The 144,179-nt window shown below is 42.5% G+C and overlaps 4 protein-coding genes and 1 long non-coding RNA gene across 6 annotated transcripts; 3 read left to right on the top strand and 2 right to left on the bottom strand.

Moving 5' to 3' along the window:
• Positions 1–1,750: 1,750 nt before the first annotated feature.
• Positions 1,751–2,701, bottom strand: LOC139929657 (transmembrane protein 121). The gene has a single exon (XM_071922615.2). The coding sequence runs from the start codon at positions 2,699–2,701 to the stop codon at positions 1,751–1,753; it is 951 nt and encodes a 316-aa protein (XP_071778716.1).
• Positions 2,702–58,239: 55,538 nt separating this feature from the next.
• On the top strand, positions 58,240–106,451 carry LOC139929630 (phosphofurin acidic cluster sorting protein 2). The gene is made up of 24 exons (XM_071922578.2): positions 58,240–58,538; positions 79,632–79,719; positions 85,838–85,927; positions 86,555–86,680; positions 88,206–88,368; positions 89,822–89,913; positions 90,275–90,355; positions 90,726–90,785; positions 92,733–92,884; positions 93,025–93,118; positions 94,070–94,153; positions 94,897–95,021; positions 95,215–95,347; positions 95,453–95,557; positions 95,954–96,060; positions 98,017–98,171; positions 98,298–98,408; positions 99,829–99,931; positions 102,240–102,282; positions 102,378–102,420; positions 102,874–103,012; positions 103,234–103,457; positions 104,165–104,278; positions 104,518–106,451. The coding sequence occupies exons 1-24, from the start codon at positions 58,327–58,329 to the stop codon at positions 104,631–104,633; spliced, it is 2,760 nt and encodes a 919-aa protein (XP_071778679.1). The 5' UTR covers positions 58,240–58,326; the 3' UTR covers positions 104,634–106,451.
• LOC139929633 (uncharacterized) lies at positions 91,711–92,073 on the top strand. Its single transcript, XR_011785422.1, has 2 exons — positions 91,711–91,771; positions 91,830–92,073. It is a non-coding gene; the product is annotated as an uncharacterized LOC139929633 (long non-coding RNA).
• A 1,166-nt stretch (positions 106,452–107,617) lies between the features above and the next one.
• mrpl2 (mitochondrial ribosomal protein L2) lies at positions 107,618–110,374 on the bottom strand. The gene is made up of 8 exons (XM_071922579.2): positions 110,297–110,374; positions 109,731–109,823; positions 109,423–109,630; positions 109,149–109,290; positions 108,911–109,026; positions 108,663–108,773; positions 108,054–108,127; positions 107,618–107,968 (listed from the first exon to the last, which is right to left on the bottom strand). The coding sequence occupies exons 2-8, from the start codon at positions 109,800–109,802 to the stop codon at positions 107,759–107,761; spliced, it is 933 nt and encodes a 310-aa protein (XP_071778680.2). The 5' UTR covers positions 109,803–109,823; positions 110,297–110,374; the 3' UTR covers positions 107,618–107,758.
• A 4,053-nt stretch (positions 110,375–114,427) lies between these two features.
• On the top strand, positions 114,428–142,638 carry klc1b (kinesin light chain 1b). 2 transcript variants are annotated; one of them, XM_071922616.2, is made up of 16 exons: positions 114,428–114,485; positions 123,038–123,308; positions 123,876–124,106; positions 125,275–125,356; positions 126,037–126,265; positions 126,793–126,880; positions 127,603–127,704; positions 128,411–128,584; positions 129,402–129,501; positions 131,251–131,303; positions 131,592–131,659; positions 132,125–132,233; positions 132,699–132,851; positions 140,161–140,285; positions 140,652–140,709; positions 140,872–142,638. In XM_071922616.2, exons 2-16 carry the CDS (start codon positions 123,060–123,062, stop codon positions 140,944–140,946), a joined length of 1,896 nt encoding a protein of 631 aa, XP_071778717.1. In that variant the 5' UTR covers positions 114,428–114,485; positions 123,038–123,059; the 3' UTR covers positions 140,947–142,638. The 2 variants fall into 2 exon arrangements, with proteins under 2 accessions (XP_071778717.1, XP_071778719.1); XM_071922618.2 differs by lacking the exons at positions 140,161–140,285; positions 140,652–140,709; positions 140,872–142,638 and adding an exon at positions 136,793–139,022 and having other exon boundaries at positions 132,699–132,824.
• The last annotated feature ends 1,541 nt before the right edge of the window (positions 142,639–144,179 follow it).

The following is a 144,179-nucleotide window of genomic DNA, read 5'->3' as shown; positions in this document are numbered from 1 at the left end:
GAAAGTTACCATCTTACAGTGGCTGTGCTTCCTACAGAGGGAAATCTTAGACTAGCTTCTGCCTGTTCAGGGTTTTGAAAAACATGGACAACCAGGCTGTTTTGAATTATGCAGGCAGTCACTGGTGAGAGAGAGATTATGCAAAGGAAGAGTAAACAGAATAAAAGAAAAGTAACCTATTTTGAGAATCTAGTTCATATTTTACTATGGCACCAGCACCAGTACTGGTGCTTGCACTGTTTAATATTATACCACCTGACCACCAAGACAATTGTTAAATTCGTCTTTACGTCACTTTGTTTGTGCTGAGCTCTGTTTGTGCTGGCCCACCCATCCAAAATCCTGGTACAAGTAAATACACTTGTCAGCGGCGGTTCACTCTGCCTCTGATTGTCATTCTGATTGTGGGATTTTGTAGTGGAATGCTCCGCTGTCTCTTTAAATGTTAATGAACGACGTCTCTGCATTTCACAAGGGAGTGCACCTCTATGTCAACTGGTGGTGATGGAGAGAGAGAAAAGAGAGAGAGACAGAGACAGAAAGACAGAGATTTGTCAGAGAGTTGATGTTTTGTTAGCAGCTATTGCGTGGATTCACATCACTGAACCTAAGTATCCATTGTGTCCTTTTGTGGAAGAACAAAATGACAGTGTTGACAAGGAGCTGCCACTGCAACTTAGCAGAGGCATAGATAGTGAGTGAGCGCCTGAGGAGGATGGTGAGCAGGTCTCCTTACAGTGTGTGAGCGTCACATATCCTTCTGCAGTGCTGCCCCTTGGCTGTATGTTCTATCCTATGGATACAGCGTGTGCCATATTCACCCTTTGCAGTCATCAGACACTGTTCATAACGACACAGAGAATTTATTTCAAATGCGTCACTTCTGTTCCTTTCCTCATTTATCAAGCTCAAAATAACCAGGCTGGAATGTTAAGACCGCACTCAAGATGAATAGCATCACGAAGGCACCACTTTGGCAATTACATAGTCTACAATTGAAGATTAGAGAAGAGGGAAAAATCATTGGCTATTTTCTTTTGTAACTCAGGTTAATTAAAGGACCTTTCCTGGATTTTAATTAAAAAATGACATATACTCAATTTTGCCCAATAATCTGTAAATTATTTCATGAACAACCCCCTTTACAGAAGCCCACAGCCAGTAAAGAACAAGAAGGCATTTATCTTGTACACAATACTTTATCAAAGAATCACATATAAAAACACACTTTTCTTTCATGAGAAAGCTTTGATTTAAATGTCATTTTCATTCTCATTACTTTGATTCCCTCGTTGGTTGCTCCCATTGACTTAATGTTTCAAACCCCTCAACTACTGAGAACAGCATTCGAGCAAAAGAAATACACACTACAGCACACGAACCCTTAAGTTTATGATTAGAATGCAATACACACAATTCAAAAATATATTCTCTAATCTTGTAGTTGCTTTTTGTCTTTTGTCCAATTAGAAAAAATACACAATTAACTGAATTCACTGGGGGAAATGTTTTAACAAAGTCACAAGTGATACTGTATTTTGCACCATGACAGCTTTGGATACGGCGCTGCCCTTTGCTCGGTCAGCGTCTGCAGTGTCCTGTGTGCCATTAAGCATCAATGGAGATCGCAATCTCCTGTGTACCATGAGTGTTCACATGCCCTGAAGGGGGTGGAACATTGTGCCCTGCCAGTGTCCTGAGGGTCATACGTGCCGATATTGACATTTCCGCGATGTGCCTCGGCATTGTGTCATGTGTGTTCGCACGTCGTCACCTCGGGAAGGGGCGTCTGGTCCTGCATGACCACTTGAGGCGGGGTCGGGGCGGGACGAGCGTGGGCCACCGAGTTCTTCTGCAGCTCCACCCCGAAGGCCGGGGGAGCGTTCTGCAACTGTCTCCTGTACTGCACGAAGCTGCAGGTCTTTAGTATGATGGCCAGGACGTTCTTCCCTATGAGGATCCCCGACACCCTGGCGTCCCTGTAGAGGATCATGTTCCCCCCGCGGATGAAGAGCGTGATGATGTTGATGGTGACCAGGCTGAGGATGGGGTACAGTAGCATCTTGTGGGGCACAATGTTGATGCCCTGCATGCTGATCTCGCTCAAGGACACGCAGGGCAGCACCAGCAGCAGGATGTAGCAGTAGAAGAACATCAGGCCCTCGGCCCACAGAGGCAGCCCCTTCTTCTGAGGTTCCCACAGGTTGGCCTGGATGTCCAGTATGTCCAGCAGGTCCACCACCACCCAGAAGAGACGGTTGCGGATCTCCTCTCTCTTCTTGAAGGCGCGTACGTATTCCATGTGGTCGATGGCCACCAGGACCACGAACAGTACGGGGATGCAGATGGACAGCAGCAGCGTCAGCGCCTTCCTGGCCAGAGTGTCCAGGCTCTTCCTGTCTGCCTTGTAGTTCTGGTACACAAAGTAGACCTTGATCTCCAGCACGAAGATGTAGAGGAACCAGAGGATCATGGCGTAGCCTCGCTTGGCCGTGCGTACTTCAGCGCCCACCCACACCGCCACGTAGCGCAGTATGATGAGGAAGCAGATGTCTCCCACCATCACCATGATGCAGATTCCAATCTTGCGTGGCCCGTGGTTCTGCTCCACCAGGTAGGCATCAATCAGTGCCATGCTGCTCATGATCAGGATGGTGGACAGGCACACGTGGGGCTTGTTGGTGGGAGGTGGGGGTACCATCCTTGCCTGGGGGAGAGGGGGAGGGGAGCGAGGCTCCGGGCTGTACTGTTGAAGAGGGAGTGCGGAGGGTCCTCAGTTTGCCCAGTGTGTGCAGATCAGATAGTGCTGCTAGACAGTGGTGTTCCCCTCCATTGCTTCTGCCTTGGCCAGTATCCAGGATGCACTAATAGGATTCACACAGATCACTTCAATCAATCTCCGCTTGTGCCCAAGCCACCTGCCGGGTAGACAGTACCCCTCATTTAGTAAATTATGTTCACTGGCAAATGGTCTGTAAACATACAGCCTCACTATTGTAAAAAATTCATAAATCTCAGATGCGTGTCTCTGTTTTATTCCCTGAGAATCATCCATTGAATGCTACACTACAGTTTAATCAATCACTTGAGTGGAAATACAAATTAATACATTATATGTTATTAACAGAGAAAAGGCTGCTGCAGTGTATTCTCATTATAGAATCACTTTCGACACCCTTGTTTTCATACAAGCTTAAGCTTTAGAGATAAAAAGCCAGCTGAATACTCACTTGTGTCCCTCTTTGTACTTTATCCTAATGACTGGCAGCGAGCGATCATCCATGAGACTGCGCTGGGAGATCACAAAGCCCATCTGTAATCCACGGGAGAAGAGAGGAGAAAACGCACGGGATCCTCTCCTTTCTGACAGACGTAAATCCACCAGTCATGGATATTTTTTTTTTAAGCTAAAGAGAAATCCCAAAATATTGCCGACATAATCCACTTACTGCTCAGACTGAATCAGAGGAGGCGTCTTAATGGTCACAAAGACCGCTTTCAATTTCTGCAACTAAGAATAGAGGTTATTATGTCTTGTGCTTAGATAGAGGTTTTAAGCCCAAACTCCGAGAAAAAAAAAAAAAAAAAAACAGTGGTAAAGTTATTCTTAGTGGAAAAATCTCTGCAGTGGGTCCCGCTTAAAACAGAGCAGTGTTTTCCTCTCCAGAAGTTTTCCTCTCCGTCATCCACCATCCATGGGCAAGAAAATGTAGCATTTTGTGTTGTGTGTGTGCGCGTCTTCTCTGTGTACGTCTGTGTGTGTGTGTGTTGTTTTCTGTGTCTATGCCTGTAAGTTTGTGTGTTTCAGCGCGTGTGTGTGTGTGCTTGCACCGAGGACGCAAGCAGCTGTGTGTGTGCGTGTGTGTGTGTTTGTGTGCGGGTTTCAGCTGTTTCCACGGTTCGTTGTCGCTGTAAAATGCTGCCCCCCCGGTGAGATCATGGTCGCTGTGCCGTTTCCTGTCTCTCCTCGCTCAAGAGGCTCTGCCAGGGACACCAAGGATCAGCAGCACCAGTGGCTCCCCTTGCCTCCACTCAGCTTGGTCTGCCCGCTCCAGCCAGCGCTGTGATACTCCGCCGCTCTCTGCCTGTCTGCCTGTCTGCCTGTCTGTCTGTCTGTCTGTCTGCTCCCTGCCTGTCTGCCTGTCCGCCTCTGTGCACTTCTCAGCCCCCCTTCAGCGGAGTCAGAGACGCTCCTCTGGTGCTTTCAGACAGACTCCTGGGATTCGCTCTCGTGCCTCCCCTCCTCTTCCTTCTCCCTCTCCTGCTCAAGTAAAGGCACTTGCTGTGTGGAGGTGACGCTCAGCAGACCACAGCTGCAGAGAGAGAGAGAGAGAGAGAGAGAGAGAGAGAGAGAGAGAGAAAGAGGTAGCGAGAGAGAGACAGAGAGACAGAACACTTATCCAGGGGGTGGGGAAAGGCGGGGGGAGGGAAGAGGAGCCAGCCTTTTGCAGCTTAGCTGAATGCACAACTTCTCTCTCTCACCCTGTTTTTTTTTTCCCTCTCTCTCTCTCACATCCCTCTCCTCTTTTCACATTGTGTCTTGTGCTGATATCCTATTTTCCCAGGCTCTTTCCTTTTGGCTCCCAGAAAGCCCTGGTTTCCTTGTTCTTTTAGAAGCCCATTTGAAGGTGCTCTGCATTTTCTCCATCAGGGTCTATAGGTGCAAGGATGAGAAGTGATCCGGAGAGGGGAGAGAGGGAGGGAGAAGATGCTCTCCAGGCAGGGAAGGAGGAAGCCAGCTTCCCAGCAGGCTGTGTGTCTGCAGTCCAGGGAGAAATGGGGGGGGGGGGATGAGGCGTGCAGCGGCTCCTGACAGAGAGCCTTTCTATTGATCTACTGACAGAGCGGTGAATCAGGAGACTGAGATGGGGCCAGAGACCAAAAGAGATGAGGGGCAAGGGGAGACGGGGAGGGGACAGATGTGGGGAGGGGAGGAGAGCGAGCGACACAGAGAAATAAAGAGGAGGGGGCAGAGTGACATGAAGAGAGGAGGAAAAGAGAGCAGGAGATGTGTGGGGTGGGACTAAATGTCAGGGGAACATTTTCATCCTCGGAGATGTAATAATGCCCGGGCAGGAATAGAATATTTATGCAAAAATTTATATTAACAAGGTGAGAGAAGGTTAGTGCGTTTGCTCCATGAGGCTTCGCCATATACCAACACTACTGGCTCTGTTTATCCAGCTGGGCCAATTAGTGATAATTTCTCTCATAGGAACCTGTTTTCATTACTATCCAGCCATTTACTTCTCAGTTCATAAATTGCAATTATTGAAGAGTCAAAAGTATTTATTATCTTTGTTATGCGGCTGCACTTTTCTTCCAATAGTGTACTGACAACTAAACATAATTGCAATCAATCATGCAGACTTGCAGTTATGAATGGGTTTGGTTACTGAGATCACAGCTGTGAATCAGCTGACAGAAGATGGCAGCTGCTATCATGGCTGTTTATGACTTGCATCATGCCATTGTCATGGCAGCATATGGAGACTTCATGTTTGAGAAATGAAGTCAAATGAAATGTTGCCTATTTGCTTCTCACGGTATTGCTTTCTTATTGATTTTTTCCTGTGGATTTATTGACCATAATTGAGTCTTGACAAGTAGAGTGATGAATTATCTTCAGAAATCTGCAAAAATGTCCATCTTAGCAAGTCATTTAGTCTGGTATTGTGTCTTAAAATCTTTTCTTAAAACTATTTCAAAAATTTGCCAATGGGGTGAGATTTGTTTCCAATGCAATTCAATTTATTTCAGGAATTTGTGTCATTTTGTTGATACTAGTACAGTGATCTGCCTTATTCTGACTCATTTCAAGATATTGACACTTGTTTTCTAGTAAATTCCTTAAACAAGTGAAACTGCGTTGGAAACAAGTGGAATTATCACACCTAATTGGCAGAATTTTTTGGGGGGGAAAACTAAGCTTTTAAGACGGAATATGAGACTAAATGACTTGTTAAGATGGACATTTTTGCAGTGTCCCTGTTGCAGCTGGTAATTGTAATTTGTCCCTGCAAGATATGTCAAAATATGAACTAGAGAGAGATAACAGATTACTAGGGAAGGTTGGCAAGGTGGCCTAGTGGTTAGAGAAATGGTTCTGGAGTGAAAAGTCACATGATCCCCGTGACAGGCGCTGTGCCCATTAACAGCCATGTGTCCTCTCAAAGTGTCCTTGAGCAAAAAGACACTAAACCGCTACCTGCTCGCTCCTCCCAAGTCATTCTGAATTGTAAATGTAAATTAATGGATGGCTCGGCTGCTCCATAGCCTCGCGATCTTAATAGTTTTACTCCCCTAAAATCAGTAAGGGAGATTAATACAGCATCTCTCCAATCCCCATTTGTTATGCCTCCCACATAATATCTAGTTATTTATAATTTATATCTTCATTTACATTCCTTTTGTGATATACAATGGAGTCCAAGACTATGTTAACCTTGCCATTAAAAACAGCAGTAAACCTGGGCTTGGACTTTGAATTACATTTGGTGAATCTGTTCATTTATACATCCTCAGCACTTTTCTCTTGTCTTCCTTCACTCCGTGTTTATAATTCATGACTGTGGAGGAAATCAGATCCCCTGGCTCTAAAAACTATTGTCCCTTTTAAACAGTGAGAGGGGGAAGCTGATTTACGTTAAGGTCTACGCTCCTTTACGGTTAGCTGGTGTCAAAATTCTCAATCCTGACGAACGCCGTATTTCATGATTTATAAGGTTGCCACACACCAAAAGCATGGCTGGGTGAAACTGTGGCACGTGTCTCTCCTCTTCCTCTGCCTCTTCTCTCCTCTCTCCTCCGTCCATCAGCCTGCGCTCACCCTCCTACAGAGGATTGTCCTTGGCTCTTGGACAGGGACACTGCATCATCACTGTTCTGCTCCAGGCAGATGACCGCACAATAGATGGTAGACGATAAAGTACTAGCCACATCCTGTATAACATAAAGCATCTATACAAACAATTAGAGCTCCTGAAGCAAGGCGCCGGAGAGGCAGCCACACTGTTGGTTTTCCCGTTTCTCGCTCTGGCTCTTGGAGTGACGGGGAGAATGCCTGAGTTTTGAACACAAAATGTTCAATTCCAATTCTCCACCGTCAGAAGTGGTATTTGCCTTTATGCAAATATTTGCGCATGTTTTTTCAGAGCACAACACACTCCGTTTCGAGAATGTTCCCTTGACAACGGGGAGTGCAGCAGCTTGAGAAATGCTCTTCTCATCTTGTTGAGAACGATATCATGGGAGGAATTCAACACTCGGCTCAACTCAGCTTAAACAGTGCAAAAAAACATGTTTCCTAAATATTGCGGGGGGAGTTACAATAAAATGCGCTTTACCGTCTGAACAAGAAAATTTTGCTTTCAGGTGCTTCATTGAATTTTTCTCGGGATTTATTGACCATAATTGAGCCTTGACAAGGGGATTGATGAATTATATCCTCCTGTTGCAATTGGTTAAATTCTGATTTCTTCCACAATATTTTTATGTATTTTTTTGGACAGCTGTTATGAAATACATGGCAAGCATTAGTTTTATACTAATTTGAGATAAGACAGTGTTGGAAACATGGTGAATTGTGAATGCAACACATGTCAAAATATGAACTGGAGATGACAGATTATTAGAGAAGGTTTGCCCAGTGGTTAGAGAAGTTGTTAGAATGAAAGGTCACAGGTCTGATCTTGTTAAAAAAGATATGAAAGGTACTCAACACTGCAAGCCGCACCTTAAACTCAGCCTAAACAATGCACAAAAGATGTTTTCTAAATATTGATTTACACTTTGCCATCTCAACAAGACATTTTTGCTTTCAAAGTGGAATGTCTCCTTTTGGCTGATTGGCATTGCTAGCTCAATCAGCAGCCCATTCTTCCTTGCCGTTTGTGCTCACTGAATATAACATTTCTTATTTTCTGTTTTACAGTCAATATACAATACAGTTTACTCTACAAGGTTTATATCAGGGGACTGTGATTGTCAGTTAGAAGTACAACAAGCCCAACTGATGGCATGAAAACAGTGTTTCCTGTGGAATGTGCAACCTCCAAGCACACCGTGTCCTTTTCTATGTTTATTGCATCGATGCTCACCCAGAGCATCGATGTCTGAGAGGAAATATCTCGCACCTAAGTGCTGCAGGTAGTGGCGTAATTACAAGTGTATGCATAACTGCATGAATAGGCTGATTTGATTTCCTTTGTGTTTAGACTGCAGATGGTTTACTTGAGAGTCAAGGTTTATGCGTCATTAATTGCAGTGTGTAATGCCACATGAAATTTGAAAAGAAATGCCTGCCAATTAGAATTACCATAAGAATTGCCATATTTCAAATGCGGGGTGAAATGTTTTGAGCCTTTGTCATCATCAGCCGTACATATATGTGTGTGTGAGAGAGGGAGAGAGAGTGTGTGTGTGAGGGAAGGAATCAAGTTTCAAGAAACTGCCACAACATTCAACATGTCATGATTTGCAGATGTTGGTAGGGAAAAATAGCCCTTGGACACAAACATGAATTAATTGCTTCGGTTTGGCAGCCTGGATTCAGTGTCAGCAAGTTGTGAAAAGATTGGAGAATTTACATCACCAAAGACAATTTGTACATGAAGCATAACAGCGGAAATAGGACACATAAATCACATTAGCTGTAACCCTGAGTCTGCCATCGATTACCCACAGGAAAACAAATGGGGGCGTTAAAGCTTCCCATCCTTAAACATCCCCATCAGGATTCTAACCACCAAATGGGAGAAATGAAGTGGACGGGCCGAGCTGCTCCCCAGGGGGCTGTAAGGTCAGCGGGGCAGACCGAACGCAGCCCCCCCTGCCCACACACACACACCACAGACATCCATGCTGTGGGAGGTGCAGTTGTTAGGGCATATTAACTCCTGTAGCTATGATACTAAACTGTCTGTAATAAGGTAAAATACGCTTGTATCTTTACTGTTTCACATAACATCCAGACAAAGTTAGTATACTGTATGTTTTTACAGACAATGGATGACTATAAAGCAGACCTGGATCTAATAGTGTTTGCAAATAAATCTTCACATTTGCTTTAACCTCTTTGGAGCACCAGATGGGTGAGCTAGAACGAGCGCCAGGTTATTTAGACAATCACAGGAAAATTGTTTGCGTCAATTATTTGAGTCAATTTAATCTACACTTGTGTATTCAACAGCCTTCTGAATCTTCCTGATATGATAAACCCGGCCATTCTGCCGCTCTAAGTAGGGTAAAACAAACAAGAATTATTTGCACAGGTCCGCTCGAAAGCAATAATCCAAAGTTCAAGCGCTAGTTATATAATAAGAAAGGTTTCCGAGTGACAGCGAGGTGGTTCTGATGTCTCTCCAAATGCCAGCCAGCCACAGAAAACACAGCAGAGTGACCGGGCTCATGATCATTGCTCACCAGCGCAGATTTGTTTTTATATAAACCTCCCAGTGTGAGGACAGGTGGGGGGCCACAGCAGCACAATGCATCATCATCCGTGGCTTATAACAACTCTGGGCATGCATGATGAAACATGTAAATGGTGTTTCCCACCGTGGCCCGTCCAGCACACTGACCTCAGGACAAACTCAGAAAAAAAGAGGCCAGATGAGTGTTGCAGCAGATTCGGCTGCCATCAATAATGAATTACACATCAGAGGATTCTTGTCAGGTTCAGTGAAATTGTTTATTCCCTGCACAGTTTTGCTTTCTACAGTTTTGCTTCCTACGGTTTGTATCATCAGCATTCAGAGAACAGAATATAAAAGGAAAATATAGAATGCCGTCATGAGTTCCTTGGTTTGTCCATGTAGGAGGACGATGCAATACCAAGCGAATTGGCTCTATCTAAAGCTCATAATTCATAAGTAAAAGCAAAATCCACATAAAGCATCCACTGTCAGTTGTGACTTAAAGGGGCATTAAGTAATCTATGACTTTTATTGGTGACCAAGGAGTTTTAACAACATCGACTCGTCTCTGGCACGGCGAACGCCGGCCTGTAATTGACACAAATAACAGTCACACTTTCACTAGAGGGGAGTAAGCTAGCTAATTAGAGCAGAGATCCAACAGCATCATCTAGTCAATACGTAATATATCACTATGCAAAATATTGTTCTAATACTGCCTTGCCATTTGCCGTTTTTGGCTTGAGAACAAACGCTTTGACTCGGCTTGCTGATGCTGCTGTCCTCCATTGTTGCGTAGCTGAAAATGTGAGTAGGAGGATTTGGAGTGTTTTGAAATTCCAAGGACAGGGCATGACCGGGAGATGTGGTTCCAAAACAGAATAGAAAGTGAGTTTTGAAAAGCCCGAAATTTCAGCACCTGTATAAAATAATCATTGAATCACTGGTATTGATCAACAACCCTCTGCACATATATTATGGTTGTTTTGTGCCATGGGACAGTAGAAATCTTGCTTACTGCACCTTTAATGTTGACACAACACCTGGAACCATTACAACAGATGAATTTGTTTGACTTCATTGATACTGTAGCTGCTCCTTTTCTTACTAAATAAACTTTCTGTTTATTACTTTGACACACTGATCCGTTGAGTCACACTTTCCCCCCACTGGCAAATGTTCTTTATTTAAATACCAGAATGATGGTAGTGAAGTTAGTGTCACTAAGGGATGCTCTGTTTTGATGAGCCAATCAAGCAGCACATTTTCCTAAAAGGCTTTTTGTTAACTGGTCTACTACTACATGGAATTATTTTTAATTGACTACGCAGTCATGTGTAGAATAATTTTGAATTACTAAAATAAAGCAGATCATAAAAAAGAAAATAAAACAGTGGAGGTCCTGAATCTTTCAAGAAACTGAATGAGGAAAGAGGTTCCATTTCAAATCTTTTTCTCTTTGCTTGTGTATGCAACATGGAGCAACTCCCATAAAGAGACTTTTTCCAGTCACTGCATTACCATAAACATAAAGATAAACAACATAGGCAAACAGAGGTGTGTTTAATAAGCTCCGTGCGGGACAGTGATTTGTATAAAGCTTTATCAGACTTGAAATCACTGATGAATCCTCTGTTTGCTCTGTGTGGTTTCCCCCGGCTTCCCCAGCTCCACACCTCTGATTTATTGAATGCAGAGCAATTGTGATGCAGCCGTTTACCTAGAAAAATATTTACACGGTCCCTCGAGGAAGCTCATGTACACACAAATGCATGGCATTAATTAAACTGTCCGAACTCATAACTAAGGAAGAAAACAGAAACATCTTTCTCAAGGTCATTTTCTTTGGGTTCTTCACAGTGCACTATTATTCTGCACAGTGCGCTATTACTTATCAGTCCTTTTCATTTGGCTCATTGCGTATTCACGTCGGATAAATGTTGTTTATTCATGCATAAGTAAAGAGGTGATCATCATTATCAAATCCCATCCATTCCCTCCCGAAACATGCCACAAGCCCCATTTAGCTAGAAAATGTCTTGGAAGTAAAAAGGATCAAGAAGTCCAAGCATCACCCCCCCCCCCTCCAAAAAACACCATTGAAGCTCAAGCTTGCATGCGGCCAAATGATGAGCACCAGCTTGCATCATTATGTTTGCCTTGAGTGCAACTGTGGACAAGAGGCTACTTCAGTGTTATCTTCATGGAAAACAGCATTGTGGATCTTACTGCCAAGTTATGTGTTGTTGTTTTTTTTCTTTTTAAAACAACAAGCTGTATTGCTTCTTGCTATGGCAAGCATCGCAGCATCCACATGTAAATTTCTGATGGCACGTTTCCCAACGCCTCGCAGGGGACTTGGCTAATTCAGGGAAGCAGTTTATAAATGGCAGAGATACTGTACAGCCCCCTGCTCACCTTTTTCCTGAGGACTACTGCTTAGTTCGCCTAATGAGGCAGGGTTTTGTGTGTGTGTGTGTGTTTGTTCGATGGGAATAGCGAGGTTAAACTTGATGAGATAACATAAACTTTACTGGCCCCGTGGGGAAATTTTATCTCGGACTTCACGCTGCTATTGTTATGAAGGTGCGTCTACTGCTATCATGTGGCAGATAATGCAGTTTTAACATCCCCATAATATAGATCAACAACTCTGATATGTAAGCGCTTGATAACTCAAATAATACATCTTATTTGGGAGCAAAATGCATATGTGCCATTCTGTCTGCAAAGCTTCTGCAAGACATGGCACTTGGTAAATGGCTGCACTGATGTTGCACCATGGCTGACAGTACCCATTAATCAGTGTGTGGAGGATGGGTTTGTTTTAGAATCATTACAGCTTTCACCATCGCACATGCATGCATCCGAAAACCTATGCATAGTAGTAATGAGCTGAGGTAGATGAGAAACATTACCAAGGTCATAAATCAAACTATGACTGACCATAGATATAGGAACGGCTGCTCCCTCTGTAGACCGTTTAAATTTGAGCTACATGGTGAGCTTTTGGCTTCTTCAAGTGTGATAGAGCAGAACTCTCCATCGGGAAGTGCTGGAGACGGATTACAAGCAGCTCCCATTGTTTGCTGTTCGACTTATGACAAGACTTAGTTGAAAAGTTGGGTGATGAGTTGCGTATGGCTGTCTGATTATAAACTGAAGCACACTATGATGATAACCCAACAGTCTTCAGAAGGAGGGACAATGGAAACAGACTTCTAGTTTGCCTCTTAATCTTTTTTATTAACACAATAGCTGGTCCCAGTAGCTGGTCCCACACCACCTACTGGGACAGGTATATTACACGAGAGGATTCACTAGGTGAAGGTGAACCTCACTACCTGATGGTCCACCGCTGCCTCTGTCCTCCTGCTGACCAACACTCCACCCCACACACAGCAAAATCATTTATGGGTCAACTAGCTTCAATTAAAGGGGCATTACGTAGCCTGTGACTTTTATCGACCTCTATTGGCGACCAAGGAATTGCAACGACATCCTCAAATATCTGGAAACTTTTCACAACAGAGAGTAAGCTAGCTTATTAGAGCAGATCCAACAGAAATGTCGAGTGAAGAGGTAATATATCACCATGCAAAACACTGTAATATTAATACTGCTTTGTCATTTGTTTTTTTGGCTTGAGTATGAAATGTCGTGCGATGCTGATCGCTGGCTTGTGGCACCGTCCTCCATCAGTAAGCAGTAGAAAGTGTGAGTAGGTGGGGGGAGGAGACTGGGAGTGTTTTCCAACTCCAGTGGGTGGGGAGTCTTGGTCCAAAGCGGAGTACAGGCCAGAAAATGAGTTTTAAAAGCCAGAAATCTCAGCACTTGATGAAATAACTGTTGAGTCATTGGTTCTGATCAACAGCCCTATCAACCCCCTGCAGATATATTATGGTAATTTTGTGCTATGGGACAGTAGAAATTTTAATTATTGCAACTTTAAAGAGTATTACTCAAATAAGTTCTCGCTTCAAATAGAATCAATCACCCAGTAGAATAGGATCGTTTTTACTCGTAATAAGATGTAGCAAACGTGTCCCGCTAAATGGTTTAATTTGGCAGTGAGCAGCTCATGCTGTGTGAATCACTTTCTCAGTGAAAATGTGCCACATCTCGCCTCGGCTTGGAATTGAAACTCAAAACAATGTATTTGGGTCAGTCAGTACTCTCAGTCCTCTGAGAAGCAGGGGCACGGCACCGAAGGCATGAGCACTCTGTCACACAGAGGCGTCCATAAACATAACCAGTGTGTTTTGGCCAGGACGCAGCGCCAATACACATTTAAATTTCCTGAAAATGAGTCGGAAGCGGAGCCAGTGCAGTGATTTTGACCACCCATCACAGTCTCCATTGTCTCGTGCCAGAGGCATTTGGTGCTTGCTAGATAAGGGGAAATGAGGGAGATACACACGGGACAACAGTTGGACCGGGAGATAGAGTCTGTTAAGAGAGCCGAGTCAAATCGTATTTGCATTCTTAGTGTTTGAACCTGCTTTGAGTAGGACACAGGTGAGGTTTGTCACATGGCAACAAAACAAAGACTGCAAGAATGTTTAATATGTCAATTAGCAGAGGTGGAAAGTAACTAAGCACATTTAAGCAAGTACTGTACTTAAGTACAATTTTGAGGTATTGGCACTTTGAGTATTTGCATTTTGTGAGGCTTTATACTTTTATTCCACACACTACATCTGATGGCTGTAGTTACTAGTTAATTGCAGAAGGTTTTTCATGCAAAACATACAAAGCTCATAAAACATGTTGCTTTGTTGAGTTTAAAGTATGGAGTAGTTGTACTACCTACAACATTAAAATACTTCTTATTACAGGTTAATGCATCAATAATTTAACACTCTGAAAAAGACCATTGATCAAAATGAGTACTTTTACTGCTAATACTTCTATACTTTTACTTAGGTAAACATTTGAATGGAGGACTTTTACTTTTACTGGAGTATTTTTCCATGATTGTATTGCTACTTGATTTAACTACTTTTTCCACCACTGTCAATTAGGTCTACTTTTCTGTGATTGTCAACGAATCTGACACTATCTGAATTGTCCTGAGGCAGCAAGTCACACCCAAAACACACGCTTACAATTATTTAGTCATTACGTATTATTTACAATTTTCACCAAGCGTCTGGACAAGCCATTTTTGCAAAGATAGGGTGTTTATCCTTGCAAGCTGCACTGTTTTGTGCCAGAGTTTTGCAAGAGGTATTTAGTCTTTGTATAGGAGGGAGGGGAGTGGGGGGGGGGGGGGGGACACATGGGAAAAGCCAGTCAATACAGCAGCAATTGAACACCTCAATCCAGAGCAGAAAGAAGTGAAGGTGCAGAAGCGGGAGGGGAAGGGAAGGGGGAGGGTGGAATAGTAAAAGAGGTCTGCCCTACATTTAGGAGTCTCTGAAGCTCTGAGTTATGCCGAAGGGGAGCGCAGGCCGGTCTGCCTCGCAGTTAGTGCAGGATACCATTTCCTTTTTCTGTGATGCCTGCGGCACCGACAGCAAACCTCGTCTCAGTCTCAATTCCTTTGAAATAACTTGATGAGATATTTGAGTTGGCCTCGCAAACTTTCATCCTACGAAAACAGCGGCGTCTGAGCACGGCCACAGTCCACGTGTTCCATCCGCTGACACTTGGCGGGGCTTTAGATTGCTGTATCAACTGGCCCGAGGGGAAGATCCTCCCACCCTGCAGAGGAGACGCCGGCTCTTTGTCTGGCCGGACTCCTCGGCACTTGCACATATTGTTTGCGATGTCTCGAGTTGTTGGAGAGAAGTCCCCGTGAAAAGCTCTCTCTCCTCTGCACTGCCATCACCCTGGCTGTTAGACAGGCAGCAGAGAGGTGTGTGTTTACTGCACAGACAGGCAGAGTGCTGGATAGATTTGTTCAGAGGTTTTGTTTCTCTGCGTCTCAGTACAGAGCAAGGAATCTGAAATAACTTCTATTTTAGATTAAAATGACTCAGGCTGTTGTTTCACTCAGGCTGTCAAATCTAGCTACTTCATAAAACTTCCAGTTTGACATCAGCTTTAGCGCTTCTTTCTTCTGAACTGCAGAGCCCACTCTTTGTGTTATTAGCCACTTCAATTTGCTCGGCGCTGGCGTTTTATGAAGCCTGCTGTCCTCATGATCTTCGAGTGAGCGAGGAGTGATAAAGTGACTGAAAAATTTTAAGTCAAAACCGTGAGAGATGCCTTCTTGTTATGCATGATCTTTAATGGGCCCACCTCTGCTCTGAAGAACTACTCCTGCCAAGAGTAAATGTGCATTAAGCGCATCTAAATCACACAACTTCAGAGTGGCTTTTAGTACTTCCTCACCATCTGCTAATTCTCTAAGTGTTGGACGAGGGAACCAATGCCATTAAAACCCTGTGTATGTACTGTAATAACATTTTATTTCACACAATAAAACACCAAACTGATTGTGACATTACATATCCATTCACATCTTTTGTATCTCTTTAGTAATGCTTTTTAAGCACATCCTTCCTTTTAAAAAAGCGTGGCGGTCAGTTTAGAGTAAAACGTTTATGTTTAATCATTGGGGACTTTTGAAACGGAAGAGTTTCTCCAAAGCTGCAACATAATTTGATTGTATGATGGTATTTGTGTTATTGTTTTGTTTTGTATTGTATTTCTATTAGTATTGTAGAATTTTACTTGCAAAGAAAAAGTTTTGAAATCTCATTGTGCCCTTAAAAAACCCTATTGATTTTTTTTAGGTTGCAAAAATTGAAATGTTCGGAGTCTGAGATTGATTATTCAGTGTGGCTGCGCCAGTGTTTCTCTTTCAGAGGGAGAAGTGTGTGAATGACAATAATTATGCAGCGTTTATCTGAGCGGCCTGCCAAAATGAATCGCAGCTTTTACAAGAGTATAAATGCAGAGTCAGATTAAGGGCAGACAAATCTCAGCAGATGGGAGCAAAAAAATGCCTCCTTTCTCTGACATTAAGTGTAAGGTGGTAAGTAGTTCACGGGAGTACATCCAATTTGGCCTAACTTGTTGGATATTGCAGCATGCACAGATCTGAAGTTGGCCCTGCTTTCAACATAAGCAATAAATAAAGGTGCATTGCTTATTTTTATTAATAACACATAGACATTTATTCAATGTCTTCCATTGAGCAGGATCCGCACCGAAGAAATATGGAAACAATTTACATGTCCGACTCATGCATAAAGCAATTAGATGAAAACATGAAACACAGACATCAGCAATACGTCTATGGAACGGGTAATTAATCAGGCAGTCATTTAGATCAGCATGACCCAAATGCATATTGATTGTTTTAATTGTAAGATGGCATATTTTAAAAAGAGGCGCGTTACAGCGAGGCAAAACACAATGCGTGAAAATTCTACACCGCGTCGAACTAAAAGCAGCGGGGCAAAGCAGGAAATCTAGATGAAGGGAAGAGCGCTCCATAATCCAGACAGATCAGGCTGTGGAGGGCGGAGGGAGCGTCCTTCCCCCCCCAGGTCCCCGCACTCTCAGCCTCCCTACTCCATCTCTGTTTTTAGCATGGAGATGTCAGCCACTGTGGAATCAATTTCTCCACCGGCAGTTCAGGTCGATCTACATTTCTCAATTCATTTATACTCATTACCAGGAAAGAGCCAGAGGCAGAAGCAATTTGAACACCTGTAATATAAAGCCCTCAAAATCATTTTTTGTCACACTATTTTGGTTTTGATTTGATGTCATCAACAATCAGGAGAAATGGAACGTTTAAGATTGCGTCGGTCACAAGCAAACATGCAATAGTGGCAAGTCATGAATAGTAATCCTGTCTAATCCTGACTCTTTACCAAAGACCTTTAATTTTGAAAGTTGCTGTAATTAGAAATGTTGCTAAAGAAGTTTCAAAATGCAAACTTCCTGCTTCTAAATACATGATTACCATGCAACTGAATGAATGAATGAAGAAACCAGGGTTAGGAAGTATTATAAGGACAAGACTACAAGTAAAAGGATGCTAATTGTAAACCATGGCAGTTATTGAAAATCCCCACAGTAATCAGTTAAAAAAAGGATTACTTACACAGTTATTCAGACATGTTTGAATAGGAAAAGGAATTATCATTGTGAAAGTGGACATAAACATCATTTTACGCAATTTGAGATAATGGTGAGTTAATGGTGATGCAGATGATGATAATAGAGCTGTTAAAATTTCAGGAAACTGAAGGCAATCAGATTGTATTATTGAGCTGGAAAAATTAAATATACTGATATTTTGCTGATCATTTTTAAGCAGATACTGAATTTTTGCCGGTACTCTTGAGCAGAATATATTCCTGAAAGACTGTTCCTAAACCTGTGAACAAACGAATGAACGAATGAATGAATGATATTTTATCGGAGAGAAAGGTAATGCCTGTGAGACATTCTGGGAGGGTAAGAAACAGTAGAGCCTGAAAACGTAATGATGAAGCATCTTTAAAGGCAGCAAAACAGTCAGCGTTTGCAACACAAACAGCAGCCATTCCATGTTATTCACTCTGTAGATGGAAAAAGAAAACTATCCCAAGCATTGTGCTCGCATTCGTCTGCAGCTCCCTGTCAAAAGCCCTTTTGACAGATGAAAGGAGATGATAAGGTGGTCTTATCTTTGATCCACGTCTGTACCTTGCAAGACTGCTTAATAGAAAGCTGCTGAAAATTGGCCTGCGGTGAGAGGCAAAGAAAAATGTGCAGCACAATAATTGACTTGTTTACTCTCTTGTCTTCATGGGTTGTAGCTCAAAGAATCATATGTACTCGGGTTTGAATGAAGGATCAGCGACCTGATGTAAAGAACGTGTGATCTCTGTTCAAATAGGTGAAGCCTTCACATGAAGAATCGTATTCGTCTGTTTTACTGTTGTGTTGCCAAATCAAATCAAGTCAATTTGTGGTTTGAATGTCACCTAAACATAAGCACCTTTATTTTCTTTGACTATGAATATGCCCTATATTTATCAGCCCTATATGTGATTCAAAACATCATGCACCTGAAAACTTAAAATGTACCTACGTATATGTTTTTCAGTCTGCTTCAACTTTCCACAGCCAATATGTTTTATCTTTCTGTCCCTTATAGTGTAGTAAATAATGGTAACAGAGGATTTAAAGAGAGCTATTCTAACCACTCTGCTGTTGTATTTAAGGTATTCCTGGCAAGGACAAGTAAATCTGTGAGTATTTGCAGCAGTAATGAGAGACTAGAACTGCACGGGCCATGTAGCTTTCACTGCAACAATTTGTCCCTTGGCTACAGATCTATTGGAGGTGTAAAACCATGTGTCTTGCCCTAGCTTTCTGTTGTCTGAAATTCCTTTTCCCTCCAGCCAGAAGCCAACTACTCCGCCAGATAATAACCTGGACCGGCTATTCAGACAGCACTAGGGGAGCTGATAATGGCCACTGTCACGGTCTGTCAGCAGGAGCAGGTAATGCCGGTGTGTCACCTTATTGTGATCCTGGTCAGTTGGGCCCAATGCCATTCCAGACCGCAGCAGATGGGCTGGGAACACATTGGAGCCGAAATGACCGTCTTTTTTTTTTTTTTTTTGTTCATACTGAAAATAGCCGTTACAGAACGGTTGAGCAGCCAGCTCTTCTGTTTAAAACATCTGGACTGAAGGAGTAAATATCTTCACCAGTCTTTGCACACTGCATGTCCATGCTCTACGATGAAGACAAGAGCTTGCACACTGATAAGAAAAAAAGGTAGAAATCCAAAAGAGGCCAACTGATGCATGCACCTTATGCAAAAAAATGTCAGTTCTCCTCTTCTCTTCTCTTTTGGATTTTTCCCTTTTTTTTATCAGTGTGCAAGTTCTTATTAGACTGTCTTTGTTTATGATTTTTGAACCCACACACCTGAGACAAACCTTCTGTATCATAGGACTCTTCCTTACAGCACGGATATCTCTCACTTGCTCTACGATGCCCTTATTTTCTGCATTTCATCCTATTCATTATAACTGCCTCACACTGGTCCAATACACTGCTGGACGCTCATCATCCCCCTCAACAGCTGCAACCATACTGCATGCCTGCTGCAGTATGCCTGCTGCCTGAATGTGAATAGTGATAGAATGCTGGATGTATATTTATAGAGTGAAATGTGTAGCCTACTGTCTGTCATATGTGTTGCACGGTTGTTTTGCAAATGTCTCTGCAGCAGTTCCACCAGGAAAAAATCCTCAATCCTGACCTGAGACTCTAAAATAAGAAATTCTATTACTTTCTTGCTAATAACCCCTTGGTAACACACATTTATATTTTGTTACTTATTACATATACACAGATTATGTAGTTTTCAAGTGTTTTTGTAAAGTAAAAGCAGCTTCTAAAAGTATTCTCAGCAACATTTGTCTGACTGCCAAACTGATGTGAGCCGGTATGATGTGCAGTCATCTTCTGCTGCTGTAGGGTTGTGGATGGTAGCCGTGACAGGCGAGCTCCACTCTCCACCCTCTCATCCAACTCTTACCCTTCCCCAGCAACAAACCCTGGATCACTAAGGACTTAAAAGTGGTGTAAAATCAAAAGAGAGGGGCCTTGAAGGACAATGATATGCAGAGAGGGAGCTGAAAAGGAAAATATGGGATTGTAAAGACAACTATTGGAACCAGATGGAGACTCAAGCCAGAGGGGAACATGAATAGTGCCAACCTGTTTTTCTACAGATATGACTTCAGATTTGTCCCGTTCCATGTGACCCTGCTGGCTGAGCATCTCAGAAACCACACTGTGCCAACAATCACAGGCTAAGAGAACAGCTGACCCTGCTTGCTTCAAGCAGCCAGAAAAAGAAAGTGAATTGTATCAGAAAACACTAAGCTTGTTATATAAACTGTTACACCAGGAGATGAGAGCAGAGTAGCAATCGTCGTCATCCAGGAACAACACTTACACGGCGATATCAGCTTGTGCGCTACCATATACCCTGTGCCCATAAATGAAGAATTCCTGTGTTAGTCATGAGATAGATTTACATACTTTGAAGCACCACTGGTGTGGGTTTTTTTTTTCTCTCTTTCGAGCCAGACCCACTGGCTGAGCCCATAATCCCTGAGCACGAATCCCTAACTCCTTGAGTAAACTGCTAGTGGATGTCGCCGCAAATCCATGGCACCCAACTTCCACAGGACGCACCCTGGCTCCCAGAACTCACTGTTCAGCCTCAGCTGCTAGCTCAGTGTATCTAAGCCTCTTTCCCTCATGTGCCTCATCTACTGCATCCTCCCAAGCCGCAGTGCAAAGTAAACACACCACAGTACCAGGTCAGGTCTTACTGACTCTGACGGGACTGCCCTAACTTGTATTCAATAACAATCATATGTTGCTCTAATAATCATTCTAAAACTAGATACCTCCATATTCCAAACTTCCTTTCTACACATCCTCAGTTCTATTTCCCCTTTCTTAGCTTTGGCACACGCTGCCACTTCCTCCTGGTGATGCATTTGTTCCACGATCAATTTCCATTTTTCTGAGGGTGTTATTTTGTTCCACAGAGATTTGCTCGTGCCAAGACCAAGGCCTGCGTGACCCTGTTGCTCTTTCCCCACATCATCTGTCTATCTAAGTACCAATTGCGCTTGCTGAACTGCTTTTTTAAGGGTTCGTTTCCACCCGGACGCCAAAGTGCTATACTTCTTCTACTGTGGTGTTGTTAGAGTCTGTTAACATCAACACCTGTCTTAGTTTTAAGCATTTCAATTCCTGAGATACAGCAGAAGTAACTCCTTGCCTCCTTTTCCATACTGTGCTGAGGCAGCGAGGGACTCCAAGCTATTTCCAAACACACAAGCTCATAATTCTAGCTTCCAGTTAATTAGTATCATAAGCCATAAAGCAGACTGATGGAGGGAAGAGTGACAACCCACTGAGGCCTGACTAGTTGGTTAGCTTACCTGCCTGGTAATCAGGAACAACTTTTTGCCTGGGCGATTCATTTACATTTTACTGGAGGGTATGTTGCTTCAGTTGAGGTTGTTGATTGAATTTGTCTTGGTTGATTCATGATCAAATGACACGTTTTTGCAACACAATCTCCAGTGTAAATGCCATGCACTTCAAGATTCACCCCCTCTGAGGTGAAAATCATGGACAGGCTTAAGCAAGTCGCCTCAGGTTTTATTGATTTTTTTTTTGTGTGTGTGATGCTGTCATCAGCTCAGGCTAGATGTTGGGATTTATTGGAAATTGAGATACAATTGATATACTTGGGTTTGAGACTTTAAGCTGTTATATTGGTGAAACAGGTGGCGAGCCTGAAACTAGCACTAAGTTAGTTTTAGTCTTGTTTAATTCAGTGGAAAATGGAAATCAGCAAGGGATGCATGATTAATATTTCAGTTGCGTTAGGCTTTAAACCACATGCCTATTATTGCTTTTTATTGAAATGCATAGTCATGTGCAGTAGTGGTTGTTTACAGTCACAGCTGACTTTAATTGGCTGCAGTCAGACCTTTTGTCGTCTGAGGAGGGTTGAACGATACAATCGACCTATTACTGGCTACAGTGGTGAACCCACATGCACTTGATGCCCTATTGATTACCTCCATCACTGTGGAAAATGTGAAAGGGAAGATTGTGCACTTTGCCATGGCACCAGTGACCAGACACTGCCATGCCGGGGTAAATTTCATGCTGTAAAGAAAATTTGTTTGGCAGGCTTTGACTAGATTTATGACGACATTTGGCACTCTGAAGAAATCGAATGCTAGAACGGAGATCTCTCTTCTGTTGTGTGGCTGATTGAATTTGCCAAATCATGCTTGAGTGTTCAAAACACCCCAGGAAGCCTGGTATTCCTGCTTTTTGTACTGATGTGTCAATTAGCTGGTTCATTTCCCAGCTGGTTTGTCAACATCTGCACTATCACAATAAAGAAATTCTTTCCTTCTAAATTGAGCAGGCATATGTGCCAAAACCGACTCCCTCAGTTTTGGATTTAGTATTCCGCCTGGTCTCCACCATGATCTGGATGAGTTGTTATTAAATTTCTATGCTTCTTTCACAAGCATCCATAAAATCTCAAGACATCAAAATATTGAGCTGTTGATAGGAACAATAATGTGCAGATAAACCTCCTGTGCTCAGCGTTCATGAAAAGGTTTTTGATGGGGAGAGCTGATTGGCACTGCGCAGTATGAACCCGCTGCTGCAGTTATTAATGAAATTGGCCCTAGACCCATGAGGCACACATAGGACTCAAGTAGCTGCACTGTTACAACAAAATGTCTCCAAAACATACCGCCGCCACAAACTGGCTTTCAGATCTTATGTTGGTGTCGTTTTCTCACATGTAGCAGTGCAGCCTGTTCCTGAGTACAGCATGTGGCTTAATTAACAATCTTAATTTCACATTCATTTTGAGGTCAAAGAACTGCACAATTAAAATACTGCAGTGAATACCATTTTAGTTATCTGTGAAGACAAATATAATTTAATATAATTGCTTACACTGTGTTTTACCTTGCTAACAGGTGCTACTTTATGACCAATAACATCTGTTCCATTTTGGTAACAATAAACCAAAGAATTGAAAATTAAAACAAGTCCAAAATCACAATTTTCCATTACTTTTTATGACAAGTAATTTAAAGTTTTGAATATTGTATGAATACTGCAGCCAATTTTCCATTTGTCTCATTTATGGAGAGAAAAACAGTAGAAAATAGCAGAACAGCAGAACAAACAGTGCTTCTACACATCCATTTTATAGTTTAAACTTGAATCAGTGCTTGTGTTGTCTGAGAACATGTCGGGCTGTTTTAGCACTTTTCCTTTCAACAGTGCATATTTAAGGCATTGCATATAATGCTTATTATATAAAACATATAATGCAACCAAATGTTTTGTGTGTATTCCTGTTGCATCAGACAAGAAGCAAATGAGAAACAACACAATACAGAATTCCTTCATCCATCTGTCTCAAATCAAATGTTTTCAAAGAGTGTTACTGCCTTTACTGTTGACAGGCTGATTCTTAGGACTCCGTGATTTAGTAACATGTGACCTTGAAGCATGTTTGACAGATAATTACAGTTTCACGCTGACGCTGTCCGTAAAGGAAAAGTCGTTACCATTGACACATTGTGCAGACATAAAAATCAGGCGAGGAATTTTTGTGCAGGCATGCCTTCCCTCTTAGCCGCTCGATACCTCCAGGACTCGAAGCCATTGTATTCCGAACCATTAAACACTCAGTCCCCCTCAATCTATGACACAAAGAGCCTAAATTAATTTCTGGCCATGCTTTTCATCACAAACACTGATCGGTATGGCCCGGGTTGCTCCACATAACCGAATACGGGGTGTTGGGCGTATTGACTGTGTTGTAATGGCAGCGCCTGGAGCAGATGAGAAGCTAGGCTACACTGTGGAAGAGGAGGAGGGGGGGGAGGGGGTGGGAGGCCGACCCACTGAGACTTGGGACTGGTCTGGAATCCAGCAGCTTCAATTTGACAGGCTTGATTTGATTTGGTATGTGCTCGGTGGTGCTCTCCGCAAAACTGCATTGAGATGCAATTCACAGAGACGCAATTGCCCAGCCTGGGCTCCTTTAAGTTAAATTTCTGGAGAGAATATAAAACCCTGAAAAAGCCTTTGTAAAGTTCCCAGTGCTTTACATAGATCCTACCAAATTCTGGTAATTCACAACTTCGCCTGCGTCATTACTTGCGTCCCCCAAAGTGAGTAAGACGGATAAAGATCGGTATAAAAAATACCTTAAAAGGCATCTTTGCTGTTTTATTCTTGAAATTGTGACCAGCAGAGTTACTGGGGCTTAAGTGTGTTTACAAGTTTCTGAGCATCCATTAGCTGCTAAATGATAGTTGTGTTGGTTTCGTTGCCTTGTGAAGGTCAAGCACGGCCAACACCATAGTGTGCTGCCAATAATAAATGGTTTGAGGCTGTCCTGCTGGAAGCCTTGGGGAGCAGAGCAGATAGTAGATAGCAGAGATTGGAGACAAGGCGTGAGGAACCGCTCGCCCGGTAGTAGCCGGGCCGTTACATCTCGGTGTGTTTGTTTTGTAAGCTCCCACTTGCCTGGGTCACAGTCATGCTCCAAAACAGTTTAGAGGTGCCAGTTGGCCAAAAGAGATAATGTGGCTAGAACGACATGTTCTCTTAAAGTCCCCTAAAGACTGAAATTTACTGCAGTGTCATAGATAAACTGCAGCGCGGATCTCTACTCACAGAGAGTTTCTGTGTAGGCAGTGCATACTGTGTTGAATAAGATGCTGGATCAGAGCAAATCTCACGGAGGCTGTTTATGAAGTTTGCAGATGCATTTCCTGTGTTGATTGGCTTTCATTTTAGCATAATTGAGTGTAAACTGAATGTTAATGAAGCATCCATGGCAACATGTTCAATTCTGTTTAGTTTGTTCATTTCGCCGTAATTGTGATTACATCTGCAGACATTTTGAATGTCTACATGCATGCATATACACACACATGCACACAATCACATGCAATTTATTTTCACTCGTGTCTCTCCAGCCTCTATTTGTTTAAGTAAATCACTTTCAAGTAAATCGCTATCTCATTTTAACTCAATTTGTCTTTGCCAGCCAATAGTCAGCCACCATCAGTTGTCTCTAGAGAGATCCTTCTATCCATTTCTAACTATGGTCTGCTACAATCACAAAGTGCCTCCATTACCTTCTCATATACCTCTGTGGGTTTGATTTGTTCCACTTTTGGCTCATTACCTTCATCATACCTTCATTTTACATTATCCATACTCCATTTCTCATTACATAGCTTTATTGTTACAATTTGGGCCATGGCCTCTTCAGCAGTATAAGCTATATAGCATATCAACTTGATACATAATATGTAGGGAATAAAAGTTTACAGTTCCAACCTGAACGGTGTTGTTCCTGCTGAGCACACTGATTAAAATGCTACAGATTCAAGAACTTGCCGACAGTTATCAAAGATATTGCCTGAGAAGAATAAGAAATGCAGTTCCCTGAGTAATACAGACACAGTTCACAGAGATAGACTGAGGAGACAGATTATTCAGTGTCTATACTCAAGTAGTAGTATAACAAAAATTTATTAAAGTAGAATTAAAAGTAACCATCCAAGAGGCTACATGAGTAGGAGTAAAAGATGTGGAGGTAATAAACTACTCAAGTTACAGTTCCAATGCTGTGATAATAGGTGTAATTTGATTTGTGGCCTAAAAACACATATGCCAATGAAACTGATATCAATACAGAAGGTCCAAACATTGAAACCGCATCTGTGTTTTCTTTTGGCCTTAATTTAAAGACAGTATATAGTCTTCCTGTCTGGTATACTTGAAATGCTTCATGTAGGCCACAGATTGAGCCAATACAGATTGATTTTGGGAGGCAGCGCTGTCATAAATTTTAATATGCCAATAGAGGTATACAGATTAAAAGGTTGATGTAGTGCAAAAATGTTAATGATAATTGTCAGTGGAAATTCCTCCCAGGTGTTACGACAATTGCAAAAAAAATTTTGCGAAAAGGGAGGAGAACATCTCAGAAATCATTCCCAGTACATAACCATAGCTAAAAATCCTTCCTTCAGTGGTTTTCGGGATGTTTTCAAAACCAGACCCTTGGTGGCTCAAAGCAAAATATTTTCATAACCCGTGGAAGTATGGATTCAACAGTTTCAAGGAAGCGAAATGTTGCTCAGACTATTTTAAAAGGCAAGTGTGTATGAAGCCCAAGCAGTCCAACCCCTCGGAAGAACTTGTACTTGATAACGAGCATTTCTTCCCAGCATCCAATCAATTTCCCCCGCAACTCTTCCTCCGCCTTTGCGTCCTGATAATTCTCTCTCGGTCATCCTCCATCCAGCGCTCATCTGCCTTCCTCTTTGAAGTCGCCTCGCTGCTCGGTGGTTTTCACGGCTATCGATCCTGAATCAAATCCACAAAGTTTGCAGCTTGCTGTGCTTTGGTGAGGCCGAGCATTCATCTCCAGAGAACTGTATCCTGTTCGTCCTTTAAACATTGCATATCTACATAAATATATATAATATTTTTTATATAAAAAAAATACACAGACGTGACAGTGTAATGTCTGACTGAAACTCACAGCTTTTAAAAACAAACACACTGACTATGAGGATAAATGTGACATCAGCTACAAAAGTATATATGATGGGAACCGAGGGACTGTAACCAACTCTATTACGTACACCTCAGCGTGAATTGGCTGGCATATATTTGAGCAAGTTTGTCTGTTTCGTGAAATGCCAACAAATTTTCTCGACCATTGTGCATCAGATTTTTTTCTGATTCATTCTGATACTCTCTACACTCCTCTTATGCCGAAACAACTTCAATCAATTGGGTTTGTCAGCCCGACACCCTGCGAATCAAACCTTACCGCGGCAAATCCCCTCCAGCACAACAAACCACCTGACAGCTTGTATTACATTCAAATTGCACCAGCCACTTCTCGGACATGGCATTTGAAGGAATAAGCAGTTGATTATCACTTGTGAAAATGCTTTTCTTTCAGCTTTCTTATCAGTGTGGAGGATGACCTTCAGAGCGGCGCGGAGGGAGGAGAGAGCCATCAGAATAAATTATAGGCTGCAGCCTCTGTCAAATTCTTGTTGGTGGTGGTGGTGGTGGTGGCGGCAGGGGTGTGTGATTCTTACACACACACACGCACACACACACACCATTTGGTAATGAATGACATACAGCACTGTAGGCTGCTATTTCTACCATAGGCACATATTAGACGTAAATGAAACAGAATGAAAAATCATGGGTATAGATTAATTCATAAAATAGCTGAATACATTATTTTAAAAAATGAGCTGCGCTGGAATCAAGGTTTTGATTTATGTTACCCCGACCCGCCCGGCTTATCAGAGTGCAGGCAGGATAAACGGGAAAGACTCAGTCTAAGTGATCTGTGAGTGGTTACTCCACCTGTGTCGACCTTTGACCTCCCTGGTCAGAACGCTTTATCGAGTGAGGAGAGGAGTCAAGGCCTCCATGGAGCACAACTCCTAACCTTTTCCTCCATGATTCCCCTACATCTCACTCATGGATCTCACAGTTGCACGGATCTTATGTGCAGCCTGTTGCTTGGCAGCTCTGAGTTTCTCAGACTGGCTGTAACCTCATGAGTAGATCATCACATTTAATGGGGCAATAAGCACGATCTTTACTGTCTCATAGCACTAAATGACCATAATATGTCTGCGGGCGGCTGAAAGGTGTTGTTGATCAGTCCAATGACTCAACGATTACAGGTGCTGAGACTTCTGGCTTTCTGACCCTTATGCTTTGTTTTGGAACCTAATGCATTTTCAGCTGCTCTAACTGCTAGCTTATTCTTCTCTAGTGAAAATGTGACTTTATTGTTTGTGCCAATTACAGGCCACCATAGATCAAGAGTAACTAAACCCCAAACCTAAGTCTGTGTAAAGCCTGACTTCTAATCTCGTCTAATCTACTGAAATCGCCATCTGCTATTGGCTGATCTTTGACCTTCTATAGAGTACAACAGGGGATGACATCACCTGGCACCAAAGCTCAGCCAATAGCATACTCTTTAATGCCCCTTTTTATCTAGCTGACACAATAATCCTGAGCAACTGACAATGAGTGCAACAGTAGAATAAAGTTATATTTTTATAGACTGCCAACATTACAAGCAACCAGTCGCCAGGAGTCCAAAGGTGCAGAGCAACAGCACCCAGATAATAGAGGGAAGGAGGGAGAGACGACACTTTGATGGGTCTGAATGTTAATATCTTTGAATAAAAGGGAGCCTATCCATATTCACAAAATATTGTACAGGTGGTGAAGTAAAAAAAACAACTTTACAAAGCAGCTACCTATTTTATCTCCATTCACAGGAAGAACACACTGTAACCTTTATCACTACATGCAGAACTGAGCTGCCCTGCAGTGAATGTCTGTGAGAGAAGTGGAGACGTCCTTGTGCGTCCTTAAGTGCTTTGAATGATTGTGAACCCTTGTGTGACTCATTCATGTATTCTCGCCTTTCACAAGTGAGGTTTGAGGAAATTCAACCCCCAGTTCACATTAATACACAGTACAGAGGTACTAACCAAATCATGTGGAAAAGACCCAGTGTTTTTATCAAGATATTAATCGCAGAGTTCATTAGTGAAAAGTTACTGTAGCTCTCTGTTTTCACAGTCTTTTAAGTACCAGATAATTTAGAACACAAAAATTAAACATAGACATCTACAGTAAGCCTTGAGATTGATTAAATACATAGATTTTGATTAAATAGTGACTGTAATCAAATAGGAAGTCAAGCCTTGGCTTAATCGTTCAGTATAAAGTAAATGTGAGTTTTAACTTATAAAGTACATCAATAAAAACACCCGTGTGAGTTTTCTCCACTGCTTTGCTAGTCTCAGCATTACTTTAGTTTACAAATGGTGTGGAGGTCCATTCCCATTGTTATTTCACAGCGTGTTATAAGGTAAAATCAAATGGACCTGGAGTGTTTTCCATGAATGAGTAGCGTAGCCACTTTCTGTTGGATTTCATGTTATGATTTGCTGTGAAATAACTGGCGAAAAATATCTAATCAGCGTCACACTATTTGAAAACTGCTCTTGTGCTGAGACTTGTCACTTTCCATTTGAAAACAGGACAAATGTCACACAGCAAACACATGACTGAATATAACTTTTCAATAATGCCAATACAGAACTTCAATTTAAATCAAGGTTGGATCTCCCCCAACCAATTAGAGAATACTAGGCCTGAACAACCTGCGGCTTTGCTTTGCCCAATTCAGTTTCTGGAAGGATGCTGAAAGGTTAGATCCCTGAAGCAATCATCCATCACCCTCAGAAAAAAGCAATGGCTGACCCCTGAATCACCTACAAATTTGAGAAAGTAGGTGTGGTGTGGATATAGCGATGGAGGGAGTGGGATCCAGGCTTCTTATGTTAATCTCTATCATTTTTTTCCCATTACGTCAGACCTGCTTTGACTGTCATCCAGGACATACAGCATGTCAAGACACATGTATAATTTAAAGTTGCAAAATAAATACATATCATATCCCGCTAGGCCGCCGTTAGGCATCCAGCATTTGGAATATATGTCTTTATTTTCTGTGGTGATTTTTTCCCCTGCTCTTTTCATGCAATATCTATTAGTGCCACAAATTTCCCAGATAAGTAGCATGAGAATCAATTACTTTATAATTAACGAGTTAAGATCAAGGGCCTGGCTGCCTTCTTCACAAATGAAGTGACAGGCCTTTCCCTAGGAGGGAAGCTGTGAAAGCACTGGAGATCCAAGCCAACCCAACAAGCCATGTAACTCCTTTTATGTTATGTCAGTGTTTCAATTCTTGAGCTTGAATGAAAGTGAAGTTGTCATGGCAGGCGTTTTTCCAAAAAGGTGAATTTTGGCCAAAAGCGTTTTCCAGTGTGAAACAGCTCCAGTATCCGGTGGAATCGATGGGGCTGCAATGAGCCAATGTTAATCGGCTACAAATGTAGTTATGATTGATAGTCTTAAGGAGGTGAAGACAAGCTCTTAAGCTTGTACTAATAGGCCTCCCGCTGTTTTATTACAGCACATCAATAACCCTGCAGTATCTCCAGCCCTATCTGCAGTCACACTGTTATGTTCTGCCTGTTCCCCTCTCTCAGTCATCAGATAGGGGCCTCCCAGGGTTCTCTGGGTGAGCAACGGGACTGTTTTGAGCTACATCCTCTGTGAGCAGTTATCAATCTAAGCTGACATCTTCCAGCTCACTTGTGATGAATGCACACAAAGAAATCTTCAGAGAACCCAGAATGCAATTTCTCCATGAGTCTGTTGTTCAACACAATATATCAAAACATTGCAGGGGAAGAAGAGACAGTCATGAATGGTTGGCGAAATTATTTGTCATTCCCAGCATTTTCTATTTGGATGAGCCTAGCGCAGATTGTTGAATTCATGAGCATTCTTTTGACAAAGAAAACTCACTCTGCTGACTAATGATAGAAAAAAGTTGTATTTTTTTTTTAGTATTGTAGTATTTTTTTTAGTTTATACAAGCTTTACAAACATACACGCTGTGTGTAGTATACATCTTACCCAAGTAAGCTGCTGCAGACTGTGGGCTGTGATAAAGAATAAATAATGAATAGTGAGATGTTTATTTATGCTTGCCAGAAGGGCAAGAAACTACATCTCATTTTTTTTTTGCTAAAAGACATAGAAGACAGCATGGTTTTGCTATTGTCTAATAGTGTATGCTAAACATACCCAAATGTACAGTAGCCCGACTGGTTGAAGTTGTGTGAGGTAGATGCCCATTATTTCTGGCTCTTTCAGTGCTTTGTGGGTTAATCTGGCAGGGAGCGGTAGCAGCAGCTAGCATTACTAGTGTTAGCATGTACAGTATTCACATAGCATGTAGCATGTACAGTATTCACATAGCAAAGACATCTACTGTGAAGGTATTTTTAGAAAAACACCTGAGAACTTACACTGCTGGAATTTACACTAACCGAAAATATTTGCACACCCTTGTTGTAAATGTGAAGTCGCAGAAAAGATTTAAGAATATGCAAGTCAGTATTTGAATGAATGCAAAGCAGCTGCAAACTTAATACGATAGACAACAGTCAGAAATATTCAGACATTTTACTGTTCATCCACAACTATTGAAATCTTTCCCCACATTCTCAAATGTTCATTCACAATTACAAATAGGCCTACTCTTGAATTTCAGATAGCGATACAAGTCTACAAATGTGAAAACCCATTTGGAAATATGACATGCCTACACATTCATAAATCTGAATACGCATTCATAGGTCATGATGTATGTTTCCAAGTTTGAGTGCACATTTGTCAATATTTTAGTCATCATTTTATCCCCATAACAGTATTGGAAGCATGCTGTCAGGTCCAGTCAGTGTATGGAGGGGGATGATGCTCTATAGCCCATATTAAACGTCATTAAATGAAAAATCTGGCAAGATCTCCAATGGGATCAGGGGCCTGAGAGATGTAGGGATATGCTGTCATTTCTCAGCCCCAGTCCTCAGACCAGAGCCCCACTGCTTTTCACTCTAGCCATCTAATCAGGGATTGATTTACACCTGGGACGCCAGGTGAAAGTAATTAACTAGCTGGTAGGATAGAAAACCAGCAGTGCTCTGGACTGAGAAGCTCTGCTGTAAGGACCCCACTCAATGGCGAATATTTCTTATGTATATTTTATCGTTTCTGTGCTATTTGAGTGAGAAATTTAGCTTGGCATCGCTTACTTTGCTGCTAACAAGCTATGGGCATTTGGCACCCAGTATGAGGCACCCAATATGCCTCCATGTAAACATCTTGAGGAATCACATAACTGCAAGGCATTAATAGACCAGCGGATGGCCCATAAGTTGCTGAGCTATTATTGGTGATTTGATTTCATTACATTATTTGCCAAGACGCTCACAGCTGGCAAGCAGCTAGCTCTAGTTTTCACTTGTTTAATGCAAGGATTCATTTATCTATAAAAGATTAGATCAGATAGTAATTCGTGTTGCCCTATCTCAGGCATTAGATAAGTTTATGTTTCCAAATTTTGTCATTAATAGTTCCCAATGTGGATATACAGTATAATTGTCTCTCACAAGCAGTCCAAACACTTTCACACTATTCCAATGGTGCTGCTCGGTCATCTTGTATCCTTTTCAATTTTTGTAATAGCAATATTTGTATTTATTATTTATTTACACTTTAGGCCATTTCTTACTGATCCACTTTCTGTGCCGAATGTTTAACATGTGGAAGGTGATGTGGTAGAAAGTTTAAAAATAATTTTCATAATATAATGAGAAAAAAAGCAAAGATATAAGAAACATATGAATGATTATAGCAACAATAAATCATTAACCAACCTGTGTTTTGGAAGGTGTTATTATGGCTTTTGAGAGATGAGATCCAATCCTGTGGAAATCCATACATGGATCTATAATTTAAAACTCACATACATATTACATAACTTCACTCCAACACTAACTCGTTCAGCTCAACTCCTTTAATGTAATCAGACTGGAGTGTTTTTCTATAAACCGATGCTTTGGTCACAGGCAAAGTACAGCTAGATGACCACATCATTACTCAACTGATGATAAGCCCATTAAATCTTGTGATCACATATTGCTTTGCATTTTATGATGAATTGAGATGCTCACTCTACCACATGAGAAATTATATTATGAATCTCTCATCCTTTTGTTAATATATTCCTATAAGTCTTGTGAAAACAAACACACTAAATTCAGGCCTCGAGGAATTGTACATTATGTATGTTTTGTGTGTGTGTGTGTGTGTGTGTGTGTGTGTGTGTGTGTGTGTGTGTGTGAATGAATGCCTCTGTGTCCATGTTTTTGCGGTTGTTTGTGCGAACGAGTGCTGTCAAAAAACTGATAGCTAAGAAGATCTAAAGACAAATAGTGGCGAAGGTAGCAGGCTTAGCGCGACAAGTGTAGATAAGCGATTATGTGTTGGTTCCAGTGAAGCAGGTGATTCCTCAGCCCTGCAGGCAGGGGGTGAGGCATTCCACTGGTCTACAAAGACGGCAGGAACATCAAAAACGCAGCGAGCTGCGGGCTCCGGCTCCGGCTCGCAAGATCAATGACGGGGGTTACATCTACAGCTGTTCGCACGATGTAGGTTTTGTTGCTAGAAGTGTGAAAAATGAATCACTGCGCTGATGCGGTGTGTTCGTTATGTCCATTTTTCATGAAAACAAGCTCATTGGTAAACATGAGACAACGCAGTGAAGAGCCTGGAGGAAATTACAAGAGGTCAGTGAGATAACGGGTAAACAAAAGTTTGGAAACGGAGCGGCTGATTAATTCCATTACGCCGTTTTCCATGTGGTCCCTGACTGAGAATACTCACGTCACAAATAATTATAAACTGTATTTTTTAACGTGACATATTAATGTGTCAAAGAAAAACAATGTTTAGTCTTTTTTTTTTTTTTTTTTTTTTTTTTTTTGCTACACTACCATAATTGATCAAGCTACAAAACTCTTGTCAACATGACCGTACTTCCTGCATTGTGACAAAAACAAAATTTTACACAAAGCTTTCATGAGCAATTTGTCCATCTGGGACCGGTCTATTTAGCATAACTGACTCATCTATCTGGGCATGAATCAGTGGAACACATTTGAATTTTTGCTATTGTGTGGGTCATTTTATTCCAAATAGATTTACTGAAAGGTGATGTTATTCACAATTCAAGACTCCATCAAATTGCCAGTGAAGACGCCACCCGCTGATATATCAGTACCAGAAGCATCTCTGGATGATAATAAGATATATGGTACTCAATTGGTTTCCATATGGCAGCAATGCTCGGTAATTACTCCATAATTACCTTGAATGTTTGCACTCTGGACCATTTGCCTCGCCAGCTGTCATCGCTGAGGCATCTGCCCCATATCGCGGCGTGCAATGGCTCACACCTTGGTCCCCCTTTGGCCACCCGCAGCCACATGCTCATTAACTAACACATATAAAGTAGGGAGCGCTGCCTCAGCCTCCCTGTCTGCCTTATTTGTTCCTTTGCCCACTGGTCCTCTCCATAAATGCCATATCTTCAGGACTTAATAGGATCCTCGGCCGCGCTGCAACCCTGTGAGTTCATTGCTAATAAACGGCGGCCGCTTCTTCTTCTGCTGTTGCTTGAACCAAGGTCCCACAGCAAATCAGCCAAGACCAGGATTGTCATAACTGAAGATTAATGAGTAAATTATTGGTTATTGGTATACTGCCTTACCCCCTCTCACAAGGACACTTTACAAAGAGAACGGAAAGGAATGAAGAAAAACATATGCATACCCTCCATGCACGCAAACACACACACACACACCTGCAAAAACTAGTCAAAATCTACAATATGCAGCTTTTCGCCTTAAGGCAGGAAGTGTATTGTTAGTCCCGCCCTCCTCCCCCTCAGTTGGTCAAGTCCCTGCCCCAACACCTGTCACTCATCTTGATGATCTGTCTACCTTGTCTACCTTGAAACACCATCTAGCCTGAAGCTGAGGTACCTGGCATCCATAAAGCCTCTGCAAGCGTTGATCAAGCAGGCAGAGAGCACAGGCAATCTGCAATAGGAATAGCAGTGCCGACGTTCACCTGTGTTTTTGAACGGGTTTCCGCACATTTAGCTTAGACCTCTTTCCGCCACTGTTGTTGTTGCTCTGACTTCCCTGCACTTGACAGACACAACCCAGCTCACCGCTTGCCGCTCCCACAGCAAAAGGTAAACACCCAAAAACATCCAGAACAACAAAGCACACAGGGTGCATAGGCATGAACACACAGGCAAACACAGACTGATAATGTATAATATGTCCTATTTATTTATCGTCTGTAAGTTGGCTGTTGGCAGAATGCGGTGTCTGGGTGCCTCTCAGGTCATCTGACAGGCAGGGGAATAAAAACTAATAGCTGCTTCCCCTTCTTTTGATTGTATCCTGACTTGTATCCTGGGAGCAACTAAAAGGCTGCTAGATGATCTTAGAGACCTCGTCGGCTCATATCTGACAAGTGTATCTGATATGTATTTGAAGCCGGTGCAGTGGTCTAGGGACAGGTGTAATCCGTTTGGATTTCTTGAGTTCCTGTCAAGACTCATGCCGCTGCATTTTCAATGAGGGCACCGGAGTCTGATCTGGTTTTAAAGCCATGCATTATTTTCTCCGAGTTTTTAGACTTAAATACTGCTTTTTTTAAGTGAGAGAATGCAAATGTTGTGAACTTGTTTACGCGACCTTGAAAAATCAAACCAGCCTCCATTATCACTTCCAAAGATCCTGACTTTGTACTTTGTTTCTTAGGGACAAACAATCTGGGTAAAAATTAGAAAAGAATAAGGTAAATAATTTCTGCCTTGGAGCTTTTTCAGTGTGGGAGCACAGTCCCCGAAATGTCACGGTACCCCTATTCAACACACAACTGTGTTTTTTCATGAAAACCATTGAGAAGTGTCTCTCTCTTTTGAGGATTTGTTCCTGCACAGTTTGTTCCTTTGTTGAATAGCTCATCCGAGGAAAATTATACAACATCCACTTGTTTGTACCTTGTGTCAGGAAGATTGGATGTTGTGTGTCATACCACATAATTGTGGTAAATAATAATCTATTTCTGGATCATACTTGCATCATTGACTCTAGTCGGGATCCCTGCTGTGCTGGACGGCATGTCAAGCTGGAGGATGTGCATTTTAGGGTTGAAATCTATCAGAAAATCAGTGGGAATCAAATTATATCTGGCTACAGCCATTTCATGATGCCTGAGAGAACTGATGCACCTCAAGCAACATTTAGGAAGGAATATTTGTTCTATTGATTGTCAAAATCAAAATGATAATCACATCACTTGTTATTGTGACTCTCAGAAAACAGGTAATGTTCCTTCGTATGAGCAGTGCACTGTAGAAGAAATGCAAACAATCCCCTCATTCTGTTTCCCATGATGCAAAGGAGATATGTTCAAAATAATATAATTTGATTTCCCCATGGTATCAGCTCTTAGACATGCCTTAGACTAATTCACCAAAGTCCCTGAGGATGGACGCTCAAGTTTCCTCCAACCAAGAGCTGCTATCCTCAATTTTAAAACTTTGGAAGGTCCCTCTAACATGTCGAAACTTAAACATCCAAGAATGAAAGAAAGACCAAAAAAGGACTTGTCAAGGTGAGACTTTAGACAGACACGAAAAAAGGGAAGACCGTAATCCTCGAACTCCGCCGACTCCTGTGTTCCTCTGATAGCAATGTCACAGTTTTTAAATGAAATAAGATAACCTAAAACCATCCTTAAAGAATTTGATTGGCTGCTTGTCATGTTGGATGTCAACTCGAGGCCCCCAGGAAGCGTCGGGAACTCGTCAAAGTCACCCTCACTGTATGGTAGAACAATCTATGCAGCCGTACCCTAAGGTAACGGTGAAGAAGGAAAGAGAAGGTCACTGGCGCTGCAAGAAATCCTTTTAAAATGTTAACAGAACTCTTCAGATGCTACTGGGCATAATGGAGAATTCAGAAAAAATACATAGACTGAAAGGAAACGCTCCATTCAGGCTCCATTCAGAAAAACAAAAATATAGACTGTACTGTATATTAGATTTTAAGAGAGAAATAGGCTTTAATTCCCCCATACTCTGCTCTTACTTTTCTTTACATCATAATCGGGCCCCACAAAGTGTATGATGCCATCAAAACTTGAAGGAGGATTAATGGTCGCAGGTATGAATTTGAAGGTTACCCTACAGAACGGAGGTTGAAGTAAATTACACGTAACTCGCTGGGCGAAAGCGCGAGGGTTTAATGAAGGAAATGCAAAGCCACACTTGAATTGAGGGGGGGAAGAAAGTGGATGAAAGGTAATTACAGTTCATTAGAAAAAGTGCTTTTGGAGCAGAACTCTGACATTCCCTTTAGGTGAAATTACATTCCAGGGGATCAGCGTGACCTGGTCAGTAAATGGGGTTTTATAGTTAAGAGCTTTTCTAGAGAAGGCCCTACCTCTTCCCATGCTCTAGCATGATGGGTATTATGCATTCCCTTGTAAGTCTTGTTAAATTGGATCTCAAGCCTCTTCAGGTCTCCGCATCGATGAATGCTCGACTAAAACATTTCAGAAGTTTTATAGCAGCGTTCTCTGGCTCTCATTAGAGATTCTTGCCCTGCTAACGATTTGAGCGCTACTTCGACTGTGCGGAGGAAAACTATGCATTCCACCTTATCTCAAACCGGTAAAAACAAGCAACAGCATCAATGTCTTTGTACATCACAGGGTGCAAAATAACCACTTACTGATGAATTAAGCACAAGTATCCACTCGTAAGTGCCCCGTCTTGACTGCGTTTAACCAGTAAAGTGATCAAACCCAAAAGCCGCGATGCTCAACTAAGTCTAGCGCTGTTGTAATGGCTGTTGAAAGTTCATTCATCCGTTTGATTGTATTCGTTTTTTTCCTGAAAGAGATGTTTCACCTAATTATAAAAAGCCTGTCTGTGATTTCTTGGCTGTGAAAGCGGTCTTATCCCTCAGCAGAGCAGCTGCTCCAACAAAGAGGGAACTCTAGGCGACAGAGGCAACCCTCGAAGAAAGGAGAACAGATTTTATTGTTAGTTCTAGCCGGGACACTAAAAGAAACAACACACACCATTTTAAAGAGTAACACTGAAGATATGGGAGATTCTTGGATAGCAGTCGTGACATAAACCAGTCTTTTATTTCTCCTCTTTGGAAGGCCTTTCTTGGAAGCTGCCGCGTCAGCAAAAAATTGCACACTAAAAAAGGAACATAAAACAAATTCAAGACCATTAAGTCATCCGGCCTGCTGAAAAGGACAAAAATATCAAGCATAGGCCTGAGGTTTAAATATTGGTAATCACACTCTGCAGAATCTGTGGGGACAGCATGTTTTTTTAAGTATCTGACAGCAGTGCAAACACAGAACGGGGGTTAAAGGAAACGTGATCAGGAAAACAAGCCGACAAACTGACTCCACTTCTTTCTATAAACTCCTTTGACAATTATCATGACCTGATTTTCAGGTCGTGTCAAGAATGTTATTCTCAGTAGATCTATGCATGTCTCATGAGTCATGTCTGTTGCTTGTGTTTAATATTCCGCCTGCGTACCGTGTACCGAGCACAACTAACCAAGGCTTGTCACCGACGGAGAATTACTCCAGCCCATAATACCAGCCTGTCCACTGTCATCGTCTTGCTTGAATATATTGTCAGCGCTGCGTACAAAATTATCTCTCCGTTTTTGTGCATGTGAACCAGGGGAGCCGCCGTTTATGGGACAATTTCATCGCAACCCTTATCTAACAAGAGACACACTCACACAATGGGAGAATTACGATGCTGCTATGCAATGAGCTGTTTTTCTCATCCTATTTTCTGATGTTATTTCCCAATTTACCAATTGTGTTAATCCCAGTTTCAGGCACACTCTCTGTAGCGTCAGGGCCATCTTTGCCCTCAGGCCCTGTAAATATCCTCTGCTAATTTCCTAAAGTGTTAAGCGAGGTGAGAAACTCGGGTGAAAAACCAAGCCGCCACCGGGCAGAAAATGCCAGCCAAACACCTCTCTCTGAGTCACAATGCCATTTCTTTTTCTCTCTCTCTTTCCCCCCCATATATTCGCTTTCCTTTCGCCCTCCTTCCTCTCTCATGCCAGTCCCTCCTTCATGTGCGCGAGTCGTTCCTCTGATCTCCTGCCTGCGATACGGGGCCCCAGGCGCACTTGGCCGCGTTTGTCCCGTGGGTCCGCTGTTTCTACTGTCAAACTCTCGACGGGCCACCCTGCCTCTTCTCCTCCTTCAGCCGCCACTGTTCAACAATGCTCATTTTTGAATCAAGTTCATCCATTATGTAATCCTGCGCTCAATTATTTATTTGCCGCTGAGCTTCCATTAACATGCTGGGAACTCATCCGTTTCCAGCGTGTTTAACGGCGGCGATCCAAGTGTTCGCCACCTTAAACACAAACACTTGTCATGCTTCATGTCACGCAATTCTCCGCGGACCGGATATGAGACGAACAATCCACCCCAAGTGTTCTGTCGTTTTGAAGTTTCTCTTCAAAGGGTGCGAAGTGTTTGTGTGCCTCTGTCTGTGTGTGTGTGTATTGTGGGTGGGTGTGGGTGGCTGAAATTAATGTGAGCCTTTGTATAATTATCATCAACCTTTGTATTTTAATTACTTGGTGTATTTAAAAAGCCGCATCAGCCACTTCCAGTGAAAGTCTCCAACAATTAAAGTGGCCACCCAGTCATAGTAGCTGCTGCTTGGCCAGCTCAGCAGGCTGTGGGTTTAAGCGTTCAACTCACTAAGCCAATATATTGTTTACAGGGCATGACCTTATCTTTCTATTTTTGATTGCCGTGTGCTCATAATTTTTTGTGTCAGAGCGACTTGAGCCAAGGGATGTGGCTGAGCGTTGGATTCCCGCCAAGAAGTGTCCCCTTATTGATTTTACTCTTTTATTGCACCATCAGTAGCCATTAGGGTTTTTTTTGGTATTTTTATTAGACTTCTTCATTAAATGGCTTCATGTTATTGTATGGATTACGACTAGAAACAGTTGAAAGGACTGAGACTTCATAAAGACTGAAAGGCTGGACTGTAAAGTTTAGATGTCTGTTTGATGTCTCAGATTAAAGAAGTGGATGGGATGACTATCAGGAGATAACATTAAAGCTGCTGCAAAGTTTGGACTCATTTGTTTTCGGCTTCAACTCGGTTTTACTGAATCTCTAGACAACACCACTGTCTTTCATGTTTTTTTTTTTTATTTCATTGGCAGTTGGAAGTTGGCAGATTATTTCATTAATAAATGTATGGGAAAAATGTGAACATTGTGACCAATTTGTAATGTAGGTCCTCCTATTCAAGTGGTAGACCTTCATCTGAGTGGGTGTATTGTACGGGGGTCGTGCTGAAAGCATAAAGAATGGGAGATTAACTTTTCAGAATTATCACAAGGTTGTTTCATAACAGAAGAACCAAAAACACTGATCTGGTCTCAGTATTAATTGGCAGCCTACTCCTTGGCAAGTTCAAGTTGATGTTATTCAGAAAAGGACTTAAAAAAACACAAGTAGAGCATAAAGGTGAATGAGGCAAGTGACTTCAAATAAAAGAAAAAGAGCCTTTGTGTTACTTGCCGAAAATACAGATTTCAAAACAAAGATTTTAACCGAGGTCATTGTGTAATTGCCCATGTAAGATAAACACTTGATATTTTTATGAACAAAAGAGAGTGTCTGTGATGTTGTGAAAAACTTTTTTTTGTCATGCTAACAGCTCTATATTAAATAAACTCTTTTCCTCAGAAGGACACCCTGGATCTTCTGACAAATGCCACACACACACACACGGGCCAAAGTGGAAAGTGTCGATGCATGATTGGTTTACAGTATTTTTTTTAAGACAAGACAGTAGATATTTCTCATCCAAAAAGTCATATTTCTTTCACTAATTTTGTGATGCTGTAAAAAGTCCCTGGTGTTGGAAGTCTTGCGGCTGAGGAAAGTAAGACTTGTAGTCGTGCCAAGGCTGGCAGGCTGGCAGCCCCGGTGTTTAAGAATGGAGGAGAGCAAGGTCAGACGAGGACCTCGGAACGTGGCCCGTGGCTCTGTAAAGTCGGTAATGGAAAAGTTGGGATTACAGCCTTTGGTGTGAGGGGGTCAGGTGAACAGTACAGTGCCTGCGCCAGAGTGAAAGCTGCATTGTCACAGGAGATCAGGCCCTTTTCTGTCAAGGCCTCTTGGCCCGGAATACCGCAGCCTGGGCCTGTCACGGGGGTTACACAGCGGAGGCAGGGGGTGCTTTAGAATGCATACCCAGGGACCGACGCAGGTCAACACTTTCTGCTTCCAGCCCCACACTTTTAGGGGGGGGAATCCAAAGGACCTTGAAGTGCTAAAAGCGAACACCACTGTTTGCCTCCATGGCCCCGGGTGAGAGAGGCATCAGAATGACATATAGAGCCTGACGGCGGCCCTAAACTGTCTGGCGGCGCGGGACATCCTGCAGAGCTCAGGAGCTCGCCTGGGGCAAGGCAAACAGTTTGATGGGAAGCAGTCCCCGCTGCAATATTGATGTCTACAGCCATGTGTGAAAAGCAGTGCTCTGAACTGCCCATTGTGGTGAAAATAACTATCACAGTGCACTGTTGTGGGATTAAGTCAGAAGAGTTTGAAGAGTTAAGAATCTCTTGGAATACGGCTTGTATTGTTAGTTTAAATATTCATGGAACAATCGCCCATACCTCCCAGAAGTTGTCGTTTGAGTATAGAAGGTGACTTACTGTGTGCAGCAGTTTATTTAATGGCCAAGAGAAGTTCAACCTTCCACATAAACCAGATGCCCTCAACGCTTCCTCCATCATGTGAGGAAGACTTCTAAAAGCATTGACTCCCGCAGACAGTTCAGACGCTTTACTGCCGAGCGTCACACCATCATATCAGATTCAGAACAGAGATGTCTGACAAACGTTGCCAAATGCGAAATGGATCTTCAGTCCGTTTAATGCGGGGCTTTGACTCGGCTCTCAGTGCGGTCTGCCATGAATACCTTCGAAAGCCACGGGGCCATAATTGCAGGGGGGAATGCAAACTTTCAGACGCCAAGGTTGGATTTGATATATAACGGAAGGTACCGAACGTTAAATTTGAAGAGCCGTCCCATCGATCAATTCAAGATGGGCATATGCACTTTAACGACAGCACATCATTCTCTGAATGAAATATACTCATTTTTTGATGTGTATGTGAGATACTTCTAGAGGTGACTTTTTGCTGCAGAGAATAGCAGGGGGACTTTTTTTTTTTTTTTTTTTTTTGAGAAAATTGGGCAGCTGTTAAGAAACTCTATCCCTTTGATATAAGCCGAGGATAGACAGCTCTGAAGTAAAGTAAGCTGCAAAGTATGGTAACTCTTGCAAGGAGTCACAGAGTGTCAAAGAGAGAGTGGAGTTGGTTGAGGTCATTGTTAAACTCTGTAGCATAGGCTCCATAACAATGGATTTAGCGGAGAGGAGGGAGAAAAAAAAAAAATCACTTTACAGACCCGACACTCGCAAAAACTCAACACACAGGGGAAAACTCTTGTTGCGCTTTAAAGTCCTGAAGATTTGCCGAGCCCCATTTTCCGGACAGATCTGCTCAAGGAAGCATAATCTCTACTGTCTTCCTGTGTGGTAGCCTACAAACTGCGGCTTTTATCATGCCAGCTTTTTACAGATGCTACGAAAACGATCCTGCAGTAGCACATCTCCTGTAAATAACGTTTCCTCTTTACATTTGTTTGTAGAATCCATCGGCGATCTCTCAAGCCCCGACCTGTCATCGCGATAAACACGGGCGATTAGGGGAAACAACGATGCAGAATTTCTAATGATTCGTGCAGAACCATGTCGTGCATGTTATGTGTTTTTGAAAGATGAAGTCTTAATCTAGCGTGCCGCGTTATCGCAGAGTAAGCAGAGAGCGGCCTGTTTGTCGGCAATGACCGTGGCGTCGGTGTCAGTCAGTGTGAATTGTGCTGACTTGCTTCTCCCGGTGGGCATCAGAGGGAAAGGGAGAGCAGAAGATAGAGACCTCAGAACCTTGGAGGAGCAGCCAGCCATGTAAAAAGGGGAAAACAGTCTCCAGGACCTTGAGGAAAAGCCCTGATAAGAACTTATCATACATCCCACGACTGAATTATTCATATAAGGCAATTATATTCTATCTCTCATTGGAGTCACAGTAGAATGTGGGCATGAAAACAGTTCTTTGAAGTATGAAAATGTTGGCAGTTGGCTTAGGAAACAAGTTAACGAAAACATTTTTGCATTGCCAATGGATGCTACCAACGCCTGTCTTGATTACAAATGAAGGCTCGCTCTCATTGTCTTCGAAATCACATATTCATTTAGCGCGCACACACTTTCTCCCTGAAACACAAGCACACAATACACAGCGATACTGAGCAAGAGAGCGATTTGGATTGTTTTTGGTGTTACATTCAAATGATAAAAAAAGAAAAGAAATCCCCTATCATGCATGCAGTGTTTGACGAACATAAAACAAAAGAGTTTTCATTTTTTGGGTTACACTCTTTTTTTTGTAAGTGTGCAGAAAGGTTCGTCTCAAAGAGGGAAGTAAACAAACATAACACAACCATTACTGGGAGATTATCATTATCATTGTTCAGTGGACATGGCTGTTCAGTTCGCTCTCGTCAAATTTACACCCGGCCCTTTATAATGGGTTCAGATAAAGAAGCCATTGTGTTATGCTGCTTTTCATTAGCCGTAACAGTGTATTGGGTTTGTTGAATATTGCACAACGTGTTCTCTTCTATCCATGTGGAGAGAGGAAGATATAGTAGTGTGTGCATACTTGATATGTTGCCCTGGAGGGGTTTCATGGTTGTGTATGTGGCCAGTAAACATGCCTGAAGATGCATGCTGTGTCTTTGTAACTTTGACATATTACCACCTGTGATGATTTCAAGCAATGCCCGGCAATTATCATCATTTAAAAGTCCAGTAAGAGCCCTGCTATCTTAAAACTGTCTTAACACAGTACAGAAACACCTAAGACTGAATGTGTTTCATAGTTCTGGCTGGTGAAATACTGAGCAACTCTCTAACTCTCTCACCCTGAAGGTCTCTGTTGAGAGTTTGAAGGCATTCCAGATCAAAGAGGGGTTTTTATAAAAATTTCAGGTTAATTTTAACATAAATCGCATTTGATATGAAGATCGTTTTCATTCCCAACAAAATTACTGCTTGTTTTCAGGGTTTTTTTACAGCAGGGCACTGAATAGAATTGACCAAGTCTCTGTGAGGTATGTGTGCAATGTACAAAATGGATTTCACTTAGACAAACCCAACCTCCCTTGTTGACTCTTCACCTTGGTGTCACTCTGTGTTTTCCCTGTAGGGAAAAAAGAAAGAAAGCGATGGCAATAGCAAGGGTTTTCTTTGCAATAAATTGTGCTCAGAAGATTCTTCCTTAATTAGCGAGGTGATTACATGCCATGTTCCACATTTTCCACATTTGCACTGGCAACACCTTGTGAGTCTAGTGGCGGGATGACTGCATTCCCCTCTCCCTAACCCCTTCTCTCTCCTGCACCCTGTCTACCAAAGCAAAATAGGTACTATGATGTGTAATAGAAAGCCTCTCTCCGGTGCGAGCCGCCATCCGTTCTCGTGACATTCAGGCTATTATTGTGGGTGAGGGTCTGTGATTGCATGCCTTAATATGTAGTATGCAATGATTCTTTGTGGTGAGAAAATGGAAAGCCAAAGCAGCCGCCTCGTCGGGACACACGCTGATTCGACACCCCGGGCGCCGCCTTCCTGGGTAAAGTTTTGTTTTTGTTCCACTGCAGGTCAAAGAAATGAGAAAAGGCTGGGAAATTCAGTGCATCTGGTGGTGCGGTGATTTGAGATCGATTACTAGTGTTGTGTAGGGGGAGTTATCCAATTGCTAAAAAAGTCCCCAAACAACCTCCTCAAATCACATCTAATAACAGTCCATTTGTATCGATCCTGCTGTATGTGGAGTTTTTCACCACCGCTTCTCAAATTTGTGTGCATCCAACTGAATGCGGACAACAAACATCCCCCAGAGAAATAGGAGCTAGATTGCACGTGGCCAATTACTGTTATACATGATGGGCCTTCTGAGAGGAAAATATGTGCACAAGACAGAGATTTGGGCTTAGCACAGAGGGACAAGGACGGGACCGCTCTGAGCCTGCATGTTCCTCACACACAAGGACATGTGCTGCAGGTCTGTTTCATATCATGTAGCAAGATATTTTGTTTGCTGAAACATTTAGATTTTTTAGTATAAAGGGTCTCCACTGCTTCTTTTTTGGACTTTCACTCAGATAATGACAAACAGGCAAAATTATCTCCTGAAAGTATATAAAAATCAGAGTCAGAGAGTCAGAAAAATTCCTTAAGTATTATTGAAAATATTAGAGTAGAGTAGAGTAGAGTAGAAAAATCTTTATTATCCCCGCTGGGGCAATTCATTTTGCAGCACACAGTTAAAAAAAACATACAGATCATTAAAATTGAGTCAGATATTATCACTATAATTAGTAGTCAGTATTGCCCACATTAATGATATGTTAATGATAAGTGTTGTGCTGGGAGGTCCTATTGTTTGTATGTCAGAGATGATTATAAAGCAGATCTTCTAAGTGAAAATGTCAGTTTTTAAGTGATATATGGAGGTACGCATGCTAAAAAGTGGAGAAGTTCTACCAAAATTAAATATCACTTTAAAGCCAACGGTCCTTTGGTGTTTTTCTTTCCAATTCCAATTCTCACCTCTAACCACCACATTTTAACCACCATATTCTAAGCCTGGCACCTGTCCATGAATCACTACTGCACCTGTGCACACTTACAGCAGTTATCTGAATGATTCAGCACTTGCCTCACTGACAAGCCAGAGTGAGATTCAGCATCTCTGGAACAGTCAGGAAAGACTTTCTGATCGGTGAGGAGGAATGCAAGCACTTTTGAAATCACTCATACTCTTCGGTCTCTTTGGAAACGAATCTGATGATAGCGTTTTCAGATTAAAAGTGAAATGCAAATGTAGAGTCATTGTGAGTCTCGGTGTTTGTCTTCAAGTACACTCAAAGTAGTTAAATCGGTCAGCGGCTGCTGCTCGGTTGTGGGGGCGGAGGCTTTTTCTTCAGTGGTCTGTCAATAATAAATGACATGGAGGCTCTGGTGGAGGCAGCACCGGGCGCTGGGACGGACTGTTGGGTGTGTGCAGCGTGTGAATCGATAGATGGTGGTGGTTTTGTTAGGTTTTGTGGACAGGACATGCTGTGTATTAGATCCCACACCCACCGCTCCACAGGGGGGCTTCAGCGCCGCCTCGTCTCACCGTTTGAAATGTTTTTCTTGAAACAGCCAGACAATCTTAAGCTTTCTAAATACATTTTTACTGGGTTAAGCTACTGTAGCTACTCCCAGGCTGCTGCGAAATATGTTGCACAGCTGATTTACAGCATTGATTAAGCAATAATCATCGCAATAAATACATGATGTATGGCAAATACATGACTGTAGTTACTTGAGAATTTTGTTATTTTTCATTATATTTCTTTAAAGCATAGTAGGGCTTTTATCTTTGGGGGGTTTTATATTTGGTGGCAACAGCGACTTTCTATCCTCTGACAACTTTAGTTCCATCCATTGCCTTGACAGACGTTGTAACTTAATAAACTTAATAACTCCCAGTGCAACATTATTATGACAGCCATGCAGTGACTTGTAGAATACTTCCTTTGATTCTTTTTCAGGGAAAAACATAAGAAATTCGCCCAAACACTCTCCAATTATGAAGATAGAATGTCACCTTTGCCATTTATAGATTTTTTTGCTGTCCGCTGATTGGCATCCATGCAATTTTTGAAGTGACAGTTTTATGGATTCTGCAATTTTGTGGATATCCAAGGCATTATAGCGTCCACAGTTTGTAGGATTGTGCAGACGCTTTGAAAAAATGCAGAGAGATATTTTAATTTTTCAGAAGACTGCATGCTGTTGGACTTTGCAGTGGGATAAGGACATGACTAGAGAGGTGAGACTCTGCTCTGAAGTGATCCCACTTACATTTGCGTATGATAATGTGACAGGTCACAGGGGCCCATAGAATATCTTTTAATCCCATTTTATTCATGTTCCCCTGTTAGCTGGAGCAAAGGAGCGCACCGAAAATCAACACTGACTTAAAACAGCTGGTGGCCCTAATGAAGTTCATCATGATTGAATAAGTAAGTTTATATTAGATGATTTAAGGCAATAACGATTGCGGATAGGCATGGAAAAATGGAAAAATTCAGCCTCTTCTGTTTTTTTGTAAATTAAGTTGGTTAAACAGTCTTTTGGTTGTTGGTTACTGGCCAAATCAACCAAACCAGATCAAACCTCTGAGTTGATTTTCCCTGCAGGTTCTTTGTTGTCATTCGACATCTGACTCAATATCTACGGCATACTTTGATAACTGCATGTGTCGAGCCACTTGGAATCTCCTTCTAAGCCCCCAAAGCCAAACAACCATTAACCATTTCTAATCCCCAAAACCATGGTCAAATAAATTCCCCATCTTCCCATCAGCTTTAGCGCCGCAGTATGAAAGTTAATAACCGGAAAGTCATTGCTGGAATTCAATGATATGTTTATGGCGATAAGGAGCTATTGAGATTGGTGTGAGGAGGGTAAATGAGGTGACGGGAACTAAGCTGCTTTGTGACTCTGCATCGGGCCGAGGAGAAGACGCTGAGTCATTGAGGTGACAGTGTGTAGACAAGATAATGAAACCTCCTTCAATAACATCTAAGAGAGGGAGGGAGGGACAATAAATCTGTAATCTGTGCCCCGAGATGTGATAACCCATTACCCACATAAAGATAACATCTGGTCCCCGCACTCCTCCCTGGCATGAGATAACAGACCATTTTACATTTGGGTTTCTTATGCTTTTCTAATCCCCCGGCCCCAGCAGTGAGAGCCATCCCAGTAATCATCCGCACAGCCACATATAAACAAACTCTTAATCTTCTTGTGCCCAAAACTTCAGAAAATTAACAAGGCTTATTCTATAGCAGCGTGCGCAGCTGTTTCCCCACATAGGCTGGCAGTGACCTGAATTTACAGGTGATCCCAGGCCGGGTTCCAACTTGCTATTCATACTTGAGATTTTCATTTTTCCATATTCTAGCATCATATTTAATGGCCTAATATCTGATACGATTACTGTAAACATCTCGCATTCATCTTCTTAGAAATGCAGCCTTAACAAAACATTTTTAGTGTTCCTATATATCAGTGGTTCTCAATGTGGGGTCCGGGGACCACCAGGGGGTCCCCAGCAAATTGATGAATTGTTAAACTTCACCATTATTTCATTTAAAAGAAGCTAATACAATTAGAGAATGTAGAAGAAATACTATTTTGGTCATAGTTTCACCGTTATCTCTCTACCTACAATACAGATAGTTGTGGAATTCTGGACAACAATATCTAATAAATCATATATCTAACAAAAATATTCTCAGATTTGGGTCTGAGAGACAAACTCTCATGGGGTCTGTGGCCCTAATGTGGACTAAATTAGGGGTCCTTGGTGTGAAAATGGTTGAGAATCACTGCTATATATGGTCTGAAACACTATCACTAGTGAAACACTATGCTTTCTCTGTGTGTTTTGGAATAAATCTTTTTTTTTTCTCTGCCATTCCAAAATCACACAATGACAGCCATAAGAAATAAAAAAACGAATTAGGGATGTCCATTCAGTATTTTCTCAAAGACACTGAAATGCTAAAAAAAAAAAAAGTTCTTTCTTGCTGTCATCACATCACTAGAGCTCGTCATGCAGCTGAAGTTTATTGCCTCCAGCAAAAACTCTATCATCAGACTGCCAAACAAACTTAGACAAAGTTTTGTATTTTTGTTTTTGCAGTGAAATATGCTTTTTCAAATGTTATATTCTTGGAAACTGAGAATAAAATGTTTTAACCAGCATCCATATTGAGGTTGCAGGGTGGTAAACAGATGCGCTCCTTGCAGTTAAACAATGAAGAATACTAGCAAATATGTAAATCTTATCCACCAAAATAATTACTGACAACAAAGTACAAACGAAAGACATTCAAGGTGAAGTCATGAAAGATTTCTTGCCATAATGTATGGTTCTGACTATTACAGCTAACAAAGTAGGCACAAAATACAACAAGAGTTTGTTGGCCTTGATGGGAACAGAATCAAGTCTCCAGCTGGAGAGACGACAGCTTCAGTGAACCACGTGATGGACTGTGTGGGTGTCTTCATATTTAGGTTTAAATGCACAGCCTTCAATATCATACTGAAGAAGAAACATCGAGTTAGTTCAGTGCAGCTATGTGGACTAATTAACAGAATAAAACTTTATGAATCTAAATTTATGCTTTGGATCCATGCTTGACATCGCCTGCAGCTTCAAACATTCTGTTCAAGATCTGGGTCAAAAATCCCACTGAGAAGATACCTTGCTTGTGTTTTCTGTTTGTCTTCTTGGCTGTCTACCTTTCACTTTTCCATCATTGTCTTCCATGTATCATACCGTCATGTGCTATTGAATATGGTTTTTGGCCACTTTACCACTATTAAGCCACTATTTACTTAACTAGGGCGAGCACCTCCATAGAAATCTGTTTGGGAAAACAAGGAGTTCAGATCGAGTCAGTAATATTGTGATACAGTTATAATATAATGGAATCATGGTAGGTGTTTGGATTGTGGTTATGTGTGAGGGGAGTTGAATGTTTCTCTTGAATTGCTCACTGCACTTAAGTACATAATACCACTGAAGCAATATTACTAAAATTAACATAAGGTTTTAATGATTATTTTTTATGTAGAACATGCTGATCTAGTATCTTCACACCTGTGAACTGACTCCTGCTGTTAGCAGCATACCTCCAGTGAGCTTTACCTCCCTCCCATCCCTTTAGCTGTCATACAAATGAACTGCAATTGCATTTATTTGCCTAAGGGTTTAAAGCTTAGGGTGTTTTTAATGAACCAAATAACATGTAGATCCTATGAGCTTTAAGTAATGTTAAAGTCATCAGTTTTGTAAAACAAATTAGATCTGGACAAATAAAATGATCATTAGAAGGCCTCCATTTAGCAGGGTCAATCTGGTTAATCAAACATTTTCTAAAGTAGTGGCATGAGGCCAACAACCAGGACACCTTAACACATTTGGGATAAATGCACACATTGTGCAATGTCAGGCAGAAGCAGCGGCCTGGTTACATGGCCAGTTTTATCCTCTTTGACAGCTACACTAAATGGGTGCAAATTATCTCAGCCTTTATACAGCACAAGTACTGAAACAGGGGAATTATTTAAATACGGGGTCTCTTTATTTTCTCAGAATCTACTGCTGAAGGAATACAGGTCACACAAAAAAGAACAGCTCCACTATGACAGCGTTTACTTTTGACAGGGGTCAGAGGAAAAAAAAAGCTCCTGACATTTCAAGCTCACCAACAGGATAAAGTCAGTGCTCTGTTTTTCTGTTGTGGCCCTCGGGGCGGTGTTTGCAAAGCGATCCTTTGCCTGCTCCTGTTCTGCTCTGTCAGTAAAATCAGATATGTCAGTTTCCCATGCTGCCCTGAAGTGCCCACGGACAAGGCGGTGAGGGACATCTGTGACAAGTTACGGACAAAGGTGAGGTCAGCTGAGCGGCCCCCCCTCCGCCTCTCTGACATTCATGATGTGCCGGGCGCCTCCCGTCACAGCTCGACGCCTGTTGAAGGGCACCTCCAGACGAGGACAAGCAGCGCGCTCACCACCTTATCTGGCAACCGGTCCCGGCGTCTTCTAAGTGGCTCTCAGAAAAACAGTGGCACTTTCACTTCATAACTGGCAGCCTAGATAAATGTATCATATATTTGGTGTGGGTGGTATCGGGGAAACAGCAGGATCCTGTCGGGCTTTATCACAAGTACCCTATTTCCTTGAAGTACCCCATCCATCCTTTTACCACAGCTCAATAAGTACGGACAGAGGAGCTGCAGGGCTTGGAGCAAGCTCTCCTATTCAGACATCAAAGCAAATTTGTATAAAACTTCATGGTCCACACACATAGGCCTTCTATTTGTGTTTTTCACAGCTTGACAGTGAATCATCCGTACAATGTTTTTTTTTTACTTCTTGTTGAATACTTAGTAGTAGTAGTAGTAGTAGTAGTAATAGTAGTCGTCATAATAGTAATAATAGTCATAGTAGTAGTAGTATTATCGTTATCATCATTATCATCATTATTACTTTTTTTCTGAGTTAAATTCATTTGTTATTAACTGCCTTATCTCTTATCTATGGATGGGCAGAAATACATGGAAATGTATCAAAATTACAAAATATGGGCAGAAACAACTATATTTTAAAAATGAGTGGGGATTTTGTATTCTGTCATTTATTATTATCTAAAATACATATTAAGAGTAGGATTTAGATGTTAATGCACAATCTTAGTACAGCTCACGACAGGCTAGAAAGTTTTTTACACAAATGAAAAATTGGAAGCTGACTAAACTGTCTAGCATCTGACTGCACATTTCTCTAAAGCCAGAAAATTTCAAATGATGTCAGGCCAAATGGAAATGGCAAGTCATGGTACTGCCTCTAAAGAAGATATCCTCTTCACAGCGCTAGTTGTACCGCCGCAATGCTTTTTGAGTTTAAATGATGAGTTACTCTTTACTCTTTTTACCCTTAACTAGTCTCATCAGTTTAGTACTGCTGTAAATCTGTAGTGTTCAACTAGGGCTTTGAGGGGAATTTGTGTCTTCAGCAGTATCTTACCAATGCATTAATACATTTTAGCACATATTTCAAATGCTTGTGGCTGAAATATTTTCTGTCTTATTAGTTATGTCAGTATAATCATAAAAAATCTTTTGCCATCATAGAAAATATTTTAACTGGACAGATGCAGAGGATTCAGAGGATGCTGGATGAGCTTTGTGAGCAAATGTTTTGTACCGCAGCCTGTTGTTGGATAGGGTTGATACAAATACTTGCATTGGGAAAGGATGAACTTGTCTGCCACTGTACACACATTATACAAAGGAGGGACTAAAACCTCTGCGGCATTCATTTTGATTTGCATGTGTGACAGAGGTGGCTAGAGATAGCACACATGGCCTCCAATGCCCTCACAGTTCAAAGATGGCATTTCAGGAAGATGATTTGTCTCTCGTTAGGTGACTTGGGGGAACGCTGTGATAGACAGATACCTTTTCAATTTCATGGGGAAAACCAGCCCAAGTTTGGGTTGACTGATTGCAGTGGAGTTCAAAGGAATGGGGAAGAGCAATCAAACATACCCCGGGGCTGCCATTTTGGATATCTGGGTTAATAGTGGAAAAAAACATGTACTAGCAAGCCAGTTACAACGCCATGGCAGAAAATAATCACCTAAGCTAAAGAGGACTCATTAGGAAGAGCTTTCTCTTTGAGAAACATGTCAGCAAGCAGGGAATTTCGCCCCCCCCCTCCCGCACGCTCCTCTTTTTACTCTGGGAAATCTAAATGCAAAACGATTCCTTTCAACAATGGTTCCCATCTGAACACATTAGAGAGAGAGGCGAAGGTAGGAGAGAGCAACCTGGCAGGTGCATTTCCTGCTTCTACTTAAATAGGATTTTTAATGACAGCAGAAATCCGCCCGCGACGTTGGCTCTCGTCCAGAGTTTGTCTTTTGTATGGCTGCCTGGCCTCGTACAAGCCACCCATGCTGTCACTGTGCTCTGAGACCTGGTCAGCCCTCGCAGGAGATGGCTCTTTAGGACTCCTGCAGGCCTTTTGTCTTGCAGGCTTGTCTCTCTTCTCCGCGGCAGACTTTGATGTTAATGGCTTTCATAGCTCCGTCTCTCTTGTCTTCCTTACATGCATTGTCCGGAGCGATACACACTGAGCGTCGGGGGGGAATGTGGCGCGGCGTTCTTCAGAGATCAGTGGAGCCGCGCTGATACCATGGAGAAACAATGGATGACAATTATGAATGTGCTCTATGCAGATTTCATGTACTGCAAGATTAAGATGAGATTTGAAGTTGGCACGTGATGGGGCGTGCATTTCATGATATGATTTGCACACATGTTCTAATAGGATTTCATCCTTAACTCATTCCATCGCTTTTTCGTTTCCCATGGCTTCTCTCTCTCTCTCTCTCTCTCTCTCTCTCTCTCTCTCTCTCTCTCTCTTCTCTCTTTCTGTCTCTTTCCCCCCCTACTACCATTCTCCACTATCTCAGCTTCCTCAGTAAACTGCTATTAGTGCAAATCTCCAGATGTCTGGGGAAGAAAGTAGAGGGAAGATTTCATTCTGTATAAATGTTAATGTGCACTGCGTGAGGAGAGTTTCCATAAACAAGCAGCCAAAAGCAATGCTGGCTAGATTGAAAGAGAACTTCTGCGTCATTCAAGTGCAAATACAAACTGATGTGCTATGTTACAGTAGCTTACAAACCCCCATTCAAAAACTGCCATGTTCTCTGTATCATGGCCAAGCGTTTGTGTTAAGGAATACCTGATGTCTGTCATAATCTCCAAATGAGGTTTGCCCATCATTTGAGTGGTAGGAGGTGAAATTGAACTGTTTTGCATCCGCCTCCTGTCCTGTGCATGTCAGCTTAGCCACAACTTAAGGCTTACCTTTGTCTTTATGATTTACTGTCAGTGAGAACACAGATAGGCTATAGCAGCCTTCATGAGAGGATCTCTCATTTACGCTCACATTGGTCATATCTGCTGATCCAGCTGACACTTGACAGTGGGGGCTTTCATTTCACTTCTTCTCTTACAGTACTCATTGGCATTGCCAATATATCATGAACCAAACCACACAGAAATAATGTAAATACCTGAGATTCAACAAAAATGCAGGAAATTGTACATCGATTGTTCAGTAAGGAAGGATGTGATCCACAAGACATAATATCCTTAATTTGCTGGGCTCGCAAAACCTTAATTAGGTCAGCAGCTTATCTGCAGCCCTGAGTGTTTTGAAGTGTGATTAGTCGTAAGAGAGGTATACAGAGGCCTTATGGAGGAGAAATAGATGTGCTTTGGATTGATCTGCTCTACTGTATCTGGGCATGTGGCAATCTTTTCAGGAGATTACAAATAGACAGGACCTTTAAATTGTGTCTGACTGCTCACCAGAGACCAATCACTCCGGGCTAAGATTGGAGCCTGGTGTAATATGTGTGTGAAATGAGAAACATAACAGTAAGACTGTGCACAGTTTCCCTGATGAATGAGACCTCCTTTAAACTGGTGTTAAATGGGTTGGCTTTGATAGTCCAGAGCGTTAACCCTTTTCTTTCACCCACAGCTTGATTACACTGTAGATGAGATGAGTCTTTGGTCCATGTCTCCTCTCAAATGCCATCCATTTTAATGTAAGCCAGCACAGACAGCGGCCTCATTGAAAGCAACAGGGAAATGTGAGTCAGTGTTGAGTGTTACATTGGATGGAATTATTAGTAGATTGTCAAAACCGATCGAAAAACACAGTTATAAACACGCACATGGATGCAGCCAGTCGAGTCAGAATGCTAAAAATGAAAATGCTTTCCTCCCTCTCTTTCTAATCTTGTCAGGTTAACGTCTTCATCATCACAAAATATAAAGTGAGTAGGAAGGCAGATGTTGACTCTGCCTCCAGAGGCTCCAACTCAGATAAACATAGACTTTCTCTCGTTTGTGCTGCAGGTATCATATGACTCCCACGCAAAGTATTCATACTCATCTGCAGCACAAACGCCGCTAAGCTCAGCTCCTCAGGAGTCAGCATATGGCTGTGCATAATTTCTGTTGTGCCTCTCAAGTGGCCCAAGCCACTTCTCATTAATGTGTCAATATGGTGCACATTTCGCTGCATTTACTGCATAGAGCTGTCTAACAATGTATAGATTAACAATATTTCATATTCTCTAAATCTGTAATAGCTTCTGCAAGAATGCCAAAAAGATGACCATATTATCAGATTTGATTCATTAGTGCTGTATTGCCAAACCACATGAGAGAACCAGCAGAGAGAACCCATTTCCTCAGTACTCAGTCATCCAAGGGTGGCAACAGAAGCGTAACAATGATATCTGGTGCCACTTAAAATACTGGAAGAGAGGCACAAGGCACAAGGCAGACCCTCAGCTCCTCTGGGCTTGATGTTCTTCACACCCACTTTGCCAAGTTTCAGCAAACATTACAAAGCCCTAATGCCCTTGAAGTGCTAAATTTAAATGAGAACATGTGTGACTGCAATTTGAAAACCTTGTGCAGTGATCCAAAAAAAGTGCCGTTTTTAGCTCGTAATCGAAAGCTTGCCTATAAAACTCTCTGACTTTGATGGTGCGGTGCGGCTGGTAACCAAACCTAAAACAAAAACCCCCAAAATAAAGATCTGCTTGGATACAGCGTTTGCTTTTCATCACTCTAGCATTTTAAAGGATCTGTGGTTTTCAAACAAGCATCTTTGAAAGAATAACTAACTGAACAGATGATGCAGATGATTATGTTTGTTAATTACATTTACTCCAATGAGTGCAAACTAACGTCGGAGAGATCCAATGCAGCATTCGCTCTATCGCCTATGTCAAGGACTTGTCGACTGGCACTAAGCCTATCAGAAAGACAGCAAATACCCTGCAACACTTTAACATATCCAAAACCTCAGTGTGGGCAGCCTCTTAGTCTGGCTTCTCTCAGACCTTTCCTGATTTGATTTTAGTATTATCATTCTCTTGATATTAGGATGTGAACAGCCTCTGTGATTTTGTGGGAAGATGCCCGTGGTTGAACAGGTGTGGCGTGACAAACGGATGCCTGGTAATTTTGTTCTCTTCCACAGAATTCAATGAAGGTGGAAGCCTGACTTATGAAGTGTCGAGGTGTTATGTTGTGGAAACATCAAGGGTGTCACAGTGTCATATTATATGAGCCCACCCACTCATATACTTATGGGAGTTGGAGGTTCACAGAGAAAGGAAGGGGGGAGGGTAAAGGGAGAGAGAGAGAGAGAGAGAGAGAGAGAGAGAGAGCAAATTGTGCATGTAATATCATGCCTTATAATAATAGAGAAAGTCTGCCACCTATTGGAAGATTTACAAGGTGCAAATTTAGTTTTTAATGTCCCACATTCTGGTTCTAGTGCTGGTATTCACACACCAGGTGGCAGTGCACTCCTACAGCTTCATGCATTAATCAACTGTATCCATAACGGTCAAGGCAGCATCTCAAAATTATTCACAGGTTAAACCTTAAGGACAGGAGATGATTAACTACTGTATCTGCAGGCAACCAACATGTACTGCAGGACAGGTCCAGTCATGTTGACTTCTCTGTAGCTGATCCATGAAGTTTACAGGGTGCTTGAGTTTGATCCTGGCCAAGAGTTTTTCATGTGCACGCATCTAAGTTAACTAAACAAGGTGAATGCTTATCCTCTTGAGGACACTTTCACTTTTTTTTCACAAAATAGGATAAATGCTGTTCTAGTCTATCTGAACAGAAATATGGATACATATATGTTCAGAATATTGTTAAAGTATAATGTTGTAAAAAGGAATTAGTGTACTAAAGGATGAGAACGTTTGGGGTTGCATTGAAATCAAATGATTCCAGGGTTAAAGTCTGAAAGACTGAATGTTGTCAGGTGTATAGAGTTGTATAGCTATGAAGATTAGATTAGGTTTTGATACTCACAGCAGGTTTTGCAAAGACAAATATATCTATCTTGTGGGATTGTGACAGACAACCAGCCGAGGCAGAGCTAAAGGAATGTACTAACTTTTTTTTTTTTACCAAATAAGCTCTTTGTTTCACCTCTGTGTGCACAGCAGGCTATTTATTTCATTCGCCATGGTGCATAGCAAAGGCTTAGCCCTCTGTTGAAAGTCTAAGTGATGGTGCAAGCTAGCTTTGCATCATCTCAAGTGTTGTAGCACACTAGATACTGAGCACACTGAGGTGAAACTGCCCACAGCCTTCCTGTCACACAATAGTGACTTGATCAAAGAACGTATTTTCCAAAAAATCGGTGTGTTGCTGTTAAATTAGGCTTGGACTATATATTTATATATATATATATTTTATTTTTTTAATGGCAGGAGGAGGTGACAGGATTTACATTGCATGATTAGGCCTAAGTCTAACTAAGTGTGATTAGCTTAACACATCACTCTTGATGGATTGATTTCGGGGTTTTTTTATTTGGTATAAATAATTAACAAAAGCTCTAACATATGTGCCAAGTTTCATATTGATTATGTAAACCCAGTCTAAGTTGATAAATAGAATTGGTACAGAAACATTTGGTAAAGTAGCCTAAGCAATAAACAATATTCTATATCTTCCTTCAAAGTACAGCAGAAACACATTGCACAAATACATATCCATATATTATAGTCCTAGTCCACATCTTAATTGTCCTTGCTGAGTTAGCATGTTGCCTCACTTGATCCACTAATTAAATGATTAATTGGTGCATTGCCATAATGTTATACTGCAGGGAAGCATGGTATGGTGAGTTACTGGCCAGCACCTCCAATGGTTGTATTCAACAGTCGTATTCACAAGTAAGCAGAGAGGTAGGGAAGGGTTTTTGACATCCTCCTAGTTGGCTAATGCATAAGCTGTCCTGTATGGAGACATTATATAGGGACAAAACAAAGCCTGGACTGGTCGCTGACACACTGTGGTGATCCATTATATGATAGACCACACCCTCACACACCAGTGAGAATCATTATAGATTTGCTAATATTTGAATCCTTAACATGTAGGCTATGTCAAATTTCATATTTGGTTCGCCAGACCTATATATTTTGAAATCTCCCATTGTTCATTTTAAACATGCCCTCACACACGTCTCCAACCCTCCTGAACATGTCAAGTCAAGTTTATTTTAGCCCTTAATCACAGTTACAGTCTCAAAGGGCTTCGCAACGCCCACATTATGAATACAATGAGTGAAAACCTGTATGATGTTTCATTATGTGATGACAAACTGATGACAAAACATGAATAAGAGGAGTTATTGCCAAAAGCCAGGTCACACCCACTTTAAAGTTAATTGGTAAACACAGGCCAGATTTTTCTACATGGCTGTTTTTATATATAATTTTAAGATGATTCACAAACCCCTTATTTTTCAAAAAATTAGACATAACTATTGGTTTTTGTTTTTATTGGTGGTTGTTTGCCTTACAAGGATCACCTTCTGGAGTTCTGAGTTTGACCTTCAAGTATTTTATAGTATTTTTTTCTCCTATGGTATCACTATAAAAGTCCTATATTATTCCTTTAATATTCCTATAGGGACATACAGTGTCACAGTGGTACTCAATACTGATTTTGTAGTAATGTTATCATGCTCGATGGTGTTTGTATCTCCAATGGTATCACTGTAATATTCCTAAAGACCTTTGCTGTCATGTGCGTGTAGTATTCCTAAAATTTACTGTAGCATTAGCGTTGTTTCGTAAGGGTAAGAAGAAGAAAATCTAGGATAGCAATATGTTTTCAGGCCTGGGCTTGAATCCCTAACATAAATACTATACTATAATATGGATGTCCCACCCCTAGAAACAGGGACATGCTGCCCCCTATCAGTAATGACAAGCCCCGCCTATCAGCATCTCCAGTCCGTCCAGAGGAGCTGGGAGTCTGTAGGAACTGGAGCAGGCAGCAGAGAGTTCAGCAGCTCGCGCGTTCGTCCGACAGTTAGCAACAGCTGCTCCCCAGGCAGTGGAGGTGATGATGGCGGCGGCTGTAGAGAGAGGAGGCGTCCGGGCCGCTTTCCTGAACCCGAGCAGCGGTGGCGGCGGTGGACCGGCACCGACAACCTTCCCGACTGGAGCGGTAGCCGGAGCTGTGGTCCTGGGCTCGGGCTCCGGCACCATGCCTGTGCCCATGAACCTCTTTGCGACCTGGGAGATAGACCGCTCATCTCCGAGCTGCGTTCCGAGGTAACGTGAACGTTTTCATGTTAGCAGAATAGCTCGCAATCACAATGTTTACAAATCACCGTATCGTTTGATAAATAATCAGCTAACGTTACACAAACAACGCCCTCGTAGAGGATAATGTTGGTCAAGAGAGACGAGCTGCCACACATTGCCAAACAGTGTTAGGGTAGCTAACTAGCAAGCTAACTAGCTAGCTAACGCTAAAGCTACCTAGCAAATAGCACTACTGTGTGAGTTTCTCTCATGCATGATGCTGCAAGGTTTTTACTCTGTCCACTAGCTATCTCGTTTCTCAAAAGTAGAGGATGCAGCTGGCTAAATAGCCAGTGCTTCCATGTTTAATTTGCATTTATAGCAAAGACGTGATCTGCAGCTCTGCTCTCTTCTATTGGACTCTATTATACAGTATTTTAATCCGCCCATCGGCATGACAAATCGCTAACAAAAGTTCAGCTAACCACAGTCTCAGTCAGATTGTTTGTTGCTACTCATCTTCGGCTTTGTTCCCTACGATAAAGGAGCTTAACAGACACTACAGTTTCCTATTTCCATGTAGGCCTATGCTTGAATTGATTTACGGAATGCATGCCATCCAATGGCAACACATCTATAAATACAGTGACATGGATGCCGTTTGTCTCATACATGTTAAGCAGCAGCCATCCTTTCCACCCTGAAGCAGTACTATATGTCATGAGCTATTTGAACAACTGGGCAATTTAACAGCTGGCACATGTTTTGTCAGAATTTTCATTTCTAGTGTGGGCTGTTTTATGTTCATGTTCAGCCACTCTAGTACACCCCAGCGTTGGCTGACTGGTTACATTTAACCATAAACCTACTATAAACACAACCAAAAGTAGTGTGCTACATCAGCTGACATAAGGAGAGAGTAAAGTGTTCGTTTTAGATGTCTTTTGTGTATCTAAATTCACAGTCATCCACGTTGTCTTAATGTTACACTGATCACACCATTTAGTTTTGACTACAGTGGTAATATTCTGTATCAGTATTCATCGTCAGAGAGCAGGCATTGCTGCCACCTGACCAGGAACCTCTCGGGAGCTGTGGGCACATTAATCAGCTTTGACCTAGATCTGTTCCACTCACTGGGAGAGAAGTGGGCTTGCAAGGGGAGGGCTTCCTCCACACTCAATGTGTGTATGTGCGCTTGCTTACTGCTTGATGTCTGCATGAGTATGCAAGTGTGAATGAAATCGTAGCACATTGAAAACATGGAGAATTTACAGTCATTGTAATCTTTCAAATCTCTATTTGAGCATTATTCAAATGGAATATGGCAATGAATCTGTCACGGCTCAGCTGATTTGAAGCCAACCTTGAATGACAATGAATAGGCCTAGTAGTCTTTGAAGTGACACCATTGCTTTCTATTTTGACAATTCACTCTCCTGTTTTTTATTGTAGTCCTCTTTCTGAAAAGATGATTCCATTATTTTTTATATTTGCTCTTAAAAGGACAATTGGCTTTTGTGACCAGTTTTACAACAACAAGATAATTTATGTTAGGTTGTGATGAAATGGCTTAGGTTTATTTTAGAGCTGTTGTCTTGGTCACAAACAGATTAGGCTGATGTACTGTAAACTTTACAAGCATTGTTTTGTAAATAGCCTTGAGGCTCTGTATTTCTGCCAAGTGATTCTAGTGAGAATGCTGCTGATAGATGTATCCATTAAGCTTTAAGACTACCGTCCAGCAGAAAATGCAGGAGAAATGTCAGTGCATTTATAGACTATGCCATACAAAGCACATTGCTACCTATTGATTTGCCACCTCTGTCTCTTCCTGTACCCTATCTGCTCTCTCCATGGTGGATGACATACAAGGTGCAGAATTAAAGATGAATAAGGATGAGCGTGATTATGGATTATTAATGAGCAGAAGCATCTAGATTAAAGGTTTACTGCTCATAGTTCAGTATAAGACTAGAGTAGCTGCTTGACATGAATCTTTGTTGATGTCTTAAATAATTTGTCCATTTGATATGTAATGGAATAAAACATAATGGATGTCACAAAAGTTTATTTAGCTTAAATGCTAAATACTCTGGCAATGATTTCTGTTGGTTTGGAATTACAACCCCCTACAGTATCTTACAAAGTAATTTTGACAGGTCTATTTCTGGGCCAGTGGACCTTCTGTGTTTGTAGACCACTTAGCCTAGGCTGTTCAGAAAGATCTTGCATGGAGCCCAACCCAAGGCCTGTTTTGGGGATTCTGCCTTGGCATTCTTTCAGGGGCTGGGCCTCTTTGTGTGCAGCTGTTTGCTCCTCAACTATCCCTTAGCATATGTGGATGTCCAGCTGAGTGGCACGATTTCAAATAAGGGCATAGGACTAAAATCAATTCACTGTTTTTTTTATTGTGCCACTCCTTCAAAACAGCATACACACATCTGTTGTCCTTTAGTTGGCTTTGCATTTTAAAAACTGATCCTTCAAAGCCCTTTTATGTCTTGCAGCCCCACTGAAAGCCACACTTAGGGGAAAATATTTTATCCACTTTGGAAAATATGTTGTCAGCTCTCGTAGGCCCTCTCAGTGTGGGGTTGTGGCTCCTGACAGCTTTGCTGTTGACACACCTATGGCACAGTGCCATTAGCAGACTCCTTAAAAAACTAGGATGTTTTCTGCCTTTTCTCCCTGGGTCTTGCTTCTTTACTTACCACTTCTCAATCATACGCAATAATTCTAGGTTCACAGAAATATTTGTTACATCTATCATCTGGGCAATGAGGCTTTGACTCTTGACTCTTTAGACTCTTCACTGTTGTTTGCTTGTGTCTAAACACGAGCGTCAGCGAAATGCTTTGAGTAAATGTATTTTTGTTGCTGTATGTGTCAGTTGACTGAATGGTGGCTCCTAAACGCTGTTGTGGCAGCTCCATCCTTAGCACTGCTGCTCCTGCCTGTTGGACAGTTACCATTGTTTTCATTCCTGCACCGCGATGCCTGCCTGCCTCTACCAAGGTCTCTAATACCTTGTGGCAAACTTGGTCTTTTTTTAAAGAGAAGAGTCTAGTATACTCTGTGTGTGTGGTAGATGTGTGTAAGCTGTATTGTAAACAAGGTGCTCATTGATGGGGTATCTAAAATGTGAAAAAGGAGCAAGAGAAAGCCACTGTACCTCAAAGAGCGTATGGTGAGGCTGAGCTTTTCCAGAAATCAAGGCACTCTTGTATTTGAGGAGGATGAAAAAAAGTTTGTGTAAGAGTTTTATCTATTCTTCTTCACACCCTGGTGAAGACCTAGATGGTTGAAACACATTGGTGACTTTTATGACTTATGCACACTTGTTTTGGCTTAATTTCACTTTGACATAGGACTCTGAGAGACCTTTTTCATCCTCCCAAAGTACAAGAGTGCATTGATTTGTGGAAAAGCTCAGCTTCTCTGCACACTCTTTCAGGTACAGTGACTTTCTTTTCCACCCCTTTCAAAGGTATTTTTTCCTTCCCATGACATAACATGCTCGAAGGGTGCACAAATGATTAGATTGTGGTTAAGGTAATAGAAACTTTGTTACAACTTTTGTTAGCCTGTTGTCTGTCTCTGCTGTCAGTAGACTGAAAAATAGTAAGAACTGATAACTTTGTAGTGCAAAAAGAATGCTAAAGCGAGACTGTAGCATTGTGAGTGGATTAGCAGTACCGCTCAGTAATCCGAATGGCCCATGTGTATCTTTGTTGAGGGAGCGGTGCGGTATTTGGAGTTATGACACTAATGCAGGGGTCAAGACTCTGCTATGTTTATCTACTAAGGATGCAGAATGTGCAGCAGCATCAGAGGGTTGGCTCTTACCAAGTCCAAAGATCTTTTACAACTCGGGGTCAAAAGTTGTGACCTTTCACCTCATCACTAATAAGATGGGGGTTACCAAGCAGGTTGGTTATGTTTGCCATCCAGGCTCTCTAGTCTTGCTGGTTTCCAAAATGGAAGGGAAGTTGTTAGTAGTAGTTGTTAGTAGGGAACTGCTGCCAATTTACAGACTGTCAAAATTAACATTGCACTGTCATATTTAGATCAGTAGGATTTGAATGTTAAGCTGTTCAAAAATGTATTTCAAGATCAGGATTTTTTTAACTCCAGATAAGCATATTTCCAATCTTTCAAGCTTCACTAGGGGTCTAGGGAGGCGAAGATATCTTAAAGGTGTGCCCACTAGCTACAAAGAAACCTTTTCCCTCTGATGTTTATCTTGGGTGAGTGAGGCATCTGATGATCTCTGCCTGTTTGATTCATGCGAGTCCCAAGACGACCTTATTCCCCTGTGACTGACAGGGCCTTATCTCGATAGTAATAGAGTGTACTCTGCAGGCTCGGGGCTAAGGTTTGTTTCTTCTGTCCTGATTTGTCATAGTGGAAATCAAATGGATGTGTGCCCGCATGCCAGCAAATAAAGGAAACAAACAAAAACAAACTCAGGTCTGTATTGGAGCAACATTGTGTCTTTATTGTTCTAGGTCAGTGAAGATGAATCTGTAAGCCTTAATTCGGTATTAGTCAACATATCCCTAATGCTGTGATGCAGTCAAAAATATGCTATAGCCATTTATTATATTCTCATGAAATTTGAATTGTTGGCATGCAATCTCCATCCATCATCCCTAGCCTTAATCTCGCCGATTTAAGTCTTTCATTCACAATATGTTTAAATAAACCCGAGATGGAACCATTAAACCAGGACACAAATAAAGGAGGCCAGTCTACCAGATGACCTGAGGAAGTTTACCCATTAACCTCTCAGACACCCCTTCATCCTAAGGCTTGGACATTGTTTCTCCTAGCAAGGGAGCTGCAGTAATCTGATTTCATAACAGGAAAAGAAGATGAGCCAGTAATCTAATGCTGCCCACAGACACTGTCTGCTTAATCCCTGAGTTCCCTGTGGAATCATAAACAAGGCCCCAGCAGCCATCTCCCGGGCCCTCCAGGAATGTGACACAGCACTGCATGTCAGTCCGGGTCATATTTAAAACTCTGCTTCTGCTCCAACAACAACAATATTGACAACTGACGCAGTGCTTTACTGGAACAGAAATGGAGGCGGTAGGCTATGGCCTGCTGCCCGAAACTTTAAAGATTTACTGGAGTTTGTGTAACTGGACTGACACTAGTGTTAGAAACAAATTCTCTATTACTGTGATGTGGGTTTAAGAATAAGGACAAGGTCCTGACCTTGTAACATTTTACCCCTCTCTGATCTCACTTGATGTCCTGTTGGTGAACTGAACTTCCTTTTAATTGCATCGATGGGTTGTGCCTAAAGTTAATTGACATTGTGTGAACAGTACACACTAGGGCCACATTAGGATCTAGCTACTAAGAGCATTTGACTTCAGGGTGGTGATTTGTTTATTAACACAGCCAATGTGGAGAAAGAAAACTCTTAAAAATGTACATCCCAACTTGGTATGTCTTATTTTCAAGTTTCTGTTGCCACATATGTTTTTAAATTTTTGGAAATGTTAGTTCGGCATTGCTCTAGTTGCTTTTTGTATTCTGGCATCATGGAAGAAAGCCAGTCCTGACTTTTGGCTACAGGTCCCACCTCCCTGCCCAGTCTGATGAGACTTCCTATTAGGAGACCAACCAGCCCCTTCACTCCCCTCTGTTTCATGCTCACTCCCACCGCCTGAAATGTGTCAAGCTTCTCTTGGTTTCCTTCCCCCGACTTCCTGGAGGAGGAGGAATTTCCTTGGGAAACGTTTCACATTCCTCGCAACTAGAGAGCTGCTGGTGCGACCGAAGGCAGCCCGCTTCACTCTGCTCTCCGCCCCTTTTTGTATCCCGTTGTTGACCAACACCCTGCTCTCTGGGAGGCGGGGCAGTGTCAGAGCTGTGGATTGCCCACCCTGTTGAATAGTTTTGCTGAACTGGCCCAGAGCTTCACAGAGAATGGACATGCGCTGAATGCCCATGATGAATTCCTCACAAAGGGAAGAAAGGTTTGTTTCCCCCCTCTCTGTACCTCAGAATGGGAGCGGGGCCAAATTCTAGTGTGGGTGGATAATGGGGTCTCTACTTGTGTAGGGAGATCCCGCTCCCCGAGCCAAGAAGTGAGAGGCAAGGAAGCTGTCCTCTGACACAGGGAGGATCCTGTCAAAATAAGCACATTGGGGAAAGAGAGACAATGTCCCTCAGCTTGTCTTTTCTCTCTCTATTTTTCTCTCTCTCTCCTTATTTTCCACCTCTCCCCTTCAGGCATTTCCTGAGTTAAATGTGCCAGCAGCAACACAGAGACCGTTTATTTCAAAGACAAAACACTCCAGCATTTGGAGCGCTGTCGATGGATGAGAGCACATGACAGACGGTATAAAAAACATGTAGCGCTGTTGCAGCAGCACCCAGAGAATTTCTGCTACATTGTAAATACTTACTCCAGTAAACAAACAGTCTGGCCACTTCTCTAATTCCATTATTATGCTCATAAGCCCAATAGAAATGTTGCCCTTGTCTTTGCCAAATAAGACCCTGAGAAACAGTAAGCACTTATTGACTGCAAAACAGTAAGTAACACGTTTGCCTCTGCAGTCTATGTGAAGACACAATGATCCATACAGTGTCACTCTCAAATAACGGTTAACTGGATTTCCCGCCCACTTGTCAAATCACAGATTATGGGGGCAGAACTGACTAGAGACCTCTTTCTGTTTGTTTCAGTTAGTTCACAAGATTCTTGCGCCACATTGCCTGTCTTCTGTGGGAAAAATTCTGCTTCAGATGTGTTTCAATCTACCCTGCTTCCAAGCATTACACAAGGGAAATTCAGTTGATAAAAATATTGGGATGCTAAGTGGGAAACATCGCCCAAGTATCATCCTGCCCGACTCAAACTGGTTGGCTGTTGGATAGCAACTCTACTGGGCGAGGCCTGTCTCTGAAAATGAGGAAGGGAAAATGCTGTGTTTTCTGAAATCATCTATTGCACATCCTGATTGTTGCGTCTTCCAGTCCCCACTGTCTTTTTACCTACAAACTATCTACTTCCCTTTCTGTCCCTGGTAAGGAATCATGTCGCCCTTTCCCCCGGCCTTTGTTTTCCTCTTTATCTGATGATAGAATGGTAGCCTTTTACTGAAAGCTGTCCATCTCTACAGCTGCTCTTTTTCACATTGCAATTTTTGGGCGTGTTTGTGTTTTTCTTTTGGCAGCAAACTGTTGGCTTGTTTGTCATTACTCAGGCCTAATGAGCCTTACCCTTTCAGTTTCCACTCAGTTTGACATCACTGATGTTAAATTACTACTGCACGCATACAAAGAAAAGCAAAGTCAGTACACAGAAACTCTGGGGAACCTGGAGCCTGGATAGATACAGCAGATTAGTCATTTGGACATATTAAGCCAGGGGGGAATGGTTTGGGAGGAGTAGCCAGAAACCATTTCTGGGCCGTCATCAAGTTGCTGTTTGTAAGTGCAATACCACTGTTTCTTTCAAGTAATATTGCAGAAACATTGTAATTAAATGCACCAGTTGTTTTGTTGGCTCGTGAAATCTGCACTGGTAGAAGAGACGCACACGGCAATAAATCACTTGTTAATTAATTCAAGCCTCCTTCCGAGTAGGTCGACCCTTTGGATACATGCGTCAAGGTGTATGAATCATAAAGCACAACACCCTCTCATCATTTTAGGAAATAAAGCAGAATCGTATTTGCTGATGCTGGCCATTGGACACTTATTGATTGCACAATACCCAGTTCGTAGTGCCCCTCCATTTTTCTTTTTGGAAGCATTGTCTACGTGGCATAAAATAGTTTTGAGTCAGATTCAAGTTTTGGAAGGCTTCTGTCAGCCACAGTGCAGCTAGCGTCATTAGCACTGACAACGCATAACCTTGCTCTATATTGCTTTCAACAGCAATATTTTCTTTATTTTGATGCATCATGCATCCATGCACCATGTTTAGTTGTTGTCCTCTTTATGAATACCATGGAACCAAATACAGATGTGAACCACCAGTAACACTGCCACTATTGGCATTTGATTACAGACAGATGAGACTGAGGGTGTTGGGTTGTAATGTTCTTAAAATCTATGATCAGTGAAGAGAGCAGACGATTGAAGATCCTCATACTGTATATGGTCAAAGGGATTAAGTATGTGGTCTTCATCTGAAAACACTCTGAGCCTATTTTACCATGAAGGTGTTTAATAACCTAAATGGGACTTTGTCGACTTGCCCGTACAGGAACTTCAGGGTGGGGAAGTAACACCATCCACCAACCAAATCCTGGGAAATTTTGGATGGTGCTGGTAAGTTTGCTACTCTGCATAAGTAATTATATAAAGGTTGCACACTTCTCTCCATATGAAAATATTTATTTTACATCACCAACATGTTTCGGCATAATGGAGAGAAGTGTGCAACCTTCATATAATTACTTATTCTGACTTTGGAGCGTTGGTTTATGGGTGTGCGCTCTACTGCTGAACAAGTTTGCTACTCTACCAGCCTTTGGTAGGTGACCAACCATTATTTGGGGGTCCTATTCCTATGTGTGTGTTTCCTTGGCTGATGGACATTTCTTGAGCATTCTTGCTAGGTTATTTCTCCAAATAGACAGTGAATTAATGTTAAAGACTATACAACTGGGGTTCTACTACATTTTAGCAGCCAGTAAGTTTTTGATCACTTTCCACTAGAATTTAGCCAAGTACATTACATTTTTATACTGCTTATTCAAAATGCATACTGGAGCTGGCCTAGTTTTGTCTCTTGTCCCCAAGGTTGGTAGATTGAAGACTTGCATTACATTGAAGTGAGAGTTTGAGGTTTCCTTTATGCAAACTCGGATTGGGTCTGTTTTGATTTGCTGAGAGCTACAGATGTTCTGATGTGTAAAAGCTCCCAAGGGTCAATGCAGAGGTCTGGCAGGCTTTCCTCACCCATCCTTTTCATTGCATTTTCATCCCTGCACAATCCACCTCATTCATCAGGGCTTTTTAAGATGAATCATCTTCAGTGATTTTTTAAAAAGATGAGCACAATAACATCAGGCTTACATAAGATCTGTGAGCTATAAATACCAGACTCTGACATACTCTGTACATTTTAATTTATTCATGCTATTTAGCAATTCCAAATCTTTCCAAGCATGACCATTTCATTTCTATTGTTAAGAGCTTAGGGATTATTTTGCCTTTCATGCTGTGCTTGCAACCCCAAAATGTTTAGACATGGACTAGGGTGGTATACAGTACATGTACTGCATATGTAGCATATTTCTTTGAGACCTCAGCTTAATTCTTTCAAGGATCAAGGTGCTTGAATGACAGGATTTTCTTGGTCAGTTGGCCAGACAGGGAGGTTGTTTTAAGCAAGGCCTTGCTCTTGAGCTTGTTATGATCCCACCAGTAGACGGCATGCAAAGACACGCTTATGTCAGGCAGGCCATCCACCTTAATAGGATTTTAAAGGATAAGCCCAGTTATTTTCAACCTGGGCCTTATTTTCCTGGTTTTTCCCGTCATGACAATTGATTGTGCTCAAACTTTCATCACTTTCTTCGCTGTAGAGCTGTACAACTCACTGGTAGTGCTGCTCTCCAATACATACTCAAGAGCTGAAGCTCCAACAGTTGAACCCAAAAAGCGGTTAAAACGTGTCCTTTCAACACAAGTAAGTGACAAAATTTTGAACACAATCAAAAACTAAGAAAATAAGGCCCAGGATGAAAATGATCAGAGTTTTACTTTAAAGCTCAGTCATAACCATGTCAAAGGCTCTCTGCCTCGCTGTGACCGGGCCTATATTTATAGAAGTGTTAGATGAAAAGTCATCGAATGTAGGAACAGGCATTAACTTGTAGACCTATCTATAGTAAGAGGGTATAGGTGAGGCAAACCAATAATCTGATGCTGCCGTACCATTTTCTGCATATTATGGAAATGTCAGTCATTCTCTTACCCCTTAAGACTCCTCTGTAATGATTTAGCTGACCCTGGTCAAGGTGTCTTTGTCTGAAAGTGTTTCACCTTGCTGCTGATTTTGCCTGTAAACATGTCATGTCTGGTCTTGTCTTGTCTTGCATGGCCACTACAAACATGGACCTGCTGACCTCATCAGTTCGTGGTCAGGGCTGAACAAAAGAGCTTGTTTACCACAAGAAAAAGGCTACACAGGATGACAACCATGGACTCGTTTCCTGTAAATGATTGTCTGATCACGCACGCTCCACAGGGCACGGTGAGGTGCAAATCAAACCCAGTGCTATACATGTAATTGGTACCATTGAGGCTGAAGAGATGGGAAAGAAGCTAAGAATAGTTTGATGAAGCTCACTGGGAGCTTATGTGTCTTGAAGCATTCATCTAAAAGGGGGACCACGTTGCACAATGAACATTGTCCTATGTGTTATGCTGGTTGTTATACTGCAATGTCTTGTTATCACACATCTACTACACATCTGTATTTTGACATTTTTCAGCATTTTAGACTGCTTTGTCCTTTTAATTTGGTTCGATTGCAGTGTTGTTGGGAGAAATGCTTTTTCACAGGGTGCGGTTGCCAAAACAATAACAATATTCCATGTGTTGCCCGTTGTCACTGAACGGCAAGCTCTGCATTTCATACCTTACCACCAACAAGCCCCATCTTTATGCCCCCTATTTCCCAATAGTAAACACACACAACTCCCTAGCACAGCTTTCTTTATCAGAAAGGTGTGGAAGTATTCTCCCCAGACAGCCACACAACAACAGTATACTGGTAGTTAAACCGCTTTGATTCACACTTCGCAAGATAAAAACGAGGGCTGTGTTTTTCAAATTGGTTTTTGAGGAAAGGACATAGGCTTATCCCACCAAACAGAAGTAAAATCTGGCACTGCAACTGAGCTCTAATGCACCAAGCCTACTTAGTATTACATAAAATGTGCTTGTAATCCTGACAACAACCAGAATCTACCATAGCTCTGGGATGCTTCATGACCACAGAGTTCACAAGGGCCATATTACAGAAGAGTATTATGACACATATGAGTGCAACAATTGCGTATTTCTCTCTAGCATTCTCAGAAATAACAACCGGTTTACCTGCTCCTCAATGTGTTTTTCTTTTCTTTTTTTTCATAACATAGCCTATCCCTCAGGGTGATTTCATACCTGAGTGATGACACCTGTCCCTATTGCACCAAACCACTCCATTACTGCTCATGTCTCTGTACCAGCTGGCCCAACAAAGCTAAAATCCATCTTGGCAATGACAGAGCGCAAGCTATATTTCGAATGAGGACATTAAAAACAGCCAAAGGGCTGTTGTGTGGCTGCATGTTAATTAACATTAACATTTAGTCAGATAGAAACATTTATGCCAGCCCTCTACCATTCTCACCCATATTCAATAAAGTGCAATTAACAATTTCCTTAAAGTCTTGTAAGAATTATTTTACTTTTTGTAAAATATTTTAACAATTTAGCACACTTAGCTCCATAGGAGTTCATGAGAAGTCAACATTTAAGATCAGCTCCCATTAGGATCTGTAGTCACCATGGGCATTGAGGCTTTTTTTTTACTCTTGCTATAAATAATAGCAATTGGACACAAAAGATCAGGGTTATAGGCTAATCTTTGTAGTTTGTATATGATAAAGGTAAAGGTAAACATTTTTGTTCTGTTTTGTTTTTTAGACTGGAACCCAGTAAAAAAAATTGCCAATATTTGGCAGTTCATAAGCTCACATGGAGGTATGCATGTTAAGAAGTGAAAATGTTGTATCAAAGTGACTTAAGGCTGTCAGTTTGAAGCCCTTGGTCTACATAACCCATTAATGGAAATATTACACTTAAACACCTCTATGGCTAGGCTTAGGCTACCTAATGTGTTTTATTGTACTTTTATTAATGAGTGCGCTCCATTTGTTGGGTTACATGGTTATTAATTAATTAATCTGATGTGAAATGTTCATTGTTACAGCTTTTATTGAAGATTAAAGTGGGCTTTTCATATCATCTAGGTCTCTAGGAATGTTTTATGGTGTAATTAAACAGATTTCTTTCTGAATGGTAATGCATGTGTAGGAGTCCTCTCTGAAATGTGTAGATAGGCCTACATATGTTCTCCTTAATCTTGGACAGTGAGCACACCGGAGCTGTAACTTTTTTGGTGGGATTTGAACGGCTGCAACATTCTGGCTGTGGCTGGTGAGTTTGTCTGCTTTACCAGCCTCTTTGGCCGATAACCAACCATCCTATGAAGGTTCTTTTCTTATCCAACAATCTGTTTGATTTTATCTCTTGGTAAAATAGTGAAAGTTGCTTTTGAACTGTGGATTGTGTTGCCACTGTGGCTGGTGGACCCTGGTTGTGTCTAATGTGAACTGGGCAGCCATAGGGATCAGGCCATGCCAAATGAATAGCTTCCTCTTGTTCTCTTTTTGTACCCTGGTCACAGCCTTTTCCTCCTCTTTCACTCTGGCCTTGAGAAGATTTCATTCAGGGAATTAAAGCCCAACTAGCATATGGCCATCTGGCACAGATAACCAGATATTTGGGGGCTAAAATAGCTTTTGCATGCAGGCCTAAGTGCAGACTAATCTCTTATGGCACATCCCACTGTGTGAACTTGTTAAAACCGATCCCTGCAATCTCCAGGATTAGTCTTCATCACTCATAATGTAGATTGGATTCAAAAATTAATTGAGCAGTTCCCAAATAACCTACTTTTAATCTCTAACTACTTGCGTCTTCCCTCTCTGGCCATAGCACTTCACAATCCCCATTGCCTTGCTGTATTGGTCAAGGCACTCTGGATTTGACAGAAAAAATAAAGGAACATAGGCCAGCCCTAACCACGAATACACTTTCCATTGCCGTTTTTCTTGTAGGGGAATGAAATATTCAGGAGAAATGGCTTTTAAACTAGCGCACACTTTATTTGGACTCAATTATGCAGCTAGACATGAACAGGTAATGGTGTTACGGAGGAACAAAGTGCTACGGCTTTCTTCAGCATGGGCTTTGACTGGAAAGTAAGGGGTACCATACACAGCTTCCTTAAGAATTTCATGCAGAGCATTATGTTCAAGCATGTTTTATCAAAAGAATGTAACCGCATTCACAACTCGGGCAGAGTACAAGCGAAAGTACATTGAAGACACTGAAAGCATCATTTGAAAAGTCTTTTTTTCCTAGCTTGGTTACCCCCTCCGGCACACACCAAACAGACTGTCTCTTTTCATTCAGCCCTGGGTTACGTCACTCATTCTCCATCCTCCACTTCCCCCTGCTTTGTGCCTCTGACAATTGCTGTGCAGTGATCCGAGGGCATGGGACTGGCAAAACATCAACTAGAATGCTGACCAGGGGGAAAAGAATTACAAAAGTGTGTTTTTGTTTAGGCAGCATATCATTCAATTCAGAGGGTTTGTTGGCTTCTCTCCTGATGTCATGCAAGCTAATGTTTAGCATGTGAGTCTATGAGGAGCTGTGGCTGTTATTCTGTGCGAGCTTGATAGGTTCTAGTTTCTGAAAAGTTTATACCGTGCAGAAATAAATACGTGAAATGGTAGCAGTGTAACTAGATATGTGAAGAAAATCAATTACCGATGCTTCAATCTTTCCACCTGAGACAAATGAGGACATGAGCATGGCTGAAACATGCCTAGAGACAGTCAACCCCATGACACTCGATTTGTGTTAGCGCCCATATCTCAAGATTTCATTCTTAAGAATATTGCCATGGGATGACTAGCTGCCGTCTCTTTGTAGATGCTTTAATTTTAGGATGTTTCTATCACCAAGTCATTTGAGATGCTGCTATCACTTAAGTGGTCCAGAAATAGCGTAGCCAGTAGCCACATGCACTCTTGCACAGCAGCACATCTCGGACTAATGGCTTTGCAGGATGGTAGATAAAGGTGTAGAGACGCTTTGTTTTGTTGGTTGACACTTAGCCCTCTAGATCCATCCAAGAGTCACACTTGAATGGTGTCATGATATCCATGTGATGGATAAAGCATTCATTTACCATAGTGAGCGAGGCTTCTTTTTTTTAACCCTTTCTCAAACTGCCTCATGTCAGTGGAACTGTAGCTACATGACTAATATTAGGATGTGTTATAGTGGAAAGATCAGTTTCATATTTCCACCTGTTACATCATTCGTTATAATATGAAGAAAGATCTGAAGAGCTGGATTTGAATTGGCTCTGTCAGTTCTGGCTCCAACATCATTACTTTTCATAAACAAGGAATCAGCAGAGAGGAAGCACTGTGGTTACCAGGTTCTCCCCTGCAGCCTAAATGACTATTCCCTCACCCGCACACAGTCGCATCTTCTCAGATCTGTTGCCTAGGCTGAGGGTCTGGGGAGTTGATTTCAGAGTCGGGGTTTACATTTTTTAAATGCCTTTTGATGTCACTGTAATGAAAACTGTTTCCACTGGCATATGTGCGGTATCATTTTACTAAAGAACCCAGCTGAAAGCACTGAGTGACTGAAGTTTGGTGTTAGGCCAGAGGTGCTCTTTGAGACTGAACCTGCGCGTGGGCCCTGTGTGTGGTAAACTAGCCAACCTGAGTCAGGGGAAGGTGAGGTTGGAGAGGGGCTAACGACATGGATTATTCACTCTGGGAAATGTGTATGCCCCTGAGGCTCTTGCTCCCTGACTTCCACCTCGCTGTCCACCTTTAATCCGCCTCCCGCAATTCATTTGGTTTCCTCTGATGTCGCAGCATCACGTCAGCACAGGTGTGCCAAATTAATCAGACTGCATTGGCAGGAAGAGAGAGTTGAGACACGGCAGCATCAATATGTGCTGGTGTAATCGACATGTTTGTACAACACCGGCATGCATGAGGTGTTTGAAATTTGGAACAGTTGCACACAATCGTGTCATACATCCTTTGTTTTATGATCACTGTTTTGTCCTCACTTGGTCCTGAAATGAAACCTGTTTCAGTGAAAGGAGGAAAATTATTTTAAAACCTTGAATTTGTTACTTGAATGATGACGTGTTATGCTTGTACATCACTGTGTAGCCTAAGCTGAGAATGTTTGAGTTAGGCTAGTTACTTTTCCATCTAAAGTCTTTTTGTTGTTGCCGTACAGAAAATGGATGAAGCAGCCAAGATAAGATAATGCATCATGGAGTATAGCCTACAATCACAGGCCTCTCTTATCTAAAACCAAATATTTGACCACGGCTGTTTGAGTGTGCTGCCTGATAACTTGTTTTGTTTGTTCAGTGCAGATAAACGTGAAAGGATTCAAGTTTAGTCACTGACCATCTTCCATACGGCAGTAGCTCCCTACCCTTCACTCTATTTAATGATTTTTGTGGGTTTTCTAATTTTCAAAAAATCATTTAATTTGTAACCAGATACATCTGAGAACAGCATTCTTGCATGTTTTAGGTTCTTAGGCTAAATAATTTTAATTGGGGGAAGTGGTTCTTTCAAAATCTTTCTACCCACACAAAGCTACTTGAACAACTCAGTGCTTGGATGATATTAGGCTGATGGGACTATTCAGTAATAAGGAAATAAACTGATTACAGGCTACATTATAAAGCCACAGCTTGGACCAATGCAGACAGACAATTGTAGTTATAAACCAGAGACTTGCGTGGCAGCTGGTCTTCAAGAGATATTTACCTCCCACAACCAATTCCATGAGATTTCCTTGGCTGTGTGCCCTGGAATCGGGCGCTATCAGGCTTCAGGAGAATCAAACCTGAAAAACAGGGTTTGAACCAAGAAATGACTTGCCCTAAACATGTAGAGGCTGTGTGAACAATATACCTGGCACTCAACTTGGCTTCCTAGTTTCATGCCTGTTCAAGTTCTGTCCACTGAATTTTTAACTTGGAATATAGGATATTGTTATGAAATGGCTGTCAAATATCTCTTTTTAGAAGTAGATTCTGTTCTGGTCTTCAAAAAAAACTTCATTTAAAGATTTTTCTTGACATCAGTATTTTTTGTAATTTACTTTGATATGTATGCTGCTGTAAGTCAAATCTGGACTTAACTTGATAAATGATTAAATGATCAACTACTCAACCAACAGATATTATCCTCCAGAGAAATTCAACACACAAAACATCAGAAAACGATGTATTCAATTGAAGGAGTGCCGATCTGTCATGGTTAAATGTTTTGATCTTAGCTCTAGATGCATAGTCACTGGCATGTTGTTGTTTATTGTTTAGACAGGGAATTGTTTATTTTAATACTTCAATTGAATAATTATGTAAATGTTTCATAGTTAACCATTTAATAGGGAAATGCAAGTTGTGTCGACTAAGCCAGTTTTCTACCACTGGACAAATAACATCCAATAAACTACAGTGGACTCGTTTTATCCATGTATAATATGCCATTTTGAAGGTCTGATCAAATTAGACAGGAGTCATACAGGTATGAGTGTCTGAACTTTTTGTGATAACAGATGAAGCCAGCAACAGAGGAGTGGTAAAAGTACTGTTTTAATATCATGAGGCTTATAGGGCTTGATTTTTTTTTTTCTTCACTTTCTGTGCTTTTGACTCCAGGATAAAATTGGTGTGAATAAAGAGCGGCAGAGGACAGTCATGAAAAGAGGCCTAGGTGCACTTTCTTTTCACCCTGTGTCTAATTGCCTGCTAATTGAAATGGGGTCATGCACTGGACAAAACCCCTGTGTGACGCATCAGAGGACAATGAGGTGTAGAGATGACTGATGTTGCTTTCAGCCTCAGCCTCATTGCCGGCCAATTAGACAGAGGGATGGAGACTGGGTCAAACAGTTTGAATTAGGCATGGAGAAAACCTACGGTCTCTAGAGGATGAGCAATAATCGCTATATATCTTTATTCAGACCCTTTGCCTCTCCCTTTAGTCTGTGAAGCTGCTATGAATCAGGATATATAGGGACAAATGTTAGTGGAAACTATCATGCTGCTTCTGTCAAATGGAGAGAAAATGGGCTTGATTGAGGATAATGAGCGTGAGTGAGGCGAGGGGGAAAATGGCATTGATGTGCACCGTTTCCTGCCTCCCCCCTATCTAATGAGTGCATTGAAGTCCTGATGAGTTTATTTTGATTTCTTCTTCCCTTTGCATTTGATAATTTATTAACCTGTCTGTCTGTAATGCTTAGATTAGCCCATAATAATGCAGTGTAGGTCGGGTGATAAGCAAGCCTCCATGGTGTTGGGGATTATGTTATCATGGCTCTTTGCTGTCTGGAATACACTGGCTGTGGTTGAGAGCTGCTCATGTTTGTCAGTTTAACAGCAGAGCTTTGGATGCTTTTTGTTCTACTCGATATAGATGAGCTCGCCTGTCTAAGCTTTTTCCCTCAAGCTTCACACAAGAAGAATGTAAATTTACCAACACCATACTTTTCATTTCCTTGGTAATACTGGCATGTCACTGAGAGCAGTCTATATAATTCTAAAAGGGGAAAATGGCCTTGTAAACTAATGCCCTTGCTTTACTTTAGAGGCCAATGAGTCAACAGTTAGTGACGGCACAGTGAGTGACTTGGACGCACTAATGGACTTAGATTGAGCAGCACTGCTCGTGCTGCTGTGAGTGATGCCATGTAGGCTAAACCTATTAGCTCTAGGGTGCTCAGGCACCTACTGGGCAACACCGTCCATCAAAGCGGTCAATAGCTGTTGATTTTTGACAAGACATTAGGCTACTGTCGGTCAGTTTAGATTTCCACATTATTAATGGAAGATGTGGGGTCTGTCATCCAAGAAATAATTTTCATATTGTTTACTATAACTAGCCTATAGGAGGATTCTCCATCCTGCTTGGCCTTAGTTGGTGTATCCTCTGCCCTTGCAACAATTTCACCTGCACTCTTATCATCCCACCCACAGCTGTCTCACCCAGGAAGAGAAGGAGACAGGTTGAGAGAAAGTCAGGAGGAGAGAGGAGCGTTTGCAAAACACGAATTGACTCAAAACGTAAACAACAGTGAGGATCAATAAACTCGGGCTATAACAATAATGACCCAACCAGCGGAACTTGGCAAGCACCGTGTTGGCTTAACCAGCGCAAGCACTGAGACTGAAAGAGGGATTTCCCCCATGGGCTCTTATCAACTGGGAAACAGACTGAAAACATATTATGACTTATCTTCGCTTTTCCACCGCCCGTTCACAGAAATATTGAACTCGAGACTGGTGTATGGATCCTCCACCCACCCGGTCTTCTCTATGGGTTGATAACACTGTGTTTTGTGTCGGTCCCGTTTGGCACAGAGAGGCGTGCTGTGATCCCGCCCCAGGCTTTCTCTGGGAATGCGGGAATGACGAGCCAAAAAGGAGGATTAATGCATCTTTTAGGGGGTTGCTGCAAACCCCATTTTGATCTCAAGTATGTGCGCTGGTGTTTGGTGAGTCAAGGGGAGACCACACCACAAATAACAGCTCCCTTTCCCCTCCTGCAGCCACACACACACACACACACACACACACACACACTTGGGAGTATCCACACTGCCGTTCCTCTCTAAAGCCAGTTGCATTATCCTTGACCTAGTGCAGTGCCGCTGCCAGATATTTTAGCACAATGATTAGTGCTCCTGCGCGACACCTGGTCTGTCACCAGCGTCACTGTTTGGGTGGCACAGTGAACCGGCGCTGGGTAGGGGCACAGGGACAGACTGGCACCAGGCCCAAAACAGATGGCAATGAGTTTCACTTACAGCGCGACACAGTGGCAGGCAGGAGTGGAGATAACACCTCTGTCTAATAATAAAAAATCCCCGGTTCCCTAGGTGACCCCTTCAGCGCCTGCAGCCTTTTTAATTACATCTGAATCCCAGTCCACCGAGAGAGATAGAGAGAGAGAGAGAGAGAGAGAGAGAGAGCTAGGACGGGATAGAGATGTTGTTAAGCCATCAGCCCTGCTCTCTCTCTCTCACTCTCTCTCACTCTCTCTCTCCCGCCCCCCCACCCCTCCCCCTGACAGAGAGCTGTGGCTGGCTGGTGACTCATCCTCACCATAAGCCATGCTGGATCTGCGCGCTACCTACAAGGTTTAACATTTAATTACTCTAGCCTCAAATAGATTCACATTTGGGGTATTTTTGTGTGTTTTTTTTTTTTATGCGCATGAGGTACCTTAGGTAATCATCCGACCAAGAGGACTTCATACATTTTCAAAAGAGCTAAACCCGGCGATTCACACACAGACGCTCTTTCACCTCCATCACCTCCCTGTAAAATGTAGCGGAATGCCGTCTATTTGGGCCAGTGGGGCTGGGAGGGAGATTCCACATGGGAACACCAAGCTCCAGGCTTATTCCTGTTGTTGAAAATTTCATATTGTCATTAAAGATACAATATTTTACAATCCATATCCACATGTTTTTTGAAGATATTGACTTGTAGATGCAAAATAAGCTTTTTGGGACTGTTAAACCCTGCAAAAGTCATAGTACAGGCCGGGTTTACTCCAGTGCGAGAAACAGTACAAATGTCAACAACAGCTTTTACAGCCTCAAAATGCATGTAACACTCACTTTGTAGCTGTTACATATTGTCATCAATTGTGTCCAAACCTTAGACAATAATTTTCCAAGTAAAAAACAAAATCTAAAAAAAATTTAAAAAAAAAGCCAGTAGTGGACAGTATTCGATGTGATGTGCCATACTGCAATTGCAAATTGGGTCTTTTTAAGGAAATATTTTTTTTCCTCATTCTGTCCTGTATATACTCCACAGTATTCAATCTGAACAGACCAAATTGATGTTGTCTTCTTCACTACCATGTTATCAGTGCTTGAACTTGATGAGGCTTTATGAATCATGCTTGCACAGCTCTGTACAGCAGAGGGGAGTGCCTGGGTGAAGTGAATGAGTGAGTGCTGCAGAGTGGCTCTCTCAAGGAAAGTGGGTGAGCGGATAGCTGTTTGTTTGCTTTGTCACTTAGCCCCCCCCCCTTTCTGCTTCCCCTTGGACTGTGGCTGAGAGTGATCACAATTTAATGCAATGGGACTGGTGGAAAAGTGGGTCAGGAGGAAGTTCGGCAAACTTGGCGCTGGGAGGTTGTTGACTTCTTGTGGAGTGTCTTGCTGTAGAGGCAAGTTTTTTGATGGAGTTGGGGTGGGTGGGGCTGAAGAGAGTGAACTTTCTGGATTTTTAAAGGTCACAAGTGATTGTAGACCCACGAAAGAGGCATGTTGGACACGGGTTTGTCTGTTTTAACTCTTTTTGGTTTCCTCTATGTTTTTCTATCTGTCTCTCTGTTGTGTCAGCTATGCTTGACCTGCAGAGGTGTCCGCTGGGACCTTCTGACCTACATGTGTTTTTCTGATTAAATATCTTTTCACTATGCTCTTGCTGTGAGAATGAGCACTGTACGTCTTTTTTGTCCCCCACCCATTCTTCATCCAAAAGTGCTCAGATGGTCTGCTTCATAATTTCCTAGCGTGGCAGCTCTGGCTAAAGGATATCTCTCGTATTGCAAGGCCCAGTGTGCCCGTCAAAAATTGATTTCATTTTCGAAGGGGAGGTATGTGGTTCTTACTTGTTTTATTTAATAGCGAACAGATGGCAATGAATCACTTAAACCTCTGTGCTCAACAATTTAATTTGTAGCAGCATGCAGAAACAGGGCTGACTGAAGACATTTTGTTGCACTATGGCTTGTCGAAGCATCTGTGCTGTCAACGTTCATGAGGAATTCACCCATGAAGCTGGCAATAAGAAATCAAAGGATCCTGATTCAGTGGCAGTGCGGTGCATCACCCATTTACCAAGAATCACAGACTTTTATTTGAAGACGAGGGACGCCAGACTCCTTTTTAAGCTGCACAGAATATCATTTGATTGTTCTCTTGATTGCTCACTCACTTTCCTACTTGGCAATCATTGATGAATCTTGGATGTGGCCCACTGTTACTGTCACACCTGCGGAATAACGGAGGAATAAAGACGCAAGTGGAAATGAAATGTGGCAACAGTCGGTGTCGTTTTGTCTTGAGTTTAAGAAATGTCAGTCATGCTCCATCCCCATACAATGCATCATGAAGGTGTGCTCATGCGGTGTTAGTCATGCCACTAACCTGTTTCTTTCTCACTCTCTCTTTTTTCTCTCCCCCCTCTCTTGTTCTCTCTCTCTCACACAGGCTCTGCAGTCTCACACTGAAAAAGCTGATTGTCCTCAAAGAACTGGATAAAGAACTGAACTCCCTGTCTATAGCTGTTAAAATACAGGTGGGTGAGTTATATCCCCCTCGTGTGACGGGAACATGTTTGATTGCAACACGTTTGATGGCAGTGTGTCACAGTCTGGAGTCTGCCTGTGGCTCATTGTTTCTCAAATCTTTGCCAAGGCTGCACCCTGCTGAACATAAGTCACAAAGGCTAGACGATGATAAGACATGCCACTAATCCTGCCGTTTGATAAAAACCCTCCTCCTTAGCTGCACAGGAAGCTCTGGTGAGTCACATCCACTCAGGTGCTTTAAAAGGCAGACTAGCATTACCACTCTAAGCAGGGGCATTAGTACCTTAAGAAGGATTTTGCATCTTTCATTGATTGCTAATGCATTTTTGTGACTACGGGTGCACAGTCCTAACACGTGTTGCCTAGCCCTTTCCTGTGTCCCGCTAAAGATAGGGGAGGATCCTACTGCACCCTACCTCACCGGAACATCTTGGCTTTACCTAGACTGAGCTGTGCCGGCACACTGTCTTACAAATGACTGTTGGAACACTCTGTCTTTAGTGTGCGGTCAGGCTTCACGGTTTTAAAACAGAGACTCAGCGGTAAGCCTAGACTCCTGGTTGTGAGTCCTTCTAGTGGTTGTGAATATGATGGTCCACTGCCTCCGAAACAGTTGATTTTGGGAGAGAACTAAGGGCACTGGGTGCACCTTAAGTGTACGCACACACACATGCACTCGCAGTGCCCTAAGGTGGCCATGTGGAAATAATTTCCCCAGGAAAAAGTCATTCAAACTTTGTTCACTGCAGTTGTCCAGGAAACCCAAGTAGAGGAGAATTTGAGAATTAGACTCACCTCATAGCGAGCCTAGGGGAGGGAGCCAGCTTTTTCCACAACTCTTACCTGAGTGATTCAGCACTGCACTGGTAGAACACAAGAACAAAGGCTTTTATATTGCCCACACAACAGGGTTTGACCTTGTCAGGGAAAAATCTAATATCTGGTTGTTAGATTTCCTATTTTGCAGATGCTTTATTGACATCCACCTGACCCCTTTGTCAGGTGGATTCTTTTTTTTCAGGGTTTTCTGGCCCAGGGTCGTGTGAATCATGTGAATTTAAAGCCTTAGAATCTTTCTGCTCTCCCCTCAGTCGACCTCTAAGTAGGAATGTGCCACCTGCGCCATGTCTGAATGACACAGTGTGTGCCCGACATGCCGGCTTTATCTGCGCACTGAGGATATGCTTATACCAACAGGGAATATGATGATTCCCAGCAGTATAGGAAAGTAGAATAGGAAATAGAAAATTGCTATAGCTGTAAAACCCACAAGGCCATTCTACTGCAGTGGTGTTTTTTTATAGTTGCGTATGTAAGAATGAAACATGAGAAAGCAAGAAATATGACTCCCTAGTTACCATGAGTCAGCATAGTCACCATTTTTTAATAAAGCATGGCTAACTGTGCTCCTTGTGAATTATCACCATGGCTGGAATGTGCAGTCAGATCCAAAGGCTCACCTTCTGTGGCAAAGCAAGCCTCCCATTATATATATCTTAAATAATCTAATGTAATACAACCTTCTTTTTTCCCTCCTGTCTAATGGGGCAGATGCATAAAGATGGCTGCCTCCATCCAACGGTCCAAGCTATCTAAACATCCTTTCTTAGCATTTCAGAAGTGGAATAACAACTGGGTGAACAATGCACTGTAGACACGAGAACCAAATCTCGTCAGTGCAGGAAGCCACCATTTCTATTCCCTTGGTCAGTAATTGACAATTTTTTCCGTAGCGCTCTCAATGTTCTCCCCTTCATTATGAACTTTAATTGAAATTTTATGCAGTACCAGGTCATTCTATTTAAAGAAAAACAAATCATTTCCCCCTTACTGTCGTTCTGGAGAGGAGAAAGCAAGCAACCAAGTGTGGCTTTATCCATGAGCTGCGTTGTCTCCAGAGCGTGAAATCTCTCCATTTCTGCTGAGCCGCCCGGAGGACAGCCGAGCAAGCTCTGTTCGCCGCGGCTCTGGAACTGGAGCATTAAATCCAATTTCCAGCAGGTTTGGCTGGGGAGAACGGAGACGCTGGGGAGATAAAAGAGAGAGTCGGAGAAGATGACAGAGCAGGGATGGGGGTTTTTGTTTTTGGACGGTGAATGACAAAGCCTCATTACCGCATGTCATCAGTTCTCTGTTCGGCATACACCGGCCATCTCTTTCTGTCTCCCAGGCTCATCAGGTTAAGTGGCCTGCATGCACCGTCACCCCCTGGGATGCATACCCACTAACCTTTTGGACAGTCTCCCAGCCCTCAACATTAGGGACGATGAGATAGCAGCTCGGTCTCCAGGAGGCTCTGTGTTCCCCGGGGTGCTCTCTCACCCTGGAGACCGCCGGGTCACCAGGGGGTCCTCACACAAACCTCTCCTACATTTTCCACATGTTGGGTTGCGACAGAGCGGCCTGGTGCTACATGTGCACTACATGATTATGCATTCCGTCATTTCTCTGTGCGGTTGCCTGAGGTTGTGGCGAGACGTCGTCGTCGTGAGCTAGATTATGTTCGGAAAGGCGTGCAGTCCTCATTTCAGCTCTAGCCACTGTCCAAAGCACTTCCATGTGCAGCACTCTCAGATATGATCCAATTATGTGTGTGTGTGTGTGAGAGAGAGTCTGTGTCAGTGTGTGTTGGGTGAAAGCAGAAGCCCCAGCATGCCTTCCAAATCTACTTTAATACAGTTGCACATGGAGCTGCAGTCCTGACCCTGAATCACTTCCCGTCTAAGCTGCAAAAAGTGGACCCCATTTTAGAGAATTTTAGATCCTTAAAATAGTTACCTTGAGCGTGATAGTGTAGAGTTGGAGTTTTAGCCAAGCTTGTTCCCACAGGCATTTTGCGCTTGGTAGAAGAGAGGGGTTGTTACGTCCCCCCATCTGGCCCCAGAAAGACAGTGGAGAAGCTTGTAACGGTGCACAGAGGGCGAGAGAGAGGGGGGCCGCAGGACATTCAGTATAAGCTTTCCTTGCCAAGGCTCTGTATTGTTAATGCATGTCAGGCAGTTTGAGAGTGCTTGGCTTTTGTGCCTTGATTCATTGTACCAGCTACTGAGCTTGAGAAAGGAGTGCATACAAGGCTTCTCTTTGTGGAGCTCAAGTTAGTGACAAGGTCAGCCTCAGACACAGAGATTTACCCTCTCTCTTCTTTTTCTGTGTAATGCAAAACAACTGCTGTGGATACTGTCAAGGCTCTGCCAACATGTTCCATCTCTGTAGCATGTTGAGCCATAATGTCAGATAGAAAGAAACCCTCTACTACTGAATGCATAGCAAGGCTTAGCAAAGCTTAAGATTCTTTATTCCCATGCCCCCTTCAGTTCTTCAAAGCTTTGTTGCTGTTCTTTGAAGTTCAATAGAATAGTCTCATCTGTTTTTAAAACTATTGACATTGCAGTAAATGATCACCAAAACTTTACTTTCCTTATTCGTGAGGTAGTAAAATGAAAACATTGCCTCTGGCTCGTATTGTTTCAAAAACTTGTTGACTGGTGAGATTTTGAAGTTTTCAACCACATGCAAGGTCTGGGGACTGTATGAGGAATGGATGAATTCAATTAAGTGTCATGAGGCAAATGTCACCTGTTGCATATTTGTAACCTATCGTTCAATTCAGTCAAATATTCTGCATCTGGTCATATGTACTATGGCCGTTTTTCAAAGGTAAACAGTGGGATTTGGAGGATATTTTAAAGTAAGCTTACTTGTAAAAGAGCATCCACTTTCAAGTCGAGAGGAAAATGGATTTGTGGGGTGTCTTTCCTGTTTTGCCTGACACATCCAGCTACATGCAGCCTTGTATTTTGTTTGCTCCAGCTCTGCTATTTATACATGCCCGATTGATCTGAGGGAGTTAGTTAATTGAAGTGTGGGTACGTGTGCCAGCTCTGTGGGCTGTGACTCTCCTCCTCCTCCTCTTCCCCTCTGCGGCTCATTAGGAGAGAGCCACTGATGACAGCTTCCTATTGTCCTGGATGTTTGTGGGTCTTATTGTCTTCCACACTGTGTGTTACTGTGGCTTTTCCTCACCCTGTTCTCTCCATCATCTATCCATGTTGTGTTGGTAGGTGTGACTAGACTGAAAAAGACCATGTCTGATTAAAAAAACTGAGTGAAACAAGCTAGTTAATGGAGAAAAAAACTCATAATTGCAGCTTTTTAAGCATTGCTCCTGTGTTTTGTGTCTTTGTCATTCGGTTTGTATTTATAGACAATAGGTGTTTTAAATCATGTTTATTTTATTCTTGCTTTGACCTATTGTAGCTAGCACCACTGCATAGTTGAATAAGGCCAACCCCCCCTCTGGTATCCTGTAATGATTCCTCAGCACATGCCCGACCATTTCATTTGGTATCTGTTACATGATTCAGCAGCTCTCTGCGCTGCCAGTCAAGCTGATGGCATTAGGATCTAATGTCGTACCCACTGGATCAGACTATTAATGGGTTTCTCCCCAAGGTATTAAGTTGGATACAGGATATCCTACCTGCCCCACGGTGCTCACCAAATCTTATTTTATGCAATTGGTAGTAGAGCAGATACCCGAACTAACTTTTTAGCACTACAAATTTGTACAGCAATCTATGAGTTGCCAAATATTGCACAACAGATGCATGCCTTCTCCAGTCAGAGCTTGACACCTTCCCAAAATGGTGAACCCGAGACTTGACAAGCTGTTTCTCATGTTCACATTCTGCTTACTTGTTTCAAGATCATGATAAGAGGCAGGAAAAAGCCGTTTGGTTAAAGAGTTTGAACTATACCCCGACAAGGTACATGACAGAACTTAATCCAGGGGCGCCCAAGGGAAACGTGCTGAGATGAGGAGTTGCGTTTTAGGACTGAGCGATAGTTCCTCCAGGACACACTGGGCGCTAGTTTGAAGAGACTGACATAACCCATGGGATTTAAATCCCTGTGCTATTTTGCCACACCAGCTTCATGCCAACACCAGCATGTGCTTCGGTGATGAGTCTTTCTCACTTGTGACCAGAACACCAAGCGTTAGATAATGAAGCTAAATTTGATCCTGAGCAGCAGCTTAAGACACTTGGCTGTTACTTTCTACCAGAGATCTTTGGCAACAACATGCAACATTGTAGCAGCTAACGGTCAAACTCAAAGTCCTTTGTGTGTTTTGAAAGAAGTTGACAGTTCAGTTTTTCTTATGAGACGTTGTTGAAGCCAGCCTCAATGTATAGTGCTTTTAGTGCCAAACATTTTTTTTCCAGGTTACAGCCATACTTTCACCTGGGCCATACACCACTCTCAGGCCAAAGCCTAGACAGTTATCTAACTATCACATTATAATCTTTGTCCTATATGATCAAGAACCCTAGCCAGAGATTTTTAAAATGCTTAGTGCAGCGGTAGCCTGGAGGTTAGAGAAGCAGGCTTGTGACCAGGAGGTTGTTGGTTTGAATCCTCACATCGGCTGGGAAAATCTGGGTGGGGAATAAGAAACAATCCCCCGTCTCTCCTTCCCTTTCTCCCTTAACACCTACCGTTGATGAGCCCTTGAGCAAGGCACTTAACTCCCACATGCTCCAGTGGTGCTGTGTTCGGTAGACATCGTTCAGTAGACTGTTTGTACTGGGCTGCTCCAAGGTGTGAATCTGTGTAAATGTGTGAATGCGAAGCGGGGTGGTACTGAAAATGAGCATGCATGCTCAGTCACCGTTCCCTGGGTAGATGAAACCTAAAAAAAGCAACAATGAGAAGCAACATGAGATGTGGGATTTGGGGGGATTTTGTGTTCCAAAACGGCGAGTGTGGGACGGAAGTGAGTTTTAAAAGCCCGAAATCTCAGCGCCTGGGGAAGTAATTGTTAAGTCATTGGTATTGATCAACAACCCTAGCTCCCACAGATATATTATGATCTTTTTGTGCTATGGGGCAGGAAAAAATCTTGCTTATTGCACCTTTTTAAGGTGCCTGAATGATTTTTCACGAATGCCTATATGTGAAATTCACCTGGAAAAAGAACCGGGAGTGCCTGAGGCATAGATATTTACACATAGTATTTATAAATGCTATATGTAAATATATGTACAAATATGTAAAAAAAAAAAAAAATCATAGGAGTACTTATGATGAACCTTTGCCTTCCAGGGATCCAAGCGTCTTCTGAGATCAAATGAGTACGTCCTCCCACCCAGTGGCCTGATGGAGACAGATCTGGAGCTCACATTCTCACTACAGGTAAATGCACTCAGTCATTACACTGTGAAATCTCGCATTGGTATTGACGGGCATAATTTCACTTATTGAAATGCTATTGTCACATTTATTCTGTGATTTACTGGATTGAAGACAATTTTTCAGCCTCAAATTGATTGAACATTTGCTACAAGCAATGACTATGTGACAGCAGGTTTACATTTGAAGCTGTAATCGTTTTGTTTACCTTAGTTGTATGTAACGCTTGTAAACATAGGACAAAATGAACCTATAATTTCAAATACGATGGGTTATGATAGTTGCCAAAAGCTCATCTTACGTGTACAAAACTAATTCTTCAAGAATCAAGTAATTCTAACTAATATTCAAATGGCTAAATAAATTCTGCATTTGGGCTTTAAAGGACATGCTCAAGATTTTTTTTTTATTTCTGCAAGATGTTTCATTCAACCTGCCCTCATTCGACCCTCTGATAGCTTTGGAAAATACAGCCCTCCTTCAGTGTTAGTTTCCTTGCTGCCAGCAAAACAAATTGAGTGTGTTGAAATGAGTCTACTGTGTAGATGTCAGTTCTCATCTAAAGGCTGATGAATATGTAATGTGGCTTGCATCCGGTTTTGTTTATCTGAGTTTTTGTTTTATTGTTAGTACCCCCATTTTCTGAAGAGGGACGCCAACAGACTCCAGATTATGTTGCAGAGGAGGAAACGCTACAAGAACCGAACCATCCTGGGCTACAAGACTTTGGCCGTGGGAGTTATCAATATGGCCGAGGTACTGTATAGCCCTTTTGTGGGGACATTATTTTAAATGACCATATGCCTCCTTTTATTATTTCATTCCATGACGCCTTGTCTGCCATTTAATTTGTCGTGAGAAACAAATAATTTTGCTCTGAGCATGTGATTGCATTCTGTCTCTTGACAGTGATTGACATGGTTATTAGTGTCTATGTGCCATGTCTTGCCAGAGAGAAGGCCTCCTGTGTCACACGTCATTTTAGATGATTCATGCTCATCACACATACTGCTGTGTGAGATTATGGGCCATCTGGAGCTGGTTTCATATGCACTTTTCTGAAACAACAGTGTGTTCAGCCATGCTGGGCGCAAGTAATGGACTGTGGCCTGCTATATTACCCAGTGTGAATGTTTGTGTGATGTCTATACGTGGATATGCATGTGCAACAGTTGATAATTACTGAGCCTTACTTAATGTTCCTGGTTTATTTGAAAGGGACAAGTGCAGATAACATTGATACCATACTAATTACAGCATCAGATGCATTGTACATGGGTGTCTAGCCAAACCTATTTTCCAACACTAGTGCCATGGCAGGAATTGATTGACATCTGAAAACAAGAGTAATGCACTATTATATTTTAAAATACCACTCATCCGCTGTGTTGTTATGGTGCTTGCTGCAGCAAACAACCCACAGACTTCTATGAATAAAGCCAGGTTGACCATTATTGTATCCCATTGGGTAATTATGTTGTCATCAGCTGTAGAGTAAACTCTCATGCGCCCTCATTTTGAATCTGTCAGGGCATTATGTAGGAGGAAGTCAGTTATTGGGCTTTGGATGGAGTCCTCAAGTGCCCCCCTGCCAGTGTTTGAGCAAAATTAGCCCTACTCCCTCAACAGCACTTTTATCAAGCAAAATATTGAAACTACTCCCTGGACAGTGCTAAAAATGAGAGCTCATCCCTTCTCAACTGATTCAAACAATTTATGCAAACTATGTTATGCTGTTTGACTTGATGATATGAGCAAATTGGCTTGGATCATGATGAAGACATTCAGAATGGAAAAGCAGTACTGTGCTCGTGAAGATTTATTTAGAGCCGGCATAACTGTCATCTTGTAATCAGTTCAAGTTGGCAAATCTCTGCAAGCATAAAACAGTGTAATAAAAGCCATCTCAATCTTGTTGGATCTATATCTGTGAAGAGAGAGATACAATTCTCCTATCCTGCCGGTCTGTTTATAGAAGTTCCATTTGTTCCATTCAGCTTCAGCATGGCTCTCCTGAGTGACTGATAGACACAGGAATTGCAAGGGACATGAAGGCATCTCAGCTGAAATGGATTTGATATTGAGGCAGATGCAATCCATATATCAAGTCATGCAACAGTTGTATTCGTTCCAGAAAAGATAATGTTGTCAAGAACATTACAAGGGAAGGATAGTGTAAAACTGCAGTTTCTTACGATTGTATGAATCATTTTAGTCTTTTTGTGGAAATATATCCCCTGAATCTACGACCAGCCTTAACGTTGTTGCTTCCTGTGTCCAGGTGATGCAACACCCGACAGACGGAGGACAGATTCTGGGTCTCCATAGCAACGTGAAGGAGGCGCCAGTGCGTGTGGCGGAGATCAGCGTGTACTCTCTGTCCAGCCAGCCCATCGACCACGAGGACGGCAGCGGCCAGGCTGGACGCAAGGCCAAAACCTCAGGTGGGCACAGCCAGCTCCCCTCCCCCTACTTGGGTCTGTTAGACAGGCTTGTACCCACGCTGCCCGGCCAAATCCTGTCTGTAATTTCAGCCTCCATCCCGGAGCTAGCACTCCCTGCCCTGGCCTCTCTCTTCCGTCCTTTCGCATGGCTCCTATTTCCCAACCAAGGACAGAATATACTCTATTAATCCCAGGCCAACCTATGGCCAAGGGTGTGTTATTCTCTTCAGCTATGGTTGTAATGTTGATTTGAGAGTTGAACAGATGTAGGGGCTATTGCCTTACACTGCTCTAATTCTGGAGGGGGGAAATGTTGGGCCTTGATCGGACGGACTCCACGCCTTCATCCCGCTAAGTTGATCCCTCCCTGTTCTGGTTGTTATTAAGGAGGCTGCTCAAACATAACAGATGAGCTCATGCACCAAGTATTAAACTAGTGTCACTCAGAGGGAAAGGAAGATGTTTATCTTTCTCCCCTCTGCAGTGATCCTTAATAACATCCATCCCATCCAGGGACATAGAACAGGATGTTTCACAGTGAAAAGGAAGTTTGAATTAGCTGTCCAGAACAAAGCTCTTTTATCACCTGATCTGTCATATGCAGTCAAATGTGCAGGAAAGTCTCTTAAATCCAAACCCCTTAGGAATGGTCATTCAAACCAGTGAAATCTGCTTAACAGTAAAATGTTTCAACAACTGAAATGTAGTTGAAGCTTAATCAAAATATTATACATGCATTTCAGAAAGTGCTTGACAGTCTAATTTGCATTTGATAAGCTTTTCATTGCATGTATCGACAAGCAAATTCAGTGTTTAATTATGCACTATGAAAATTATATATTTTTGCTTTACCGCATACTGGATTTTGTTCATTATGCCTGCTAATTAGACTGAACAGTTTGAATGTCGAAGGATAGATTTGAATAGAAGAGGATAGAAAAGAACTGTATTGTCCACACAGGTGGAAAATTGTCTTTGGCCTCACCCATGACATAAAATTGCATTAGTGCACATCAGAGAGCATAATATACATTAAACAAATTAAAAACAACCTCATATACATAGACCATCTTAGCCTACCGATCACAGTGCAAGTATGACATTTACAGAAGTAGACTAGATTTAATTTCGAGTTTAGGAGGCTTGATTTGAGTTGGAACGAACGACTTCCTATAGGCATTCTTCATTCCCACAGAGATTTCAGTTTGTATGAGTTTCAACACTGATGTTTAATAAGGCAGTGACCTTGGATTTCTGCTCGGCTTTTTTTTTTAGGTCACCAGTTAAACTCGACCTCTCTCAGTCCAGGTTTAAAAAAAAAACAAAGATGTCTCGGTGGGAAGCTTGCCAATTTGAATCTGTAGAGATGTAGTGCTGCCTAATATAATACTGGACATGTTCTTACCCGTATTTTGACAAGTGTCTGTGTGTGTTTGCGGGTTGCCTTCCTCAGACCGCTCCCCAGACATGGATAACTATTCTGAGGAGGACGATGACAGCTACTCGTCAGAACAGGAAGCGAGTGATGACGCAGTGCATGGCCAGGTCAGTGCCAGAACATGCATGGGTGTAGACAGCACACACATCTCAATGGGAATACCCAGTTAAATAAAATCAATAAAATCACATAACTCGCACACGTAAATGAACATGCACACATACCAGTGAAACATAAACAGACATGACAGACAGCCCACGTCACCATATGTGGTGTTGCATGGTTAAGTACAGGACTAAGGTTCCACAAAATATTTGTCAGAAATATTTTTATATTCAGCTTGTATAAGAATATATATTCTATATTCAGCTTGAATGCATGCAGATAGAAATGTAGGTGCACCTGTACATTGATATTTATGAGATAGGCTATTTCATCCAGACTGCCAAAACCTTCTCTGCATTTCAGGATCTCTATGATGAAGACGACGAGGTCAGGAAGCCGAAGAAAGCCCGGAGGAAAATGATCCGAACCACTTCCATGACCAGGGTGAGCTGCTCCCTCTCCCTCCTCCGCATGGACATTTAGACTTGCCAATCATTGACTGTGAAAATAACTCAAGACTTGTGTTTGCCGTCATACAAGCTTTTAAGGGGAAGGACACGGTGTGCTCCATTTGTTCGGGCCATTAAGGGGATGTGGACGAGCATGTAAATGAACATAGCGTGTTCACTGGAGTGATTATAACGGTCTTTACATAGAGTGGCTGTGAATGAGTAATCCAGTGGACAGTTACTGGGAGAACTGATAAGCCCGAGCCCAGCTGCCATGCTTGTTTAATCACGACAGTTATTGCCTTTTTCAGGGGGTTCTCTTTCATAGAAATTGCATGTCTCCTCTGTCCCTTTTTTCTGAACAGCAACCCAACTTCAAGCAGAAGTTTGTGGCCTTGCTCAAGAGGTTCAAGGTAACAGATGAGGTAAGTTGTGAAAAGAATACTTCCATTTGTCAAAGCAAACGAGGTAGCGAAATTTCGGGGAGTAACATTTACTCTGCTCATGCCCCCTCCATGTATGCACTCACCTGGACTCTCAATCTCTGTTACGAAGCTTTCAGTAAATCAGCTGTGAAACATATCAGTTATTAAATTGCCCCCGGGGCAGGCGAATAGAATTTCTCAGTATTGACTGTCTAAACAGCATATTGCCACATCACTGCTAATGTGTTCCTGACTGAAGACATCATGGCCACAATAGAGGTTCAAGCATCATTATGGCGCTAGGCTGCATTACCTCTGTGCTCATGGATGTATGATTCATACATTGCCATTAGCAGTGATCTGCATGGTGAATCCATTAACAGCCTCATTCTCTACCACTTAATCTAATGATAAATGGGGGGCTCATGCGCTTGTCCTATTTCAGGGTCGTGGTTTTTATTTTTCTCTTTCTGAAGTCTTCCTGAATAAATGTTTTCTGTGGGTTTTTACTACATAATGGCTTGTAATCAGGCCATCAGCAGCACATAAGCCATTTGTATGCAACTACCCTAGATGTCCATTAGTAGATGAGCTGTGTTAGGCCTATATAATGATGATAATAATTACCATACGACTGCATAATCTATGGGATTAATTGAGATATCTAGAGCACTTGTCTATGGTATTGTTTATGACTACAAAAACAGTCCACTGGTGGCTCCAACAAATATCTTGGTTCTATCTTGGCTCCCCCTTTGGTACTATTTTTAATTATACAGGTCTTCAGACTGAATGGGGATTTGCAGTACCTTTTTTATTAATCTCTTTAGCTCTATATTGAATATATATATTTTAATATATATTTAACTCCCATTTTATTTATGTACATACATTGTCCAGCAGACTAACAAAAATTACCGTTTATGCTCACAAAACTTGTTTGTACTGAATGTAAAAAAGACTCGTACAGAGTTTGGTAAAAAGACGTTTCAGTTCTCAGCCTCTATGGCATGGAATGAGCTCCAGAAGGACCTGAAATTACAGGAGCTGGTCTCATTGAATGTTTTTAAAACAATGGTTAAAGGTAGGGAGGATGGTGAAAATTGTAATTGTTTTTCCTCATAGTTTAAATTGCTTTTATATGAAACACTGAATGTTTGTTGATCATGTATAATGCTGTAATGTGATGAGATGTTTGTTGTGGCGTAACTTTGTGCTGCTTTTCTTGGCCAGGTCCCTCTTGAAAAAGAGATTCTTAATCTCAATGAGGCTAACCTGGATAAATAAAGGTTAAATAAAATAAAATAAATAAAAAAATAATTCAGTTTGGACCCATGTACCCGTGTGAGAGGTTTAACCCAGTGTTTCTTACAAGAGCCTGTAGGCCATCTGACCTGTGTTTGGCTGGATGTTTCTAGAAGCTTCCAGGTGGCCCGATGATCTTTCATCACGTTCCCTGTCTCTAATCCCTTCCTTGTGGCTGGGCAGTGTGCAGGGCTACAGCTCTATAAATACATGGCCAGGAGGAGGAGAGGGGACAGACTGTGTTTATCTGCTCCCTGCCAGCTCCTGCTCTTATGGAGTGGCATTAATCACCTGATTAGTCCACCAACCTGCCTGTGTGCAATTCCTATGATATACAGCCCCTCCGTGCAGCTGGCAGATCAAGGCCCAGCACCTTGGCTCTCCTCTAGCACTCACTTACCTTTTAATTGGCCAGCTCAGGACCAAGGCATGGATGTATTTATAGCATAGATTCGCTCATTTTACAGCCGTCAATGCATCTCGTTCATTCTTTAAGCTCCATTAGCACAGCCCTGTAAGTGATTAGCTAATGCACAGCAGCAGCCACTCCCCGCTCTTTATTTAATCCATGGCCGTAATTACAGACACCTTATTACAGTGTACAGATGTGTTGATGATGTGTTTCTCGTTCTTGCGCGACAGGTCCTGGACTCCGACCCCGTGGACCAGACCCAGGAGGTGGAGGAGGATCTGGACTTGCTCTACGACAGCCTGGAGGTGTACAACCAGAGTGACAGTGGGCCGGAGATGGAGGACAACGAGAGCGTCCTCAGCACACCCAAGCCCAAACTCAAGTATGGCCGTACTTGATTTCTTACCTCACATCTCTGGGGGATGCGTGCCATGTAGACTCGATTACGTGTGACTGAAAATAAGTCATACATCCAGTTGTCTGTTCATTCCCTCAAATTCAAATACTTGTTTCCGTTTTCAGGCCGTTTTTCGAAGGGATGTCTCACTCCAGCTCCCAGACAGAGATTGGAAGCCTACACAGCCAAAAGAGCCAGCACAGAGAGCTGTCATGTCCTGTAGGTTGATGACCATACACTCTTTATTATTTTATGTAAAAGAATGTCATGTGAATTGCCCCTTAGCACCTGTTTAAATGCCTGCCAATCCATTATCTTTATAGTAGTCTAGGGATTCCCAAAGGCATGCTGGGACCATGATACTATAGGCGAGACATTCTGAGCACAAGCGCCACTTAGCCCTTACTCTATCCACCCCCACAGCCCTCCAGTATTTATAGGGAGGGACCCTAAACGACCCCTCCACCCCCATCAACACACACACACACACACACACACACACACACACACACACACACACACTCACACACGCATAAAAAAAAAACATACAGGCCCGGAGAGAAGATTGGATGGAGCTATCCCTGAATTCCTCGTCTGAGATTTATGGTCTATTGGAAAGAACAAGGGCAGAGAGAGAGAGAGACATGTTGAGTCTGATGGGAGAGGGAGGGCTGTTTATAAATATCTGGGAATCCATTTTAGCCTGTAATAAAACAGCCTGCAGCATTACAGACTGCTATAGCCCACCATTTTGCTCAATAAATGTCTCCAGTTCAACTTCATAAACATTTCAAGCAGGCAAAAATGGAAAGTGTTAGATCTAACATTGAAGTAAAGTAAAGTAAAGTCGGGGTTTATACACACTTGTCAGTAGGTTGCTCTAGTGAAATCAGCGTTGCCAGAGAGGGAACAAGCTTCAAAGCCTGTGCAGGCTGTCAGCCACCGTACTTGGAGATATTTATACCTGCCAGCTCTGCCATTGTCACTAAGCTTGACTGCGTGGAGCCGCTTCTGTGAAATTGGTCTTTTACACATCTTAAGATTGGTCAATCTGGACCTGAACAGATGGAGCATAGCACTCCCATTTGGAGCTGTCGAATTTTGCGACTTTTATTCACCAAAGCCATGCCCCATAGTTAAAAGATTCTAAAGTGTGTGTTTTCCCTGCAGAGTGGAGAGTTCCTGTCTGTGGACAGATGTAAAGTGCAAGGGGCCAGGTACCAGGACGACAGCATCACAGACACAACCGTTGGGGTATGTTTTTGGAACGGCAGCATTTTTACTTCTCCACTGTATCCCCCTGTGAATTCTCCCTGTTGTTCTTTTTTTCTTTTCATCCTTCCAACACTCCCCTGTCTCCAGTGTCCTTTCCTCCCATGGGTCTCAGTTGTTTTCCAAGAAAAAGCAAAGAGTGAGGGAGAATGCGAGGGCAGGCAGACCAAACAGCACAGTCATCCATTATGGATGACTCGACCACAGAAGGCAGCCCCATGCTGGCTAAATCTTGACTGATGAGGAAACGAAAGAGGCGTGTTTGTGTTTGTTGTTGCCTTTGTGCTGTTGGGTCTGTCTAACCTCGCTCTCCTAACCCTGCCTCCCCCTCCGACCAGCATGCAAGGCTGCTCCAGTAACCCAGTTCAAACTGAATATCTGAGCTGCAGGAACAGCGTTTCCCCAGCCGCCTGCTGAGAGACCATGACTTTTTTATCTCCTCTGTCACAGTGGGCTCGCATCATTATCCCCCAGCCTCAACAGCTCAGCTCAATCATCCACTAAGCCAGCACCTCTCTGCCTCCCTCCCTGCCTCACCTCTTTCAACTCTCGCCCTCGATACGCTGGCCGCATACAAAATACCGAGAGAATACAGAATACCAAAAGCCAGAGAAAGAATCTGTTGAAGATTAATGGGACATGACGGTGGCTGTGGTGTATGATAAGCATCAACATTGTCCTCTGCGGCCCTCTTAGGTTATCTTTGCTCACCCCTTTTGCTTTAGGAGACAGAGACTGAAGATGGCGGGCCGGGGGAGGTGAGCAGCAGCTGGGATGTCAGCACTGAACGACCGGCCGGCACTGTTGGCAAGCTCTGCAAGACCGAGTCCCAGAACCACATGTCCCCCAGGTACACTGCTGAACACTACATCTGGAAACATAATAGTAAGATAACTCTCATTATGCTAGCATCTGTATTGTACAGACTTTACGGTGGACGAGTTTTTGTTGAATGCTCCTCAAACCTCTGAGTCCAGTTCTTTCACTTCCTCTCTCTTCCTGCCGTGTATTTTAAGCCCCATTGCGGTTTGTTTCCTCCTCAGTAAAATGGAGAACAGGCTGCAGCGGCGTCCCCGCAGCACCTCCATGAAGGACAGACAGAACTCCAAGGCCCAGAGTGACAGGACCAGCAGCATGGAGAGCGAGTGCTCCCCCGAGTCACGGCTCATAGCACAGGTGCAGACAGATCTGCTCTTCTCTCCAGTAATCTTTTGTTTTGTCAGATGGAAATGCACTGACCTGTGTCATCCTCTCACTCACTGGTTCTGATTGGTCCTAAAGGTTCCAAGAAAATCCGTGTATGACCAGTTGAACCAGATCCTCATCTCTGACGAACGCCTACCGGAGAGCATCATCCTCATCAACACCATGGAATGGCAAGGACAGGTGTGTGTGTGTTTTCCTATGCCTAACTCCTCAATCATAAAATCCCTCTCACTCAGCTCCTCATACATAGATGCACATGAGACATGCGGGTTCTTGCTGGGTAGAGCTAACTTGCTAGGGATGCTACCAGTCTGTCTTCATGCCTGTTAACATTAGCAAAGTTATTAACTCCTACAGTTGACAGCGGAGTCAGCCAAATATGTAAAAGTCAGCTTGGTTGGCATCATTCCAAAAAGACAGAATACAAAAAAACAAACATAAACATGTTTGGAGGAGCTACACGCTGTGTGTAGCCCAGCAGCGTGTTTTTCCTGCTTTTTCTCTGGCTGCTCAGCCCCGCCTCTCGGTGTGTATCCATAAACTCACCCTGTCCCTCTCATGTCTGTCTCTGTGCAGTATGTAGCGGAGTTGCTCCATGATCAGAGCCAGCCCATTGTGTCCACCTGCTCTGCTGCTGATGTTCAGGCTGCCTTCAACACTATCGTTACCCGCATCCAGAGATTGTGAGTCACACACATACACACACACGTTGTTTGAAAGGCGTAAGCCATCGGAAAGTTTTCATCTTCTTGCTCATCATCTCAAAGCGGCCTCGACATGTGTGTTTATCACGGCCCGCTGCCAGAGAATTCCAGGATGCAGTCACTCACATCTGCTGAAGTGCTCCCTGTCTGTGAACTCGTTCTCTCAGAATGTGCCCTTTTCCCCTGTTCGAGACTGAGTTTCAGTCCTCGCTCTCTCTCTCTCTCTCTCTCTCTCTCTCTCGGATCCATCCACTCGGCTGCCATCTCCTCAGGAAGTCGTGTCAGTGGGAGACGAGGCTGCCTCAGTCTGCCGTGCCTCTTCTGTCAAGTCTGTTTCTCTTTAATCCAGCCGAACAGCGAGTTTTCCACTCTTTACACACCTGCTCCTCAGTCAACCTGTTTACTCCAGCTGGGGCCATGTCATGTAGAGCCATACACTCCTCTGATGTTAACACGCTCGCTCAGTGCTGTCACTGCTTTAGCTGAGCAGGGTTTTTCCTGCATAGGGAACGGAATGGCATAGGGTGAGTTTTTGAAAGCCAGTAATCTCAGCACCTCGCAAAGAAAACGTTGAGTCATTGGTATTGAACAAACCTATCAAAACCCCACAGATATATTATGGTCATTTTTGTGCTATGGCACAGTACAACCTTACTTAATGCACATTTAATGTGTTTAATCCCATAGCATTTAGCAACAAATTCAGGCTGTCTGCAGGTCCTGAAAGTCTTAAAATGTCTTGAGTTTGATTGCTTAAATTGAAGGTCTCAAAAGTTATTAAATGCTGTTAAATACAACCTTCAAGTCTTAAATTCAGTTTTAGAGGTCTTAAGTATGTTGCAGCTTCTTGGTGTGCTGTTTTTCTCGTGCATCTGTTGTTGCTTTTTATGCCTCCGCGCCGGCGACAGCCGTGGTCGGAGGCATTATGTTTTCGGGTTGTTTGTCTGTCCGTCCGTCCGTCCGTCCCATTCTCGTGAACGCAATATCTCAGGAATGCCTTGAGGGAATTTCTTCAAATTTGGCACAAACGTCCACTTGGACTCAAGGATGAACTGATTAGATTTTGGTGGTCAAAGGTCAAGGTCACTGTGACCTCACGTCCGTCCCATTCTCATGAACGCGATATCTCAGGAACGCCTGGAGGGAATTTCATTACATCTGGCACAAACGTCCACTTGGACTCAAGGATGAACTGATTAGAATTTGGTGGTCAAAGGTCAAGGTCACTGTGACCTCACAAAAGACGTTTTTGGCCATAACTCAAGGATTCATACGCTAATTATGACAAAATTTCACACAAATGTCTAATAGGATAATATGATGAAGTGATGACATTTTATATCCAAAAGTTTAAAGGTCAACTTCACTGTGACATAATGTTTTGCTTACCACTGTAGCTGAGAAAACGATCTTGGGTCATTCTACAAAAACGGTGGAAGTGCTGTCACTTACTTTTGCAGACACCAAAATCCTTTAAGTTGACCTAATAATCACATTAATTATATATGTTCAATAAATAAAGACTGTCCTTGCAATGATAAAACAAAGTTTATTGGCGGAGGCATACAACCGCGAGGCGATTATTTCTAGTTTCCCCATCTTCCTATTCAATTCAGTGACAAAATCAGTCTTATATTTCATTTTAACTGACTTAGCTTTAACTTGATGAAACTTGCAGATACCTCGAAATTGGTACAGCAAGTGCCACTAATATGCAAATTAATATAGGACATCATCTGGCCCTCACAACAGGGGTACCGGCAAAGACTCATTTTAAGCCAGGAAAAACCCTGCTGAGGCGTAAACCTTTGTCTCAGACATTCACATTTTCTCTTTTCTCTCTCACACTCTCTCTGACACTCTCTCTCTTCCTGTCACAATCTAAATCTCATTCTCACTTGCTCATTCCCTATCTCCTTATTACAACCCTTGCAGCTGTAACTGCAATGCACAGACACCGCCGACGATCAAGGTGGCGGTGGCAGGCGACCAGAGCTACCTGAGCACCATCCTGAGGTTCTTTGTGGAGCAGCTGGCCAACAAGACACCCGACTGGCTCAGTTACATACGCTTCCTGGTCATCCCTATAGGTAAGGCATCTGGGCTTAGCACAAACCTTACTGCAAATACCAGTTATTGACTAGCTCGCCAAATATTTCCAGCATTGTTTTATACCTGAACTTAGTGGAAATCTATTGTTCTCCATTCATGCATAGGTTCTCATCCCCTGGCCAAGTACGTGGCCTCCTTTGACAGCAGGTTCAACAGTATCTTTATGGACACTGCATGGAGGGAGCTGTTCTGCAGGACGGAACGGCCCGCCTCAGGTAGGACCGAGCTCATGTTCTTCAGTGATGCACAGCTCTGGTGTCCAGCTATAAAGCAAGTCTGCGCGTCTAATGTTCACCCACCATGAACGAGAAAGAGATGGGGGTCAGAGCACGGGTCAGAGGGTGGTGGATGGGGAAGATGAGATTTGGTCCAATTGCGAGAGACAGCTGCAGCCTGCTTTGCCCTTGCGAATGGCTCCGTGTCATCGCACCGCTCCTCCGCCCTATAAACCGTCCGGAGCTGCTTGTTGAAGGAAGCGCTCATCCAAACTCCCAGACCACCGCGCTGTCAGAGCTCCGATTCAAACATTTACCACAAGGGCTGTCGAACTCTATCACAAGTACGTCAGTCCCACTGAAAACTTCACATGACATTGCAGGGTGGATACGTCATTGTGGAAAACAAACATTATGCTGAGGTCCCACACCTTGTTTTCTTTGTGTTTTCTCACTTAATTCGTATGAATTGTGGTTTTCAGCTAGAAACTTCAGTTCATTACTCTTTGCCATCTGGCAGCCAGTAAATTAATGAATAAAATGTAGGCTTAATCAAAATGGGAGAAAATGAGACATTCAGTTTTGTAATTGCCTTATTATAGGACTATTTTTATAGAAGTGAAGCATTATTTTAATTAGGTTTCAATTAACTTGACACCCTCATGCAGTTTGCACACCCACATGCAGGGTAATTGTTGGCTCTCACACACACATGCACACACAAACGTCTATGCTCAAGCCTCTCTCTCCACACACCTCCTCAGTTCTCACTTGTTGTGCCAAAAAGAGCCTAGAAATCTTCACCCAACCTTACTTTCTAATTCACTTGGTAAAATATTACTCACCATAGACACAGTCCCACATACCATATTGAATCATCTCAAAACCAAGTCACAAGGAAAAGTGAAAGATGGCTAGATTAAAAACATACTGGTTCTCTCCTCAATGGCCTATTCATGTTTTTTTCTTTGACGTTACCTGTCAGCACAACACTCAACCCTCTGAGTGCTTGCTTTCAGAGGGAGAGGCACATTCAGTTGCAGAGAAGCAGTGGGTCAAAATGAATTGACAACCAAAATCAGTCTGTGTTTCCACCCTCTTAAAATGTCAAAACATCTAGAAATGTACGCCAGGCAGAATGTGGCCCACAGGCCTTGTGTTTGACACACAATCCTGTGTGTCCTATGGTTGACCTCACCCATGTCTGATTCGAATGACATTTTACACTCAACACACAGACACCCCCCACACACACGATTCAGTGGAATGTGAATGATTAACGCACACGGTCCTCTAGCGCTCTACTGTAAGAATTAGCATTTGCATCAATTTGCTTGCATCTTGTTAGTCGGACAATCAATGCCCAACACTGTGCAGGAAAAGCAGGGTGCTTACCGTTGTTTCTCTCTGTTCCCGGCAGATAACATAGATGTAGCAGGACGAGTTGTTCAGTATCTGGCGGGTGCCAACGTGTCCCACCAGTTCCCCATCTCAGAAGCTATGCTCACCTACAAACAGAAGAGGTAAAGTAACTTTGATTATATGACTTTATGCATTCTCAGGTCTGTTTGTGTGCCTGTGTGTACGCATGTATGGGTTTGTTCTCTTGAAGCATGTCTCTGTGTTGGAATGGTCTTTAACTTGTGGCACTGATGTTAATGTTCCTCTGTGTTCTCTAGTTAAAATATAGTCTCAGGAAGAAAAATGGCTACGACTGCTCAGCCCATCCTCAGGACTTGATCGCTGTATCAAGTGAATACAGATTAAATTGCATGGGGAAAATATACAGATGCATATGCATGCAAACACACACCCACATATAGGCACATACAGTAATAAACACACTCTCACAGATTGCTGTGATGTGTGATAGTGTACCCTCAGTTAGTTCATTTCCTCAGTAGAGCTGCTGTTTACTCTGACACAGAGGTCTGCTTCCTGACCTGAGCCTGACAGGCAGGTTTGGGCCCGTTTCGGATTCACTTTTTAGCTGCGACCAGCAGCTCTATAGCTCGCTCTGTCGGTCGGTCGGTCGGTCAGTTGGTTGGTCCACAAACATTTCCCCAAGCGCGTACGCATGCATGTACGTGGTCGCAGCTATTGCGAATTCGCGCTTGTTAATAAATAGGTCCGACTCGAGTGGGGCTAGGGCTTCAGTTTCAGGTCAGTGCAGACCTCTGCTTTGACGAGGTCTGACAAGAACCCGCCAACAGACACACGCACAAACACAGACGCACTCCTGTTGGTTTCGCAGCGTTTAAACGAACTGCCCGTTGCCTCCGTGTGTTAGTTTGCTTGTTTTCTTTGAGGTTTGACTGAACCCTTCCCCTCTCTGTCAGAGTGGCTTCCTAGTGGTCAGAAGGTACTTAATACGACACACAATTTAACACTGTTGCATTCCTTCTTCCCCCTTTCCCTTTGGTTTGCATTCAAGGAAGAGAAGTTTGTATTTTGATTTTTACATCAGGTATCTAATTCAACTCTTGTTTTCTGCCCTCCTTATTTTCTCTCCTCCATTTGGCTTGAGCTTCTTGCTGTGTCTAACATTTCCCTTTTCACACTCGATACTCACTGTAACCTCACTTTGCACTATCCCAACTTGTGTCCTTGGTTTGGTGTGACTTTGATTCTTACTCTCAGTCCTCTGTGTTGTTGCTGTGAAGATATGCCTAACAACCTTAAAAACAACCCCAGCTATTCATGGTATTGATGGCTCTTTGAGAGTAGTCGAAGAACCAGGCAAAACTGGAATGTATGTTTGATTTTCTGGCAGCACAAACATCCAGCAATATCAATATCATCACCGATAATAAATGAATGGAAGGCTTTGGTGCAACTGCAAGATGTTTCAAATTTTGGGCAAAATCATCTGCATTTAGATTAAGATACAAGCAAGCAAACCAGTAAAAGTGTCATTGCTGATTGCTTGATTTAAAGGTGAGCTGACCAAGAAAAATGTCATGGTTGCCCCATGACTCCCATTCTTTTAGCATTAGTGGTGGCTACATTTACAACTACCAGAAAACAAAACCATGTACCCAATGTTATTGATGTCTTGGACTACTGTCAGGTCAGAGAAATATTTAAATATGAGTCAAAGGAATTAAAATTCAAGCTTGCATTATGCTTTATCATACTAATTATGCTCTATTATACAATTTTTTCAATGGTAATGCAGAGTCATGTTGGTGTCCCAAACACTTATACAGTACATTTAGTTTACCTGACGGTGGTATGCTAACTGTATTTCAAGCTTGGCGACAGCAGTGATCTTCCTCGAGCGTGTTTTTGTTTTTTGGGGTTTTTTTCAGTGCAGGTGATTGCAGTGAAATGCACAGTATAAATCTTAATCCCTTCAGATGGCACAGGAACAAAGGGACAGTCAGTGCTCAGTAGAGCCCTAGTATGTGGAAAAGGTCACGGCTGTTCAGTCCTTCAGTGCTCGACACTTAGCAACAGCCACAGTTTGCTTCCTGACTCCTAACAGCCACACGGTTACAACCACTGGACCCAAGCTAACTATTACTGTTGTTCCCATATCTAAAAAAAATAATAATCCCAACCCTGTCCTTCTTAAAGAGGGACGGTGTCTTATTTTGGTTGTAAGGAGCGGTCCTTTCATTCATCTCATTGTAGCGTGACCCCAGAATAACCCCATTCCACCCAGCCAGTCATGTGCCATCTCCACTGCGATGGGACATGGTGTAGGCCATGCAAAGGCCATCATCCTTCCAGGGCCATTGAGTGTTCATGTGCACCTCTGGAGTGTTGAAGTGTTAAAACCCATCCCCGGCCGGACTCACAGCCCCTCTTCTCTCTCTCTGTCCATAGCCCCGACGAGGACTCCTGTCAGAAATTTGTGCCATTTATCGGGGTAAGGATTTGGTTTACAACAGGATTTGTTTAGGACAACAGATTCATCCTGTTCTTAATTTTGTTGTCTTACTCCGACACCTTTTCCTCTCGCAGGTGGTGAAGGTTGGGATTGTGGAGCACAGCCTCTCAACTTCAGGTAAGGCTCTTTCTGTTTTATACGCATGCTAACTTTCCCAGCAGGTACAAACACACAGATAGTATTATTCTGCCAGGTTACTGCAGTCAAGAGTCTCCATTACCTCAAAGTGTGATGTTATCCACTAATGTGAGCCATTCTCCGCCTACTGCGCAATTGTGAGCGATACAAACAAGTGGATGAGGAACATGGAGGAGGAGTGTCTGTGTGATACATGGGTCAACCCAGCTCTGATGTAGATTAATAGTGAGGATGTTACATGTGTTGAGACAGAAGGGGGAGAATGACCCAGACTTACTGTCTGAAATGCCATGAAATTTGCTCCAAAATGTTGAGATTATCACCAGGGTTGATGTGTTTCAACACAGGCAAGTAATATATACCTTTTTATTTATGTATTTATTCACTTTAAAGCCTTGTGAATGACATTCTTTCCTCCCCCCTGCTATGCAGTGGACTCAGATGATGCCATGGGGGGCAATACAAGCATCCTGTCCTCCCCAACGCCCCCGTCGGCTGGTCCGTATGGGAAGGAGATTGGGGGAACGCCCCCTCAGTCTCCCTCTGTCTCCACCGCCCTCTCTGGAGCTGGGTACGACAAGACTCACTTATACTCAACTTTATCTGCCATATACATACAACAAAAGAAACAAATCCTAGTCTTTCAATGGCTGACAATTGAGTAATAAGCTTTGTACCGGTGACAAAACACTGTTTTCTTATCTCACAGTAGTCTTTTTTGCCTTGTGCCTGTAAATGTGAACTGTGTTTGAGCTGGAATCTAAACTCCACCACCTTTTCTTTCGTCTCCAGTTCTCCGTGTTCAGGCGGCGAGGTGATGGGGCTCCAGGTGGACTACTGGACGTGGCAAGGCCCGGAGAAGAAGAGGGAGGGAGAGAAGAGAGACGTGGGACTGAAGAACACGCTGAAGAGTAACTTCCGTTCGCTGCAAGTCAGCCGCCTGCCCTGTGGCGGAGAACTCACCCCTCCACCCAGCATGGCCATGACTGTGGTCACCAAGGAGAAGAACAAGAAAGGTACACAAGGGAATATGACTCCCACACACACACTGTACGAAGGAATGTAAATAAAAATCATGGTATCTAGTAATCATACATTACAAAATGGGGGTATGCATGATGCTTACGTTTTACATTTTAAGGCATTTAGCTGATGCTCATATCCAGTGCAACAGTAGAATACATTTTAATTCCTAGATCCTCAACATTATTAATAAGCAGTGTCTCAAAGCCACAATGTAACTGAAGTAGAGTCCTCACACTGAAAGCTGCTCCCAGGAATATGATAAATATAAATGTATTAACACCTACACAGGTGACATTTCAAGCGCAGTGCTCTTCATCAGACAACAGGCAGTTGAAAACCACCAACTAAAACACACGCACTTCCCTAAAGGGCTGTGTCATTTAACTAGCCACCGGACCCCAAACACATACCACGCATAGTGCCAGCACCACAAAATAGTTGACAGTAAAATATAACCATAATGTCTAAGTGTTAATAAATGTATACACCTTGGGAGCAGCTTTCAGCATGCGGACTCTGCTTTGTGCCATGTTTTCTAATCTGTAATAAATATTCCTGTCTAAGAATGTGCATGTATAATGGAGACATGCTAGGAAAAGGAAGATTTCTTTACCGGGAAAGGGCCACGTACAGAAATAAGGGTGCGAGGAAGAGTGTTTGTTTTTTTGCGTGACTCACTCTCTGCCTCCCTCTACAGTGATTTTCCTCAGCAAGAAGCCCAAGGAGAAAGAGCTGGACTCTAAGAGCCAAGTGATTGACGGTATCAGCAGGTTGATCTGTACAGCCAAGCATCAGCACACTATGCTGAGAGGTGAGGCCAGTCATGGATACACTCACACACACACTGCAGCACAGTTGAGGTGTTCTACTGCCATCTAGTGGACATGCCAAGTACAACAAATCTCTCCTCACGATTACATAGGGTGTCTACTCTTTAATATATTAGTCCAAATTCACAAGCATGAGTTATTGAATTTTTGATGTTCTCTTTGAATTAAATTACCATCCTTTTTGCTCATGTATTACATTACAATCCTTCTCGGTCTTCAGTTTCTATCGACGGAGTGGAGTGGAATGACGTCAAGTTTTTCCAGCTGGCCGCCCAGTGGCCGACTCATGTCAAGCACTTCCCGGTGGGAATCTTCGGCTACACTAAGCCCATGTGACCCCGGCCACCGCCCACTCACCGCCACACTCTCCCCTGCACTTGTCTCACCGAGAGGAGAGGCTACGGAGACGTCGAGGAAACGCCAACTGGCCCCGGCAGTAATAGTTTTCCTGTGGAAACCTTACTGACTCGTAACCACGTGTTCAACACACAATCCAAGTTTCATGTTGTCGATTTGATGTTCTCGATGTTGATGTTGTTGGTTGTTGTTGTTTTTTTACACACTACAAAAAGAACAAGTACTATTTTGTAAGATTTGTGCTGCCACCTCGGAAGTATTTTGAGGTTTTTGACAATTTGCCACATTTCGATAATGGCAGCTGTGTTTGCACTTTGTTTTTGTTAACATTTTATTATTTCTGTGAAATCCTACGTTTATTGTTACTCTATAGACAATGGAGGAGTGTGTTGGTGATGTGCAGTGGTGTGTGTGAGATCGTTTGAGACTGTGTTCGTGTTTGTTGTTGAAAGTTGGAATATTGCTGTGAATCTAGATGGAATCCTTCCCTTCTAACTCAGTGCTCTGTTTTCTTACTTGTCCCTTACTTTATTTTTCTCAAAAGCGTAATTTTTATAGCGAGGAACACATAACATTGTTCTTTCTGCCTTGTTGCTTTTTAGCACACTGTGTACCTAAAGCAAATCGAAAACAATTCAAGCAAGGTATTTTTGAAGGTAGCTATTATGAATGTAGCTATAACGCATTTGTAACATGTAAACAGTTCATCAAATGAATCCTTTGTTCATCAGTGTAAGGAAGTTCTTGTATAGGTGTCAGTATAGATTCATTACCTAAGGCTGGAGGCCTGTAAAGTTATAACCACTTTGAAGCAGGGTAACCTGATACTCAGTATAATGTATTTCAACTCCAACAGCTGAATGCCAAATGTATGAATCCCTTTAGTTGTGACTGCATTCTGTCTATCGTTACAAGGTCCTGATTTGTTTTTTACAATTCATTCCCAGTTGCTGTGTAATTTGGCCTTTTACTCTGACTAGAATAATTAGAGCTTTTACACCACTTATTTGTGAAAAGTGGTCTCGTGTTCAGCTAGGTCACAAAGCAAAGATGTATTGGCTTACTAGAGTGTCCGTGTCACAGACCTGCAGTAACTTATCTATTACTGGATTAGACCACATGTGTAGTGATGTGCCAAAGTCAAGTTTGTATTACAGTCTAACCACCAGAGCTTTCAGCTAGACACGTCTCTTGGCTAAACTTCACACTACGCTGAAAATATACAGAAAATGTATTTGTCGTCAGATCAGTACTGAGAGTACTGAGGGAAAAAAAAAAAGAAACTTCATCAACTTTATACAGTAAAGTGCTCCACATTTGGTCAGATCAGAACACATTATGCATGTAAGTATGCACATCCTAAACAAGCAGTTGCCATTGTGTCCCTTAACACAGCCTCACTGTGGCTGGACATGCAAGTAGTACAAACATAACCTAAACTGTACTGTCATCAGATAGGTAATCCATTCAGTATTGTGTAGGCCTATTTCTGGACATTTAGTAATGAGGATGAGTTGGCCCGACTTGAAACGTGCTTTGACAATACTGTCGAGCGCAGTGCAAGTATTAACTTGTTTTTGAAATGATTTCATGGTGGAAAAAGCGTATGGTTGGAGTGTTGCCAGATGTCCCAAGTCACTGCCTATGTGTGTCTGTGTAGGTGTGATAAATGTTTGATGGTACTCCCTGAATAGTGTTACTTATGTGAACTTTTTGCAATAGGAAACCTTTGGACAAAGGGCCTTCTGTATGAGTTTCTTTGTTGTTGCTTTTTATAAAGTGAAGACTTACAAGCTTTGATAGGCTGGCTTTTTTAGTATTGTATATAAATATACAAGATGTACTATTGTGAATCGCAAATCCCCCCCTCCCCTCGACTAAATTGAAAGCACAAACAATTTAGCTTTGTTTCTCACCTTAAATGCCAAATATATTTCCATAACTCATAATTATGAAGTTGGATTTCTACAATGCAAACACTATTAGATATGTAATTTCTCGTACATTTCTCCCACTGTGTAATGCACTTTCTTATGGTTTTATACACCTTTCAGCTCTAATTGGGACACCCTTTTGGTTTTGAGGTGAAGTGTTAGAATCCATGTTTGAAATATAAACCACTACCTACTAGTTATCAGAAGGCTGTACTTGTTTTCAGTTTGACCCTTTTTCAGTAGGGATGTCATGTTTATGTGGATGGGATTAAGCGCCTTCTGAGGTCTGAGAAACCATCACGGCTCTCTGTTACTTTTTTGTTTTGCCACTCGATGTTGAAAAGCTTCAACAGCCACCACCGTACGTGTCTGCCTGTGACTGTACAGTCGACTTGTCTTTGTTTCCTGGTTTTTGAAGTGTTCGCTCTCTCCTCTCAGCTGGGAGATGACCTGGCCCTCGTGGATTTGTAAAAACCCGGGCTGTGAAGTGCTAGCCGGGCCGGAGTCGCGCGCGGAGGGAACTTGTCATGCGAGTTAGCCCTTTAAAATACAAAAAGGGCGTAATGACAAGTGTATTTCAATGTATTTGACCTCAAGAGTTTTTTGCCCTAAATCTAGAGGTAGCATGGGGGTGTTTTACACGACCGGGTCAATGAGCCGGCACGCTTCACACTTCACACCAACGTTCTCTTCAATCCAACACGGAGCACTGCAGTTAACTTCAACATCACCTAGTTTTTCATGAATGGTCAGACTACAAGTGTTGCAACATGCCGTCTCATTGATCCGGTTACTGGAAATGCCACCCAGTGTCTTTGCACAAACCCTATTTTAAATGACATGACAGTATTTTTAAATTTACCACTAAAAATATGGGTTACTCTGCATGTTTTACTATAGATGTAAATATGTTTTGGATTTTTATATTGTTTTGTTTCTTTCCATGCTCTCACAAGCAGTTGTGTTTAATAAAATTTTTAATCTTCTGTACAAACAGTATTTGTCTTCATTCATACTGCATTCTTATTCTCTTATTCAGTCATTTTATTTTAATGATGACAATTGTAATGACCAAAACAACATTACAAAGCATTGTACAGCTTTTGTCCAGCGATAAAACACAATAGTCTTCAGTCCCAAACATATCCAGAGTCAAGTTGTCAGTGTCTGTTATTTAGCAGAGATGGAGGGCAGGTTGATGTAACTCTTCATCGGGGGCAGAGGTTTGATCTTGCGTCCGGCCCAGCCGCCCTTCCTCTGCCACAAGCCGCTTGAAGGGCGAATGCCGAGCCAGCGGTTGCGTCCGGCTTTGCCAATGATCCGTTTATTGTGGTCGATGTTGGACACGCGACCCACCGTCACCATGCAGGTCTCCAATACCTGTGTGTGTGTCATGACAAAATGTGAGTAAAGACAGCAGAGTTTGGTCTTACATGACATTACATTTTAATCCAAAGAGTCTCACCTGAACCTGCTGCTTTGAAGGAAGCTGGACAATTGCTGTTCCGTTTACTTTCCGGAGCAATACGCCACTTGTGCCTGAAAAAAAACATGAAATGAACCACAATATTACTATTTTGTACTAACCACATTACAAATATCAGGTCACAACAGCTATTACACCGTTCCAAATGTAAAAAGCAATTAGATAAGAATGAGTTGTCGCAGCAGAGAATGGGACATAGCCAAGACAATAGAGTACTGAAGATAATAAGAGTAATCACGCCAACCAAACATACTGAAAATAAGATAATAAGATGCAGTTTCTTCACTGACAGTTACAGGTTGAGGTGGACGTGCAAGTGTGCATCGATAGGTAGAATAGATTAGAAATACTCTAACGACGTCATTGAGACAATTTGTTCTGCAGCTTACAAACAGTTACTTCCTCATTCAACACACAATCATATCACATGGGAGAAGTGGAATCACCTATTAAAATAAAATGCATGTTGTACAATAATACATATTCAGAGTTTCAGTGCTTTGTTGTCATCAACCCTCATCAAGATAAAGTGCACACTATAAAGTGCATGCAATATAACACAAACATGCAAATAACATGACAGGTTACCTGCAGCACGGATGTACTCGGCTCCCTTCCCTGGAAGTATTTCCAGGTTGTTCACCAAGGTGCCCACAGGGAGAGCTCCTAGTCGGTAGGCATCGCCCTCATTGGCTGAGACTGGAAAGTGAAAAACACAAAAGTTACACAGGCCAAAGTTGTCCAGCATCAACCAAAGCTTGGACAAAGCACACACCACTGATCTCAAGTGAAGGAGTTTAACCAAACAAGCTGACAAAATGGCAATTAACTCATACCTGCCATGCGTCCAATAACTCCAGATGTTTTGATGATGTCTCCGACCTGCATGCTCTCTGTAGCGATAATCCATCGCTTTCTGTTGCCTCCAGCTACCAGGGCAATATCTGCAGATCTATTGAGAGCAGCAAAACAGATTGTGAGGACACTGACCTATATTCATGATCTTTTTTAGAGACATTAAAAAAATGTATTGTATTGTCATGTGTGGTGGAAGCTAAGAGGCCTTGATCTCACCTGCATGGGTCGTATCGGACTTCAACAACCTTCTCTTCGAAGATCTGGTCCTCTTTGCCGGGTTCATAGCGAAGCCGCTGGAAGTCGATCCAGCGGTATCTCTGTTTGTGGCCGCCGCCGATGCCGTGTGTCCGTATCCTTCCTGTATGGCAGAGAAAGATCAGCGACCATCTGGAAACTCACTACAGACAGTAATGCAAATACAAACTACTATTATCAACTATTATCAAGGCACTTCTATCTATTTCCGAAGCAAGCATATTTCATTTCTCACCCGAGTGATCTCTGCCTCCTGTCTTTTTCATCCCAATAGGCCTGATAGTGTACTTCTCCCTCTGCTTCCACAGTGTGCGGTTCTGGTCCAAAGACGCTGTTGTGAGGAAGCCTCTGCACTGCCGGACTGTGCTGAACACAGTCACAGGCGGCAGAGACAGCTGAGCGATGGAGATGGCCTGAGTCCTCAGCTTAGTCTGCGCCACTGCCTGGAAACACAGTGAGGAGGACAGCTTGTTTGGTACTTGTGATGGTGTGAGATAATTACTGATCATGATAGTGTCTGTGTCCATGAGATGCACCGTCTACCTGTGAGGACACCAGAGCAGGCTGGGACAGAGACAGGCAGCGTAGAGCCCGAGTCAGACACGACACCGCCATGACACTGTCCTCTTGACAAGGCTGGAGGACAGAGGGAAGGAAAGTTATCAGTTGTTAGTTTAATGGCTTAAAGCTTGGCCGTTTTATCCATCGCCTGGCATGCAACATTAGCCTGGCAGTCTCTCCTCCTTTGACAACTCAGTGGACAGACCGCTATTAACCAGCCAGTCCCTCATCTAATAAATCAAAACTTAACATTCCAATCAAATAATTAAAGTGATCAATAAAACAGCCATCAGGTTTGGAGTAAAACCACTGTTGTATTTCTGGCTGGATTATGCCAATGTTGTCACTGAGGTTAACGTTACTGCCTGTCACAAAACTGACTTGCTAACGCTAGCTTAGCCTGTAGCTAACTAACTAAGGTTAGCGAACTGTGGCCGAATTATTAAACCTGCCTTTTATTTTATTTTGCAGGAAATTCAGCCAAGTTGGTTATTAACCTGGTAAACTAATTCAACTGTCGTCCAGTGTAAATATGACATTAAACCAACCTTTATACTGAAGTTATTTCATCCCAATCCTCTCTTCTGCGTCCTTCACTGTCTTGCACGCTATGTCGCGCACTGATGACGTGTATCCAGACCACAACTCTCCTGTTTTTTCTCTCTGGTATTTTTCTAGCTTCCTGAGATATTCATCTCTCTTCCCTTGTTTACAACCTTAAAGATATGTACGGCATGGCTTTCATATAACGTTATACAACAACCTTTTAATGTTTACAAGCTACGTTTTCCACTGTCTCAACTTTATAACAGTCATTAAAATGCTGTATAGAATTCTGTTTTGGAGTGATACTGTTTGATGAATAGATAATGTGAAAATAATGTTTGATTCAATCTTTCAGACCCCGCAGTTGGAAACAATATTAAGCCTATATATATTATCTATGATTCATTGTATTTCAGAACTACTTCAAACAATTGGATAAAATCTGTCACTGGTGATCATTATTGTATCTCTTGTGGAAAAAGTCAAAGGAATAAAGTTTTGTTTTTCGGACAAGAAAAGCACCAAGAAATGCAAGGCAATGCAATTTATTTAAAAGCTGATAAGGCAGATGGTACAACACACACACACACACACACACACACACACACACACACACACACACACACACACACACACAGTGGTGTCTCTCCACGCCACTGCCACCTAACCGCCAGCAGAGGGAGCCAGAGAGCAGCACAGAGCCGGTATCAGTTGGGATGGAAGCTGATAATGATGCATCCACTGCCAGCTGACTGTAACCTGGAGGAAACACAGCTGATGCCAATCAGCAATCAGACTCTCTGGATACAAGGAGAGCAGGTGTTGGAGGAGAGGGAGAGGACAGGAGGAGAGACAGATGTAACTCCTCCACCCAGAGAGCTGTGGTCTGGAAGGAGGAGAAGCCGTTTTGCATGTTTGCATCACAACAGCAACACAGCAGCGTTACGGCTTCCCCTGCTTCCAGGTCACAGCTCTCTGGGTGGAGGAGTTACATCTGTCTCTCCTCCTGTCCTCTCCTCCAACAACTGCTATCCTTGTATCCAGAGAGAGTCTGATTGCTGATTGGCATCAGCTGTGTTTCCACCAGGTTACAGTCAGCTGGCAGTAGAGGGGGAAGACACCACAATACACACAGACACACTCTCACACATACACACACACACAAAACACCGCCTAGATGTTGGGCTGGTGATTTGTTTTCTTTGCCTTCTTGTCAGCAGGGAGGCCGATCTTTTCCTCCATTTTGCAGCCTTCTCTGAGACGCTTGTTTCGGCGCAGGGGACGCTGGTCTCGCTGCGTCACCCTGGACCTTTTCCTGGACTGAGAGGCGCTCTCTTTTTCCTCTCTCCCTCTCTTTCTGGAAGTCTCACTTTCAGTGTTGGGCTCAGTCTGTCCAGCAGCCTTCTGGCTCAGCGTTTGGTAGAAGTAGCTGCACTCCCCGTGCTCCTCCCAGCTGGCCATCAGGTGTTTTTGGAGGTCCCTGATGGTGATGAAGTGGTCATCACAGGAGCCACATGGGAAGCAGTCCTCGCAGAGCCTCTCGCTGACGGCCAGTACACTCCTGATGCAGATGTGCTCAGTGCCGGGCTGCTGGAGCTTCATCCTGAGACTCTCAGTGCTGAGAGCTGCTGAGGACCCAACTGGAGAAACACAGCAGGCAGGCGGTTAGAATAACTCCTTATTATATTCAGCTTAGGGTTAATTGACATCTGATAACATACAACATTATCTGATGACATAGTTAGGTATCTCAGTTTATAAGACAGCACTCTCTAGCATCCAACCATGGAAGCTCCAATTGCACCACATCTGTCCTTTAAAAACACGTCAGTTCAAGACCTGGAGCCAGAGGGCCGTAAGTAAAAACTTTGTCGCCACTGATTTGAAGTGATTTTGTATGGGGGAAAAAACAAAACAAAACATCAACACTATAAATAAGCCATTTTTCTGTTTGACTTCTCTGTACTGGAGTGGCTGAATGTTTAGAGTAATGCGATGAACAGACAGTGAGGGGTGGAGCTTCCTGGAGAGTCAGTGGTAGTATTGTATTTGTGATGTTGTGGGTTTTAATCTGGATCTGGATCTGGATCTCATAACCTTTGATGCAAGCCTTTGCTCGTCTTTCTGTCCCGCTTCGTTACTGCGACTCATCTGATGAAGCAGAAATGACATAAAAATCAAAAGTGTAGAAGGTATTTACTTTGTTGCTGCTCACTGGAATCATTTTATTATTCACTCTCATCAGGTGTAGTCAAAATTCACCATGAATCAGTATTTGAAATATAGATTTAGGGCTTTATATTCCTTACAGAACATAGTCTTATGTCCTGTTCCATCTTCCTGGGATCCCAATGGGACCTTCGAAACGTTGTCAATTTAACTAAATGAAATTTATTTGGAGCATTCAACACGAGTTGCGAGCCATTACTCTACAAACTGTTCCATCTTCTGCCATCATCTCCTGCTCAATACTTGGCTCTTCGTCTCCTTCCTCTCATTTGCTCTGCGGGTTTCAAGTTAAGAAAAGTTTGTAACTTTTGTGATACACTAAAGGAGAAATTTGCCTTTCTGCTTGCTTCCCTTCACAGGGAGGTCAAAGGTCAGGGGCTTGAATCCCTTCTGGTTGAAAAATGGTCTTCCTACTCATTGTGCCCTCCTTGTTGAGTGTGGAAGTGTCTGTCCACCAGTTTCCTGCTTTCCATGAGGAAAAGGCATCTTGAGTTCTGTTGAGGGTGTTTAGGGTGCTATTGCTGCCTTCACAAATCTTAGTTTCACATCTTTCCTGTGTTGTCCACAAATATTAAGCTAATGAATCTGTAAAGCTCCTCAAATACATTGTTCTCCATGTTGATTGTTGTGTGTGTGTGTGTGTGTGTGTGTGTGTGTGTGTGTGTGTGTGTGTGTGTGTGTGTGTGTGTGTGCGCGCGCGTGTGTGCGTGTGTGTGTGTGTGTGTGTGAGAAAGTCATTAATTCGTTGAAAAGCAGTTAATGGCACAGACTTGGTCAGAAAGGCCTATATACAGTATATACTGTACTTCTGTATGGCGTCTAAAGTCTATGGCTTAATCCTTCTGAAATCATTTTTCAGTGCTTTGCTTGGACAAATTAGACTAATGAGGGAATGGACTGCACAAGTATTGTAGCCTGATAATCATGAGCTTGAGTTGTTTCAAAATTCATGAAGCTGTTTTCCTGGTTTAGCCTATGGGCCATTATGCCAGTGTAGAAACTAAGCTTAAGAAAGAATGTTGCCTGAATAGGGAGAGGGGCGAGGAAAATCTGTCTGATTAATTATTGTCCAACAGACTGGGATAAAGCCTATTCTTAACAAGATAAGTAAATCCAGAAAATTTAAATTAAAAGTTGAATAAATATTTTACTGTTTACAATTTGACCACCAGATGTCACCATTTGCTCTCTGCCATGCTTTCCTGTGGGGAAAAAATAAATGGGTGGGGAGGGAGGGGGGTTATAAAAATGTAATGCTTCCTCACATCTCCTGTAGTAGCCTACCTGGACATTTAAAAACTGGACAGGGTGTCAACTCACTAAATCCTTCATCCAATGTTATTTGCCACGAAAACTTCCAAACCTGCTTATATTGAATACATGTCTGGGGACAAAGTGGACTGATGACTGACAAGATGTTATCATATGATCAGTGTGATTGACTATTAGACTCTAGGACACCAAGCTATCATGCACACACACACACACACACACACACACACACACACACACACACACACACACACACACACACACACACACACACACACACACACATCTTAGAGAGAACACTGGCCACCCATGGGTGCTCCTCTGATGTGATTTATTTTTCGACATGGCTTCCAAATAGATGTCTGACTTGATCTGTGCTCTCTCATATAATGATGAAAGCAAACAACTCAAAGTTCAATTTTGGACTCAGGCTTAGGAATGGAAAGTGCCGCTCCTTGCCATACCCAACTGACTCCCATGAAGTCGGAACACTCTTTGGCTTAAAGTATGTCGAAGTACAGTCCACAGTTTTGAATAATAATTATAATAGTAGGCTAATAATAATATAAGCGGCGACAACAAAACATGACGTCACTCTACATCAACTCAGGCGCAGAGGCTGCTGGGAGAACCTTGTTGGAGACATTTTGGATTTAAAGGGGCTGAGCTAGCCGTCAGTCCTAGCTCTCGGTAAGTGTTATATTTACACGAATATATCAGTGTTTGAAGCCTGTACCTGACAGTGTCATTACCAATTGTGTCAAGATAAGCCGTCACTTCTAGACGTTATCGGGGCGGCGGTTTGGACGTTGGGAACTCGTAGCAAATAGGGAGTGGTAATGCTAGCTCGTTAGCTGAAGCTAGCTAGCAGTCGCTGACGGGACCGCAAAAAACGGACCAACAAGCAGGCTTTTTCGTGCTTTTCGGAGGAGATGGTGTAAATTATCGAGCCCTCTTCCAGGACAATCTAGTAGTAATTCTTATTGAGTCTCGGATGAGGTGAAGGCTCGTCAAATCTGGCTTTACGGTTAGCCATTAAATCTAAAATTAAATCATAATGAAATTGTACGTGCGAGTCTGATGATCAGTACTTTCTGATGCGGTTAAGCAGATCACCTGATCTGTCGTTTCGTGCTTTCAAACTGAGGTAAAAATGTTCACCTTTTGAAGAATCCCTTTCTGTGTTTAATGCATGCAAATGTGCTGCAGAGTCATTCACATTCATCGCAATTTCAAATCAAATCTGTCTTGTACTGTCTTTCTGTTTTTTACTTGAATTTATTGTCATTGATGATATTCCATAGTAGGAGCTTGTCCAGTCCAGAGAGAGCAATTCTGTAGTGTACTAATAGTTTTCATACTTTCTAGTCAATTCTCTTTAAGTCAGAGAGATGCTCTACTACATCAGTAACCACACACAGGCAGGCCTATTCAGCCAGCTATACGTGAGGAAATAACCCCTCTAGCAGCTGGTTTCACTGGGGTGATGGATGATTTTGGACAGTGTCATTGGCACTTCCCTCCTAGCTGTCCCATGTCCTGCCACACCCTCCTTGTTGGCTGGCGCTCCTTTGTGTCTGGTACGGCCAGTGAGTAGGGTTGCTGTGTGTGCAGGAAACAGAGGAAGATGGAATGATCTGGTGGTGTTCAGCTTCATCAAGTGGACAGGAAATGCATCTCTGGGGAGATGGCACAGAGGACCAGTAGGCCTGTTGATCCACTGCAGTCTGTCTTTCTACATTTCCTAAAAATAGTCAAGGATCAACATCAACCACACCCTTTCTGGAGAAAGCTCTGTGCCCAGAGTCTGTGCCATGTTATGCACTTGCTCATTAATAATTAATTAATTCAGTTTATTTATTTATTTATTTTTACTTCTTTTATGACTTTTCTTAGAAGCAGCTTTCAGTTCTGGCAAATTCAGTGGCCAAGGGATGATGTTAGTTTAGCGTTTCGTGTTTGGTAAGGTGGTCGGAGAAATATTTTGACTGCCACAGCAACTGCAAAGAAAAAATGGCAGCTACTCAGCTATCTCAATTCATGAACACAGTTTCTGTTCTGTCCTAAAGGCAGAGAGCTGCAGTGTGCTATTGCACTTGGCAGTACCAAGTGCACTGCTATGCCATTTCAGGGTGACTCAGTTCATCCCCTCTCTTCTGAGATCACAGTGGACTTGGGGATGATTATATGCAATGATGGTAGGGTGGGATTAGGAGAGAAATGAGTTTCCAGTGCTGATCGTGAGAAAAAATCTGTTTGACTTTTGGTGACTGAGTGATGATGGTGTTGGCCAAAGGGGAGATATGATGTAATGCGAGGGTCATGGGCACCCTGGAGATGGACACTAATGAGGACGGAGCGGGGCTCTGGCAACTAGGAGGGGACAGGCTAAGATGGCAGAGGGAGGCTCCTGGTTTCCACTGCGAACCACACACTGCTCAGAGGGGAATGAACCAGTTTGTTGTGTGTGTCCTTCATAACGTTGGTTTCTCCTCTGTCACGTCACATCACTGCTCTGTATTCGGCTTGTAGGTTAGGGTTGCGATGTTCAGCGGTAATTGCTGCATTATGGTATAACCTTTGAACCCCTTTTAAACCTGAGTCATCTTACTTGTCCATAAACTTCACTTCCTGATCCATCTCGCCAAAACAAAGGCAAATTTAGACTTGGCTGTTGAATTGTTTTGAAGTAAAAAATTAAACATAAGCAGGATTCTCATGTTATTCCTGTGATCTTGGACAGTCAAGGTTCGAAGAAGTCTCTGCTGAAGCTAAACCGACTTTGCGGACATAGTGACAGTACCAAGGGTGATATTCTTGTCAACGCTATTATGAATTCAAGCTCATTTTGGTGTAAAATGTGACACAAGTGTTATACGACAAACAAACCAAGCCTCTTATAATGTCAATGCAGCTGCTCCAGTAAGTATTGCATGATGGCACAGTCTAGGTTCTCTGGGTCCTAGCATTGGGAGTGAGTTGTCAGCAAATATTGATTCAAATGCTCAGGATCATGGAAATAAATTAATTCTGTTTTAGGAGGGATTTTCCCTTTTCAAAAAGCTCATACAGCAGGGCTGACATTGTCGCTCTAGTCGAGTGTTTACCCACAGGTCGCTGTTTGACTTGTGATTGGCTTAGGCAAATTCCAACCCATATTTTCTCACTTTATCATGTTATCAGAAACTGGTTGCTGACTGCACTGCCGTCAAACCATGAAGGTCACCCCAGAGTTTTTCTGTATGACATGATGTGCACCTAGCCTTGTATGAATGGCCATCGGCCATCAATGTATAACCTGTTATATTATTATCTCCTGTCATGATGTGTGTGCCGTTTGGTCCACTCGACCTGTCTCTATCACTTTGTGACCATTTGCTGGACCTCACAAGGGAAATGGTTATTCTTGGGGTTAGAAATGGAGTTAGCTAAGGCATTTGCCACTTAAGGCTAAAATGAGGATAAGGGTTCATGCAAGTAAATGGAATATTTTCACATAATAACACAAAACTGGGTTTTTAACCCTCCACAATGTTTTGTGCACACAGCCATGGCGGCATGTGAAAACTCCTTTTGAGCTTGCAGATAGTGTCATTATGCCAATTCCTTTGTGTCTGATGACTGTAGAGAAGCAGTGTCTAGATCAGGATGGCTCCCTCCCCCCGTCCGACCTGCTCCTCTGCTCTGCTCTCCTCTGCTCTCCTCTGCTCTCCTCGCGCTGTGGGCGGGGCCGCTCCCTGATGGGCGCCCTGAGCTGATGTTGGCTGTTCTGACGGAGCAGTGGGAAGGTCACCATCCTGCAGGCAGCTCCCGTTCTCCTCTCCTCTACATTGGCACTTATCACGCTCACTCCTGTCCTGTTTAATCGCCTGTTTCATTCTGAAGGGTTTTTTTTTTTTTTTCATTTTAAGGAGAATCTCTTTGGATTAGCAAAGCCATTTTATGATGCACTTTACTGGAGTGTAGCGTGATTGCTGGAGGAGGAGACATTATTTCATCAGCTTTTCTCCGTGCCAAACTATGAGTCTATGATCTGCCACTGAAACTGAGGTTAGTTTTCTGGTCCAGCAAGCCGTAGTAGTTGGAAACATGGCTAGTGTGAATGATGGATGGCTTAGTCCTTCAGCAGGCGTTCAGTGGGTTTGCTTAGGGATGTAAGCATTCTCAATTGGACTCTCGGGAGTCTTAATTTGCCCCTCTCATTCCTATTTTGACAACTGAGATTTTTCTCGGATGGAAACCATTTTGCTTATACCAGGAATACCAGGAAAGTTTTTTTTCCTAATGATCTTTATTTGTATAAGGATGACACTCTTAATACATGCTAATGGTTCTAGATTGCAACTTGATTCTGATAAGCTACATTTTGTGAAATGAGAGGCATAATCATCAGTTATGCACCACTCCGTATCTATGTTATGTATGTATTAACTTGGTAGGTCAAATGGTTACAGGCTCGTCTAGGCATACAGATTTATTACCTCCGCCAAGGAGGTTATGTTTTCGGTGCCGTTTGATTGTTTGTCTGTTAGCAGGATTACGGAAAAGCTACTGGCCCGATTTTCATGAAACTTCGTGGAAGGGTGTAGCATGGGCCAAGGAAGAACCCATTAAATTTTGGAGCGGATCCGGATCCGACTCACGAACAAGCAATAATAGCACGAACCTTGGCGGAGGTCTGCGCTCTCCGAGTGCCCTTCTAGTTTTAAATGGTTTCGTCTTGTTGACCTGCTATTTGCTGTTTGCTCACATTAACAAGTGAGCCAGCCACATTACTTTTTACATTACGTCTGCTAGCTATCTCGCTGCTACTTAAGTTAGGCTAAAACTTAATCAGGTGCACAACCCTGCACCTGATTATGAGGACATTTGGATGAAAGCCTAAACCTGGCAAATATGTAATATTGCATAGTGTAATATATAACTTTTATATGTGAATGCATATTTTGTGTCCTTTGATATTTTATGTATTATCAGACAAAAACCACCAGGGCTCATATCAGCAATGTAAGAGAAATTCATATTCATTCCTTCAAGAACTAGGGCAAGTACCTAGACTGTCTTGTTACTTCATTTTATTATGCTGTTATGATGCTTTTATTTTCACCTGATGCTGTCTCTACTTTGTTTATTTGCACATGCATTTGATGAAACACAGAAGAAAGAAAGAAATTAAGATTAAAGATTAATTCAAGATCCGCCTTTTTCAAGAAAAACTAACAGGTCTGTTGGACTTTAAAACTCTTTAAAGACTTGGAAAATATTAACTAGCTCTCTGAAGAATGTAGAAGTCCTGTTTGTTTGGTGTACCAAGGCTAGACCATAGAGATATAACAGTTCAATTCAATTCACCCTTCAATTCAACTGTTATATCTCTATGGGCTAGACTATCTGTTCCTCTCCCAAATAGCATGAAAATACTTCTTCTCTTTGCTAACCCATATTCCTAAGACACGGAATACCCTGCCACCAATGTAGCTGAGTTAGTGAGTCCTTTCATCCACAGCAGTGTTAAACCGCTGAGTGACTGTTTAGGGTAATAAGCTGTCTAAATTGTGAATACACTTGATCTTTCAAAGAGCTCATAAATATTATATCATAAAAATGCTAACCCAAAGCAGCTAAGAGCTTTGGTGCCAGACCTCATCAGGAAGAAATATAAGCTTAAGTGGCAAAGCAAAGTCCTCTGTCTGTCTGAGATATTTCCATGCCAGGTTAGGGTCTTCCAGTCCCCCTCTCACTCTACTTAGGGGTGGCTCTCAAAACCCCCTTTGTGTACTATTTGAACTGTATGTATTAACACTGTTTGTGTTGTAGCGGTTGTTTTCAAAATCCACCCTCCTATAGCTTGGCTCTCAGATTAGACATTCCAAAAGCAAGTGGCCTAGCTTAATATCATATTTAGTTTGTTTTATCACATGCTCAGGCTTGTGTTTGACTGTGTACAGCATGTAATTTCAAATTTTATCTAGAACTATCACCTCTTTGACCATGCAATTGAGAGTTCAGCATTTGAGGCATTTGAATTAGCTTTCATGTAAATGTAGCAAGTTTCACTATTTTCCTGTCGCACTTTCCTTCAATACAGCATGGCTTTCAGTTATTTGTGCTCGGTCTTTCTTTAATGCAGCTCTCCCAAAAACATGCTCGCTCTTGTCTGCTGACTAGCTTTACTGTGAAGTGCAGTTATGCATGCTCGCAACTGCTGACTGGAAGCCTCCTGTTCATTTTCTGGTTGGCATACCTTGGATATGCGCATACCATGGCCACAGCACTCAAACGTCCACATTTCTGGGTATTAATGAGTTTTCACCAGACATAAATGTGTTTTTTTTCATGTTTTTGAGTTTAATGCTTGCTTGATTTTATTAGTACTAGTTTTCAATGCTGGCCTTGTTTTACAAAAATGCAAATATACAAAACGTGGCACTGAACCAGCCCAGGTGATTCATCTATATGAATTGATGTGATTAAATGTTGAGGTACTGTCCACTCATTCAGTTCACAAACGCTTTTCATGTAGGTGTATGTTTAATGATCTGAAAATTGATGAAGTGGTTCACAAATGAAAGAATGTCGGCTACTGTTCATTTGATTGGATCTTTGTCTCAGTGGAATGGGGGCAACTGGTGTTTGTCGCCTTGCTTTTCAGTGTTCTTCTGCTGCCTGTATAAAGAAAGTAGGTAAAGGAAGATTACACATTAAGTGCAATAAAGTACTAAATTGTAGGAGGAGATTGAGGAGAGATGCTAATGTCACCTCTGGGGGCCATAACTAATCTGCTCAGATACAAATCAGTCGGCGTGGTTTTAGCTTTTAACAGCTTTAGCAGAGATGCTACCTACACTAAAGCAGCAAGGCAGTGAGACTTGCGTAGGCCTGCACACTTGCCCTCCCAGGGTTTTTGCATTGAGCATAAAAGCGTCTATCTCCAAAATGTCTTCTTTTTAGCTTCTTTTAACTTTCCCATTGAACACGATGCATTTTTAAAATTCTTCAATGGATTTGAATAAGCAGGTTCGTGAGCTCGAGGGTCATGAAGCTTTAGGGGCGCATAAGGGGCAATTTGTGTAAAATTGCTTAAGTTGTAGGTGAGAGGTTTTCATCTGACAGCAGAGATACACCTACCCACCCACACTGTATCCTCCATAGGGTTCTCCATCTCCTCCCTCCATAGGGTTAGGTTACCTGACACTTCTGTTGATCACCATTGCTCTCATGCTCATCCACAGCATCCAGTTTATGGTGGTATACAGGCTCCAAGTCATCCAGATTAGATTCAGCTCCATAGCCTGACTGAAATCTAGTTGGCCATTAATTGACTGCAGTAGCTGTTCCCATGTGCATGCCCAGCATCCATCATTAAATTAGTATCATAAATAACATTCTCCTGACAGAGCCCAGCTGTGATTACATGGTGTGACATGTGTAACATCATGGGAGGGGCACTAGTGCTGGGTACGAGCAACAGACCCAGTTGGATTTGTTTTAGCCGTTTTTTGCCAGTGCAAGTGTTGGGTATAAAGTTGGGCCAAGATCCACTGAAAATTCACAAGCAAATTAAATTTTTCTCTGTGAGAAGAGTTCTTAAGACCATGGAGCTAACAAATGTTTTATGGCCATGATGTGATGTTTTGGTGGTGTGATACCTGACTGTTAAACCCAGCAATCAATCACACTCACAGAAGATGGAAGGAACATTTTTTTTACAGCGTTTACAGCTGGTTTCATTGCAGTTGTCCAGAATTGGACATATCATTGCTCTCATTTTCTCTTCCCCCTGTCATACCACAAAGTGAATGGCTATCAGTTGGCATTGTTGGCTAGGGCTTTTCTTGGTGTTTTTTTTCCTCAGTGGCTCTGCTTTTATCTGGACAGACAATGGCTGAAAAGAGAGTAGCAAAGTGGGGAGTGGCTCCCTAATAGTGTTGTATATTATTCTCTAGGCAGATGGTTCTCTCAGCTGGTGTTTATTACTGCAAACCCCCCGCATCCTTAACCCCACTTGTACTGAAATAGAATGCAGTACTTCACTACTGTTTGGATTCGCCAGACCACAGTTACAAGGGTAGGGCTACTTTATGCACTGACAAACATTTGCATGATGTAATCAGCAGTGACGTGGCACAGTGAGTCATAGACTATCTCCAGGTTGTTTGGGGAAAAAGGCACATGTTCCATGCACTCACCAAAGGGCTACAGGTTTTTGCTCAAGAATACAATATTATTGAGGCTGTTTTTTTTACGTGACTGGACCAACTGCTCAGCAGTACTACTAAATCCTTTGTGTTGTCATCTTCTCCTTGACCCTTCAGCTAGTAAGGCAGACAGCTTGGCCTCTGTCTTGTTGCTGGTATAAAACGCTGGCACCAGCAAGCGAACATACTGCAGCATCTGTGTGCCCTCTGTCACACTGCAAGCTTGCAGCCCAACTCTCAACCAGGGCTTATTATGTGTGCCAAATCCTGACAGTCTGTCCACCAGAATACCATGTCCCTCTGGCCCTCGGCCATGCATACAGCAGGCATTCCATGCATGTCATTATGACGCATGTTGCCATTCAGCCAACATGAGCAGCTGAGAAATTCGCCAAACATACTTGGGGCATGGTCCGTTTAATGAATGTATTTTATTTAACCACCTTACTTAATGGGCTGCAAACACACATTCTGAATTTGTATAATTTGACAGCTCAAAGAGATACTGACCTATCTCACTCATGAAATTTGAATCCCTCATCTCCGGTGTAGTGATAAAATGCGAGTTCATTTCCCCTTTTATGGTTGTCACGTTGCTGGTGGATCATGCTATGATCTTATTAGCAGAGCAGAGAAATGGCTCTCTGTCAGCATCATGGGCGGGGCTCGCAGTGTGAGACAGCAATATTGCTAGACAGTGTTGAGCGGCTCCTCTCCTGTCACTCTGTAGAGACTGGCCTGGATAGTCTATAGTGTGAAGGGTCACCTGAAATAGAAGATACCGTCAATTGAAGGGAAGGAAAGTAACAAGAGAGTTGTTGTGACTGTTGGGGTTCAGCCAAGCCAAATCCACTGCGGTCTCAGGTTCTGTTTTAATGAACACAACAGTAAACAAGCACAGCTGCATGTTTGGAAGCCTGTCATGAATATTTCCTTTCATGTGACAGGTGCTGCTGTGGCCTATCTTTACACCTTTCCACAGAATCCCATGGGTGAGCCTACTGTAACAGCCTGTTCCCATTTTTTTTTTTTTTATCTTTACAGGTTTCCCTGAGCTACTTAGAAGATGTCCACCATGGTGTACCCACGGGAAGAGAAGCTTGAGAAGCTGTCTCAGGAGGAGATCATCTCCAACACTAAGCTGGTGATCCAGGGCCTGGAGGCCCTGAAGAACGAGCACAACTCCATCCTCCACAGCCTGCTGGAGACCATCAAGTGCCTAAAGAAGGATGAGGAGGCCAACCTGGTGCATGAGAAGTCCAACCTGCTGCGCAAGTCAGTGGAGATGATTGAACTGGGCCTGGGAGAGGCACAGGTAAGATGGGCTGGTAGTGGTATGGGGAAGACCAAAGGGGACAACGGGGAAATTACTTGAATAGTACTTTAGTTAATCTGAAATGCAGGACTGGCTGAGTCGCAGCTGCCATTATTCTTGAGAAGATGTAGCTTGGTTAAATGAGGCCTGGGTACTTTTTGACACCACAGTGAAATGGTTGCCAGGCTGACACCTACAGGAGCAGCGTTCTTGATAAAAGCTAAAAACAAAATCTGTTCTTATGTAAATTTAAAAAGGGTTGCAAGTATTGATATCAGGATTAGCAGAATTGATTCAGAATTGGGGTGGGGGGATGTTTTTTGTTGTTTTTTTCTCCCACCCCACCCTATGTTATTGTGTTGTGCTTTGGATCACTTGGAGTTGCTGGTTCTTCACAGCTTCCCCATTCTATATTGAGTTTGAATGGTGATCATGATTCACTCAGAATCAGCCCCAGTTTTGTGCTCTCTTGCCTTCCCATCACGAGTCATTCCACCAACCTCGTTTGCCTCTTGGCCCGGTCCTTGCTCCAAGTCCGTAATGCTGAGCGGCCTGTCCCCCTCCCAGGTGATGATGGCCCTGTCCAACCACCTGAACGCGGTGGAGTCGGAGAAGCAGAAGCTGCGCGCCCAGGTCAGGAGGCTTTGCCAGGAGAACCAGTGGCTGCGCGACGAGCTGGCCAACACCCAGCAGAAGCTTCAGAAGAGCGAGCAGAGCGTGGCCCAGCTGGAGGAGGAGAAGAAGCACCTGGAGTTCATGAACCAGCTCAAGAAATACGACGAGGATGTGTCACCCACCGTGAGTACCTTTTGAAACACTCAAGCTCCTTAGTTAGGGGGGATATGAGCACGAACATTGCTACATTTGGATTTTTTTCGGTTTATTTTCTTCTTTTGAGATTTAATATTAAATGGTGACTATTATATATTTTTGTGTGAGATTGTGTTGATTCATTTTGAGGTATTTAATTTCTGCGAGAGTGCTTTTTTTTAATGTATAGAGCTTAGATTGTAGGCCCTCACTGTAACAGGATTCTTTAAAATATGTTGGGTGGTCATTTTTCTTACTCTGCTCGCAGAAGAGCATTATGTCCAATTGATTGGTTTCAGTTTTCATTCATTATTTAGCCTCAGCATTGAAATGGAAATGGCTTGTCAGTTATCATAGGCAGAATTTGATAGAATAACTGCTGTATATTAGAAAATGCCAATACAACTCCTGTGCTATGAGCCCGCTTGGAGAAGTTATGTTTTGCTGAGTGTTGTGTTTGCCTTGATATACTGATTTGACTCGGAAGGACAGCGAACTGGATAGGAAATCCAGGAATCCAGAATTGGGCGATTAACACAGCTGTTGTTTGTGCTGGGAAGGGGAAATGACCTGCATGGTCTTCCAGGAATGAGCCTGCTGGTCGGCTCCTCATTGATTTGGTGGTGGGGATGAATCCCTGCATACTCTGACCTTATTCTTAGTCACAGAAAAGGGCTGTAATGGTCTACATCCACTGACTGCTTAACACAGCAGGAACCAATCCAGCCAATAGCCTTAGGGATCATAGTTCTTGCCCTGGAAGCTGTTTTTCCATTTTTTTAATAGCCTGCCCTTAAGAAAATCTTTTAGTAAATGTGGATGGATCCAGTTTACCCTTAGGGACCCTAAAGGCAATTGTATCTTATGAAGGTGAAATCATAAGTTTATGTTAAAATGAATTTCTCATGTAGAGCGTTGACGATATTGAAATGGTCTAATACTCCCAACTGCTTATATCTAAAAACTGATATTCTCTCATGGATGTAGCTGTTGAGATAATCAGATTGACGTGCTCGTCATGCTTCGTTTTCAGCTCTGGTCTCTGCAGTTGCCATTACCACTGATTGTTTATTTTGGATGTTTCCTGGTGTGATGTTTGTGGTTCCTGCTGTCTGTTAGAGGGTCTAATGGGCTGGTTTGTGACATGCTCTATCAGCAGGAGGAAAAGGATGGAGAAACACCCAAGGACTCTCTGGATGACCTCTTCCCCAATGACGAAGAGGAGCACGGCCCAGGCAGTAAGAACAGCGCTATCCATCAACCCATCCCGACATTATTATACTTAGATTAGATTATACGCAGATAAGCGTGTAGAACCCGATAATATTGCTTTCTGTGCTTTCAGAGTTTCATTCCAAAATGAGATATCCACCATTAGGGGGGAAGAAATAATACACATTCTTCCAAAATGATTGATAGCACATGATTACAACAAAAAATTATGGCACTTTCAAAGGCTAGTTAATTTTTTGTGACAACACATTTAGATACGGGATACATTGTATATTTTTGTTCAACAATGTACTTTAGATAATGTGTTTTTTTTCTCAAAAATGCATAAAAAGCTTATTTTTCAAAAGAACCCTTAACTAGTATTTTAGCCATACAGCAGTAGCAGTGGGTACAAAATGTTCTGACATCGTAGGTCTGGTATCAAGATGACTGTGGGCTGGATCTTCTGGCATCACATCCCTCTCTGAGTAAATTAACCCAACTAGTAAATAAATCCATGTAAACCCGGCCTATTTGGGGAGGCAATGTTGCGTCTAGCCATGTAAACGCTTTCATCTAACTAATCAAATTGTTCACAGAAACCAGAATATTATGAGTATGCAAACGTAGCCAGTGATGTAATCAGGCCAGTGTTTGACTACAAAGCTGACCTTTTCCCCCTACGTGTGGCCTCTCCAACCTACAGTGCAGCACCAGCACAACAGTGCAGCCGTGGCAGCGGCCCAGCAGGGAGGCTATGAGATTCCGGCCCGTCTGAGGACCCTCCACAACCTGGTGATCCAGTACGCCTCCCAGGGCAGGTACGAGGTGGCCGTGCCCCTGTGCAAGCAGGCCCTGGAGGACCTGGAGAAGACCTCTGGACACGACCACCCTGACGTGGCCACCATGCTCAACATCCTGGCCCTGGTCTATAGGTCAGAACACAACAGCCCCCATACTGGAGCTTTAGCTAGTCCATAAAGTGATGTATGGTTTTCCTGTTATTTTTCACTTTTTACTTGCTGCATATTGTCCCCTCTGCTACACAGACTTCTTTGATGATTTGATTAGTGATAAATGCTTTTAAAGTCCCCATGAAATAAACTCCCATTACTTTTACTCCTGGAAAACAGAGTATCTTTAATGGTGACCTCATGCTGCACTAGTAGGCGTAAATATACATTTCTAACTAATAAAACCATCAAGATTTTTTAACACTCCCGCCCCTCCACACTTGGTTTAGACTTTTGAATGATCCCTCACTATGATTCCGCCCCAACATCCTGTTTCAGCAGGAAATCAAATCAAGGAAGTAAAGATGCCATTTCATGGGGTCTTTAAATTTGGCGCCACATTCATCAGGATGTAGATTGTGTGTATGCTCTGATGTTGGCTCTGCCTGTGTTGGACCCTGCAGATTCCTGACATCACGTTGTCTTGTCTCTCCCTCTCTCTTGTGCAGGGATCAGAACAAATACAAAGAGGCCGCCCATCTGCTGAACGATGCTCTGTCCATCCGTGAGAAAACCCTGGGCAAAGACCACCCCGCCGTAAGACTCCAACCGTCGGCATGGCAACCATATCTCCACATGGACACATCCATGTTTAGATAGATCAGATTAGGTGGTTGGTTCATAATCGCTCAAAGACTCTGTCAACTGGGAGGCAATAACCGCACGGTCTGCCTTATTTACTGCCCCACTCAGTGACTCTGTATGGATTTCTTCCTCTATTGGAGTATGGATTTTTGACCAAGTGCTCACAGGCATGAAAGTCATCAATCACTGTTCAATACCCGCTCATACATCTAGCCCTAACCAAATCACAAAATCCATGCAGTTGGAAAACGGCGACCAGTGGGAAGATATGAAGTATTTCTTGACTTCTGTGAAGTCAAGAAAAATCGATTTACAGTGAGGCACCAAGAGATGACCACATTGAGGCAAAAGGAGGCAATTAAAGCACAGTGCTAGTCCAAGCTGCTCTCAGGGCTTTGCAGTCTGCTTCGTATTCTTACTGGTGTCATACCACCTGATCCCCAGACAGAATAATGAAACACCAAGACAGGTTACTGCCATCCCACATATCCCAGGAGACTTTTAGCTTTTTAAAGTGACAGCTAGATTAGACCATATACATTTTTATGATTGTGATAAGTCATCTGACAACAGTAAAAGAAGATCCGCTTTGTGATGCCTAACTACCAAGAATTCAGCACAATAATCTTATCCTACTTTTCTGGTTTCTTCTGTCTCTGTATGTGGTGATCCAGGTTGCTGCGACGCTGAACAACTTGGCCGTGCTGTATGGAAAGAGGGGGAAGTACAAGGAGGCTGAGCCTCTGTGTAAGAGGGCCCTGGAGATCAGAGAAAAGGTAGGCCATGTCCCTGGACTGCACCAGGAGAGCTGTCCACAATACTCTTATCTAGACCTCATTCTCAATGCTAAACCAGTGAACAATTAGCTCATTGTAATAAAGTAATTAACAGTGATTATATTTTCAAAATGTCAGCGGGAGCCACTTTTAAACCAGTTACTATAAAAAGGGAAAAGAGCAAATGATTTTCTTAAATTGTCTGTGAAGTTCCCGCCAGGGGCCGTTCCCGTATCTGCGAGGAATTAAAGGGTTTAATTGAGAGCACAGCCGAAAATGGATAACAGGCGTTGGGGGAGCGAGGCAGGAGATAGATAGGAGAAACAGCGAAGCTTCAGAGCGCAGCATGGTACACTGAACAGAGTCTTTTTGCCTGAAAGCCCCATTCAGTACCCTTTCTATTGATCAGCCAGCCTTTTATTAGATCTTCTCAGCCTTGAGTGCCTCCAGCAGGCAGACATGCTGCTTGATGAAAGCAGCATGGGGAGATGGGAGGTAGAGAGGGGAAGAGATGCATGGAGAAACCAGAGAAACAGAGGCAGAGACACAAACTGAAATGTTGATTAAATTCAAAACAAACAAACTCCTACTGTGTACTATGAGATACTTGAGTGTTTTTGGAGCATCTAGTCAATCACAGCCAAGTGTTCCTGGTCTCTTTATTAATGATCACACTTTGTCCGTGTGTGTGTGTGTTTCCCATCAGGTCCTGGGGAAGGATCACCCAGACGTGGCCAAGCAGCTGAACAACCTGGCTCTGCTGTGTCAGAACCAGGGCAAGTATGAGGAGGTGGAGTACTACTACTGCCGTGCCCTGGAGATCTACGAGTCCAGGCTGGGCCCAGACGACCCCAACGTGGCCAAGACCAAGAACAACCTGGTGAGAGAGGAACTCATCTTACCACCGTATCAGCCTTTAGGGTCCTTTTTTTCCAGTTTGAACCCTCAAACCCTTTCATTTTGATATGAGCCAGTTCATTTTGATAAGAGCTACAGTCTACTGAACTGTACCAAGGTAAACGCAAGAAGAGCGTACATTTATTGAGAGCAGGACTAGTCAGTTGTTCCCATCAGCTTAGTATCTGTGGAGGTGTTCAGCATGTTTTACAGTCACTGTTTTCTGTCTGCAAAGCTTCACCTTGAGTTTTTGTTTATTTTCTTTCAAACTTTTTTTTCTACTGATGTTTTTCAGTATGCCAAACATCATGAAAGGGACAGGATTCTATTCAACATGGGTCCATGTTTATATTTGGTTTGTTAAAAGTCATGAAATGTGAACATGTCTTATTCACTTTCACGGACATTCAGAGAGTCATTCAAGGTGTTTGTGAATTTTTCCTATTGTACTCTTCTCATCTGTATCTTCTCAAAGTCATTACTGCATGAATGTTTGGGAAAAAAAACCTTTCAATTAGCATTGCTTGGTGTGTACCAAGCCAGCAGGGCTTTGTCTGCCGTCATTCTTGCAGCTCGCCAAGGCCTTGCCTTCTGCTCCCATCTTGTCTGACTAATGATTGAGAGGCTGTTTGGAGACAGTAAGGGAGGCACAGCGGTACTCGATCGTTTTTCATGAGCCATACTCGGCAGGAGAAATATGGCGATGGGCCGCCCGTGCTCTCTCGAGGGGCACATTGTGATTCAACAGGCCCATTTGATCCAACACCAAAAAGTGCTTTCTCTCCTTCTCTCTTCTCCAGGCATCCTGCTTTCTCAAACAGGGGAAATACAAGGAGGCTGAGATTCTGTACAAAGAGATTCTGACCCGCGCCCATGAGAAAGAGTTTGGATCCGTCGATGGTAAGAGGTTGTAGCTGGCAGAGCAGCTTATATGGCGGCACATGTCCATTAGTTTCTTATTACATCGCAGCGGGGAGGTTATTGGTACGAACGTCCTTTAACCAAGATGAATATGTTGGCCTAAGAAAAAATGGTGGTGGTATTACAGTGAACTGTCCCTCAAAATATGCAGGAGATAAGATGTTGTGTATTTCATTGTCTTTACTTTCCTCCACCATGGCCTTATACTCCATCTTCTGCTCTGTCTTACACCAGCGAGCAGGGTCAGTGATGGGCACAGGGTTAAAAAGTGGACTATGTTGTAAGCAGGGTGCCCAACTTCACCGTTCAGAGGACTCTCGAAGGATTTTTGAAGAAATAAAGAGTCTATTTACTTGTTTGAAAGATGAACTCTTTTTGCAGTTTCTTCTCTTTTAGGTTAAACTAAGTTATTTGATGGTTTGCCTCCAGGGATTAGATTTGCTGACTTTGAAATGCTGCATTACCACAAAAAAGGAAAGAAAGTGACTTGGCACCATGCTCCGCTCTGAAGCTTATTTAGCAAAAGCAAAAGGGTTTCAGAATATTCTCAAAGCTTTTTTTTTCATGAATCACTTAGCCTATCTTGAGAGTAGTGCTTAGATTTTCTTTTCTTTGTTGTTTTCGACTTGTTGGTTGACTGAAGGATAAGGGAAGCACAGCAACAGTACGCAGCAACATTTTCTGTCCCAATGAATGATGATTATATTATGTTCATGTCTTTTTACTAAACCAGTCATGAGAGTACTTTCAAATTAATATTAAAGTCATTGAACTTTGGAATTTCACATTTGTGGGTTTTAAATGCATAGTCTATTTCATGAATCCACATGCATCAATGAATGGTAATGTTAAATGACTTGTCTTTTACCAATATAAGTTTTCAAGTGCATTGTTAGACATCATAAGCACATTGAAGTGCATTAGAGCATCAGAAAATGGGGTATTACTCTGTTGAGACTTACTAGGTATATTGTCTCTTCAGAAAGTATTCACCTCCCGTCACTTCTTGCTTAGGTTGTTGTCCATCAAAACAATTTCACGGTGCATTTATGTATTTTTTTTTTCTGTCTGAGATCCACACATATTTTATTTTATTGAAGTTGGGGAAGAAATTCCCCAAATTTATATAAAAGTTTAAGAACAATGATCTAATTCTTGAAAATATCCACTCCTTAGGGACATTCTCAGGGGCATACTTTTGCTCAATCAATCTAATTTATGTTATTAACAATTGTAATAAAGGGTTTTTGGCCAGTGTTTGAATAATTCTGTATCCTAACCTACTGTGGTTCTAGCCTGGAAAGAAACATTTCTCATCTAGTGGTGTCGGTGCCTGATGAATCCCAGTATTCACTAGCCACTTCTCCTATTTCACTAGCCAAATAGATAGAAATAATCCAAAAAAGATGGTTACCTACCAAGAAGCAGGCAGGTTTGACAAACTCCCAAAACAAAATTTACCACTATGTGGCCGGAGCCAGGTTTTAATTTGCCTTCTCTATTCCTAGACAGGCGGGTAATATAACTAGCTCGGTGTCGGTTTATTGCATCCAGCTGCCACCAGTCGTTAAACATCAACTGACTGGAACAATAGAGTAATGTCTTTATGTAGTTTTGAAACTCCAGTGCATCTTTTATCCACTTGGATTCATGAGGGCAAGTGGTTAAGCCCTCCTCTAGTCCTGTTGTACTCTGTGCAGAACACCTCTCCTGTCTCTCTGTCTGCAGCTGAAAACAAGCCTATCTGGATGCATGCGGAGGAAAGGGAGGAGATGAGCAAGGTGAGCAGTCCTAGTGCTTGTGTATTCATGCTGATCTCATTCCGATCAAACACTCAGCAAAAAAGCATTGAAAAATGCACGAGTGCCAATGGGGAAAATGGACCAGTTTATCTCACCACCTGAATCGTTTTGGACATATGATTTTATTTCATATGTCCTTCATATACAGAATAAGCCCTAGCGGCAACGATAGTTATATGTAAACACGGCAAGAATGCTGCTGATCCAGTTCAAACCACCACTCCCCTTCACGCGCTTTTCTTCCTGCTCTCCCTTATTTACTTCCAGGGCAAGCACAGAGACAACACTCCGTACGGAGAGTATGGAGGCTGGTACAAGGCCTGCAAAGTCAACAGGTGAGGCAGAGTCCAGAAACATGATATCACAACCTGGTCAGAAATAAAAGCATGTAAAGGGACATGAATTTACTTTTTAAAAAAAATTAATTTTATTACTAGGGCCTTTCAGATTTTCTTTTCATTTCAGACTTTCATTTATTAAATAAAAATCAATCAATCAATATAATTATCAGTGATCGCAATCAATATATTGTGGAAAAGATACATTTATTTTTCTGTAATTTGTCCTCATTTTTCTAGTGCAACTAAATTAGCATGGATTTATAAATCAATATTTTTTTCAATCTGAGAATTAATACCGTTTTAATATGATACTTTAGATCGCAATGCACCACATGTCACATCGATCTGCTTTGACAAAGTCTGTTGTTCCATGTGTGACCTCTTGTGTAAATATTGGTGTGCCCCTGTCTTGTGTGTGTGTGTGTGTGTGTGTGTGTGTGTGTGTGTGTGTGTGCGCAGCCCCACAGTGAACACCACCCTGAGGAACCTGGGTGCCCTGTACCGCCGACAGGGCAAACTAGAGGCCGCCGAGACCCTGGAGGAATGTGCCATGAGGTCTCGCAAGCAGGTCAGCAGCACCTCCACACTCACAAACAACAGCTGGGAATGGCCTTTGCTGCATACAGATAGATTATTAGTTCATTTTGTTGTAAGTTATGGAGTGTGTTCCCCATGCTAGGGCAGTCGATCTCATGATATTTTTTTCCTCTCTCTGCATTGCTTTGGATCCAGAGCAACACAGTAAGTGGTTTCTCTATAACTGATAGCCTCACTAGAGCCTCCACTACTCACTCCTAACATCACTGCCATTTCACAGCCATTTTAATGCGTCTTTGTCTCTGTGATGCTACTGTGCCGATGCTTTCACGCATCAGAAGAGACGGGGAACAAACATCACTTTAATACCTCCATATAATTAAAAATACACCCTCACCGCATCGACTATAATGCTAGCTAATGTCTCCCTCAAAGGTAGCTATGATTATGAAGCGTGTGTGTATTTGTTTGTGTGTGTGTGTTTTACCTCCACCAGGGCATTGACCCAATCCACCAGACACGTGTGGTGGAGATCCTGAAGGATGGAGATGGCGAGAGGCGGAGGAGCAGGGACAGCCTGTCCAACGTTAAGTATGAGAGCGGCTCCGAGACCGGCGAGGAAGTGAGTATGGGCGTGGAGTGGAACGGGGTGAGTACAAATCCACTACAGTTCAGTCTCATGGCCAGCGGCCTCACTGGGGGGGACAGGGTGGCTTTAGTAACATCACCGAGTTTGTGGACTGGTACAGAACGTCCTTAAGTCCTAGCCTCTCAGACTGTGCTGTAAAAGCCTGGATAGGCTAGAGAATGGCTTGTTATGTAACTGAACACTTAGGGTGTGTTCGCACTATTCGATCCTCTTTCAGACTGCCACTGCCTTTTTTTTTACATTAAAGTCTATGGGGAGCAGCCACAAGGCGAAAGAAAAGCAGTCACTTCAGAATTGGTGCTGCACCTCGCCAATTTTTTTTTTTATGAAGAGTGGAGCGCTTTCTGTAGGTGAGAAAATAGCAGCTTTTTAGATAAGTGCACATGATGTGGACTACATTTTCTTATCTGAGCTGACCAATTACAATGAAGAGGACACTGACAGTTTGACTGCAGCCCGGCCCTCCTCTGGCTCCTCTAACTCCATTGCCAGAGCAGGCAGCCTTCTCTTTGCCATGGTCAAACAAAGTACATAAATAACCCAAATCAGTGGCACATGCATGTATCTATCATTTATTATGTAACATAGGTCTATTTTACAATGTAAATGAAATGCTGCACCAGTTGAATATTGTCTGGCATCATCATAGAAATGTTTTCATAAAATGCTGTTGAGGCAGTGTTTTTTTTTAAATTTATTTTTTAACAAAGTGGAATAGTGTGAACACACCCACAGGCTGCTCAGTCCCAGTTCTGGAGTCATATGCATTCAAAGAACTGTACCTGCACCAGTCGATCAACTCGTGCCCTGTCCTTCCCATAAAGGTTAACTGAAAATCCCTTTTGGGAAATGTAAAGCTGATTGAGTGTCTTGGCATGCTGACTTTGTTATTTGACAGCAGCTGAGTTTGCTATGGACTAGATTTTCATGTTTTATCGTTCATTGCTTGTGAATGAAGTCCTAGTGTCTTGTTTTAATAAGTGGTTGCGTTAAATGTTGCTGGTAATGCTTCTACATGAGTGGGGGGGGGGGTTGACAAAAAGGCACAAGCTCATTCTGGGACATCCTGACAACATATTAAATATCCCTTTGCTTTATAGGATTCACAAATATATAGCCTGTTCACATCCCTATTAGGATGTCTTGTTTTGACCATTAAACACAATTCACAGGGATGCCAATATCCTTGATGCTTCTCCCTCAGCGCAGTAAACGGGGGGGTTGACATGTAATGTTTCACCCTGCTGTTTTATCGCCTCATTAGAACGTCCAGTAAGCCTGTGTTTCACCCAGACCAACAATCGTTAGTGTCATTTCACTGCCGGGCTTTTATCTCTGCGCTGCTTGTCTCATTTGGCTGTTGGACCTGTCACCCGCCTCCTTGCTATGAGAGAGCGTTGGAAAGCAAGACATTCTCTTCCAGCAGTTTAAGGGGTTTTATAGCGACCCAGCTCTGAGAAACCCACTGATGAGCCTTAGATAGGCCACAGGGCAGAGATTGTGCCCCCAGAGATGCCTTGTTTGAGTTTGTGCCTATGCCTCTCCTCTCACTAGTGCACCCACGCCCTTCACCGCACCAGCCCAGCCCAAACATGCATGTAGCACTGCCAGCCTGCCAGGCTCACCCTTAACATGCACACTCACGGACACTCATTTGTGTTCACTGTGTTTTCACTTGGGGTGAAATGCACTACCTTGTCTGTTAACCTGTCTGCTGTGTTCTCTGACTGAGAGTAATATTAGGAAGAAAGGTGGGGATTATGTTTGCTGGGTCTTGTGTGATTGCTGAATGAATCCCTTTTCTATTGAAATGTACACACATTTTCATACGCATAGTAGAACTACTCAACACCACCCTAAAACTCAAATGCAATGGCATGTATATTAATGTGAGTATATATGCACCTATCTCTCTTTGGGGCATGTAATGGCATGCGGAGGATTGCTGGGTGTGTGCTCGCTCTTCTCATAAAGGCCATAGCAGTAAAAATTATATTGGCACGATCCAAGGGAGAAATGTGCTCATGACGTTTTCATGCTTCCTGCAGAACTGGACTTTTCTGAGAGCTAGTATGTCACATAACTTTAAGCGTTTAACTAAAAGATTGTTTCGCTTATTCCATCCATCCACTCATTATTCAAAGCTGCAAAAATTAATAACTACCATTATAATTAGTCTCATTCTACCATGGTATCAGTCGGCCTAATGTAGAATATAACATGCACCTGCAAATTACAGTCTTATCTCCTGCTTCGTCATTAGGCTTTGTAGATATCTGTTGACAGATGATGTGATCGGTATCTAGGCTCGACCAGTCACCCATCGCTTTGCCTGTTATGAAACCTAGTCAGAGACAAAGGTCTGTTTTCCATCATGGGGTAAAGCGGGCTCTGCTATGGTGGTCAACGACAATCAAAAATGGACTAGCCAGACATATATCATGTGAAACCTTTCGTTTCAAATTTGTCATTTATCAAGGCATCTGTCCTCTGACACGCTTTGCTCTTGTCATGCATCATTTAGCTGAGAACGTGTCCCAGCTTGGCGCACGGCCGGTCTGATTATAAACCTAATACACCACTGAGACTACTGAAGATGTTTACACACTCACACAGCTAATCTTGACAGTTGACTTTAAAATGATGCCTGGTTAAAGGCATTTGAATACATGCCTACCGTGTATTGATTTACATCTATCATTTACATGGAACTGATTTAAGCAATGCTTTTCAGAAGCTCATTTATTTAGTGTGTAATTAACCAATGGAAGTAGATGGTAAATAACAGTGAAGAGATGTCAGTAGTGCACTGTAAAGCTAGCGTGTCAGCAGTTTTGTGGTTGTCCTATTCAGGTTCATGAATAATATGTCTCTGCGTGTCTGTTTTAAAATGCATGATTTGATTAGTGTATGTGTGTGTGGCTGTGCTTTTGGTATTTGCTATTGGCTAGGTTGCTTCTGTGTATTGCCTATTAGTTTGCATGCTCTCTAAGTGTCATCCTGTGCTTTTTCCTTTTCTGTGTGTCACTAACCGACTTCCTTGTTGATTACTCTTGCCATGACAACCAATCAGCCTATCAATCAAATTTCCTTTCCTCACTCAGTGGATTGTACTCTCCCTCTTGACCTCCCATTTCACATTCCACACAATAAGCTTTTGAGGGTTGATATTGACAAAATAGGCTAGATAATTAGTCATCAATTAAGGTATTTTTATAGTAGCAAAGTGAGATCCTAGGCTAGATTTTATATAGTTTGATCAAGGTTATGTTTTCATCATTTGTCAAATACAAATTTGGGTTTAGGTTTGGGCGTTTTACCCTGCTAGGTTTATGGAAGATTTCCATAGCAATGGAGGAGAATTCAAAATGCTATAGCCTAATTATAGAAATATTATTCACAATGAGGGCCAATGTCACTCAGCCTATCATCAGTGTAATGAGTATATGAGTATGTGCGTTGCAGTGCTGATGCTTGCAGATGTCTTGCGTCTGCAGTGCACAGTCACTGGCTGGGTGCAGCGTGCCAAGTTCATCCTTCCCGGCACCCAGAGAGACAGGGAAAAACGGCTGAGTCACGGTGACTGCAACCACCAACCTACTGCATCGCTGACCTGTTTGGTCGTTGCAGCACAATTCATAAGATGGCCGTAAATTTTCAGACGGAAACATGGCTCTAGTGCTGGATTTTCACATGATTTTTGTACATACGAACCTGCTCTACTGAGGTTTAGAAACCTCAAGCCATAATTGCTAATACAACAGACTTGGCCTAGGAAAGTGGAGAGTGTAGTTTAATGTAGAAAAGGGATCAAGCCTAGATGTACTGCTCATTAGGCACGTAGCGTAGGAAGCACATCCCAAAGCTCTTAATCTTACGATGTGTGCCGTTTGTCTTTTTGTCTGTTTCTCTCTCTCTCTCTCTCTTTTCTCTTTTATCAGGCCTAAGCCATCAAGATTATTCCTCCATCCTTCTCTCCTTCCCCAACACAATAGCAAAGGATGTGTGTTGTCGTTCCCTCTGGCCTTCTCTCTCCCACCAAATGAACAGCTCCTCTACCATTCCCGGTGCCCCCGGCAGAGACTCAGAGAGCCCCTCCTGGTTGTCACCTCTGTCCCCTGTTCAACTGACACCTGCTGGGACGTTTGGTCTTCTCATCTCTGCTCTGCTCTTCCCTTTTCCCCTTTCTTCATCTTCTCTCTCTCTATCCTTTTACTCTCACTAACCTTGTGTCGTCCACCCTGTCGGAAATCGTTCCTTTGCCTCTCTCTTCTCTCTCTCTCTCTCTCTCTGTGTCTCAGTAACGCATTGAAATGTCATTGTGTGTAACCTTTTCCTTCTGAGGAACTCACCCACACTTTTCCTCTCTCCAACACCCATTTGTAATTTTTCACATGTGCTTAGTAGATTTATCTGACTAAACAGGAGCAGTAACATTTGAATTTGAATCTATTGGAAGAAGGCAAAACATAAATGCCGTATGATTTTGAACAAGGAGGATCAGTGTCCCCTGTGACTGCACCCTTTGCTCCACACATCACTCCAAACCACAGTCTGATACGTTGTAGAAAGTTACTGTCACTATAGGCTGAAGTTGTTTGGATATCATAGAAAAAAAAAAAAGGATTTTCACAGTTGCTCTGCATTGGTCTCACTCTGTATTTGTGTTTGTTGCTAGCCTTGAGCACTTGCAGCCTATTCCTAGAACAAGAGAAAGTTGACATAGATGGCCTCAAACTGGCTTCCAACCTGGTGCCTGTATTTAGCCATAGTATCTTTTCTTTGAGAAAGGTGTTTTTTTTTCTTCATTGCTTTGATTTGCTACCTTAAAGTTGCATCTATTTAAATGTATACAAATGCTTGAGATCAAATGCCTAAGCAGTTTTAAAAGGTACTGTATAGTTATAAATGCTTATCACAATAGGTAATAACTTTAACGGCCTAGTTGGGAAGAAATGAGAAGGGAGCATTAGCATTTTTGTTTTTATAAATATATTTCCTATTCAGTTTAATTTTATATGATTTTGTTTACATTTTTTTAAATGCTTTTTATGATTTTATTTTGTGGCTGAATATAAAGGCAATAATGTTTTTCACAGTACCATAGCTGTTGCCTGTCAGGAACGACCAGAAGACGTTGTGCCCCACTGCAGTTAAGCCCATGCTGTTAGCAAATTGCTCTGATCAAAGCAAGCTGTTGTTGCCATGGTAATTTATTTTCGAGTCGCTCTAACTGGCCAGAATGTCCTTGGTGCAGCATTCACACAGGCTGTACATCTGTACACCATGTACAGGTTCGCTTGCATTTACAAAGGGAATTTGCAACAATGGCAAATGCTGAAAAGCTAAAAATGATAGTAGAGACCAACCTGGAGCAGCTAGCACGGATATTGGCCACCTACCTGTTTGAGATTGCAGCATAATAGATTTCAACATACAGTATAATGGACTTTAATGCCCAGAAAATTGCCTTTGACTTATTTGTTGGTGTAGGAGTAGAATAGACAAGCTAGTCTTACAGTTTGATGGAAGTCTGGATTCCACAGTAGTGTTAGTGTGTATTTGTGTGTGTTTTGGTGGTACAAGGCCCACGTTGGCTATGGATACTGTATATTGAACACAGCTTAATGGAGTGTGTTGCCTTTGTCACACAGTTCATTGCAAGTGAACATTGTCATTTTGGTGAAGCTTCTTTTTAGACACCAAAAGTACAGTGCGAGTGTTTCCTCAAGATCAAATGTTATTTCAGATGTTCAACTAACTGAATGTAAAATTACTTTAACATCTTGGAAGTGTAATTGTAGGCTGTATTTATAGATTTGATAAGTGCATTCATTATACGGCTTTCAGTATGCTACTTGCCTTGATTCTCCATTCCTTCCAATGAGTAGGCCTATACTTCTAATGCAACTCTGAACATGAGAATTGATAATGTTCATCACATAATTATGACAATATTGTTGTGTTAGTGGAATGCTGATTATTTATTGAACTGTCTGTTCTTGACATATATAGTGTGACTTCAGTTTCCTTAAGCGGAAGAACCTAAATGGTTAGGTCTATAAACTCTATCTTAGTAAGTAGGACTGCATTATATTTACCATTCTGCATTGTGAAGATTATTGCATCAACACTTGTTGGTATTCTCAAATAAAGTTTTTCATTTGTGAAGTTTGTCTTTTCTCTTCATCAGATTATACACTTCATAAAAACGTCTGTATCTATTTGCAACCAGTGGGAGTTGAGATTCTTCTGACTTGTTCATCTTCAGTGTTGGCTCCAGAGCCACCTGGTGGAACAGTAATGCTGCTTCTTTGGCAGCTGCATTTAAAACTTCAAACATGCAGCTAGTGCCCCCTGCTGGTGATGATGCTAAATTGTGTTATGAAGACCCCACCTCAAACACGGTTTTTACCTTGCTATGCATCATGCCCAGACCAGAGGAAGGCAGACAAGTTATAATTGATGATTGTATGGTTTGTAACTAAAACACACACATTATCCAGAACAGCTGGGTATGTGACAGACAGTAGACTCAAAAGTAACAATGAATGGATGGATGGATAAGTTACCGTAAAACGAATCATACTTAGCACACATACTATGTAGGAACACTTTTGAGTATTATACCTTATGGGATGAACAGAACGGGGCTACAACCATTGGATCATAATAAGAAAGACCTTCATACTATAACTTCCCCTCTTCTGTACAAACCTTACTCACACTTATGGGTCACAATATAAATGATGATGGCCAGTTATTAACAGAAAATGAGATGATTGCTAACATTTCCATGTTATTGTAACATGTCAATGCTGTACAAACATACACAAATCTAGCTAAATATTTCAGGAGCATCTAATTCACACAGCACAATATTTTTTAGTGGTTGAGCCTGTAAGGTCACATAGGTACATATGTCTAATTTATAGGCTCTTTTGTGTGAGTGCTTCAGGATCATGCTGTTTGTGTGCAGCCAACCATTGAATAGGAATTAAATGAATAGGACTGACCTATATGACAAATAATATATAACATGTTGCTGAAGGAAACCATGCATCTGTAAAAGTAAGGTTTTCAGAATTGGGTAAAAAAATAAAAGGTTATTTTCTCATTGACAACCATGTACAGTATTTTTAAAATTATGCAGTGGGTTTGGTAACAGTTGTCAACTCACTCAACACATAAATGGAGTTGTACATTTTCAGTTCAACTAAGAAAAAGAAAAATGCTGCAGTTCTGATTTATTTTTTCCAGAATAGCAGTGATAGTGGATGGGATGGCTGATGAGTGTGTGTGTCTGCAGGATGGCAGTGGAGCGCTGCAGCGCAGCGGCTCTCTGGGGAAGCTGAGGGACGTTTTACGCCGCAGCAGCGAGCTGCTGGTGAAGAAACTGCAGGGCAACGGACCGCCTGAACCTCGCAGCACCAAGTAAGAACTGAAGAAATCCACCATTTGGAAGAAAGTGCCACCTATTCTCACAAAATGATGGATAGCAGACAGTTCAGGCAAATTATTGTACTTTTTGAAGGATTGTGGTTAACTTTGATTGTAGGTAAGTCTGACAACACTTTTCCAGACTGGCTTCTCTATGTTTTAAAGGATGATTAAGTTTAGGTAGTGTTTTCTTTGTTTTTGACAAAACAGATACGTAGCATTTTAGAAATTAACTCTTCAACTACATAAATAAACCTCATGAACTCACCCGGAGTGAAATTCATGCCACCATCACTTTGTACGTGTACAACTGCCTTGGTCACAAATTTGTTCTTACCATTTTCCTTTGCCATTCAACAGCATGAAGCGAGCTGCTTCCTTAAATTACCTGAACAAGACCAGTGACGACCCATTCCAGGTGAGGAACAGTTTGTGGAAAAGTTTGGAGTCTTTTGAAATGGGAAGAAATTCATTTTCTAACTCTTAAAATCCCATCTGCTTTCCTCTCCACATCGTTCCTCGCCGTTCTCTTGTACCTTCGGTATCTTCCTCCTATCTATCTTCTTCTTCTCTCCGTCAGACTCGGGGCAGCGGTAAGTTAAGGGAGAGCCGGGGCCTGAGCTCCAGCACTGTGGATCTGTACAGTGGAAACTGAGCAGCTGGGCAGACGGGGAGCCTCAAGCTGCTGTCACCACTGTCCCAAAGATACTCCCACTCTCCCTCGGCCTGCTCTCTGAGCCACAGTGACAACGGTACCAAAACCAGCACAGCTTCAGCCCCGGATACCCTCCCCACCTCCACCTCCACCCCACACAACCTATCAGCCATCTGAGCATCTGACCCAAAGACATTTTCACTCTCCAATATATATATATAGGTATGATACTGGGGTGTGGCTTTTCAGTTTTTTAAATTAAGGATTTTAGTGTTTTTGGACTTCCATTCATTTCCAGTGAGAGATTACTGTTTTCTGTTCCTGATCATGTTCCTGATATTAGGACCAGCCGCCTCTGTGCCTCATACCTCATCTCTCCCTCCCCCTCATGTATAATCACTGTGACTCCCTGCTTTTACTTATCAATGGAATCTGTTGCCATTAAATGTCAACTGTGCTGGTATATTTCTCCTTTTGTTATGTTGTTTCGCTTGAGATGTTCTGATTCCTGAAAATCCCTTTCGGGTTTTTGTCTTCCTGTGCCATTCGTTGTTTTCATAGTGTCATAGTTTATCTACATGTTAAAAAAGATGCTTTATAGATTTTGCTTTATTTCCCCCCCAAATAGAAATAATTGTTGAGGTTTTGGGGTCGAAATTGCATACTGTAAAGTTGGCACCTGATTATGCTTTGTTAAAAGAAAGTTTTATTTTCATTTTAATAGTTATACATTTGCCTGTTGAGATTTCTTTGAGGATGCAAGGTGTTGGTTAAAGCTTTGGGAAACAGGGTGAAATGTTTATCCTACTGGATTTTGACATGCGATTTAAGTCTGATTGCTTTTTATGGATAATTTTTGTTCATACAATGTTGGGAAAACCATTTGAAATTTAGATAGGCTGCTACTTTATTCTCTCCAGCGTTGAGATCCAAGTGCATGGAACGTGTCATCGCTGCTCTTCCCATTACAGACTGTGTATCGTCTCAGAGCAGCTCATGGTCTCAGAGAGTCGGTTAGATAAGAAAACACAACCATAAGAGAACCTGCTGCAGGAAAACCTTACACCTTTTGAAGTTGTATAAAATGATGAAGCTGGACTGGGCCGCGTAATTCGGCCCGGTCGTCCTGAATGATCTCTGGTGCCATGCAAGACTCGGCTGAAAGCTAAACTGTTGGAAAGTGCAGAGTTTCTTTGTGCTTCAGTCGAGTCTACAGTCTTCAGTTAGAGTTGCCAACCGTGGGCACATCTTCTCAACCTGCTGTTTACAGAGCTTAGGATTTGAATGATACATTTCTAGATGTAAACTATAATGATAGATTTTGCACAATTCTCAGATGGGTCTCTTCTGTCTTTGATTGCATTTTTTTTTTTTCTTTAGAGAAACTACTCAAAACAACTGGAATGTTCTAATTATGTTTGATCGTTCTTGTTTTACATGTGTCATGTTTTTCTTTCCTTCATTCTAATACATGTACAAAATAGGATCTGATCATAAGTTGATAAATCTTGCAATTCCTAATCAGGGATTTTGGGCGACAGAATTGAAGTGAATTTCTTTTGGTTCAGAATCATCAGAGTCATTGTTGGTAAGAATTAATCAAGAGTTTGCATCTATTTGGGTCTGGTTGTCATAAATTCTGCATCTTTTAGTAAATCTTCACCATTTTCCAGTCTTCATTCAAAAATAAAACCAACAATTTTCCTGTTCAGCAGTGTGTCTTTGTTATTTATTCCTATAGTTGAACCTGTATCTCATTACACATCCATAACACTCAATGACTCATTTCACATTGTCAGTCCTGCCTTCACCAGTAAATTGTTCTGTAAAGCCAGAAGAGTCCTGCACTAGTCCTGCTCCCTGTAAACACAGAGTTCCCGTAGTCCTTGAAATTCCTTAAAGGTTTTTCAACATGAATGGTCATGAAAGTACTTGATTTTTTTTTTTAATTAAAAGTAGCACCAAAATTCATCAATATGCTTCAGCTCTCTGTCCTTGGATCAACAATTAACATCCTGAGGGAAACACTATGATGGATATCTGTGTTGATATAGCAGTTTTAAAATGAATGATTTCACCAGGATTTCTTGACAAGATCATAAGTAATGTGTCTAATTCTGACCAAAGTCATGTCTTACCCCAAATGTTACTTTCTTACTTTAAATTTAATGTCCAAGTGAGTGTGGGAACCCCATAAACATTTATAGTGTGCCTTGTCCATACATGATGTGTCTGCCAGAGTTTCCTCCCTGCTGTTAGAAGTCTGCCTGAGGTTTCTACACTCACAGTGGGAGCCTCTCTGGCTGCTTTGAAATTCCCCACTCCCAAGATGCTTCAGTCACACCGAGAGCTGTCAGACTCCCTCTCCCAGGTCTTGGAAGCTGCAGCTGTCGGGGAAGCAAACAGCATGTTGGAGTAGCTGAGTTCATTAGTGCATGAGGCTTGACACCGTGCCCTCCGAAACTTCAAAAGAACAGAGCAGGCAGGTTGTAGCGCCTGTCTTCTGCTGAAGCGCTCCTGCTCCCCCGTAACTGAGGAATTCATAGAGGATGAATGAGGTGAAAGGCTGTCAGGTTTTTGTACCATGTAGTTGGGATTCAGGGGTGCAGGGTGCCAAAGCTGTGATGGTGTTGTGAAGTTTGCAAACAGGTAGATTTTGAGTTCTTTTTTTCTCTCTTGGTTTGCCCCAGTCACAGCAGACCCTTCAGATCATCAGATTACACTGTGCTGGCCCTTTAATCAGTTAGCTGTTAACTACATGCTCACACTGGAACACACTGAGTGACCCAGAGGTAGCAAGGTGCCAGCTGGACCAGCAACATGGCACCAGTCACACACAGAGCCACCAGTGGTGCCAGCAGCCCTTGTGCAGAGCATTATGTATTAGCATGGCCAAGACTCATGGCTCTGTGCAGCTGATGCCATTTATTATCTGTCAAAATCATTCATGTTCAGGCTGTGTGAGCTGGGCAGACGGCGGTGCACCTTCCACCTGGATTAAATGTCAAATGTGGACAAACGGTGCACACACTTAAAAAAAATGGACACACAACTGAGAACATCAAATCAAGGTTAGAGCCCTTACCAAAAACAACTATTAATCTTGTAATGCATTTCATAAGGATGCTGTGCAAATATCACAGGGAAACTAGAATTCCCTGTAGGAATATTAGAGTGATGCCATGTGAGATAACAAATACCACAAGGAAGGATAAGGTCACTGTAAACTATGA

This window comes from Centroberyx gerrardi, chromosome 15 (genome assembly GCF_048128805.1).
Source record: "Centroberyx gerrardi isolate f3 chromosome 15, fCenGer3.hap1.cur.20231027, whole genome shotgun sequence".
In the NCBI taxonomy this organism is placed as follows: domain Eukaryota; kingdom Metazoa; phylum Chordata; class Actinopteri; order Beryciformes; family Berycidae; genus Centroberyx; species Centroberyx gerrardi.
Note: the sequence above shows the minus strand (reverse complement) of the source record. Positions and strands in the feature narration are given on the sequence as shown.

What these genes read in the sequence shown, in the direction of transcription:
- LOC139929657 (XM_071922615.2), bottom strand. Translation starts at nt 2,701, where the DNA reads ATGGTACCCCCACCTCCCACCAACAAGCCCCACGTGTGCCTGTCCACC.
- LOC139929630 (XM_071922578.2), top strand. Translation starts at nt 58,327, where the DNA reads ATGATGGCGGCGGCTGTAGAGAGAGGAGGCGTCCGGGCCGCTTTCCTG. An exon ending in GAACCACTTCCATGACCAGG is followed by an intron (nt 90,356 to 90,725) that starts GTGAGCTGCTCC and finishes TTTTCTGAACAG; the next exon opens with CAACCCAACTTCAAGCAGAA. An exon ending in GTTACCCGCATCCAGAGATT is followed by an intron (nt 96,061 to 98,016) that starts GTGAGTCACACA and finishes CAACCCTTGCAG; the next exon opens with CTGTAACTGCAATGCACAGA.
- mrpl2 (XM_071922579.2), bottom strand. Translation starts at nt 109,802, where the DNA reads ATGGCGGTGTCGTGTCTGACTCGGGCTCTACGCTGCCTGTCTCTGTCC. An exon ending in GTCCGATACGACCCATGCAG is followed by an intron (nt 109,027 to 109,148) that starts GTGAGATCAAGG and finishes TGCTCTCAATAG; the next exon opens with ATCTGCAGATATTGCCCTGG. An exon ending in CTTCAAAGCAGCAGGTTCAG is followed by an intron (nt 107,969 to 108,053) that starts GTGAGACTCTTT and finishes ACACACACACAG; the next exon opens with GTATTGGAGACCTGCATGGT.
- klc1b (XM_071922616.2), top strand. Translation starts at nt 123,060, where the DNA reads ATGTCCACCATGGTGTACCCACGGGAAGAGAAGCTTGAGAAGCTGTCT. An exon ending in ACGAGGATGTGTCACCCACC is followed by an intron (nt 124,107 to 125,274) that starts GTGAGTACCTTT and finishes ATGCTCTATCAG; the next exon opens with CAGGAGGAAAAGGATGGAGA. An exon ending in CCTGAACCTCGCAGCACCAA is followed by an intron (nt 140,286 to 140,651) that starts GTAAGAACTGAA and finishes GCCATTCAACAG; the next exon opens with CATGAAGCGAGCTGCTTCCT.